Source organism: Eschrichtius robustus, chromosome 6 (assembly GCF_028021215.1).
Source record: "Eschrichtius robustus isolate mEscRob2 chromosome 6, mEscRob2.pri, whole genome shotgun sequence".
NCBI lineage: Eukaryota > Metazoa > Chordata > Mammalia > Artiodactyla > Eschrichtiidae > Eschrichtius > Eschrichtius robustus.
The window spans coordinates 69521748-69643643 of NC_090829.1; the positions used below are offsets into that span (position 1 = coordinate 69521748).

At 35.5% G+C, this 121896-nt stretch overlaps 2 protein-coding genes across 2 annotated transcripts; one reads left to right on the forward strand and one right to left on the reverse strand.

Annotated features, from left to right (window-relative positions):
• The first annotated feature begins 69132 nt into the window (after positions 1–69132).
• OSTN (osteocrin) lies at positions 69133–106127 on the forward strand. Its single transcript, XM_068545467.1, has 5 exons — positions 69133–69191; positions 80156–80254; positions 82666–82880; positions 102054–102150; positions 105891–106127. Exons 2-4 carry the CDS (start codon positions 80156–80158, stop codon positions 102136–102138), a joined length of 399 nt encoding a protein of 132 aa, XP_068401568.1. The 5' UTR covers positions 69133–69191; the 3' UTR covers positions 102139–102150; positions 105891–106127.
• Positions 106128–109905: 3778 nt separating this feature from the next.
• Positions 109906–121415, reverse strand: UTS2B (urotensin 2B). Its single transcript, XM_068545468.1, has 5 exons — positions 121316–121415; positions 117126–117224; positions 115898–115935; positions 114544–114637; positions 109906–109931 (listed from the first exon to the last, which is right to left on the reverse strand). The coding sequence occupies exons 1-5, from the start codon at positions 121413–121415 to the stop codon at positions 109906–109908; spliced, it is 357 nt and encodes a 118-aa protein (XP_068401569.1).
• Positions 121416–121896: the final 481 nt, after the last annotated feature.

Here is a 121896-nt window from a genome sequence, read left to right on the forward strand (position 1 = left end):
AGGGAGACACAAGAGGGAGGAGATATAGAGGTATATGTATACATATAGCTGATTCACTTTGTTGGACAGTAGAAACTAACACAACATTGTAAAGCATTTATACTCCAATAAAGATGTGAAGAAAAAAAAAAAAAAACTTACCATAAACTCCTTGATAAGCAGCAAAACTCCTTGGCAGAAATATATTTTACTAGGTCTCGATTGCCCATTAGAATTCAATAAATTCCACTTTCTTTGGCATTAATTCCACTTCTGATTTCCACAAGTTATACAATATCAGTATCTACCAAACAAAGCATGACATTTTAAGTCTATGCAACACTCAGAACACATAACCTTTTCAGAGTTTCCTTTTCCCTTAGACAAGATTATCTCCTCCCATTAATTAGAAGCTGTTACTTGGATTAAAACAAACAAAAAGTGCATCTTCTTTACTTAAGAATCACGTATATATACCATAATATAATATTTTGCTTTTCTCTAGGGCTGACATTTTAAGAACTTACCCAGAACCAACTTATCGTTGTCATTTTAAAATCAATTTAATAATGTTGAAAACTCACAAATGGTCATAATAAATAGAGCATTAGAAATGAAGTGTATCTCAACAGAAAATGCTCCTCTCCTCAATAAGCAAGTTAGTACTTTTTTCAACCAAGAAAAAACAGTAATGATAACAATCATATTTTATTTTGAGTTAAAAATGTATCATCTAGGGTGGAGAGAAGATGGCGGAAGAGTAAGACACGGAGATCACCTTCCTTCCCACACATACAGTAGAAATACATCTACACGTGGAACTGCTCCTAAAGAACACCCACTGAACGCTGGCAGAAAACGTCAGACCTCCCAAAAGGCAAGAAACTCCCCCCGTACTTGGGTAGGGCAAAAGAAAAAAGAAATAACAGAGACAAAAGAATAGGGACGGGACCTGCACCAGTGGGAGGGAGCCGTGAAGGAGGAAAGGTTTCCACGCACTAGGAAGCCCCTTCGCGGGCGGAGACTGCGGGTGGCAGAGGGGGGAAGCTTCGGAGCCACGGAGGAGAGCGCAGCCACAGGGGTGCGGAGGGCAAAGCGGAGAGATTCCCGCATGGAGGCTCGGTGCCGAGCAGCACTCACCAGCCCGAGAGGCTTGTCTGCTCACCCACCGGGGTGGGCGGGGCTGGAAGCTGAGGCTCGGGCTTCGGTCGGATCGCAGGGAGAGGACTGGGGTTGGTGGCGTGAACACAGCCTGAAGGGGTTAGCACACCACAGCTAGCCGGGAGGGAGTCCAGGAAAAAGTCTGGAGCTGCCGAAGAGGCAAGAGACTTTTTCTTCCCTCTTTGTTTCCTGGTGCGCGAGGAGAGGGGATTCAGAACGCCGCCTAAACGAACTCCAGAGACAGGCACGAGCCGCGGCGATCAGCATGGACCCCAGAGGCAGGCATGAGATGCTAAGGCTGCTGCTGCCGCCACCAAGAAGCCTGTGTGCGAGAACAGGTCACTCTCCACACCGCCCCTCCCGGGAGCCGGTGCAGCCCGCCACTGCCAGGGTCCCGTGATCCGGGGACAACTTCCCCGGGAGAACGCACAGCGCGCCGCAGGCTGGTGCAACGTCACGACGCCTCTGCCGCCGCAGGCTCGCCCCGCCTCCTCTGTACCCCTCCCTCCCCCCACCTGAGTGAGCCAGAGCCCCCAAGCAGCTGCTCCTTTAACCCCGTCCTGTCTGGGCGGGGAACGGACGCCCTCAGGTGACCTACAGGCAGAGGCGGGTCCAAATCCAAAGCTGAACCCCAGGAGCTGTTCGAACAGAGAAGAGAAGGGGAAATCTCTCCCAGCAGCCTCAGAAGGAGCGGATTAAAACTCCACAAACAACTTGATGTGCCTGCATCTGTTGAATACCTGAATAGACAACGAATCATCCCAAATTCAGGAGGTGGACTTTGGGAGCAGGATATATTAATTTTTCCCCTTTTCCTTTTTTTGTGAGTGTATATGTATATGCTTCTGGGTGAGATTTTGTCTGTATAGCTTTGCTTTATAATAGCTTTATTTTACTTCACTATATTATAGCCTCTTTCTTTCTTTCTTTCTTTCTATTTTTTCTCCCTTTTACTCTGAGCGGTGTGGACGAAAGGCTCTTGGTGCTCCAGCCAGGCTTCAGGGCCGTGCCTCTGAGGTGGGAGAGCCAACTTCAGGACACTGGTCCACAAGAGACCTCCCAGCTCCACGTAATACCAAACGGCGAAAATCTCTCAGAGATCTCCATCTCAACATCAATACCCAGCTCCACTCAATGACCAGCAAGCTACAGTGCAGGACACCCTATGCCAAACAACTAGCAAGAGAGGAACACAGCCCTATCCATTAGCAGAGAGGCTGCCTAAAATCATAATAAGGCCACAGACACCCCAAAATACACCACCAGACGTGGACGTGCCCACCAGAAAGACAAGATCCAGCCTCATCCACCAGAACTCAGGCACTAGTTCCCTCCACCAGGAAGCCTACACAACCCACTGAACCAACCTTAGCCACTGGGGACAGATAACAAAAACAACGGGAACTACGAACCTGCAGCCTGTGAAAAGGAGACCCCAAACACAGTAAGATAAGCAAAATGAGACGACATAAAAACACACAGCAGATGAAGGAGCAGGGTCAAAACACACCAGACTTAACAAATGAAGAGGAAATAGGTAGTCTACCTGAAAAAGAATTCAGAATAATGAGAGTAAGGATGATCCAAAATCTTGGAAATAGAATAGACAAAATGCAAGAAACATTTAACAAGGACGTAGAAGAACTAAAGAGGAACCAAGCAATGATGAAAAACACAATAAATGAAATTAAAAATACTCTAGATGGGATCAATAGCAGAATAACTGAGGCAGAAGAAAGGATAAGTGACCTGGAAGATAAAACGGTGGAAATAACTACTGCAGAGCAGGATAAAGAAAAAAGAATGAAAAGAACTGAGGACAGTCTCAGAGACCTCTGGGACAACATTAAACACACCAACATTCGAATTCTAGGGGTCCCAGAAGAAGAAGAGAAAAAGAAAGGGACTGAGAAAATATTTGAAGAGATTATAGTTGAAAACTTCCCTAATATGGGAAAGGTAATAGTTAATCAAGTCCTGGAAGCACAGAGAGTCCCATACAGGATAAACCCAAGGAGAAACACGCCAAGACACATATTAATCAAACTGTCAAAAATTAAATATAAGGAAAACATATTAAAAGCAGCAAGGGAAAAACAACAAATAACACACAAGGGAATCCCCATAAGGTTAACAGCTGACCTTTCAGCAGAAACTCTGCAAGCCAGAAGGGAGTGGCAGGATATACTTAAACTGATGAAGGAGAAAAACCTACAACCAAGGTTACTCTACCCAGCAAGGATCTCATTCAGATTCGATGGAGAAATTAAAACCCTTACAGACAAGCAAAAGCTGAGAGAGTTCAGCACCACCAAACCAGCTTTACAACAAATGCTAAAGGAACTTCTCTAGGCAAGAAACACAAGAGGAGGAAAACACCTACGATAACAAACCCAAAACATTTAAGAAAATGGGCATAGGAACATACATATCGATAATTACCTTGAATGTAAATGGATTAAATGCTCCCACCAAAAGACACAGGCTGGCTGAATGGATACAAAAACAAGACCCTTATATATGCTGTCTACAAGAGACCCACTTTAGACCTAGGGACACATACAGACTGAAAGTGAGGGGATGGAAAAAGATATTCCATGCAAATGGAAATCAAAAGAAAGCTGGAGTAGCAATTCTCATATCAGACAAAATAGACTTTAAAATAAAGACTATTACAAGAGACAAAGAAGGACACTATATAATGATCAAGGGATCGATCCAAGAGGAAGCTATAACAATTGTAAATATTTATGCACCCAACATAGGAGCACCTCAATACATAAGGCAAATACTAACAGCCATAAAAGGGGAAATTGACAGCAACACAATCATAGTAGGGGACTTTAACACCCCACTTTCACCAATGGACAGATCATCCACAATGAAAATAAATAAGGAAACACAAGCTTTAAATGATACATTAAACAAGGTGGACTTAATTGATATTTATAGGACATTCCACCCAAAAACAACAGAATACACATTTTTCTCAAGTGCTCATGGAACATTCTCCAGGATAGATCATATCTTGCGTCACAAATCAAGCCTTGGTAAATTTAAGAAAATTGAAATCGTATCAAGTATCTTTTCCGACCACAACGCTATGAGACTAGATATCAATTACAGGAAAAGATCTGTAAAAAATACAAACACATGGAGGCTACACAATACACTACTTAATAACGAAGTGATCACTGAAGAAATCAAAGTGGAAATCAAAAAATACCTAGAAACAAATGACAATGGAGATACGACGACCCAAAACCTATGGGACGCAGCAAAAGCAGTGCTAAGAGGGAAGTTTATAGCAATACAAGCCTCAAGAAACAGGAAACATCTCGAATAAACAACCTAACCTTGCACCTAAAGCAATTAGAGAAAGAACAAAAAAACCCCAAAGCCAGCAGAAGGAAAGAAATTATAAAGATCAGGTCAGAAATAAATGAAAAAAAAAATGAAGGAAACAATAGCAAAAATCAATGAAACTAAAAGCTGGTTCTTTGAGAAGACAAACAAAATTGATAAACCATTAGCCAGACTCATCAAGAGAAAAAGGGAGAAGACTCAAATCCATAGAATTAGAAATGAAAAAGGAGAAGTAACCACTGACACTGCAGAAATACAAACGATCATGAGAGATTACTACAAGCAACTCTATGCCAATAAAATGGACAACCTGGAAGAAATGGACAGATTCTTAGAAATGCACAAACTGCTGAGACTGAACCAGGAAGAAATAGAAAATATGAACAGACCAATCACAAGCACTGAAATTGAAACTGTGATTAAAAACCTTCCAACAAACAAAAGCCCAGGACCAGATGGCTTCACAGGTGAATTCTATCAAACATTTAGAGAAGAGCTAACACCTATCCTTCTCAAACTCTTCCAAAATATTGCAGAGGGAGGAACACTCCCCAACTCATTCTACGAGGCCACCATCACCCTGATACCAAAACCAGACAAAGATGTCACAAAGAAAGAAAGCTACAGGCCAATATCACTGATGAACATAGATGCAAAAATCCTCAACAAAATACTAGCAAACAGAATCCAACAGCACATTAAAAGGATCATACACCATGATCAAGTGGGGTTTATCCCAGGAATGCAAGGATTCTTCAATATACGCAAATCAATCAATGTGATACACCATATTAACAAATTGAAGGAGAAAAACCATATGATCATCTCAATAGATGCAGAGAAAGCTTTCAACAAAATTCAACACCCATTTATGATAAAAGCCCTGCAGAAAGTAGGCATAGAGGGAACTTTCCTCAACAAAATAAAGGCCATATATGACAAACCCACAGCCAACATTGTCCTCAATGGTGAAAAACTGAAACCATTTCCACTAAGATCATGAACAAGACAAAGTTGCCCACTCTCACTACTATTATTCAACATAGTTTTGGAAGTGTTAGCCACAGCAGAGAAGACAAAGAAATAAAAGGAATCCAAATCGGAAAAGAAGAAGTAAAGCTGTCACTATTTGCAGATGACATGATACTATACATAGAGAATCCTAAAGATGCTGCCAGAAAACTCCTAGAGCTAATCAATGAATTTGGTAAAGTAGCAGGATACAAAATTAATGCACAGAAATCTCTTGCATTCCTATACACTAATGACGAAAAATCTGAAAGTGAAATTAAGAAAACACTCCCATTTACCATTGCAACAAAAAGAATAAAATATCTAGGAATAAACCTACCTAAGGAGACAAAAGACCTGTATGCAGAAAATTATAAGACACTGATGAAAGAAATTAAAGATAATACAAATAGATGGAGAGATATACCATGTTCCTGGATTGGAAGAATCAACACTGTGAAAATGAGTATACTACACAAAGCAATCTACAGATTCAATGCAATCCCTATCAAACTACCACTGGCATTTTTCACAGAACTAGAACAAAAAATTTCACAATTTGTATGGAAACACAAAAGACCTCGAATAGCAAAAGCAATCTTGAGAACGAAAAATGGAGCTGGGGGAATCAGACTCCCTGACTTCAGACTATATTACAAAGCTACAGTAATCAAGAGAGTTTGGTACTGGTACAAAAACAGAAATATAGATCAATGGAACAGGATAGAAAGCCCGGAGATAAACCCACACACATATGGTCACCTTATCTTTGATAAAGGAGGCAAGCATATACAGTGGAGAAAAGACAGCCTCTTCAATAAGTGGTGCTGTGAAAATTGGACAGATACATGTAAAAGTATGAAATTAGAACACTCCCTGACACCATGCACAAAAATAAACTCAAAATGGATTAAAGACCTAAGTGTAAGGGCAGACACTATCAAACTCTTAGAGGAAAACATAGGCAGAACACTCTATGACATACATCACAGCAAGGTTCTTTTTGACCCAGCTCCCAGAGAAATGGAAATAAGAACACAAATAAACAAATGGGACCTAATGAAACTTAAAAGCTTTTGCACAGCAAAGGAAACCATAAACAAGACCAAAAGACAACCATCAGAATGGGAGAAAATATTTGCAAATGAAGCAACTGACAAAGGATTAATCTCCAAGATTTACAAGCAGCTCAGGCAGCTCAATAACAAAAAAATGAACAACCCAATCCTAAAATGGGCAGAAGACCTAAATAGACATTTCTCCAAAGAAGATATACAGATTGCCAACAGACACATGAAAGAATGCTCATCATCATTAATCATTAGAGAAATGCAAATCAAAACTACAATGAGATATCATCTCACACCAGTCAGAATGGCCATCATCAAAAAATCTAGAAACAATAAATGCTGGAGAGGGTGTGGAGGAAAGGGAACACTCTTGCACTGTTGGTGGGAATGTAAATTGATACAGCCACTATGGAGAACAGTATGGAGGTTCCTTAAAAAACTACAAATAGAACTACCATACGACCCAGCAATCCCACTACTGGGCATATACCCTGAGAAAACCATAGTTCAAAAAGAGTCATGTACCAAAATGTTCATTGCAGCTCTATTTACAACAGCCAGGACATGGAAGCAACCTAAATGTCCATTGACAGATGAATGGATAAAGAAGATGTGGCACATATATACAATGGAATATTACTCAGCCATAAAAAGAAATGAAATGGAGGTATTTGTAATGAGGTGGATGGAGTTAGAGTCTGTCATACAGAGTGAAGTAAGTCAGAAAGAGAAAAACAAATACGGTATGCTAACACATATATATGGAATCTAAGGAAAAAAAAAAAAAAAAAGGCCATGAAGAACCTAGTGGCAAGACGGGAATAAAGACACAGACCTACTAGAGAATGGACTTGAGGATATGGGGAGGGGGTGGGGTGAGATGTGACAGGGTAAGAGAGTGTCATGGACATATATACACTACCAAATGTAAAATAGATAGCTAGTGGGAAGCAGCCGCATAGCACAGGAAGATCAGCTCGGTGCTTTGTGACCACCTAGAGGGGTGGGATGGGGAGGGTGGGAGGGAGGGAGATGCAAGAGGGAAGAGATATGGGAACATATGTATATGTATAACTGATTCACTTTGTTATAAAGCAGAAGCTAACACACCATTGTAAGGCAATTATACTTCAATAAAGATGTTTAAAAAAAATGTATCATCTAGAAAACACTTACATTTGCCTTGTTTAATATGTTTAGTAAATTAGGTGTGGTAAGTATTATTACTCTCATTTTAGCAAAAAAGAAACACCTGCTGAAAGAGTAAGTGCCCAATGTCACACAAAGAATAAGAGATACTGAGTGAGGACCTGAATGAACATCTGACACCTAGTCTTGTTTTCTTTCCACTATCCCATAAAGGTTCCAAAAAACTGAAAATGAGAGCAGCAAGCCTTTAGGATCGTTTTGCCTGTCCCCTAGCAATCTGGTGAGGAGCCAAACCTTAAATCCACCCTTGCTGTATTTACCATTTTGCGCAAATGATTTGTGGCAGGAACGCTAAACAAGTGTTCTGTGTAAATAACTAATCAATAAAGCACTATGAATAATAAGCAAGAGACCTGGCAGTTTGTCACAAGTGCTATTGCAGTGAGTGGAAGATTGGAACAAACACACAAACACACTCCCTGAGCCCAGTAATGTAGATGAAGTCCTGTGATAGCAAACTGTAATGTAAGCTTTCTGAGAATCATGGTATGCCCGGTAGCTTCCCATTAGAAGCCTATTGAAAGCACGCCCTGGGATATGAATGAAGGAATGTCTTTGTTAACTATGTAAATCTGATCTTATGTCTGCAACCATTGTCACCACTGACACAAAAGATTCTTCCATGCCCTACAAAGTCTCTAAAAATCATGAGAAATCTATTGTAACTGGCTTTAACAATGCCCATATTATTCAGCTGTCACAGAGGAGTATATGTGATTTGTACTAGAAAACCACATTTTTCATTTCTAAATTTAGGGAGCATGAGAAAAACTAGAGGGAGTAGTATGGGCCTGATTATGTTGGTTTTTGAAATTCATATTGTTTATTAAAATAAGTAAACAGATCAAATTTCACATTTCAGTTTTAAGTAAAATCTAGTCCATAGAAATAAGTATTCAGAGACAGGTAGCTCGGAAATGAAGCTACCACTTCATTTCTATAAAAACCGTAGGTTCATGACCATGAATTCCCTTATTTTTTTTTATTGAAGTATTGTTGATTTACAATGCTGTGTTAGTTTCAGGTGTACAGCAAAGTGAATCAGTTATATATATATACGTATACATGTATATATATTCTTTTTCAGATTCTTTTCCCTAATAGGTTATTAAAAAATATTGAGTATAGTTCCCTGTACTATACAGTAGGTCCTTGTCATTTATTTTCTATATAGTAGTGTGTATCTGTTAATCTCATACTCGTAATTTATCCTTCCTCCCCTTTCCCCTTTGGTAACCATAAGTTTGTGTTCTATGTCTGTGAGTCTATTCTTGTTTTGTAAATAATTTCATTTGTATCATCTTTTTTGATTCCACATATAAGCAATATCATATGGTATTTGTCTTTCTCTGTCTGACTTACCTCACTTAGTATGATAATCTCTAGGTTCACCTGTGTTGCTGCAAATGGCATTATTTCATTCTTTTTTATGGATGAGTAACATTCCACTGTGTATATGTACCACATCTTCTTCATCCATTCCTCTGTTGATGGACATTTAGGTTGCTTCCATGTCTTGCCTACTGTAAATAGTGCTGCAGTTTCTAGGAATTCTAGATGAACACAAGACTCAAGAGGTTAATATTAAAATGACCATGCAATTATACTCTTAGATCCAGTAGATATTTGTGCTCACAAAATTCACTGGCTTCAAAATGACCTTATATAAAGTTGATTTTGTTGCATAATAATCCTGTGATGCAGAATTAATTGGCTTAATTAACTATATAGAGAAACAATGGTCTGTGACTTACCTAAAATTTGTGAAACCAAGAAGTGACAGAGACAGAATATGAACCAGCTCTCCCAAACCCAGGTCCAGTGGTTTATGTGATATAAAGAAGAAAAAAAATTGCAAAAATTCAATTATTAGCTACATGACCTTAAGAAAGTCACTGAATAATCTAGACTTGTGTCCTCAGAAAGAAAATGATACATTGGAAAAGATGCATCCTAAATTCTCTGTAGCAACTTGAAAGGTATTGTGACAAAGCTATATGTGAATGTGTTCTTTAGAGCACAACTCGCTAGAATTCACACATCAAATAGCACAAATTTGGGCAATTCATTTCATCTCCCTGTGCATCAATTTTATACATGAAAAAGGAGATAATAATAGTACTTACCTCATAGAGTTGTATGAAGGTTAAATGAGCTTGTTACACAAAACAAATAGAAGAGGACCTGGCATGTAGCAAGTACTCTACACATATTAGTCATGGTAATTATTAAACTGGTAATTTTATAAAATAAAAATACATAAAAATAATGTCATTTACTTTATTTACTTATTTATGTGTACAGTAGAAATAATAGCCTACAAAAACATGATATTGAACTTCCTTCAGATTAGAGCATAGCTTATAAAATGTACCACAAGTGGTACATAAGCAATATTCTCATTTGAAAGAATGATCTGAGTGAGAACAAGCCAAGCTATTTGTCAAATGTCTATCATAGGATAAGGGTAATTCATCAAGTTTCTCCATAGTCTAAGTGAAATAGCCTATGAGCATGTGTAGTTCTCTGTGGTCTGATTTTGTGCTCACAAAGCAAAATTCTGGTTATTGATTCTATTCCACATGTTCACTGGAACTTAGAAGATCACTTCTTGAGCAATAGATGAACGTGTTTCCAGGCACTGGACTAGTTTTCTCCTCATCGTTCAAATAACTTGGCATCTAGTTTATCAGCCATTCTTCTGGAAGTCGGTTCAGTCTGATTCAGTCTTCCAGATTCTGGTTCTTTGTGTGTGAATTTTGGAACAGCAGAGCAGAAGACCACATCTGGACTTTGGTCACCTCATTAAATGCCCTCATTCTGTCTTGCCCATTCTGCAGGACCCTGTCACTTAAAAGCCCAGGCCCACCCTAACATCCTTTAGATAAAATGCCATAGTTCATTTATAGTAACCACTCTCCATTTACATTATCTAACAGTTTACACGCTTGTCATCATATTACTTGATTAAAACATTTATGAAGAAATGTCAAAAAAAAGGAAGAAAAAAAGCCAGGATCACATAAGCAGCAAAGGAAAAATAGATATATTCAGGTGCATCAAAATAAAAACCTTTAGTGTATCAAAGGACACTAACAACAGAGTGAAAATGCAACCCAAGAAATGGGAGAAAATATTTACAAATCATATATCTGATAAGGGTCCAATACCCAGAATATATTTTTTAAAACTCCTACAACTTAACAACAACAACAAAAATAAAGCATCTAGTTTTTAAAAATGAGCAAAGAACTTGAAGAGACATTTTTCCAAAGAAGATTACAAATGGCTGACAAGCACATTAAAAAATGGTCAACATCATTAATCATTAGGGAAATATGAACCAAAACTACAGCGAAACACCACTTCACAGCCAATAAACAAGCAAAAACAGAAAATAAAAACTGTTGACCAAGATGTGGAGAAATTGGAATCCTCATACATTGCTGATGAGAATGTAAATATATACAACTACTGTGGAAAATGGTATGACAGTTTCTCAAAAAATTAAACATTGAATTCCTACATCATCCAGAAAGTCTACTTCTGTGTATACACTGCAAAGAATTGAAAACAAGGATTCCACAGATATTTGTGCACTCATTCATAGTAGCATTATTCATGATAGCTAAAACATGGAAGCAACACAATGGATAAACAAAATGTAGTATATACATACAAAGGAATATTATTCTGCCTTAAAAAGGAGGGAAATTCTGACACATGCTATAACATAGATAAACCTTGAAGACATTATGCTAAGCAAAATAACCAGTCACAAAAAAGACAAATACTATATGATTACACTTATATGAGGTACCTAGAATAGTCAACTTCCTAAAAACAGCGTAGAATGGTGGTTGTCAAGGGCTGGGGGAGGAGGGACTAGGGAGTTAGCATTTAATGGATATGGAGTTTCAGTTGGGGAAGATGACAAAGTTCTGGAGATGAATGGTAGTGATGGTTGCATAACAATGTGAATATATTTAATGCCACAGAACTGTACACTTAAAATGGTTAATTTCATATTACATCTATTATACCACAATTAAAAATATTTTTAAGATTTTAAAAGTCAAGATCAGAGAACTAAGGACAACTTACATGGCATACCCCACCCCCGACTAAAAATAAATAAATAAAAAGCAAAGAGATAAGCTAATAATGGTTGATGCATGCATTGATGAGGCAATAAATAAATAAATGAATAAGCTACTAACCCTAACTGGAAACCTATGACTTCTCCTCCAGTCTCTAACGTATTTCTCTTGGCAATAGTTCTATTGCACTTTATATTCAACAAGGGATCAGAATGTACTAGTGATTCAACAAGAATTTAATAAGAAAGACTTTTCCATGTACCTGGGTCTGAGTTCTGAGCTGTAAAATCACTAAAATCAACTGTCTTAACATGTTCATCCTTCCAGAAAATATCTAGATATTATTATCCTGTATACGGTAGAGTTAACTTGAATTGTTAATTAAATCTTCTTGCCTGCTGCCTGTTTTCTTTTGATAGTAGGTTCTCCAAAAAGTATGTGAAAATCCTTTATTCTGAGGGTGGACACCACATCTGACATAGTCACAGAATGCTAAGTTAAGAGTTATTCTAGATCAATTTCCATTAGCACCTTTATAATGAAAGTTCCTAAAACAAAATCAGATGAAATTTAAAATTCATTTTGTGACCAGGGCTCTGAGTCATGGTATCTAATAAAACAAAAACATTCTGATATTTATACCTGAGATCTAAATCTTACACTCTGTCAAATGCTTTAGTCTATAAATCTAAGCAGTCAGCAATATTTCTAACAAAAAATAAATATATATATGCATGAATACACAGAAAGAAAAATTACACGTATATGATTCATTCATTTCTGTTCCTTTTCCCTTTAGGTTGCTTCAAGAAGCAACAAAATTTCAGTTTATATACTTTTCCATAGGAAAAAAAATTACCTAGAATATCGCAAAAAGCTTATGAAAAGGTTTTCCCTCAGTTGTCTCTAGCTGACTTATCAAGCATATACTTCCTGATTATTTTCCTAAAGCGCATCTTTGGTCATGTCACTGCCCCACCCAAAAACCGTCAAGAGTTCTTCACTGCTTGCCAAGTGAAGCCCAAAACCTCACTCAAACAGTCCGTGCCTGTAGCAGTCTGCAACTTCCTTCTCTAAGTGCCCTGCACTATTTTTCTTTATACGTCCTCCTCTCTAAATAAAACATGCAACCTGCCATTCCTGAACAAACTTAAAATTTCCAATCTCTAGACCTTTTCATTCTGCCTGATTGCAATGCAATTCTATGTATCTAAATTCCACTCTTCCAAATCTAAATGTGTAAAGTAATGTTCTCTTTTTAGTTTTTAAGAACTACAGTTTCTTTTTACTCTTCAAGGGTCAAAATTTCCAGAGGAACAAATTGAAAATGATTACATTTTTTTTCATTAAACTTACTTCCAGAAAGAGAAACTTACATAGAATCATGTAGAACTTAGATTTCCAGCTTCCTAATTACCATAAGACCCAGCAATCCCACTACTGGGCATATACCCTGAGAAAACCATAATTCAAAAAGAGTCATGCACCACAATGTTCATTACAGCTCTATTTACAACAACCAGGATATGGAAGCAACCTAAGTGTCCATTGACAGATGAATGGATAAAGATGTGGCACATATATACAGTGAAATATTACTCAGCCACAAAGAGAAACGAAATTGAGTTATTTGTAGTGAGGTGGATGGACCTAGAGTCTGTCATACAGAGTGAAGTAAGTCAGAAAGAAAATAACAAATACTGTATGCTAACACATATATATGGAATCTAAAAAAAAAAAAAAAAATGGTTCTGAAGAACCTAGGGGCAGGACAGGAATAAAGACACAGACGTAGAGAATGGACTTGAGGACACGGCGAGGGGGAAGGGTAAGCTGGGGCGAAGTGAGAGAGTAGCACTGACATATATACACTACCAAATATAAAATAGATAGCTAGAGGGAAGCAGCTGCATGGCACAGGGAGATGAGCTTGGTGCTTTGCGACTACATAGAGAGGTGGGATAAGGAGGGTGGGAGGGAGATGAAAGAGGGAGGGAATATGGGGATATACGTATGCATATAGCTGATTCACTTTGTTATACAGCAGAAACTAACACAACACTGTAAAGCAATTATACTCCAATAAAGATGTTTAAAAAAACTGTATACAAAATATTGTTATTTGTATATTCCACAAACATTTATTCAATACCTTCTGTGTACTTCAAATTATAGAATGCAATGCCAAATGTTGGGAAAAATACATTCTTTGGAGTAATGAGACATAATTAGAATACAAGGTGAAAGAAACACATTGTAAAATGAGAGAGAAAGAAAAAGAAGAGAGATTGTGCGTGCTTGGGAGGATCCCAGAAAGCGTCACGTTAAAACAAGATGTTTCCATTTGTCTTCAGCAGATGTCAACCACAACGGAAAAACATTAAGACAGCTAAGTATAAAATCCTTCATCATGAATCTGTTTCCATGGTGTCAATTCTATATGTTTATATAGACTATTTTCTTGGTCTCATGAAAAAGATTTTAATAAATCTATAAACACAAAAGCATTGAAAGCCATATTTGCCACAAGATACCAAAGTTCTTAAATATTAGTGATTTGGAATATTACTCTGTATATTCCCATCCTGGATTAGTTCTCTTTTTGAGATTTGGGGAATTATTTTCAGACTATCTGTCTTCAGAAACTATTGATGCTTTATGACTTCAGCAGCACAAATTAGGTCCATGAGTAGGAAGGTAAGTGCTTACTTCAGGAGCTATGTTTTGACTTTCACAAATGGGAAGGCCTAGAGGTGACTTTGTGGGCCAATTACAGTTCATTTCAGGACTCCTCTTGCCTTTAGTGTATCTCTGAAGAGATATACTCCAGAAGATGTGCTTTCCTTCTTTAAACAAGTATATGCATTCTTGTGATGAAGGGAGAAGCAACCAAGAAATCCTGCTCAATTAATACATGCTGGAACATTGCCATTAATGAAGGATAAATAAACCTCTATAGTCGTTCATTTGAAACGTCAAGAAAAGCAATGGATTCCTTAAAAATAACAAACATTTATTTAGTTCCTATAAGGTGTCACAGTTTTAGGCATGGGGGACCTTGCAGTGAAAAAGGCAAATGGTCCATGCTCTCCATGCAAGACATTTTGCAGGTGTATGAGATATGGGTTATGGGGAGAAGGGAGGCAAGAGATTGGAGAGGAGAGGAGGTAAAATACATGCAATTAACAAGTAAGCAAATTTCAAAATGTAATTTCAAATAGTGGCAAGTGCTATGAAGACAATAACTTAGGGAGATCTGATAAATAGGGAGTTGGCAGAGACCTTAGGTTAGGTGGGCAAGGAAGGGAGCCATATATAAGAAGGTGATATTGGAACTGATACCTGAGTTATCAATTTACAAAACAACAAGCCAGGTAACAATCCAAGCACAAAAGCAGTAAGGGCAAAGGTCCTATGGTGGAACACAGCTTGGAAGATTCCAGAAAAAAAAAAAAAAAAAAAAAAACTAGTATAACAGAAGCACGGTGACTGAGGTGTAGGATGCTCCAAAGTGAAATTGTAGGGTTTGGCAAGATCATGTAAGATGATGTAAGCATATAGAAGCAGTTTGGATTTTATTTTCTTAAAGCTCTGATTTGAAGCCATGGTAAGGATTTCTGTATACTTTTGCATACACTAGTGAAAGGAAATTTTGATGTTTATATTTATTCAAAAAGCAATTATTGAGGAGCTCCTATGTGCTAGAGTGTGGAATTGGAGTAGAAATTAGACAGGAGGATAGACAGTACTTACTCTCTAAGAATTTATAGAGTGATAGAAGAAAAAGTGCTATAAGTCCCAAGTATATTATATTACATTTATAAAGTATTTTGGATAGTCTAAAAAATGATATAACTTCCAGTTGGTAAGATCTTTTCATATAATATGGCATATATATTGAGCCTTGAAATATAGGTATGAATTGAGTGTGTGGAAATGGGGGCATGGGTAGGTTCTGGAAAATGGATTAAGACAGAAGGAAAAATACGAGACCTTTTATGGAATGCAGGGCACAGCGTTTAACCAAGTGTTGCTGATACTGGCCATATATGTGAGGCAATGAAGGGAAATTAATTAATTCTCTCATTTATGCAGTAAATATTTATTGAGCAAGTACGATGTACGAGGTGTCATACTAGTTGCTAGAGAACAGTAGTGAATGAGATAAAGTCCTTGTTCTTATGGAGCACTCCAGTAGGGGGAGACAGACAATAAACAAATAAGTTAATATAGAGTACAAGAAGATAGTAAATGCTATGGAGGAAAATAAAGCAGAGAGTAAGGGAGCGCAGTTTGTAGGTACTTAAGCTTTTACAAAATTGATCGAGAAAGGCTTCTCTAATAAGTGACATTATAGTAGAGACCCGAAGGACATGGGAGAGTGACTCATACAAACATCTGGGGAAGAGTGTCAAAGCAGAAGAAGCAATAGGTGGAAATGCCCTGAAGTGGGAACATGCTTGGAATGGTCAAGAAAAAGTATAGAGACAGACGTAACTGCAATATTGGGGATGAGTTGGAAAGTGATAGGAAATGAGTTTGCAGAAGTGCTTTGGGAACAAGGGGATTTAGACATGAAGCACCTAGGTGATAGCAAGTTGGGAAGCCATTGGAGCGCAGTGAACAAAATGGTGGAATGTTCTGACTTTCGTTGTCAAGAGATGCTATGACTAGTGTGGTGAGAAGACCCAAAGAGGATAGAACAGAAGCAGAAGGCTATGCACATTATCCAGGTGACAGGTGTTTGTGACACAGATCTGGATTTCTATGGAAGAAGTGATGAGAATGGTCAAATCCTGGAAATACTTTGAACTGATAAAATTTGACAATGGGTCAAATATTGATAAAACAGGAGTCAGACTGACACCAAGTTTTTTAGCCCAAGTGACTGGAAGAATAGAGTTGACACTCACTCAGATGAGAAAAACCCCAGAAGAACAGGGATTTGTTAGGCAATCTACATGTTAGTTGTAGACATAGTTTGAGATGCCTATTTGTAACTAAGCAGAGATTTTGATAGGCAGTTGAATGTATGGGTCTAGAGTTCAGGGCAAAAGACTGGGCTAGAAATAAAAATTTGGGAGTCATCAGGAGATACATGGTCTTTAACACCTTGTGACTGGATTATATAAACAATGGAATAAATCTAACTGAGAAAAGAAGAAGGCTTGGCATTGAGTCCTGAGGTACTACAGATTTAGAGGCCAGGGAGAGGAGGAAGAATCAGCAAGGAAAGGAGTGCTAATGAAGAAAGAGGTAATAGGGGAGTCAAAAGGAATTAGTGCCCCAATAACTTAATGAAGCAAAAAGAGAGTAATCAACAGTGACAAATATGTTTAAGTAATTTGAGAACTGAAAAGTGACCACTGGATTTGGTATTGGGGAAGTAATTAGTGACCTTGACAAGAGCTGTTAGAGTAGACTGGTAATAATTAAAACCTCACCAAAGTAGGATTAAGAGAGAAAAGATAAAGAAGAAATAGTGAAAGTTAACTCCTCTGAGAAGTTTTGTTGTAAAATGTGTCAAAGAAATTGAACAGTAGCTAGAGGAAGAGATACAGTCAAGAAAAGTTTTGCCTCCTGCACTGTTGGTGGGAATGTAAACTGATACAGCCACTATGGAGAACAGTATGGAGGTTCCTTAAAAAACTAAAAATAGAACTACCATACGACCCAGCAATCCCACTACTGGGCATATACCCTGAGAAAACCATAATTCAAAAAGAGTCATGTACCACAATGTTCATTGCAGCACTATTTACAATAGCCAGGACATGGAAGCAACCTAAATGTCCATCGACAGATGAATGGATGAAGAAGATGTGGCACATATATACAATGGAATATTACTCAGCTGTAAAAAGAAACGAAATTGAGTTATTTGTAGTGAGATGGATGGACCTAGAGTCTGTCATACAGAGTGAAGTAAGTCAGAAAGAGAAAAACAAATACCATATGCTAACACATATATATGGAATCTAAAAAAAAAAAAAATAGTTCTGAAGAACCTAGGGGCAGGATGGGAATAAAGATGCAGACGTAGAGAATGGACTTGAGGACACGGGGTGGAAGGGGAAAGCTGCGGCAAAGTGAGAGTAGCATCGACTATGTACACTACCAAACGTAAAATAGTTGGCTGGTGAGAAGCAGCAGCATGGCACCAGGAGATCAGCTCGGTGCTTTGCTATGACCTAGAGGGGTGGGATAGGGAGGATAAGAGGGAGGCTCAAGAGGGAGGGGATATGGGGACATGTGTATGCTGACATGGCTGATTTGCCTTATTGTGCAACAGAAACAAAGTATTGTGAAGCAATTATACTCCAATAAAGATCTATTAAAAAAAAAAAAAAAAGTTTGCCTGAGATGAGACATAGTTTAGTCTAAATTGAATGCTGCTGGAATGGTCCAGTTGAGAGAGAGAGAAAAAATAATGAGAGAAAACAGAAAAGTAGAACTACATAAGTAACGTATTTGAGTGGTCAAGGAAGTTGCTTTCTAGCGCACTAATGGTTTATCCATACTAATAGGAGGGAAAGCAGAGTATATTGGTACTAATATTTACAGGTGAGTAGATGGGGTAGCAGAAGTTTGTAGAAATTATTTTTTATAGTTGCTTTCTTCTGCTCGGTGAAATAGAAGGCAATTTTATGAGCTGAGAGTAAGGCCAGGAAGGAGGTGGTTAGAGAAGAGTGGTTAGAGAAGAGAGAAGATTTAGAGGAGTCCTCTAAAGAAGTAGGAAGAAAAAAAGTACATTCCCCTAAATGGACTATAGGTCAGGATAAAGTGTCTGTTTGAGATTAGTAGGCATGCATTTAAAAGTGATATAATTAAGCAGAGCATGTAGGTTTTACTCATTACGATTGCAGGGTCAGTGATGATTTTGATCAACTTTAATTTTGTAAAATTAGTATGCTGTGAGGGGCAGTATGATGCATGGATGGATTCTAAGCTATATGAAGACCTAAGGGGTATAAGTACAGTGAAAATGTGGTAAGATCTAAAAAGCATAGTCCCTGGAGTATTGGAGTTTAGATAAAAGGGAGACTGATTTAGAGCTGGTGGGTTTGAAGATGTTACAGTTACTCGCATTTGATAAAGTCTAGTTGTTTTCATTAAAGTGAATAGTCAAAGACGGACAAAAAATAGATTATTTACAAAGCGGTAAAGAAATCAGGATAAAATGATTAATTACCAGTATAAGGAATAAGGACCACAGACTTAGAGTATGTAAGATGCTCTGAAATTCTTTTTTTTTTTTTTTAACATCTTTATTGGAGTATAATTGCTTTACAATGGTGTGTTAGTTTCTGCTTTATAACAAAGTGAATCAGTTATACATATACATATGTTCCCATATCTCTTCCCTCTTGCATCTCCCTCCCTCCCACCCTCCCTATCCCACCCCTCTAGGTGTCACAAAGCACCGGATGCTCTGAAATTCTTAAGAAAAAAGTGACATGATCATTACTTTGAAACAGGTAATCAGAAGGGAGCATGGAAGGGGAATATATGTAGGCAAAGACTGAAAGCAAGAGAAAAAATTAGCAGTCTGATGGCACCATAAAGAGCAAAAAGACGAAGGAAAAAACTGAGGAGAAGTCGGGTTGTGTTCTGCTCTTAGTGTAAAGAAACATATGGACTGGATGCATTGTCTCAAGAATTTGGCATTCAAACCAGGTAGATAGGCATGTAAATCAATAATTTTGACCAGATGTGATAAATGCTATGCCACGGGTATGCACAAAATGTTATGTAGATGCCAAAAAAAATTGAACAATTCTGATGATTCTGCTATGAGCAAAATTGAGGGATAAAGGAAAAACTTAACTGAAGACATAAATTGTTAGCTGGAAGCTGGGTGGTAATTTTCCAGGTAGGGTAGGTAGAACTGGGTGTGCCAAGTAGAGAGAAGAGGAAGCTTAATATCTAAGGAGTGTAAAGAATACGACATGTCAAGTATATAGTGCTGTTTTGGATTAGTTTGAGCGTGGATGCTAGAGGAGACATCATGGGAAATAAGGCTAGACTTAGAAGTTGAAGCCAGTTGTGAGTGACTTTGGATTTGGTCTTTTTTCCTGCAGGTAATGAGGATTCACTAAACGTTTTAATTGTGTACTTTCAGAGGTTGTGTGTGTGTGTGTGTGTGTGTGTGCAGTGAACATGTGCACGTGTCTGTTTAAGACAATGCATGACGTTCCTTTTTTTGCATAATTCTGAACTTATTTGGTCACACTTTGATCTCCCATGAAATGAGCAACAACCTAAACTTGGATTGTGGTTACAATTAAAGAGTGTAAAATTAGCCTTCCTTTCTAGTAATCCAATTGGAAACATTTGCCTCATCACTATTATACTTTAACAAATGAAACTGATAAACAGTTATGTGATAGGAGCAAAACCAGAGCCTGGCCAATATCATCTGGGGTTTAGATTCTCTTTGAATCCAGTTCCACATCTGTTAAGTGGCAGATGGGAGATGGACATATTTGATAATTCTAAGGTTTGTTCCACATCTAGAAGTGTGATTACTCCATGCTAAGAAGAAAAAAGGCAAACTATACCTAAAATTTCACTATGAATATCCACATATCAAAGAAAAAAAAATGAAAGTAGCCATCCTCTTTTTCCAAATCAGGAATAAAATGTAAAATACAGTTGTCCAAAATAGAAGTTGGTTAATATACTATTAGGCCAACATTGAATAAGTACACAATTATATTGAATGCTAGTACATCTATATTGATTTTCAAGGATAGTGTGGAACGTTGCAGTCTAGTCTGGTTAGCATAATTTTGTTGATGTTCAGTTCTTACTGAATTTATTTCATTTGAATTCAGAGGAATAAACCAAAACTTTAAAACAAAGCCAGCAATTTTTTTCCTGTGTTTATATGTTTATGTAAATTTTGTGACAAAATTTTGTGACAAAACCACAGCTTTCAGTGGGTGCATGAGGTTTAAGTGGTTTCATCTCAAACTGCAACCAGATGTGAGGACTGGTGAAGTGACCAAATGTCATATTGCAAAACCAAAACAAAACCACCGTTCACTGTCTTCATCTCTGCTAAGCACCAAAATGATGTGTTTCAAGGACCAGCAAAGGTCTGAATGAAATTTACCTTCATTGGGAATTAGGATTTAATCCAAAACGAGCAAAGAATAAAATCATCAAGGGATTTGGGTGAAATATTTGCACCATTGATTTCAGAGGAAACTGCTAATTGTTGACCAAACCCATGGAGCTTGATAATTAATCATATGGAGGTATTTTCTCTGTTCTATTGTACAAACACCATATTCATATCCATTTTAATATTCTGCTTCTTTTATATCCCCAAGTGAGACTACTTTCCTCTTTTTTTTCCTCTTCAGTCTCATTGCTCATCACTAATGGTCCAGCTCAAATTCATTTATGAAATAACACTTACCGTGAAGACTCCCTTCTTTCACTAGAAATCGTTGAATCCCCTTACTTTATAAATGGGAATCTATGTCTCAGAGATATTTATTACATTATTATATATAAATATTTGATTATATAAAGATATATTACATATATGAAGGTTTGGTAGTCATACTGTTTATTGGAGGTTTATAATTCCTCTAAATTTCTACAGCTTTAATTATCTATAACACAAAATATATTTACCATAATTAGAGAAGGGTACCTCCCAGTTTATGAACATTCAATTTGTGAACAATATAGTCCCACGTTGAACATTGGGGGAGTACCAATTAAAAATTCTAAGATGTGAGAAATATCCCCTGAATGCTACAATCTGTTGTCTACACTGATGCTTTCTTCATAGTTCCAGAAATATGGGAGGGAGCAGCACTCTTTTTAATGTCTTTAAGGGGTTTCAAAGTCTGAAACTAGCACTTTAGTTTTACAGGTCCTCTACTACTGCACCATAAGGTATTTTTATTCCTGTAGTATTCAAACGCCCTGAGTTTTCTAATTCCTTCTCATCAATTATTCAACTAGAGAAGAGTAGCAAGATAAACTTTACTGTTCACTTGACATGAGCAAAGTTTTCAAAATAGGTAATGCCAAGTTACTTGGAATCAAGTAGTGACCTAGGAGAGAAAATAACACAGTAGCCTAAAATTTTCATATATATATATATATATATATATATATATATATATATATATATATATATATATATAATATAAGTTATATATATATATGTATGTAACCTCACGTATCATATAAACTAAAACTCAGAAAAGTAAATAAAAAAAAAAAAAGAAAAAAAAATGGTATAAGATCACCCAGCACATAGCTAAAGTTGGAAACACAGGTGTTCCAGTTCTAAAACCAATGTTGTCCCCTTTCCAGCTACAAGAATTAGTAGCTCTGCCACTGTTGCAGTTTCCTAGGCCAAGATTCTCCCACTATCTCATAAAGCTCCTCTCTACAGTTGTGATAAATTCCTTTTAAGGTTGTAATTGGTAATCTTCTGAAAAGAGAGACAAAATGTTTGTTTCCTCCTCTGAAAAATGTAAAGGGCTTACAGCACACGGCATGAAATGAGGACACCTAAACAGCACCCAAATATCTATAGATAAGTAAGCCTTTTTACATCCTGGAAACTACGGTGTGATATATTCAGGATGTTGTTGAGGCCTCAAACACTCTCTAACCCAAACTTATAAAGAGCTCCCAAGTGAGTGTTTGATTTCCTGACTAAGGGTAATTGCCTCCAATACATAATCCTTCAATAAACTGGCTAATTTAAGTAAACACCAAAGTTGGCAATGGTCAAGGATATAGGGGTTTAAGGTAATAATAGTACCGGCATATGAGGCCTTAAGGAGCAGGGATTAATATTCCGGTAAATTGGCTTCTCATCTTTTCTGCAATTCCATTCTCTGAAGTTATAATTTTAGTAGATACCATTATCATCACTTATATTGACTATTATTCAAAAAACATGGAATGAGACCTGCATTCTATACTTTTGTCAGTTTATAGTTCAAATAGTAAACATATATTGATCACCTAATATATGTCAGGTACCATGCTAGGCTCTGAGAATATAAAAGTGAAAAGAGTGATTTTCTTTGAGGGGTTTGCATGACAGCAATTCCAGAAAACAGAGAAGACACAAGCAGCGAATTACAACGTGCATTTATTAACGTATAAGAGAAGCAGCAAAAAAAAAAAAAAATAGTAACACCTTACTTCTACAAGGCAAACATTTGGTTGCAGAGATCAAATGCCTCCTGAATAAAGACTTTATTAGTTTATTTATATAAAATTGTTATATAAATATGAATATATAAAATATATTCATAAATTAGTTTATTTATATAAAATTCCAAATCCCAAGTCTAGTAGGTGAAAACACAAATGAAAATACGTAAATTTTCATCCTTTCATATCTCCAAAGAGGGGTACAATTTGTTCTTTACAATATTGATTCTTTATGAAATTACAAATGGGCAAATGAGGCACTGCTCCTTTAAACTTTATTATAATATATTTAAAAATCTAGCAAAATAGATGCTTAAAATATATAAACTTTGCTCATTTATAACTATGTATGTATATATACTTAAATATCTAACATATACTTAAACATACAAATATAAATGAGTAATGTTTATAGCAAAAGAAAAGCTGTAAAACTGAAAATCCAATACTAGAGCTGGAACAAGAAAGTATATTTAAAGATATATTCTGACCCAGAGGAACTAATATGTCCTATGTTATGTAAACTCTTCTAAAGTATTCATTGTAGATAGAAAACTGCTCAATCATTATAAGATACTAGATACCAAAACCACCAACATGCGCATGCACGCACACACACACAAACACTCTAAACAAAGTCCCATTTTTATACTTACATTCAAAATCTCCTAAATAATGTATTTCTAAAAATCTGGCAAGCAGTGAACTAAATGTGTAATATATTTTGTAAAAATAAAAAATTTCCCAAGAGTAAAACTTCTTCCCCTCATTTGATGTTTCTGTATTTTGTTAGAATTTGTTAAATATAGATTAGAATTTGCCTGACATATGTTATATTTCAACTTCATTTTCAACTTTTTTAAAAGTTATAAGTGTCTCTTCAGAATAGTGTTTAATTGATTATTTTTGTTAGTTTTTTATTAACTCGTTAGCTTGACTTTACCCAATTCAAAAGTGTCTATCTTTGGAAGGGGATAATTAATCCTTTTATATTTATTGTAATCCTTATCTGTTGATCCTATTTCTCCCATCTGTTTTTTCTGTAAGTATATGGAAATTTGGAAAAGGGATTGTGTTTTTTTGTTTCTTCCTTTCATATATTTTGTTGAAATTTATAGAATTTGTTCTTCAACATGTGTACCTCTGGTGATATATTTACATCATTGTGATATATTTATATATCTAGCCTGGGGCCTCCTTATTTTAGTGTGAAAGCAAATAGTTTTTATGAGGTGTTAAGTGCTGAGCCCCTCCCTGATGGCAGAAAATAAGCTGAAAGATCTCTTTTGTCTGTAAGGACTTAAATGAGAGCGTGAACCTGCAGGAGTTTGGGGAAAGAACATGGATAAATAGTACCAGATCCCAAATTTGGATATCTGAGTCCCATCCAAAGAGCAACTCAGAGATTAGCCAGTGCCATGCAAGCCCCAGGACCAGGGGCTGAAGGAAATAACAGGACAGCATACAATTGCTCAGGTCCATGCAGCTATTGGGCAATAACTCCAGCCCAAGAATGTCTCATCAAATGCAAGATAAAATTATAGTTACAACTCTGATTATTCAACTTAGTGTTTGACCTTGGATACATCCCTTTATCCTTTAAACATCATAAATTAAAGTGATAATGATTTTATAATTAACTAGAACCTCTTCAAAACTCAAATTCTTGACAAAACTTCTTTTCTCAGACTATGCTGCTTTTGTTTATCACTTAGGACAACATGAATTGGAAATTCCGTTAGAAAAGAGGCCAGTTTTAGGCTATTCTAGGTTTGTTTCACCTGGTTGTCATTTTATCCCATATTTGAGAAGCCAGAAAAGTACCTGGTACAGTATTCACTCTTTCCTGTTCCCCTCAGGTGACTTTGAAATGATTGCACCAGACACAAATTACGGGTCCTCCATAAACTTTCAAACAATAAAGCTGTAATTTTAGAAATAGCAGAGAAGTTACCCTATTCTTGTTCTTCAGTTAGCTAGAATGTTTGGGGCTGGAAATCTTTTTGGAACAATCCCTCACGCCTAGTTAGTCTTACTTGTCAGTTTATATGATAGGTCTCTGGGTGCCAGAAGACCATGTCAACCTTGGAATGTGATTTTATGAGGAAGCCCACTTAACTGACAGTGAAAAACAGGGGTTAATAACAATCATGTGCATGCAATTGTCCACTGAGCTGACTGACTTGCGAGCATGGCATACTTTTGAATGTCAACTCAACTTGTAAAAAAACTTGTACTCAAACACTTAGGTCTGTATAATAATTTATAGATACAGGTTAGAATCCCATGGAGTGCTTTGGAAATTTATTTAGGTAGACTTTATTCCAGGAAAATCTCATTATGTAAGTTTGATAGCTAAAACAGTGTGCTAAATGTTCCAGGCAATTGCCTGTTAACTTGAAATCTTGTACACTCAATATAAAAACTATGGCCACTGAATTTTCAAGAAAAAAAAAATGAAAAAGTTTTTAAAATTTTTCTTCTTGTAATTCCACAGTATATTTATACTCTAAACTCATGGAATTAATAAGAAGAATGGACTCAGATACCATCTGACCCACTCTCTTTTTCTTATATTAGAAAACGGAGGCTTAGAGGGGAGAAGTGGCTAATTTGGTTATACAGACATTTACTGCAGATCTACGAATAGAACACAGTTTTCCTACACCCAGTGTTCTTTCAAGGCACTCCAGATCATACTAAGCTAATTGTACATAAATGTGGCTGTGTCCAAGAATGCAAAGTTTCTACCTCTAGTTCTGATATATTAACTACTAAAATGAGACAAATTCTTTTTTGATTCAAATAGGGTAAATTATATAAATAAAGTTTTGAAAGAAAACAACAATTTCCAACATATATAATCATTAATAGTCTCACTGATTAAGAAAAAAACAACCAATTTATCTTTGAATTCTAATAAAATTCAGATTTTTAAAATAATGAATTTTAAGTATGAAAGGAAAATAACCAAAAAAAAAAGAGGAAACAGGTAGCCTTCTAGGGATATTTATTCAAATGTAAACAAGCACCCTTTTAACATGCCATATCTATGGAGCTGGAACTAGAAATGATAGAGAAAAAAACTTGGAAGAAAATGGTTTCCTCACTGTGTCTTCCAGTTTACTGGATTATACTCTGTTGCATTATGGTTTAAAATGCCATGCTGAGAAATGTATAGGGCCAATAATTTTTTTGACATTTTATAGTTAAATAAATTTTAGGTTTATTCAATCATTCAATAATAAATCATCCAGCTTGATTTGGATTCAAACTTATTCAAAGTCAAATCACTTCCTTCTATAGCAAGGGCTTGCGGTGGGGAGGAAGCAACAGTGATAAATACCACAGAGGATGTTATTTTATACGAATTAGAGTATAAACCTATATTTTATTTGCTCTTATTCAATGAAATGAAAAAATTGCCAACGTGAAATGGTAAATACTTATAAATTTAATATTTTTTCTACTCTTTTTTCTTTGGACTTTTGTTTTTAAAGATAATGAGACTGAAAAAGTTGTTTTTAACCTAAAGCACAAAGTTTTATGGAAATATTCAGAGGAAATTGTGACTGTTTAAGAAAATGTTGCTTCAGGGTAGTGACACCACAGGGAAGGGGTTCCTTAAAATAATCCCTTGAAGATGGTTGACGTTTCTGACCCTTGGCTCTGTGGACTTAGATTGAGGTGTAAATTTTTTTTTTTTTTAAATTGAAGTATAATTGCTTTACAATGGTGTGTTAGTTTTTGCTTCATAACAAAGTGAATCAGCCATACATACACATACGTTCCCATATCTCTTCCCTCCTGCATCTCCCTCCCTCCCACCCTCCCTATCCCACCCCTCTAGGTGGTCACAAAGCACCGAGCTGATTTCCCTGTGCTAAGCGGCTGCTTCCCACTAGCTATCTATTTTACATTTGGTAGTGTATATATGCCCATGACACTCTCTCACCCTGTCACATCTCACCCCTCCCCCTCCCCATATCCTCAAGTCCATTCTCTAGTAGGTCTGTATCTTTATTCCCGTCTTGCCACTAGGTTCTTCATGAATTTTTTTTTTTCCTAAGATTCCATATATATGTGTTAGCATACTGTATTTGTTTTTCTCTTTCTGACTTACTTCACTCTGTGTGACAGACTCTAACTCCATCCACCTCATTACAAATACCTCCATTTCATTTCTTTTTATGGCTGAGTAATATTCCATTGTATATATGTGCCACATCTTCTTTATCCATTCATCCGATGATGGACACTTAGGTTGCTTCCATGTCCTGGCTATTGTAAATAGAGCTGCAATGAACATTTTGGTACATGACTCTTTTTGAATTATGGTTTTCTCAGGGTATATGCCCAGTAGTGGGATTGCTGGGTCGTATGGTAATTCTATTTGTAGTTTTTTAAGGAACCTCCAAACTGTTCTCCATAGTGGCTGTATCAATTTACATTCCCACCAACAGTGCAAGAGGGTTCCCTTTTCTCCACACCCTCTCCAGCATTTATTGTTTCTAGAGTTTTTGATGATGGCCATTCTGACTGGTGTGAGATGATACCTCATTGTAGTTTTGATTTGCATTTCTCTCATGATTAAGGATGTTGAGCATTCTTTCATGTGTCTGTTGGCCATCTGTATATCTTCTTTGGAGAAATGTCTATTTAGGTCTTCTGCTCATTTTTGGATTGGGTTGTTCGTTTTTTTGTTATTGAGCTGCATGAGCTGCTTGTAAATCTTGGAGATTAATCCTTCGTCAGTTGCTTCATTTGCAAATATTTTCTCCCATTCTGAGGGTTGTCTTTTGGTCTTGTTTATGGTTTCCTTTGCTGTGCAAAAGCTTTTAAGTTTCATTAGGTCCCATTTGTTTATTTGTGTTTTTATTTCCATTTCTCTAGGGGCTGGGTCAAAAAGGATCTTGCTGTGATTTATGTCATAGAGTGTTCTGCCTATGTTTTCCTCTAAGAGTTTGATAGTGTCTGGCCTTACACTTAGGTCTTTAATCCATTTTGACTTTATTTTTGTGTATGGTGTTAGGGAGTGTTCTAATTTCATACTTTTACAGGTACCTGTCCAATTTTCCCAGCACCACTTATTGAAGAGGCTGTCTTTTCTCCACTGTGCATGCTTGCCTCCTTTATCGAAGATAAGGTGACCATATGTGTGTGGGTTTATCTCTGGGCTTTCTATCCTGTTCCATTGACCTATATTTCTGTTTTTGTGCCAGTACCAAACTGTCTTGATTACTGTAGCTTTGTAATATAGTCTTAAGTCAGGGAGCCTGATTCCTCCAGCTCCATTTTTCGTTCTCAAGATTGCTTTGGCTATTCTGGGTCTTTTGTGTCTCCATACAAATTGTGAAATTTTTTGTTCTAGTTCTGTGAAAAATGCCAGTGGTAGTTTGATAAGGATTGCATTGGATCTGTAGATTGCTTTGGGTAGTAGAGTCATTTTCACAATGTTGATTCTTCCAATCCAAGAACATGGTATATCTCTCCATCTATTTGTATCATCTTTAATTTCTTTTATCAGTGTCCTGTAATTTTCTGCATACAGGTCTTTTGTCTCCTTAGGTAGGTTTATTCCTAGATATTTTATTCTTTTTGTTGCAATGGTAAATGGGAGTGTTTTCTTAATTTCACTTTCAGATTTTTCATCATTAGTATATAGGAATGCAACAGATTTCTGTGCATTAATTTTGTATCCTGCTACTTTACCAAATTCATTGATTAGCTCTAGTTGTTTTCTGGTAGCATCTTTAGGATTCTCTATGTATAGTATCATGTCATCTGCAAACAGTGACAGCTTTACTTCTTCTTTTCCAATTTGGATTCCTTTTATGTATTTTTCTTCTCTGATTGCTGTGGCTAAAACTTCCAAAACTATGTTGAATAATAGTGGTGAGAGTGGGCAACCTTGTCTTGTTCCTGATCTTAGTGGAAATGGTTCCAGTTTTTCACCATTGAGGACAATGTTGGCTGTGGGTTTGTCATATATGGCCTTTATTATGTTGAGGAAAGTTCCCTCTATGCCTACTTTCTGCAGGGCTTTTATCATAAATGGGTGTTGAATTTTGTCGAAAGCTTTCTCTGCATCTATTGAGATGATCATATGGTTTTTCTCCTTCAATTTGTTAATATGGTGTATCACATTGATTGATTTGCGTATGTTGAAGAATCCTTGCATTCCTGGGATAAACCCAACTTGATCATGGTGTATGATCCTTTTAATGTGCTGTTGGATTCTGTTTGCAGGTATTTTGTTGAGGATTTTTGCATCTATGTTCATCAGTGATATTGGCCTGTAGTTTTCTTTCTTTGTGACATCTTTGTCTGGTTTTGGTATCAGCGTGATGGTGGCCTCGTAGAATGAGTTGGGGAGTGTTCCTCCCTCTGCAATATTTTGGAAGAGTTTGAGAAGGATAGGTGTTAGCTCTTCTCTAAATGTTTGATGGAATTCGCCTGTGAAGCCATCTGGTCCTGGGCTTTTGTTTGTTGGAAGATTTTTAATCACAGTTTCAATTTCAGTGCTTGTGATTGGTCTGTTCATATTTTCTATTTCTTCCTGGTTCAGTCTCGGCAGGTTGTGCCTTTCTAAGAATCTGTCCATTTCTTCCAGGTTGTCCATTTTATTGGCATAGAGTTGCTTGTAGTAATCTCTCATGATCGTTTGTATTTCTGCAGTGTCACTGGTTACTTCTCCTTTTTCATTTCTAATTCTACTGATTTGAGTCTTCTCCCTTTTTCTCTTGATGAGTCTGGCTAATGGTTGATCAATTTTGTTTATCTTCTCAAAGAACCAGCTTTTAGTTTCATTGATTTTTGCTATTGTTTCCTTCATTTCTTTTTCATTTATTTCTGATCTGATCTTTATAATTTCTTTCCTTCTGCTGGCTTTGGGGTTTTTTTGCTCTTCTTTCTCTAATTGCTTTAGGTGCAAGGTTAGGTTGTTTATTCGAGATGTTTCCTGTTTCTTGATGTAGGCTTGTATTGCTATAAACTTCCCTCTTAGAACTGCTTTTGCTGCGTCCCATAGGTTTTGGGTCGTCGTGTCTCCACTGTCATTTGTTTCTAGGTATTTTTTGATTCCCCCTTTGATTTCTTCAGTGATCACTTCATTATTAAGTAGTGTATTGTGTAGCCTCCTTGTGTTTGTATTTTTTACAGATCTTTTCCTGTAATTGATATCTAGTCTCATAGCGTTGTGGTCGGAAAAGATACTTGATACGATTTCAATTTTCTTAAATTTACCAAGGCTTGATTTGTGACCCAAGACATGATCTATCCTGGAGAATGTTCCATGAGCACTTGAGAAAAATGTGTATTCTGTTGTTTTTGGGTGGAATGTCCTATAAATATCAATTAAGTCCACCTTGTTTAATGTATCATTTAAAGCTTGTGTTTCCTTATTTATTTTCATTTTGTATGATCTGTCCATTGGTGAAAGTGGGGTGTTAAAGTCCCCTACTATGATTGTGTTGCTGTCGATTTCCCCTTTTATGGCTGTTAGTATTTGCCTTATGTATTGAGGTGCTCCTATGTTGGGTGCATAAATATTTACAATTGTTATAGCTTCCTCTTGGATCGATCCCTTGATCATTATATAGTGTCCTTCTTTGTCTCTTGTAATATTGTTTATTTTAAAGTCTATTTTGTCTGATATGAGAATTGCTACTCCAGCTTTCTTTTGATTTCCGTTTGCATGGAATATCTTTTTCCATCCCCTCACTTTCAGTCTGTATGTGTCCCTAGGTCTGAAGTGGGTCTCTTGTAGACAGCATATATAAGGGTCTTGTTTTTGTATCCATTCAGCCAGCCTGTGTCTTTTGGTGGGAGCATTTAATCCATTTACATTCAAGGTAATTATCGATATGTATGTTCCTATGCCCATTTTCTTAAATGTTTTGGGTTTGTTATCGTAGGTGTTTTCCTCCTCTTGTGTTTCTTGCCTAGAGAAGTTCCTTTAGCATTTGTTGTAAAGCTGGTTTGGTGGTGCTGAACTCTCTCAGCTTTTGCTTGTCTGTAAAGGTTTTAATTTCTCCATCGAATCTGAATGAGATCCTTGCTGGGTAGAGTAACCTTGGTTGTAGGTTTTTCTCCTTCATCACTTTAAGTATATCCTGCCACTCCCTTCTGGCTTGCAGAGTTTCTGCTGAAAGGTCAGCTGTTAACCTTATGGGGATTCCCTTGTGTGTTATTTGTTGTTTTTCCCTTGCTGCTTTTAATATGTTTTCCTTATATTTAATTTTTGACAGTTTGATTAATATGTGTCTTGGCATGTTTCTCCTTGGGTTTATCCTGTATGGGACTCTCTGTGCTTCCAGGACTTGATTAACTATTTCCTTTCCCATATTAGGGAAGTTTACAACTATAATCTCTTCAAATATTTTCTCAGTCCCTTTCTTTTTCTCTTCTTCTTCTGGGACCCCTATAATTCGAATGTTGGTGTGTTTAATGTTGTCCCAGAGGTCTCTGAGACTGTCCTCAGTTCTTTTCATTCTTTTTTCTTTCTTCTGCTCTGCAGTAGTTATTTCCACTATTTTATCTTCCAGGTCACTTTTCCGTTCTTCTGCCTCAGTTATTCTGCTATTGATCCCGTCTAGAGTATTTTTAATTTCATTTATTGTGTTTTTCATCGTTGCATGGTTCCTCTTTAGTTCTTCTACGTCCTTGTTAAACGTTTCTTGCATTTTGTCTATTCTATTTCCAAGATTTTGGATCATCTTTACTATCATTTTCTGAATTATTTTTCAGGTAGACTGCCTATTTCCTCTTCATTTGTTAGGTCTGGTGTGTTTTGACCCTGCTCCTTCACCTGCTGTGTGTTTTTTTGTCTTCTCATTTTGCTTATCTTACTGTGTTTGGGGTCTACTTTTCACAGGCTGCATGTTCGTAGTTCCCGTTGTTTTTGGTATCTGTCCCCAGTGGCAGAGGTTCGTTCAGTGGGTTGTGTAGGCTTCCTGTTGGAGGGGACTAGTGCCTGTGTTCTGGTGAATGAGGTTGGATCTTGTCTTTCTGGTGGGCGCATCCACGTCTGGTGGTGTGTTTTGGGGTGTCTCTGGCCTTATTATGATTTTAGGCAGCCTCTCTGCTAATGGATGGGGCTGTGTTCCTGTCTTGCTAGTTGTTTGGCATACGGTGTCCAGCACTGTAGCTTGCTGGTCGTTGAATGAAGCTGGGTCTTGATGTTGAGATGGAGATCTCTGAGAGATTTTCGCCGTTTGGTATTACGTGGAGCTGGGAGGTCTCTTGTGGACCAGTGTTCTGAATTTGGCTCTCCCACCTCAGAGTCACAGCTCTGATGCCTGGCTGGAGCACCAAGAGCCACACAGCTCCACACGGCTCAGAATAAAAGGGAGAAAAAAATAGAAAGAAAGAAAGAAAGAGGATAAAATAAAATAAAATAAAACTATTATTATAAAAAATAAGATGGGGAGGGTGGGTGGGAGGGAGATGCAAGAGGGAAGAGAAATGGGAACATATTGTATATGTATAACTGATTCACTTTGTTATAAAGCAGAAGCTAACACACCATTGTAAGGCAATTATACTTCAATAAAGATGTTTAAAAAGATAAAAAATAAATAAAAAAATAAATTCTTAAAAAAAAAATAAGAAAAAAATGAAGAATAAATTTATTAAGAAAAAATTTTTTTAATTTTTAAAACTAGATTTATTAATTTTTTATAATAAAAAATAAGAAAAAAATTTAAAAATTTATTAAGAAAAAAATTTTTTAATTTTTAAAAATAAAAAATATGAAAAAACTTATTAAAAATTTTTATTTCTAAAAATAGAAAATAAGGAAAAAACTATTAAGAAAACATTTAATAGGAAAAAAAAATTTTAAGTAAAAAAAGAGAAAAAATAAAAAAACAAAAAAACCCAAAAAAAAACGGACGGACCTAACCCTAGGACTAATGGTGAAAGCAAAACTATACAGACAAAATCTCCCCCAGAAGCTTACACATATACACTCACAAAAAAAGGAAAAGGGGAAAAATTAATATATACTGCTCCCAAAGTCCACCTCCTAAATTTGGGATGATTCGTTGTCTATTCAGGTATTCAACAGATGCAGGCACATCAAGTTGTTTGTGGAGCTTTAATCCGCTGCTTCTGAGACTGCTGGGAGAGATTTCCCTTTCTCTTCTTTGTTCATACAGCTCCCTGGGTTCAGCTTTGTATTTGGACCCGCCTCTGCATGTAGGTCTCCTGAGGGCGTCCGTTCCCCGCCCAGACAGAACGGGGTTAAAGGAGCAGCTGCTTCGGGGGCTCTGGCTCACTCAGGACGGTGGGAGGGAGGAGTACGGAGGGGGGGCGAGCCTGCGGCTGCAGAGGCCGGCGTGACATCGCAGCAGCCTGAGGCAGGCCGTGTGTTCTCCCGGGTAAGTTGTCCCCGGATCACGGGAGCCTGGAGGTGGCGGGCTGCACCGGCTCCTGGGAGGGGCGGTGTGGAGAGTGACCTGTGCTCGCACACAGGCTTCTTGGTGGCGGCAGCAGCAGCCTTAGCGTCTCCTGCCCGTCTCTGGGGTCCGCGCTGATAGCTGTGGCTCGCGCCCGTCTCTGGAGCTCGTTTAGGTGGCGGTCTGTATCCCCTCTCCTTGCGCGCCGCGAAACAAAGAGGCAAGAAAAAGTCTCTTGCCTCTTCGGCAGCTGCAGACTTTTTCCCGGACTCCCTTCCAGCTAGCACCGAAGCCCGAGCCTCAGCGCCCAGCCCCCTCCCGCCCTGGCGGCTGAGCAGACAAGCCTCTCGGGCTGGTGAGTGCTGCTCGGCACCGATCCTCTGTGTGGGAATCTCTCTGCTTTGCCCTCCGCACCCCTGTGGCTGCGCTCTCCTCCGTGGCTCCGAAGCTCCCCCCTCTGCCACCCGCAGTCTCCGCCCGCGAAGGGGCTTCCTAGTGTGTGGAAACCTTTCCTCCTTCACGGCTCCCTCTCACTGGCGCAGGTCCCATCCCTATTCTTTTGTCTCTGTTATTTCTTTTTTCTTTTGCCCTACCCAAGTACGTGGGGAGTTTCTTGCCTTTTGGGAGGTCTGACGTCTTCTGCCAGTGTTCAGTGGGTGTTCTGTAGGAGCAATTCCACGTGGAGATGTATTTCTACTGTATCTGTGGGAAGGAAGGTGATCTCCACGTCTTACTCTTCCGCCATCTTGCCGATTCTCCCGAGGTGTAAATTTTGTAGACCAAATTTTTTGCAATAGATAATATTAAAGGGAAAAATAAAAAAAGAAAATATATCCAAAGTGTTTCAAATTCCTTTATTTTCATTCATTTTGAACTTTTCTACTAACTGAAGGTCATTCATACTCAGAATTATATAGCTTCATCTGATTTATCAAAATTTCTCTTTTATAGAGGGAACTATATCTAAATGTTAAGATATTTGTATATTATTTGCGTATTAATTTATGGAGGTCAGAAAACAATTTTAAGGTAATACTGCTTTTTCCTTTGCTCTCTGAATCTTTCCTCCAGCCTGTGGAACTCACGTAAAACCTGAAACATTACTGTTGCTGAAATAAGTGTTTTGGGGTTTCTTTTGAATGAATGAATGAATGAACTCATATACATTCAAGTTTAATCTTGGAGAAAATGTTTGATGAAAGTATCACTAATAGTATTTCTATTATTATCGCCTCTAAGTAACATGTAAAAAATCTTTACCAGGGTCAGAGTGGGTAACAACACACCAACCAGTGTTCATTGCAAATTTATTCTGCATCAAATTCTTTGTTAAAATCCTTTCAAAGATTATTTTATTTAATCATCAAAACGACCTTAATAAGTGAGTACTATTAAATATATCCATAATGAAACTGAGAGAGCTTAAGTAACTTGACAAATATTACAGAGTTGTCAAGGAGCATAGCTAGTTAGCAGCAAATATGGAATTTAAACTTAAATAGTACAATTCCAGTGCCCTAGGCTAGACATTACCAGACTATTTTTTAGGAATGGTGAAGACGGACATGGCAGCCCGAAGTAAATGCCCTTTATGCAAAATTTTGAGTTCTCTTACATGGGTTTAAAAGGTATACAAAGCATATACCAAGCTGTATTTCAATGATGATTTAAAGAGAATTACAAAGCAATAAGCAATGTCTAGTTAAAATAATTATTTTGTTCGGCTTGACTATCAATTTATAATTTGTGAACTGACGATCCACAGTGTTCTGTCTGACATTTTGCTTTCCTTTCTTGCCCTTGTAGTCTCTTCTCCAAACATCAACAGAATGATCTTTTTAAAACATAAATCAAATCATCCTGTTTCCAGATTTAAATCCTCTAGTGGCTTCGGTCACGTTTAGAATAAATCCCACTCCTTACTAGTCTCTGCAAGGCCCTATACGAGCTAGCCCTTGCCTATCTGTAATAATCTCCATCCGTTTCCTCCTTAGTCACCTTACCTTCCAAACACTAGAATCATTGCTCTTCCTAAAATAGGCCCAGCTCTTGCTCTCCATGAAAAGCTCTTCGACCTCAGATTATTAAATGGTTCAATTCATCATTTCATTCAGATCTTCACATATGATATCTCCTTAGAGAGATCTTCCCTTGGGAATTTTTAAAAAACCACCCCCAACCTCATCACTCAATTCCCTTCATGGTTTTCACTACCTGCTTATACGACATGATAGTTTACTTTTTTATCTATAACTTCCATGGGGGCAGAGACTTAAGAGCAGCAACTGTTCACTGCTGTGTGTTCATTGATCTGACAATGCCTGACAGTAAGCATTCGTTAGCTGTATGTTAGAAAATAAATTTTATAATCTTGAATTATTACAAAATCATTTTTTAGGTCTAGTCAGGCACACTTGTTCATTTTATATATTTCCTTTTTTTTTTTAATTATTTATTTATTTATGGCTGTGTTGGGTCTTCGTTTCTGTGTGAGGGCTTTCTCTAGTTGTGGCAAGCGGGGGCCACTCTTCATCGCGGTGTGCGGGCCTCTCACTATCGCGGCCTCTCTTGTTGCGGAGCACAGGCTCCAGACGCGCAGGCTCAGTAATTGTGGCTCACGGGCCTAGCTGCTCTGCGGCATGTGGGATCTTCCCAGACCACGGCTCGAACCCGTGTCTCCTGTATTAGCAGGCAGATTCTCAACCACTGCGCCACCAGGGAGGTCTCACACTTGTTCATTTTAAATCAGATTGAATAAAGCGTTGGAGTATAAAGATGTTTAGGAGACAGCAAATAATTTTATGAAAGCACATTTTAGTTTACTCATTAGGTCAAAATCATCTTCTAATTTTTATATATTCTAGCCTATATTTTTGCTTTTGCTAGTGTTTAAAGGAGGAGAAATGATAGATAGATTCTATTTCTCAATACTTACATATTTCAAAGTGAATCATAAAATAGCTGAACCTCTTTGATTATTTCAAATAGTTACAAATGGAATAATAAGGGTAGATGACTCAGCAATGAAGACAGTGCTCTCTGGCCTGTTTCCCTCATTTGCAAAATCGAGGAACTGGACCTAATGGTCTCTAAGACCCATTTGGTTTATTGTCCTACAAATTGAATATTGTAATTTGAAAAAATAAATCCTCATCTCTAACTCTAAAATATAAAAAATAATAATATAATTTTACAAATTTAATTTTCATAAATTATAACTATAAATGGCAATAAATTGCAAAAATCCTTTTTGATTAGTAAATACTGCCACCCAAATCCTCCATTTAACTAATTGTGTGACATTAAGGGAGTAGCTTCACCTTTCTATGACTCTATTTCATCAATTGCAAAATGGAATTAATTATACTATACACCTTATAAGGTAGTTATTAAAATGAAATGGGCCAATGTGTGATACAACATTAATGTAATATGTAGCATATTATAAGTGCTAAATAACATAAACATAATTAATTAACTTAAGGGTTTAAGCATAAGTTAAAGTGAAACATTCTACCTAATCTTAAGAATACTGGTCAACCTCTACACTCCTTTTTTGAATAGGAGTGGAGATGTGGGAGATATTTCAAAAAATAAACTTATACATAGAACTGATTTAATTAACACAAATTCTGAATCCTTTCAGTTCAGACAAATGCAATAAAGCAAGTAAACAACATGAAGTAAAGAACACTCGTGGAATATGAAATGTTCTAAAGTCAATTTCTTAATTATTATAATAAAAGAGAATGTGAGTTATTTGCTAAGAAACTTCAAAGAATAAGTACAAGAAATAGAAAAAAATGATAAGACCACAGAATATAAAAGGTAAACTAGAAGAAATCAGGAAGAATATTGAAAATAACAATGAAAAATACTAAAATTTGAAAATACACTCAGATTTTCAAGGCATGGAATAGATACCATTAGAACAGTAGCAATGAGGTAGAAGACAGATGAGTGAACATGCAAAACCAAATGGAAGAAAATAGTGACAAAAATGCTGAAAGACAACAGCTATAGAAAGCAAATAAAATAGACCCAATCTAGACATAAATGGTATTTCTGAAGAAGAGAAAAATACATAAATGGAATGGAAAATACATATGTTAAGAGAGATGCTACTCAAGTGAAGGATAATATGGCAAAATAACAAGAAACCTTGACTCCATCTACCATGCTAAAGCTTAGATACCAGAGAAGGGGGTAAGAAAATTTATAAATCCCAAATGATAAAATAAAACAGAGCATTATAAAAAGATAATAAATGCAATATAATAGAACAAAGATTTCTAAATTTAAAAAATTTTTATCAATTAATAAATATAATACATCTAAATCTAATAATATAAATGTAAACTTATAAATAATTTGATAATTAATAATGAAAACATAAAAGTAAAACATTCCTTATAATTTTATTATTTTATACAAATGGTAAAGGAATATCATCAAGAACATGATAAATAGATTTCAATGGAAACTTGCAAAATTTGAAAACCTACATGGACAATATAGAAAGCTATAAAAAAATTGGACACACAAAAATATGAAAGTTGACATATCAAATAATCATTTTGAAAAACCGAAATGGCAATCAGAGAACGACTCCTCCACATTCTGAAAAAAATCCCCCAATTAAAATAGCAGTATGATCAATTCTCACAAACTTGCTTTAACCACATTGTTATTAAAGAAAAAAGGGGGAAGTGGGAGGAGCTGAGTGATTTATCTTGTAAGGCCATATGAACCTAAGCCCAAAAGTGGAATAAGAATAGCACAAAAATCATAGGTCTAGTTCACCTATGAAAATAGTTGCAAAAATCCTAAATAAAATGTCTGATAATCAGACACAAAATGCTTTAAAATAATATATTTAGTTCAGTAGATTTACCTTTGAAATTCAGATTATCACATTAGTGAAGAAAAGGAGAAAATCAAAGAATTGTTCAACAGATACAGAAAAAGCATTTGATAAGTATTAACAAATATTTATGTTTAGAAAAAGAACTTAAAGCTAGGAAGAGTCCAAAACTTTCTTAATTTGATCAAAAAATCAGGAAATCTCATGATTCTGGAAAATCTTTAGTTGGCCATATATCTTTAAGATCAGAAATAGGATGAAAAGGCCTGGTAGCTCAGGCCTATGATTAGGGGGAAAAAAAAAAAATCAATAGGTGACAGAATGATTAAGAAGGGAAGAGACAAAACTGTCATTATCTACAGGTGATGAAATTAAATACATTGAAAACTCAACAGAATGAAAAATATTTTAGAATTAGAGAGTTCCGTTGGGCTTCTAAATAAAAAATGAACTTAAAAAGTGTAAGAGCACTTTTTAAATTAAAAACATTACTTTATATTGTTAACATCCAACTGGAGTATATATTAGATACCATTCATAATAGGAAAAAAATAGGAATTAACCTAACAAAGAATTTACCTTGCATAGCAATTTATGGAGAAAAATATTTAATTATATTAAAGGCCATAAAGGGCATAAACACAGGCTAAACATTAATTTCATGTTTATGGATGGAATTTTTAACACTATAAAGATATCAATGCTCCAGATTAACCTATAAATTCAACACAAATTTGAATCAAAATCCAACAGGGCTTTTTTGAGGAACTCAGAAAAATTATTCAAAAATTTACCTTGAAGAATAAAGGTCCACAGAGGGTTATTTCAATTTGGAAAGAGAAGAACGAAAATTTATCCTAGCAGATATTAAGATATATTACAAAACACAGTAATAAAGTACATTGCGCAACTAGTTCAGGAACAAATAACCAGACCAAAAAAACAAAACAACAGTGAACTTAGAAAAATATCCACGCACACATGGAATGAAGGTGAGTAGAATGTAGAGGTTAAAAGTATGAATACTGGAGCCCCACTGCTTGCATCCAAAACATGGTTCTGGAACTTAATAGTTCTGTGACCTTAACCTAACTATTCACCACTCTGTGCCTCCGTTTCCTCTTCTGTAAAATAGGAAGTAAAAATAGTGTCTTCTTTATTATTTTATTATTATTATTACTATTATTATTATTATTTTGGTGAGAACATTTAAGTTCTACTCTCAGCAAATTTCAATTATACAATACAGTGTTATCAACTACAGTTACCATATTTTACACTAGATCCTCTGACCTTATTCCTCTTATACCTGAAAGTTTGTGACCTTTTACCAACATGTCCCTATTTCTCCCACCTCTGCCTCAGTCCCCAGCAATCACTTTTCCACTCTCTGTTTCTCTGAATTTAACTTTTTAAAAATTGTAGGTTCCACATAAAAGTGATACCATGCAGTGTTTGTCTTTCTGTGTCTGGCTTATTTCACTTGGCATAATTTCCTCAAGGTAAATATGTAAAGTGATGGATATGATTAAATAACTAGATGAGAGGAATCCTTTCACGATGTGTATATATTGAAATCACCACGATGTATCTTTTAAATATTTTATAAATTTTTATGTCAATTATACCTCAATAAAGCTGAAATTTTAAAATATATATATAATATAAACAAAAAATAATGTCATCTTTATAGGGTTTTTATAAGGATTAGTTGAGTAATGCACTTAGAACACTAATGGGCATAAGGTGAGTGCTCAGTAAAGATTAGTTATTATTAATACATATCAGAAAGGAAAATGAGCACCCGTTTAGCAGATGGTGTTGTGGATACTGGCTCGATATCTGGTAAAAAAGACACTAAGAACTCCAGGTGAATTTTTAAAATTAAATATGAAAGATAAAATTATAAAGTTAATGAAGAGAATTTCTTTTTTAATTTTAAAAATATAAATTATAAGATATGCACTTGATAAACTTGACTACCTTAAATTTCAGAATTTGTGTTCATGACTGATGCCATAGACAGAGTTAATAGAAGGGGAAAAGACCAGGAGGAGATATTTGCAGCATTTAATTCTAACAACTATCTCTAGACTATAAAAAGAACACATAAAATTTATTAATATCAAAATCCACCAAAATAAACGATGACCCAAAATAACTCTAAATGGAAGAAGTTATACTACAAAAGAAAACTCTGTAAGCACTGAATTCTTTTAAATATAAATAATATTAAACAGCTTTGAAAATTATGGCTATTGAAGAGGATGTAAAGTTGTAAATCTTTACCCTGTAAAAATATCACTCACTAAAAATTTAGATGCTGGAAGTAAACAGAGGAGGAAGAAAGACATATGTACACAAATTTCTCATCCTTTTAAAGCAGGGAACCAATAGACAATGTTCAAAGTTAATAAACTAGGGAAGAGTTTTAAGAAACAATTATACTCAGAATATAGCTGCCCAAATTACCAGAAAAATATGAAAACAAAAGCACATAAAACAAAGCTAACATAGACTAAAAGTAAATGAGATCAAAAGAAACACTGAAAACAAAATCAAATATAACATTAGAAATCAGAAATATGGAACATGTGCTCAATTTCCAAAGCCTATCATCTACAATATTTAATATGCTCCATGTTTGCTACCTTACTGCCAGCATCTTGAGAGCTGGTTTAATGATTGATTCATCTTCTTGCCCAGTTCCATGCACACTAGTAGGCACTAAAAAATAAATTCTTGATTTATAATGAATGTATATACAGTTCACCCTTGAACAATGCTGGGATTAGAGGTGCCCTACCTCCCCGCACAGTCAAAAATCCACATATAATTTATAGCGGAAGGAACCTTCCTTAGCGGTTCTTTCTTATCCACGGTTTCACATCTGCAATTCAACCAACCACAGATGCACATGAATGATGTAGTCCTGTAGCAGTTACCCCGGGAAAAAAATCCATGTGAAAGTGGACCCAAACAGTTAAACCCTTGTTGTTGAAGGGTCAACTGTATTTAGAAGGCTAGTTAAAGGGCTGCAAAATACTTTAAACATAGTATTCAAGGTTGATTAAATCCTACTTCTGATGACAATATTTTAAGGAGGTTTGAAGAACAATTAAGAATAACGTATTAACCCTTGTCTGAGGGGTTCAGTCTACTGTCTTAGCAGGAAAAAAAAAAATGGCACACTTAAATTGAGTAATGGAGGAGGGTTTCAAAATGTATTCTTGGAAAAGCTATGGGTCTGATGTAGGGAAGCAATAAGAAATGTCACAGAGACTTCCTTGGTGGCAGAGTGGTTAAGAATCTGCCTGCCAATGCAGGGGACACGGGTTCCAGCCCTGGTCTGGGAAGATCCCACATGCCACGGAGCAACTAAGCCCGTGCGCCACAACTACTGAGCCTGTGCTATGGAGTAGTGAGCCACAACTACTGAGCCCACGTGCCACAGCTACTGAAGCCCACACGCCTAGAGCCCGCGCACTGCAACGAAGAGTAGCCCCCGCTCACTATAATGAAAGAAAAACCCATGCACAGCAATGAAGACCCAATGCAGCCAAAAAATAAAATAAATAAATTTATTAAAAAAAAAAAAAAAGAAATATTGCAGTATCCTAGGACTAATAACAGTGGAGTTCTGACACCATCCTGAGTCCTGGGGGAAAGTGAGTTTTGAGAGCAGGAAAACTACCTTTCTGGAGCTGTGACCCGCCGTATAGGGAGCCGGCCCATTACAACCCCTGAAGAAGACTGACCAGGGCAATAAAACACCGAATATACTTCTTTCCCACTCACCGAATCTCCTAGAGTGCCTCCTACCCCTCAAAATCAACTGAACGCTAGAGAACAAGGAGCCAGCTGATACAGCTTAGCGTTCAGCCTCCCTGAGCAAAGTGCAAATAGAGAAAGGTGAGTAGAAGTTCTGGAGGGGCAAACGGAAGCTATCCGGCACAGACTCTACTTCCCAAAACTGTAAGAAAAAGGTCTATGTCAACTGTTTTCCATGGTAGGCAGATAAATATTTTTTTAATAAATACCATGCATTGGATTTGAGCTTCTATTTGACCCATAATTACAATCTTTATCTTCTGTGTATCTAATATATTCTCAAATAAAATGGGAAAACTGCATTCTATTCACTCAGAGAGAGTTCTCAGCCACAGGTCTTATTTTGTTTTCCCTGGGTTAGAAAATTGGGTCTATGATCTAGTTTCTGGTCAATAAAAAATAAGTCATGAGTGACTGAGATAGTTCTGTATTCAGCAAAAATTTTCTGACTGTGCAATTCTCAGTGCAGCAAAGATATATTTATTTCTCTGCAAAGCAGATCCAAAGAAGCACCTAAAGACTATCTTCTCTGTCGGTTATAAGGGTAACCAATATTTTGGTGCCAAATCTTACATGACCCTTTTTACCACATTATTAATAAGGACAGATGTTTTGAATTGAGAATCACACAAAAGCCAAAATATGCTCCTGACCTTAAAAGACAGGATCAAACTTCCACTGTACTGTAATGTTTTTTTTCATCCAGAGACATTTATTTTAGGATGCATTCTTTTTGTTAGAAGATTTCTGTCAAATGAATTGAAATACTTTCTTGGTCCCTCTTAGCTGGTTAAATCTGAGCACTGCAGAAACATTTCAACTGGGCTCAAGACAGGCAGAGAGTATAAGGTAGAAGATATTCTTACCAAAGAATTGAACTTTAGGTCTCATGTTAAAAAGAGGTAGCCGGCCATGATATCTTTTCTTAACTCCTCTCATTTTTATAAGAATTCACATAAAACAGGTGCCAAATTGTAGTTCTTCACGGTGACATTTAGAGCTTATGCTGTGTTTTCATATTCTAGTCAATTTATTTTCCCATCTACCCAATCATGATTTCAAACATTCTAATTAATTCTCTAATTCCCTTACCTACCTCCTTTACTCTCAACTTCCATGGCTTACCTCCTGGAATGCAGATCTGAAGAGTTAAGAGATGCCTGAATAGCTCCACTTAGATGTCACATGGGCACCTAAAACTTCTTACTTCTTAAAATACGCCTTTTTTTCTGGGATTCCCTATTGCATTAAATAACCTATCTATTACCCAGTTTTCAAGAGAGAAATCTAGGAGTCTATTAAATTATTACTCTTCATTACACACCTCAGACTCATAACCAGTTGCCATAGATTGGGTTCCCTGGGAAGTGGACTCTGAGGCAGAAATTAGCGTTCAGATGTTTACTAGGAAGTGCTCTTGGGATCAACAGCTATGGAAGGGAAAAGAAGGAAACAGGATTATGTAGAGGGAAAAGTTGGGTCGAGATGCAATCTCCGTGCCAATCCCATGGTTATTCTTGAATGAATATTTATATCCTCACACTGATTATTCATTGGATGTGGCCACCCTAGAAAGGGGTGCAACCTTGGGCAGGGGAGATCTTCCCAGCTGAAACTGGGGCTATTTAGCAACAGCACGCTCTAAAAAGTGGATTTGAATGGCACAGTATTCACCTTACCAATAAGCCCCCTCATTATACCATTTTGTTTCTTAAATAGCTCTCAAGTCGTTCCAGTTCTTCAGGTCCCCACTTCCACTATTCTAGTTTGCTACTAACATTTCTCCCTTATATACCAGCTTTATAAAGGGTTTTACTATGTCTAGTATATTTCTCTTCTACTTTATTCCCCACCCAGCTGTGCAATCTTTGTAAATCACTTATCGGACCACATTTCTCCTATGCTTAAAAACTTTCAGTAGTCTCCTATTGCCTTTATGATAAAACATCAGTTTCTTACTAAGACCAGTAAGGCTGTAATGATCTACATGTCTCTTCTTTAACATCCTGAAGCCACTTATCCCCCCCTTACACTATCCCCTGCCAATGCCTGACTATACTAAACCTTTCAAATGAACCACGTGCTCACGTCTCAGATTTTCTATACATTGCTCTGCGCCTGGGAATACACATCACCCATGTCTGTCCTTATGACTAATTAGCTTACTCTTCCTTAGAGAAGTGTTTCTTGAATCCTTAGAATAGGTTATATCCTTCTGCTTCTGTTCCCTTAGCACCTTTTATTTCTCCTATCATAACACATCCCTATCATAACAATGGTTTACAATTTTCTATCATTATTATCTTAATTTGTACCAATTGCCTGCCAATAGTCTCATGAACACAGAGCTGGTGTTTGCCGTAATAAGCAACATGGCCCAAGATGGAGCCTTTATCTACAGTCTTACTCTTATATAGCCCTGACTCCTATACATATTTCAACAAATAAGTAAAAAAGAAAAAATTAAAACTAAACACACCTAAAACAAAACATAGCTAAAAATATTTTGAAATAAGTAGGTCTTTGTCATAGATTTTTTGGGGGAAACAAAAAGAATGAAATTGCATGTAACTCAACAAACCTTTCCTGAGAGATTCCTCTCCCTGTGGCACAGCCGCTGTTAAATTATCTTTCAACTCCACCCACCCCCCTCCCCCCATCACGTCCCTCCACATAGTTTGATTCCTTTCTTATGTAACAGAATTTAGCCCCATTCATTACCTTCCTTAAGCAAGAAAGTATATCTGCCTTCCAATCCACCCACCTTAAATAGAGACAGGAGAGATTCTAAATCCTGTAGATAAATTTGCAGTTTTTTAATAATAATTCACAACTATTCATTAACATTAGTGCAGATGAAAACGTCTGTGGGTTTGTGTAGTTCCCAGAGCACCACCTTTCTCTCAACTACTGTAGAAAATATATTGAAATGCTTATGAGTGTTCACGAGATCACTCGTTTATTTAAAAAAAAAATGTAAGTGCCCTCTGTGTGCCAGGCACTATTCTAGTTTGATGGAATACAGAAGCAAGCAAGAGATACATGATCTCAGGTTTTGTGGAGATTTCTTTCCAGTGAGGGGACAGGAAATACATCAACTGAAAAATAAAGTAAAAAGGCAATGTTAATATAGAAAAATTGCAAGGAAATAAAAATGGGTAGTAAGAAGTATGGCCAAGTGACTATTAGATTGATTGGCCATGGGAGGCCTCCTTGAGGATGATCTATTTGAGCCAGAAAGCTAAATGACTAGAAGGATTCAGTTTGCAAAAATCTGAAGAAAAAGCATTCCAGGAATCTGGAATAGCGACTGCAAAAGCCCAAAGGTGGGGTATAGTTAGATTAGGCTATTGTGTTGAAACACAGGTATCAAGGCGAGAAAATGATACAGGCAGATATCAGATAAAGTACCCACGGTCAGGAGTCCAAATTCTATTCTATGCCTTTGTAATGTAGCTAAATGATTTTGATCAAGGAATTAAAATGAAGGAAGGCAGCATGGGTTAATTACTAAGAACACAGCTTTTGGGAGCCAGACTGTATGATTTTGAATCTCAGCACTGAAAATTGCTAGCTGTATCTTAGACAATTCACTTAACTTTTCCAGCCTCGGTTTCCCATAAAATTGCAATAAATATAAAAGTATCCATTATACTTTATATGACTGCAGAATATTAATAGCTATCTAATTTCTATTTTAAAAGATCACACTGCGGTAGCATGAAGAAATAATTACATGAAGAAAGTAGAAATCGTGAACTCATTTAGAGGCGGTATTAGTTTTTATGGCTGGCATAACAAATTACCACAGACTTAGTGACTTAAAACAACACAAATTTATCATCTTTCACTACTGTGGGTCAGAAGTCAGACATAGGTCACGCTGGGCTAAAATCAAGGTGTTTGGCAGGGGTGCATTCCTTTCTAGAGGGTCTAGGGGAAAATCCATTTCCTTGCCTTTTCCAGTCTCTAGAGGCCACCTGCATTCCTTGGCTCATGGCCTCCTTCAAAGACAACAATAGCAAGTTGATACATCTAACATTACATCTCTCTTACTAACTACAGCTGGGAAAAACTCTTCACTTTTAAGAACTCATATAATTAATGTACACCCTTTCAGATAATCCAGATTAATTTCTTCTCTAGATTTGTACACTTAATTATAGTTTCAATTCCCTTTTGTCATGTAAGCTAACATATTTACAGGTTTTCAGCATCTTTAAGATTAGAAAATGGGCGTCTTTGAGTGGTCATTATTCTGCCTAACATTGCTTAACACTGGTGGTTTTTAGGAAAACATCTTAGTAATATTTAATTTAGTAATATTTTAGTAATTTTGTAATATGTAGTAATTTAGTAACTTTAAATTTAAACAGATATTTAAAGTAATATTTAAACAAGTCTTTTGCAAATTTTATGTCTAAAAAGATACTGTGGGCTTCAAATTGTAGAAAGTCCTCATTATCCAAAGACACTTAAAATAAATCTTCTTAAAAGGTGAAACATATCCTAATAAATAAAAATAAATCAATTTTAACTAAAATTAATTTGAATTTATTTCATTTCAAACTTAACAATTTAAGCTATAATACATGGTAATTCTTAGAATAAAACACTGAAACAAGAATGAGTCTTTTTAAAAGTAACTTTTCAGCAAAACAGTATGATAACACAGAACACTATTTATATTGATCATTTAAAGCAAAACAATAAATAAAGGCCTTTTGGCAATTAGGAGCCCATTTTTGATTAAGGAAACTTAGTTAATTTAGACCAACCCTTCTACTAAGGATAACTAAAGAAACTGGGATAGATGATAGATAAACAGAGACAGATAGATAAATGGATAGAAAAAAAGACAGACAGACAGATGATATATAAAGAGACAGATAGATAGATGAATAATCCATTAGAGTGTCCTTGCAGAGCTACTAAGACAGTGAAGAATTGCCTATTCAGTGTAACTATGTAACTAGAAGGAAGGAAATGAGGCTCTGGAAAAATGAGTCTAGCATTTTAGACACTTTGCCCCTGGAAATATCTATTGATTCTTTTAAAGACTACTAAGAAGAAAACAATCTGAGTCACATTTTGACAACCTTACAGGGCTGGGTGGATAAAAATTGGAGTTGAGGACCTGCTAAGGTGGCAGGTCTCTGTTAAACTTCTGCATATTTTTGGTTGAAATTTGAAAGAACTATATCCTGGAAGAGAATGTGCACTCAACATAAACTGGCACTTTCAGAGACTATAGTCCAACTTCAAATCAACTAAAAAATTTTCAAATATACATGGTCAAAAATAATCAGGAACACATGGCCACAGAATGCATGAATTGCATCCAGCATAAACAAAATGTAATAGAAGCCTATTCAATGGAGCTCCAGATATTGGAGTTGCTAGACCATTTTAAAGTAATTATTCTTAATATATTCAAATAAATAAAAGACGAAAATCTATAGAGTAGAAATTCTGCAATTAAAAGATTTTAAAACAAAATTAATAATTTAACAATAGAACTTAATAATTTAGACACAGTTAATAATAGAATTTAATAATTTAGACATAGCAGCAGCCATATGTGAAGAGATAATAGGTGAGAATTATCTGGTGATAAAATTTAAGAAGGTATGTATGATCCAAGCAATTCTGACCTAACTATATTTTACTGATATTCCTGAAAACTGGAAACAATAACAGTGTGTAAAAGAAGCTAAAAGCACAAACACAAAAATTTTCAAAGAAGCAACAATTGGACTGAGCTGAATCCTCAACAAAAGTAATAAAATAAAATAAAATGAAATAAAAAACAGTGAAGTATACTTTTACAGTACTAAAATAAATAAAAATCTAGATTGCTATACCCAGAAAAACAAAATAAAACAAACATTTTCAAAAATTAATGTGAAGTAAAATTACCTTCATATAAATAAAAATTATGAGAATTTTTCTCAACAGACAAAATGAATTACAAGGAGTATTTTTCAAGCAGAAGGAAAATAATTTCAGATGGAAGATCAGAGATACAGGAAGGAATGAAGAGCAATAAAAGTGGTCAATATCAGGCTGAATCTAAATAAACATTGACTATATCAAATAATAATAATGTCTTAGGATACATAGAGAGAGAGAGAGAATTAAAATATGTAACAATTGCACTGAGATGAAATGTAGTGGTAAAAGGCATTAAAGTGTTTTAAGTCCCTTGGATTTTTTTTTAAGGTAAAAGTGACAATTAATTTAGACTAAGTCAAGGACATTGTATTCCTAAAGTAGTCACAAAAAGAATAACAACAAATAATTTTCACCTAACAGAGAAAAAAAATAGAACCAGATAAATATGTAATCTACCCAAAAGAAGTAGAAGGTGAAAACAGGAAAAGAGAGAGGAGAAATAAATAGAAAGCAAATAGGAAGCTGACAGATTTTAATACAACTATATCAATAGTTATATTACTTATAAGTGGATAAGTGCTCTAATTAAAGGAAAGATATAAAAATCAAAAAATAATAATATACTAACTACAAAAAACATTTCTAAAATATGACTACTGCAAGGTTGAAGTTAAAAATTTGGAAAAATATATAGAATACAAACACTAACCAAAAGAAATCTTCTAAGTTCTATCCGTATCAAAGTAGACTTTAGTACAAAAAAGGAAATTTTAGAAATAAAGCCAGACACATCAAATGGTAAAAGGTTACCCACTAGGATCATAGAGAATAAAGACATAAAATATACATTTTACACAGTGTCATTGTCTCAAAATGTGTGAGAAAAAAATAACAAATGTATAAAAAGAAACAGACAAATAAGTGACAGGAGATATTTTAATGCAGCTTATTCACTAGCTGATAGAACAAACAGGAAAAAGAAAATCAGTAAATATAGAGAAAATTTGAACAATGTCATTAGCAAACTTGACTCAATTGAAATATATGGAACACTGCACCCAACACCTGCAGAATACACCTTCTTTCAAAAACACTTGGAATATCCACAGAAAATGACTAAACAAAATAATTTGAGAACACACTATTGGCATTTTCTACTAAAGTTGAAATAATATACCCTACCTTATGACAGAGGAATTCCACTAGTATATTTTTTAAAAAATCATACATAGAGGCATCAAAAGACACATACAAAATTATTCATAGCAGCAGTATTCATAATGGTCAAGAACTGGGAAATACCCAATAGCAGAAGAATGGCTATTTAACTGAGAGCACATTTATGCACTGTAATAGTATATGGTAATGAAAATAAACAAACTACAGCCAAAGGCAACAACGTATTCGAATATCACTAACTTAATATTTATCAAAAGAATTCAGTCAAGGATAATATATACTGCATGTTTCCACTGGTACGAAACTCAAAAACTAAAGGGTAGTAAAAGCTAAACTAAAGGTAATATTAGAAATCAGTATTATCATTATGTTTATTCAGAGGGAAGAAATAGTGAATGAAGGGAAAGTGGGTGCTGGCAATATTCCATTTCTTGAACTGGGTGATGATTACACAGATGTTCTCTTTGTCATAGTTAATTGAACTCTGCAAATATGTTGTCTCTGCGTTTTTTTCATATATGTGTTATACATTACAATTATGTATGGGAATGTATAACTATATATGTAAATATAAAGAAAAAATATATGCATATATGTATATACATATAATGGAGTAAGAGATGACATTACTTTCTCTAATTAAAGTCAACATACTATCAAGCCTCTATGACAACTGATAATGGACAGCACTTGACCTTGACAAATAAAGGTGTCTCAGTCTCTTCTTTTTAAAAATAGTCTATTGTGGGTAGTTAGACTAGATATAGCACCAGCTGTCCTCTCTTCTTTGGCCCAGATCCCTCCCCTCACACTGTAGTCAACATCTCCTCTAAATTAATATTGAACACATATTTAAAGGCTATAATATTTAGCCAGTGCTAAAATAGTAGGCTTCATAATACACCTACATGACTTGGTTGAGGCTATATATAAACTATCCGCATGTACCTATTCTAGTCCCAAAACCAATATTATTTCCTTTAAGTGCAGGTTTCATATCTAACGTTCCTTTTATTTTTGATTCTCTTGCCTAAAATAATTTACCCTACAGACTAGGCATTCATCAAATTTTTGTATTAACCATTGTCATATGATTTTTAAGGTAAAGTATTAATATGTACATGTTGAATAAGAGGAAAATAAAATTTCAAGAGATAAACTACCCATGAGCACACAGGTAGAAAATGGCAGAGTTCATATTCAAAGTCTGACTCCACAGCTTAAGTTCTGTCTTCCAAGTTCTGTACCCTCCCTAAACAGAAAGTTAGACTCAGATCTTTTTTTTTTCTTAGTCCTGTCATTAAGACTCAAGAACATGTTCACAAGAGAAAGGACAAGAAAAATTTCCTCCTCCAAAGAGATTTGAACTAATTTTTTTACACATCTCAACCCACTCTGCTACTCAGAGTTCTTTACTATAAAACTCTTTGGTTTGTCATGCAAAGAAATTCCAGATGAGTCCCTACCATTGATCCTCCAGACGTCCCAAACATATCTAAATCCTCTAGTGACAGTTTATGCTAAAATATAAACTGAGTCCCTAATACATAAAAATGAAGTTTGTTTTTCTACCCCCAAAATAGAAATTTAACTTTGTATCATGTGAATTATTCTAGTATTCTTATTAAAAACTCATCTTTTTATCTGTGTCTCTTCTCCCTGTAGCTGGTGAATTTCTCAAGAGAAGAATGTTTGTTCTGATTTTTCTAATCATTTTCAAAGCACTTAACACAGTGCCTAGTACAAATAAACATTCAGTTAATGTTTTTTGCTCAAGTTTTCATAGAAATGAAGAGAATTAAGTCAAGTCAAAAGAGCAACAGGAAAATCCACTGTTGTGTCTTTATTATTAAGGTTAATTTTTTTGGCTTAGTTTATGCTAAACAATCATGATCATTTTCTTTCATTCTCACCTGCTTTTCACGTGTCAACATATTACCAAAGGATGCTAAAAATCACCCCTAGTAATACGTGTAGAAATATTTCCTTAAGCAATTATATTTGCAAGGTTTTTCCACTTTTACCCTAAGAATTGGTAGTTGATGGAACAAGGATGGCCAGTAATAACAGTTGCTAATGGTAACATATCCTGAGGACAAACAGGAGGGAGATCCTGGGAAGTAGCTTGGAGAAAACCATAGCGTTAAGGGAGGATATCAAAGTAAAAATAGAATACGTTAGAAATCACCATCTTTCGTTGAATGGATATCCTGGCAGTCAAAGTCCATAAACAGAAGCAACTTGAGCCAAGACTTCCTTTGAAACCACTTCTATTTCATGGAAACTAATTTTTAACATGCTCAGTGGTTTAGGAACATGAAGAGTCAGTTTACAAATCATTATGCACTTCATGAAAAGAAAAAGAAATTGTCAGGAACCCAGATTTTAAAACCATATAATGGAGTTAAACATTAAGTCATGTGACAAATTAGAGGGACACCAGAGTAATTTCAACACAGTCAAATCATCAGCCTTCAGTCTTCATAGTGATTATGCTCTCAGCTTACATATATCTCTGCATTACTGTGGCGTCTTAATAACATCTGTTAAAAATCCTGACATGTTGGTAATGTGAGGAGAGAACATCCTTCAGTGTACCTATGCCAATAAGCAAAGGTCTCTTCTAGTTACTGAGGTTTTTAGTCTTTCTGACTATATATAGCTCATACTTCTCTGATCTCCTTACCTCAGAATAGAGTGTATTGAATAGCTCAATGAAAATCAGCAAGTTGTGATTATTAACTAGTTCATATGTTGGTTTGAAAACCCAGGTCTATGATAAAATGCTCTAATAATAGGAGTGAGGCAAGTGTGCAATAAATCTGGACTTGGTAGGAGAATTGCATTAAATTTATCTTAAATATAAGGCAACCATCTTGTTATTTGTTAAGATATTTTTAAATTTTCCATTTCTGATACTAAGAAATTATACAATTATTGTATATTCTGGACCAAATATAATATCCTCTTCTTCTAGAACGTGCACTTTAATCCACAAACACCTCTGTAAGTGTTTCTCATCACTGAGTACTTGTACACATCCTTCAAATCTTAACTCATGTATCTCCTACTTTATGAAACCGTCCTCCACTCCCCCAGGGAGAGGCAGTTAGGCTACTTCCTTTACGTTACCACTGAATTTACAGCAGCCATAGCACTTGTTATAATAGCGTGCTTATTTTTCTCTTCTTTCGGAATGAGTTTCTCAAGTGTAGATGTGACTTGTTTAGCCTAGCTCTGGAACACAGTTGAGAAAAATAATAATTTGTTAAATGAGCCAATCTGCCTTCTGGATCTTATCTCCCATAATACCTCACACCAATACCATGTATGCATTTCATTATGCTCCAGACACAGAGGAATATTTACCATTTTAAAACCTTTCACACTTTTTGTTATAATAGTTCGGTTCAAAGAGTTGTTTCAGTCTGCATGGCCCATCTCTTGACTGAGACAGAAGACATTCGTTGATAGTACGGGACACCTGTTCTCTGTCGTCTTTAAGGAACTCTAGAGAACTGCCTCGGTTGCCAGAGCTTCTTCCAGCAAGTGTCTTCATTTCCATCACTGCCCAGTCCTACGGTAACTTGCAATTACTTCTGAGAAAGACCAACCATTCACTTCCCTGCGTGTTAGCGTGCTGATACTTTCCAATGTGCACATTACCTGAGAGTGAGACCACAATTTGCTCAAAGTTCAAGACAATCTCTACACTTTATTGGGTATGTGATTTGGAGCCAGCAACTTAACTTCACTTTGTCTCAAGTCATCAGCTGAAAAATTACGATACTGACAGTAACCACCTTAAAATGCTACCTATTTTATAAAATTCGATTGAATGTGAAACCGCGATGATAGTCACCATTTATTGAATACATATTAAGCATTTACATTTGCTTTACATACATTATTAAATTTAATCATCCCTACAGCATTACAGAATAAGTATTGGTATCCACTTTCTACAGAAATGTGTGTGTGTGTGTGTGTGTGTGTGTGTGTAGGAAACTATATCTAGTATAGTAATCTGGTCACAGTTAATTGAAATATGACAGGTTGGAGTAGGGAGATAAGACCCCTCAACTAATATGGATTTTTATCAAGTGTAATAATAAGGTTGTTAAGACAATAAACCAGCAATCAGCTTTCAATTGGGAGCTGGTTTTTTTTAACAAAGTAATGTAAAATCTAAGAATATGTTAGCGAATAATCTGGTTTTTCATGCCAGTTCTTTGGATACTTTTCTTTCCAAGCACCATCCCCCTACTTTCTTCACATATCTTACTCCACCTGGTAAAGGAAAACAATAATTTCTATCCCCTTGTCAGGTAGAGTATGAGTGAAAGGTGATTCCAGGTAGGACATGTTCCCTATGACTGAAATAGAGCTCAGAATGGGAAACTTTTACCTTGATAACTTGAAAATAGGGGAAAGATTCCAGAAGTCATGCACCAAAGATTAAAATACAACAGCAATTAAAAAATCAAATAGTCAATCCAAGTAGTAAGGTAACCAGTGGGAGTCAGTAACAAAACCAACTTGTGATTTGAGAAACCAGAAAAACTAAGGATAGAAAGTTGTGGAGTAGACAAAACGGAAGTGATCTGGAAATGTTCCTGAAATGGAGCAAGCATGGCTCCAGTAGCCAAATCCAAGGCAGGTAAGGGTTTTGTAGGTCAGGAGTGTCATTGAGCCTGAGAAGAACAGAAAGCATACTAATCCTTCATATCAAGAGATATGAACAGTGTATGCCAAAAATAAAGCCACCTTTCCAATTTCAGTTTCCATGTATTAGCTTGTGTACTTGGTCTGTCTACAGGCTCCTTAGAAGCAAATCTCTTCTTGAAGCAGATGCAAGCCTGTCTTTTAAAAGAAACATCTGGAGAACCAAAGTTTCTTCTCTGCCCCAATAAGGGTGGTAGAGAAAACAGGGCTTCTGAGAAAGTAAAAGCTAATTTTTTAAGATGGTCTAAATAAGATGAAGTAATAATAAAAGAATTATACTGATTATCATGTTTATACTCACTTTTAATGCTTTTGAATTTAAGCATAAAATCCTATATTTTGAACCTAGAATCAGTATTTTTAAATCAACTAAGAACATACTAAATTAAATAAATCAATTTTTGCTTACTGAGTTAATTCAATCAATCAATAAAGCTTTCATTGTAAGACATTAAATGTAGAAAAACATTTCCAATAGACACTTATTTCAGAGTAGTTCGATATACTAATAGCCCTTGCATTCCAAATCTCCAATTCTATAGAGAGCTTCCTACCTGAGATCTTGGATTCTTTGGACCAAGGTAAACAGATACTGGGCCAGATTCTATATCCCTATGTCTAATTTTTCCTTCCTTAATCTAGCCAGCCCTGTTTCTAAAAAGAGACTTTTATACATATATGTGATCAGTATATCCTCTTCCATACACTTTCTCCTAATTTTCCTAGCAGAAGGTTTCTGGAAAAAAAGAAAAAAAGAATGAAAAGATACATGTGTAATTCTAGGTAACTTGCTCTAGTTTAAAGGGTGAGTAGAAATTATTTACATTTAGGAGGTTTATGATATGTAGTTAGAATATGCGCTGTGAACACATCAGGTTTGAATCTCAGCCCCTACCACTAACTAGCTGGTGACGTCTACTAAGGCATTTAAGCATTCCATGCTAAAGTTACTTCTTTTCAAACGTATGGCTAATAGTAATACCCGCCTCTTAAATCTACTTTGAAGATTAAACCTGATACGGAATGTAACACTATTAGCAGAGTACTGGCTCTGAGGAAGAACTGAATAGATGTTAATTGTTATTCCTATTATTACCAGATGTCATATTTTGGTAATATGGAAATGAGCTATTCTTTGTTTCAATTTCTTTTGCCTTAGTCTAAATATCACCCTTCTGTACACAGGAACAAGGGGGTCATGAAGCTGTTTAGATTAGTTAATCATAACCAAATAGATAATTAAATACATAGATAATTTTTCCTCAATAAGACCAGGTTCAATAAATCATGATTATTTAATAGTGTTATGCTCAAAGACCCACGAATAAAATAATTAAGGGAAATATGTTATTGGGAGTTTCATTGCTTAGTGAACTCAGAATCTTTGAAAACCTCAATGTTTATCATCTTGACTGATTTTTACTTCCTTCTGTTTGTTTTGTGTAAATAATGAAATTAATTTTCTTCCAATAATTCAACCTATTTTTGTTGTTATTTCATGCTAGACTTTAAGTATGAGTAAAAAACAAAGATGAGATGATAGTTGCCCAGTTCTGCTCAGAGAGGACTGGACAAAACTGGGAAGTATTATGGGACAGACTGGGAAGAGGATGGTTTTTCTCCCAGATTTGACTTTCATTGTCAACTCTCTGCCCAGTTAAACTCCAACTTTACATTCAGCTTCACTACCATGTCCACATTTATAATTAGATTTAAGGCTAAAGCCTACATTTTAATGAAATGTAGATAGTTCTGCTTCACTTTGGCAGGTCAGTGAATTCTAATACCTTGGCAGGCAAGTGAGTGAGAGTTTATTTCAGATAATGAGCAATGTTCACAAATGCTGAAACAAAAGTTCAATGTGAAGAGTAAGAAACAGCATTTTTTTTTAATATTCTAAGAAATATAAAGGAACAAGGCTAAGCACATGTGATTTCTATTCAAGTAAATAGTTCGTGGTGATAATTGTAGGTAAGATAATTTTAAGGCTGGACTTTAAATTATAGCTTCATTTTTTTTACATCCATGGAAGCTGAAAGATGATGTGAATCTTGAATATTAAAAAAAAAGTTACTTTTGTTCATTTATGATTGTAATAGTGTGGACCTTAAAGGCTTCTTCTAGTCTTGGCCTGTGGATGGTAAGATACATCCTTATTCAAAAAACATGTGTGCACATACTTAATGTTAGGGTGAGATCTGTCAGCCACTCTTCAGGCACCCTGGCAACTAAAATAATATGACAGAAGGTAAATCTCTCAAATCGTGTTTAAAATATGCTTCTATAAAACTTTTGTTATACCATTTGTATAGCACCAATCACATTGAAATGTCATTATTTTTCAAATTAACCCTCTCCTCGGCAAGACCTTAAATTACTTGAGGATGCGGGCTATCCTATACAAACTCTTTACACTATACCTTGACTTTCTCAGGACCTGGTACACAAAAGACTCTAAGGAGTGTTCCTTTGTGGAAATGAACACTCAATAATGTAGTCAATGTAGGCATATTTGCAAATAAGCAGTTACCTGACTTGGTAAGTCAAGGACATTTGACAATTGGAAAATTCCTTAGAGATCACTTGAATAAGCTCCTGATTTCACAGCTGAGGAGCTGGAAGCCCAGAAAATGTAAGACTTGTCCAGGACCTGCACAGGACAGGGAAGAGCCAGTCTCACTCCCCAGTCCCAATTACATCAGTCCGTGGAGGACCAAATGGAGGCAGGGGGGTCATTGTTCCAGTAAGTATCTTACTTCTAATCTGCAAAGGGAAAACCTGTGGGATACTCCTAAATTAAATCATGTTGGCAGCCAAAAGTCCAGTTTTGCAGAAGACCATGGGATATGAAGATTCTGCATGAAGAAAAAGGTAACTTGCTTGCCTCTGCTAAATATCTACTCACTTCCAGTGCATAAAGTCATAAAAACATTAAAATTGCTAGTGTGTGTGTTTGTGTGTTTGAGAGAGAGAAAGAAAATGAATGAAAGAGAATAAGATTTGGATAAGAAAATATTTCCCCCAAATAGTAATTAACTATATGAAAATAAATTAATAGCATTTAGATTAGACATAAACTTTAACTTTAAAAAAATGAAAATATTACCTTTACTAATTCCTGACTATTTTTTATGACTAAAACCTATTGCTATTCCAGCTAAAATTGACAGATGTCACTTTCTTGGCACTATGCACTTTCTGTATCAATAAAAAGTAATGGCTAGGAATCTGGCCTCTGAACCATACTGAACCTGTTGACTAACCTCAGTATACCTCAGTTTCCTTATATTCAAAATGAATATGATAAAAGAATTAACCTCATAGGATTATTGTGATGATTTTAAATAAACTGGTACATGTAAAACACCTTAGAGCAATATATGGTTCGTGGTGAGTGTTCAGTAAATGTTAAATATGTATTTAACATGTATTTAAATAAATAAATAAAATATGTATCTTAAAATGTATTTCCAGCTCCTAAACATTGAGTTATAAACCCTTCCATATACCTCCTAACTTGAAACTTGAAAGGAAAGGAAATTCAGAGTTTAGAGAACTTCCAAATCATTTGTACGTCATTCCTTCCTTTTTCCTCAGTTTGAGTTCATTATTAAAAAGACAGAGAGAACTACCATGAAACATTTGTTTTAGCTTGAGAAAACAATGAAATCAAACGCAAAAAATTATTACTGTAGAGCCATTTGCTTGTGGTTTGAATAAATCACTGTTATTTAATATATGGAGGTAGTCATCAGAGAGATGAGTGAAATCTGACAAAAAATATTCTTGCCTAGGGCTTACATTCATACCTACACCTGTCTACCCCCATTTGGAATGAAAATATAAGTTTGTGAGCAAATATAGTTTAATAAGAGAACTAATTCTGAAGCAAAAGAGATGAACGATTGTATCACATATTACATGTATGTTTTATTCGACCAGTGTATTTGCTTAGGTAACAAGATGTAAATTGATTATAGGGCAAAGATGAGCATTATCAAATGAAAATTTAGTTTGACTTGCCCAATATGTCTGTCAACCTCACTAGGGTATGTGTTTTATATTTTAAAACTTTCACATGGTAATAACTTTGATCAATATATGACAGGTTATATAAGCAAGCCACCTCTTTATCTATTTGAAAGTAAGTCTGTATATACTTTTCAATTTTTTGTTAATAGAATCAAAAGGCTTAAAAGAACATAACTAGTTCTCTAATCTGAGATTAGAAGTGATAATCATTTCTGCAACACCTGTAATAGATCCATTTTTTCTTAAGTACCCTTTGATGTGGAGGATATTCTTTGAGGGAAATAATTCTATCATCAAAACATCTAAATAAAGTGTTATTGACAGTCTTTTCACTCCTATTGAATTCAAATCTCTCTTCCTATACTTTATGACCCAAGATAAGTATGAGGACTCTGTATAATTTTTTTTGTCCTTCAAATTAAACATATCCATTCTTCTAAATGGTTTTTAGAGTAACTGTTTTCCAGATGCCACCCTGACCTGGGTCCCCATTTTGGGACACTCTAGTTTACCTGTATCTCTCTCAAAGTATGATACAATCTGACAAGCATAGAGTAGAGTAGGATGATTACCTTCATCCTTTGCATATCATCATGTTGATGTCAAAAGTTTGTAGGCATCCATATTATAGTTAATTTGCACTGGGTGTTTTACTTAGAGTAAAGCTTTGCTTTATTAGATGCCTAAGAGAATTTAATAATCCTGTTAGTGGCTGTATGGTCAGGCCACCCAAGATGGCTCTTCTCTTGCTTTCTGTACATCCCCTGCTCAGCCAGTCAGTGCCTGCTTCACCTACACCCTACTTACATGACTGGCCATCCTACATACTTGCCCGAGGCCCCGGCTACTGACTGTTCTTATCAAAGGAGAGGTGAGGGGCATACCCTTCTGCTAGTTTCCCGGTAACCAATGAGCCCACCTGACATCAATTCCCCCATAGCTGGTAACATCTCCCTGCGCCCGGAGCAAAGCTTGCCGCCATGTCCTGACCTGCTTCCGCAGCACCGGTGGGGTGTTGCTCCAGGACCTTGCTTCAGACATGTAAGCTCCCACATCCATTAAACCATTGATATCTCTGTCTCTGACACCAGGCTCTTACTTCTGTCTTGAAGCTGGGCAAGCACAGGGACTGTAGGCCTGCAGGGTGCAGCTCAACAGTGGCATATCCTACTTACTTAAGAGGTTCCAGCTTACTTATCTTAGTTACCACAGTATATTGAACAAAATGTATTTATGTTGTGATGCCTGAGGCTTCTTCCCAGTGTGAACTCATAGAAATGAATTTAAGGGATGTATAATTCAGAGACATGACTTCTCCACAATGATGGAAGTTGATGGCCTAAATAGATGCATTCTAGGAATGTCAGGGATACCCAGGACTGTCACACTGACTTCTCAACATCATTGGTGTAACACAGTGGAAAACAGTGTTGAGGAAGGTTTAAAGAAGAGGTTTTGGAGGAGTCACTCATGAACACAAATCCCAGCTCTCACATTTATACCTGCATGACTTTGAACATATTCCAAACCTCGTTTCCCCATGATTTAATTTTGGATAATTCCTACCTTGTAAGATGTGTCTAGAATTAGATGGAGAGACAATGTAGTGTAGTTGTTAAAAACATAAGCTTTAAGGTCAGAAAAATTTGATTTAAATCTTGGCTTTACCACTAACTAGTTTATTCACTTTAGCTACGTTTTGGTTTCTTTGGTAAAAAGAGGATAACAGTAATTTCTCCTTCACTGTGTAGAAGTGAAAATTTAACAATAACACTATCACATGGTAAGTTCTCAATGAGTTATGCTGATTATTACAATGACTGTTTAAAAAACTGTAATACAGTACCTGTCTCATAGAAGATCATCAAAAATGGTTATTCTTATTATACAGTGTCCACCCCTGTAATTTCCTATAACTTTAACTTAAAATAATAGTCCCTGACTCAACATGAGAGACAAACACACTTGATATGATAATTGGTGAAAAACTTTCTAGAATATCAGGTGATCCATTAGGAAAAGAAGCCCTAAAAACAAAGATGCAAACAAGAGCTAATCAAGGGTTGAATTCCTCACAGGATAGTATGGAGTCCATCCTGGAGTTATTTGCATTTCAACTTTGCCTTTCCTATTAGAATATATGTTCCTAGAGAACAGAGTCACAACGTCACAGACACAGCAGAATTCCTTGCACATCCAATGGGACAGGTAAATACAATTCTTTAATATTCAGAGTTTTCACCCTAATAGTTGCCCTATTATCTAAGAGTATTGTATCACCAAGAAAACAATTACTATAGCAGTAATATAACTTATAAACAGATTTGCAAATTTTGATGTGCTATTTGTTGATAGGTTATTATCATTATATTAGTACCTCATTGTACTAATATAATAATAATCAAGTGATTGTCTCCTGGAGTGTGTGTGTGTGTGATAAAATGACAGTTTGGTCTTCTAGTGTAGCTTCTGGTGTTCCCTACATTTCCATGTCCTTAAACTGATCAAGTCAGTGATTTGAACTGTTACAATTTAGCAGATAGAATCCTGTAGTTAATGTAACCAGTAGGGGTGATCTTAATAAAGGAAGGGTGTAAAGGGTGGAGGTATCAAATGGCAAGGGCATTCCATCAGGGTCAGCCAATGTTGTGCGGTAAAAACAGTTCTTGAAATAAGGCCAACGACTCTAGTCGAGGCTCTAGCTCCATAAAATAAAGGTGAAAGCCAATGCACTTTGGCTCAAAGGTGATCTGTAAACCTCCAGTTTGTTTTAAAATCTCCCACAACTGCAACTACATAAATACAGTGTGCCCTAGACATGGGATACATCCAAAATCAATGCAGGGACTTCCCTGGTGGTCCAGTGGTTAAGACTCTTCACTCCCAATGCAGGGGACCCAGGTTCGATCCCTGGTCAGGGAACTAGATCCTGCATGCCACAACTAAAGATCTCTCATGCCGCAGCTAAAGATCCCTCACACCACAATGAAGATCCCACATGCCGCAACTAAGACCCAGTGCAGCCAGATAAATAAATAAATATTTTTTTTAAAAAAATCAATGCAAACCAGAGTAACATGAGGAGTTCTATAGAGTCTAGAGGTAGAAATCAGTCTTCTGACCTGGGAGATTAGAATATGGAAATGTAGCCTTTTGGAGTTCACTTCAGGATAAATACAAGGGAAATATGAGGAGGCTTGTGAATGCAGTTCTTACACCTCTGAATTTCATCATTAAAGGGATGATTTATACAGATGAAAAATGCAGTGGAAAAGGTAGGACATAGCTAAGAGACAGGCTTTGCAAATTATTTCTATATATGAGTGCTTTAAAAGCTGTTTTCATGTCTAAAAAATTGGGATGATAATAAATAGAATATTGTCCAAAAATATATAAAGGAATTATTGAAATATTGTTATACAGCAAAACAAGCATAACACTATAAGGAAGAAGACTTGTGTTTCCTTTTAGTATATAGGAAGCCACAAGACAACGTCACTTTCACAAAATCATGCAAAACTTTTAGCTTTTTTTGAGACCATCAGGGATTTGAGGCCAATAGATAACAAGGGTTAATAAATTTTAAATACTTGCAGTTCCTCTGAGGGGAGAGAGGGCATACAAATAGTTTCACCCTTGGTAGAACATTTGAAGTAAAGGAAGCCAACATAAAAGTGGTGAAGAACAAAAGAATCATTGAAATTTTAACAAATTTTTAAAGTAAATGTGTCACTGGCATGAGAGTTTAGAGTTCCCAGAGGCCCAAGATGTAAGTGAAATCCTCATTCATTTGCTAGGCCTATAATATACTAAAATTAAACACACACACACACACACACACACACACACACACACACACATACACTACCAGAGATTAGAATAAGAATAGGAAACAGTAAATGAATTTAAAGCTAGGTCAATAGAAACTATTTCAACTGAATTATAGGGAGAAAAGATATAAAAAAATCAGACCTTCCAAGAGGTGTAGGACAATATCAAATGATCTAACATACATGTAATTAGAATAACAGAAGAAAAAATAAAGAATGAAACAAAAAATATCTGAAGAGATAATGGCCATTTTTTTTCCAAAATTAATGAAAGAAAACAACCAAGAAACTCAGCAACCCTCAGGATAAATAAAAAGAAAAATACAACTAAGCACATCATAAAGCACATCACAGGTGAAGAGGCTTCCAATCAGACTACACAATACTAAAGAAGAAAAGCCATCACCTCAGAATTCTACCATGAGCTATGACAAAATTTTAAAATGAAGATAAGTTAAACACTCTCTTGGACAAAAATACTATGAGAAATGTTAAGGAAAGTTCTTCAAGCAAAAGGAAAGTAGTACTACTTGGAAATGTGAATCTAAACACACACACATACACACACACAAACACACAAAAAGAAGCATCAGCAATGGTAAATATAAGTTTAAAAATTTTTTTTAAATCACTAAAAATTATTAACTGTGTAAAACAAATATAGAAAAAAGAATTGGGTTTAGAAAACGGAAAATTAAAATGTGTACGATAATACCATAAAGGATGAGAGGGATAACATGGAAGTATACTATTGAAAGATTGTTACACAATATGTGAAGTGGAAAAATATGATTTGAAGGAAGGCGGTGGCAATATAAGGATGCGTACTATAAATCTATAGCAACAACTTAAAAATAAAACACAAGTATAAACTATAATCCAAAATAAAGTAGAATGAGAGGAAATAGATGAGACAAAAAATCCCAGTTTTTAAGATGGTAGTTTTAAAAATAAGTATATCAATAATTGCAGTAAATGCAAATGATCAAAACACACCAATTGCAATTTAGAGATTGTCAGACTGGGAAAAAAATAGCAGAAACCAATTCTGTTCCATCTATAGGAACACATTTTAAATGTAACAGTATAGATTGACTGAAAGGAAAACGATGTGGGGAAAGATATACCATGCCAAAAATAATCAAAAGAAAGCTATATAAACATATTAATATCAGACAAGGTAAACTTCAAAACAAAGAATTTTATTAGAGTTAAAAAGATAAATTACGTAATGATAAAGAGATATGCACCTAATAAAGAGCTTAAGCATTCATAAAGCAAAAGCTGATAGAACGGAAAACAGAAATAGAGAAATTTCTCAATGTACTTGAAGACGTCAGCAAGTCTTCCTCAGTAATTGAAAGAACAAGTAGACAAAAATCATTAAAAATATAGATTTAAACATTATCAGCCAACTTACCTGAGATTTATAGAACACTCCATTCAATAATAATAGAACGCACGTTCTTTTCAAGCTCACATGAAACGTCACCAAAGTAAACAGCTATATTGTCAGCCGTAAAATAAATCTTGACAAATTTAAAAGAATTGAAATAATACAAAGTGTGTTCCCTGAGTACAAAACAATTAAACTAGAAATCAATAACAGAAAAATATATGGAAATCACCAAATGTTTGGAAATTAAATGACAAATATCTAAATAACCAATAGTCACAATTTTAAAGAAAATTAGAAAAAATTCCAGATCAAATAAAACCTGAAAACAGAGCATATCAAAATGTATAAAATTTAGCTAGAGCAGTGCTTAGAGGACAATTCATAGCACTAAATGCCTATATTAGAAGAAAATAAATATCTATAATCAATAATCTAAGCATCCATGTTAAGAAAATTGAAAAAGATGAGCAAAGTAAACCCCCATCAGAAAAAAAGGAAGGAAACAAAACATAGCCAAAATTAGTGAAATAAAAGGATGAAAATCAAGAAGATCAATGAAAACAAATGCTGATTCTTTAAAAAGACAAATAAAATTGATAAAATTCTAGAATGACTGAGCAAGAAAAAAAGACTGAAGAAAAAGAATACCAGAATTAAGAATAAAATAGAGGATATCACCACAGATTGTACAAATAACAAAAGCAAAAAATAGAATAATATAAATCATTTTAATTTAATAATTTAATGAAATGGACATATGATTTGAATAATGCAAACTATAAGAGTACACTCAGGAGGAAAAGATAAAATGATTAGACCTACACCTATTAAAGAATTTGAAATTTTAGTTAAAAACCTTCCCACAAAGACAACTAATATCACAGATGACTTCATTGGCAAATTCTACCAAACATTTCAGGAGAAAATAACACAAATTCCATACAAACTGCTCCAGGAAATAGATGAAGGTTGTTATGGACTGAATATTAGTTCCCCCCCCCCCCACCAAATTTATATGTTGATATCCTAACCCCCAATGGAATAGTATTAGGAGGTGGGGGTATTTGAGAGGTGATTATATGTCATGATAGTGGAACCCTCATGAATGGAATTAGTGCTTTTATAAAAGACACCCCAGAGACCTCTCTCATACTTTCTGTCATGTGAGGACACATTGAGAAGTTCATCATCTATGAACCAAGAAGTAGGCCCCCAGTAGACTCCAAATGGTCAGACACCTTATTCTTGGACTTCCCAGCTTCCAGAACATGAGAAATAGATGCTTGTTGTTTAAGCCTTCCAGTCTATGGTATTTTTGTTAAAACAACATGAAGGGACTAAGACAAGGGTATAATTCTTCCCAATCATTTTATGAGACCACCATAACTTTCATACCAACACCTAAAAAAATATATTTTAAGGAAGTGAAAAGCCTATATCTCCCTCATGAATAAACATCCTTAAAAAGTTTTAGCACTCCAAATCCAGCAATGTAGAAAAAGGATAATACTTTGTGATCAAATGGAGTTTATCTCAGAAAAGCAAGGTTACAATTCACTTTCAGAAAACTAATAACAGAAGGGAACTTCTGCAGCCTGATAAAGGGCAGCTATAAAAACCCTACATTATCATATTCAATGGTGAAAAATGAATGCCTTCTTCACCCCAGATCAGGAACAAGGCGGGGATGTTCGCCCTCCACTTCTATTCAATATTGCACTGGCAGAGCTGGCTGAGGCAATAAAAAATTACAAAGATATAAGAGACATACAGGTTGAAACAGAAGATACAAAACAGGTTTTCTTCCCAAACAAGAGAATTTTATATACATAGAAAATCCTGTTGAATCTATAAAAACCTACTAGAACTGATAAATAAGTTTACCAAGATCACAGAATAAAAGATCAATATACAATAATCAGTTGTATTTTTGTAAACTAGGAATGTCCACTTGGAAATTGAAATTTTAGAAACTACATTTATAATAGTATCGAAAAACATCAAATAATTAGTGATACATTTAACAAAATACATACAAGATTTGTACAGTTTTGAAATTTAAAAACATTGTAAAGAGAAATCAAAGATCTAAATGAAAGAGAAACATACTATGTTCACACATCAGAATACTTTTAAGATGTCGTTTTTCCTCCAATTGATCTATAGATTCAATGAAATCCCAATAAAATCCCAGCTAGTTCTTTTGTGTACATTGATAAGCTGATCTTAAAATCTATACGGAAATGTAAAGGACCTAGAATAGCCAAAAGAATTTTGAAAACTTCTAGAAGGAAACACACACAAAAAATCACTACAAACCTGAGTGAGGGAATGATTTCTTAGGGTACATAAAGCATGCTCCATTTTTAAAAGATGGCTAATTGTACTTCATCAAAATTATAAATGCCTGCTCTGTGAAATGAAACTGCTATGAGAATGAAATGACAAGCTACAGAATGGGGAAAAAATTACAAAACACAAATCATAAAAATTCTTGTATCTAGAATATATAGCGGACTCTCACAACTGAATATTAAGCAAAAGTTTTAAACAGACGCTACACCAAAGAAGATATACAAAGGGGAAGTAAGTACGTGAAAAGATTCTCAACATCATTAGTTTTTATGCAAATACAAATTAAACACAATAAGATACCAGTATACATTTATTAGACTGGCTAAAGTTTTGAAAATGGCAATGACTGTCCAATGCTAGCAAGGATGCTGAGTGATTGGAACTCTCATACGTTTCTGGTGGAAATGCAAAACGGTAGAGCCACTTTGGAAATCAGTTTGGCTATACCCTATCAAGTTAAATATACACTTGCCACGTGATCTAGGAATCCCATTTCTATGTATTTGCCCAGGTGAATTGAAAACATATATCCACTCAAAGACTGCTATATTAATGTTTATGGCAGCTTTATTCATAATCACCAAAAGCTGGAAGCAACTCAAATTTTCACCAACTGGTAAATGAATAAGCAAATTGTGGCACATCCATCCAATAGAACACTCTCATTATTAAAAAGAAACCAAGTGCTGATACATTTAACAATATGGATAAATCTCAGTCAGAAGCATTACTCTAAGTGGAAGAAGCGAGACACCAAAGACTATATACTGTATAATTTCCCACAGCCTTCTGGAAAAGGCAAAATTATAAGGACAAAAATCAGATTGGTGGTTATCAGGACCTGGGGGTGGGGTAGAAGATTGACCGTAAAGGGCAGGAGGGAAATGTGGGAGGGAGGGGGGGTTATAGACATGGTCTTTATCTTGATTGTAGTAGAGGCTACATACTGTCTACATTTGTCAAAACTCATCAGACTGTGCACTTTAAAAGGGTGAATTTTGTGTATGTAAATTATCCCTCAATAAACCTGACTTGAAAAAAAGCATTAGGAAGTATGGCATAATAGTGTGGGTAATAGTGGCATTTGCAGTCATGTTGATCTTTACAAAGGAACCCATTTGTATGTCTCAGCGCAATTTTGAGGTTAAACAATGTGCTGGGTCCTTTATCTCTCAGGGTTTGACCAGAGGTAAACACAACAGGAGATTGTATCCAGGAAGCAAAGTGAAATCTCAGTGTTTGTTTCCTAGGTTCCCTCCCCTGTAGATCACTCTTGACTACCTGTGTCCCTTGATGAAATGTTACACTACTGCCAGGCAACTTTCTCCACTAAGATCCCTCTGTTCTGGGTCCCTGTAATCTCACTTTTAATCCTTCAGGCTTAGGAGTACCTGGCTATTAATGGGGGTTCAGTATACTGCATGATACTTTCTGGTTCCTCCACACCTGCCCACATTAAATTCTTCTCAAATTTCTCAATTTGAACATGCCACCTCTTTCTTGCCAGAATCCTGACTGATAAAGAAAACGAGATTCAGCTCCTGTTCTCATCATCACTTTTAAGCTGTGAGCACTTGGGCTATCTCTTTCACATATTTGAGCTTTAGTTTTCTCATCTGTTATATATGAATAATAATACCTCATTAGCAAGGTTATTATGAGAATTAAATAATGATATAAGTTTTCAGTAATTTTTTTCTCTTTTTCATCTTAATCTCTTCATCTATTACTGGGTGTTTATTCTCTTTCTATTTCTTCATGTGCTTCTATTTTAGTCTCTATTTTAAGTAACAGAATTTCTTTATCATGTATAAATGCATAAGTCATTTACATAGGGCTTTATAATGTGCAGAAGCCCGTATAAATGGTTTAAATGCACCATGGTTATGTTCCTGGAATAAACTGTTGCTACAGAACAGTTAAGTCAAACTTTTGAATTAGGTCAACAAAATCCACAAATAGGGTGGAATCTTTGGACTGTCTAAGCAGGGACAGATCTGGAATAAATCAGCCGCAGATATCACTTGTCAGCATGCTAAGGGAGGCGTTTCAAATAAGGGTAGAAGGTACGTCAAGAGTATTGGCTTCTAGTAGCATTATGATGAATCTGTTAAATCTATATTGAGAGTTTTCCAGCATGTGGATTCAAGTTAACATAATTGTTTTATGGCAGTAATGTCTAAACAAGGACACGATTAGGCTGTATTTTTATCTTGACTTGTGAACTATCACTGCCAACTACTCAAATTTCAAGCTTGTTGAGACATATGTTATCCCTGGAAGCCCTTCACAAAAATGAAGCATTTTACTGTCCCACCAATTCAGTGTGCTCTGGTCAGTTCTCCAGCTAGATCTAAATTAACCATGTACTAGTTCCTACACAAGCAAGTAGTATTTTAAATGCCTTTTAAAGCAAAACCAAAAAGAACAAATCTATTTCTATTTGTGCAAAAACATAATCTGATTTGGATTCTCTTTTCCAGCTTTTTAAATAGTGAGACAGAATGAAGTCGTGGGAAGAAAACTGGATATGCAATTACGATCTGTGTTAGAAATCTGGCTCTGCTGCTACTTGCTAGCTGTGTGATCTCATTAACTCACTAGACTCAATCTCTTTATCTGTCAAATGGGGATCTACTGGTGAATTAAACGAGCTAACAATCATCTGACAACATATTACCTTTAGGACTTAATAACTTATAATAACTTATTTTTTACAATTTGTGTATGTAAAGTTACAAATGTGATTAGTAGGAAATGGGGATGAAGGAAAATTTCAGACACAAGCAGGAATGTTTTGCTTAAAAGGAAATTAAAATACTGGAGAACAAGAGCAAGATAAAAATGATTACAACGACTGCATTTATAGCCCACATGTCTCAGTTCAGTATTTATAGGTTTGTTAGTGACAGCCTTCCCAGTATAGCAATGTTAATTACAAAGTAACTGTCAGTTTCACTGACAGGGCTGCCGCACCTGACTGAGGCTGAAACTACTCAGCATTTCCATACATGATCATTTAATTTAAGGGTCCAAAATATACATCAATAATCAGTTTGCATTTGTGATTTTGTTTCCCTAAATCTTACTTTGAAATATCCTAGTGACTTTCTTTTTAATAAATCTTAGTGCATTTTATTTCCCAAATGTGATTTGTAATTATCAGAGCTGGACTAAAGCCTCAGGAAGAAATGATGGGTCTAAGGCTGAACACAATACTAAACGGATACTTAAATTTTCCGGAGCCCATGCTCCTGTTGCTGCTTAAATTCCATGGTCAAAGCAGTAGATAGAATAAATATGGAGAGGAAGAACAGGAGAGGGAAACAGAGAAAGAGAGATAGAGACTGGGAAAGACAGAGAAAAAAGGATGAGAGAGAGAGAGAGAGATTGAGGAGAAGCTTGGGAAAATGTTCAGTGGAAAATCTGTAGAAATGATGTAAGAGAAAGCAAAGGCAGGGATTGGAGTAAGGGGTGTATAACTGAGACTATAAAAACTCAGAGTGAAAACTCACCATCAGAGCTGAGTTTGGGAGAAACTGCACAGACAGGACTCTAAAGTGAGAATCTCCTGATTTTTCACAAGGTAAGTTAAATATAAAAGCTGATAGAGAGTTAGGCTTTTTCCTTTTAACTTTTTAAAAAATTTTCACATACTTTTTAAATGTTTTGATTATATCTTGATTTAGCTAAAGTCAGAAATGTTTTTGGAAATATTTTCCTCTCTAAAAGTGAGTAAAAAATCTAAGATATTTTTGTAATGCAAACTTAGGGTGGAGATAATTGTTTGCTCAGGCATTTTATATTTATTACATTATTTTTGCTTTTATATTCCATTTTAAAACAAAGAGAAAGGGAATTCAAGATAATAATCCTATAAGTGTGTCAGATGTATTAATTTTGCTTTCATCAAATATATCCAGTGTTAGGAAATTTTTAAATGTACAAAGTGGCCTAATTTTAAAAACCTAACTAGAAAAGAAAGTTTTTCTCTTACCTGTATTTCTATTACAATTGGAACTTAGGAAACATCCCTAAACTAATAAAATTCTGTATTCTATATTCTTCAAACCCATATTATTGTCTGATTTTATTCTTACAAAACTCAAATAGGCAAGTATAATATGAATAACATAGCTTAGAGTAGACTTAGATCAATGTCTAATCTTCAGTATTTGAAGTGCTCTTGCTATTAAGTTATTGAATTAAGAGTTAATCTGAAACATACATTTGAGTTCTGTTTAAGAAGAAATTTAAAATTTTGTTTCAGGTTTTGATCTGTGGAAATAGTGTACACTCAATAAATTCAGTTCTAGCAAAACAAAATATAGCCCCTTTGAATTACAATTATAGACATTATAGGTTTAGGAATGAGATTATTATTTATTTCTGAGTTATCTTTCTAGAAATTAGATCATTTAAACAATGATTTATGATGATTTTAGTGCTCATGTAAGCTATAGAATTGATAGCACTATATTTAATGGTCTCCTACAAACATCAGCACGTTTTGTGTCTTCTCTTTACTTTGGTACTACTCTTCATCACTCTTAATAGAACTTTTCTAAGAAGAGCTTCCTGCAGATACGCATTCGTCTCCTCTTTATAAGTGAATTGTACTGTGGCTTCATTCAATAAGTTATTTAAGGTAGTTAAGGTTATTTGCTTTCGCCCTGTATTTCTCAGGATTTTAAACTGATTCTGATACAATGAATCATGGGTAGTAAAGAAGCAGTTATGTTTAGTAGACTAGGTATGGGGACCTCAGGGCTATAATTTTAACTTCTTATTCAAATACTTTCAATGATTTGAACATTAATTAATAAAATTAGATTGGTTGAGCTTGTCTCAAATGAACAGAACTCAAAGTAAGCAGTCTCAAAATATTACCCCAAATGTGTCACTATGTAGTTGTGCAACTTCATGCAAGCTTAAGCACAGAGTAGGGTTCGACAACATTTTGTTATTATTGAAAGAGATGAAATAACTAAAAGTGCCAGTGATACTGAATGTGAGAATGACCTGGGGAAGCTCCCATATCAGTCACTTTTCCCTATATTAGACAATGAGGACTCAGTATCACAGAATCTTGGGGCTAATCCTTAGACATCATCTAACTTAACCTCCTTGCCAATATTTCATCCACTGTGATCTCTACACACCAGACAATGTTTGCTTAGGTTCAATGGTGTTATCAGAGGAACACAAGATTTGGAGTCAGGAAACCAGCTTTCTAATCCCAGTCCTGTCTTCAACAGCTTTTACTCAGCTTCCTAGGGGCATTTTTCTCTCCTCAGTAAAACTAGAGTCTGTGTGAGTAGAAATGATGAGTCACAAGTTCCCTCGTAGCCCTAGGCACCTCTCTACACAGGCCAACTCCCATGTGCCTAAAGATCTCTCTGACTAGAGATATTTTTAGCTGAGTCCTCCTCCTTTCTGCAAATAATTTTCAGGGTACCTCTCTGGAGCAGCGGTTAGCATCACCAGCCAGTAACTGCTGGTGCCTTGGCTGGCTTGAACTGGCTGTTGCTCAGCCTTGCCTCTTCTCCCTTACCAATGCCTCATCAGCTCTGGTCTCAGAACAGAGCACCCGCTCCCTCCAGAAACAACTCCTCTGCCATGCCTCCTCCTGCCCCCTCTTCCTCTTAATCCATTTTACATCTCCCCTTCATTTCCTCTCCCTAGGACAAGTTAATTACCTCTGAGTCTGGCTCTCTCCATCTATTGAGGATGGTAAATTCCACAGTTTCTAATGAGAGCCTCCTTCCTTTCTAAAACCCTATGTTCCTATGACACATAAGACTCTAAACATGTGAAAAATGCACCTTTAAAATATCACCTGGGCCACCACTGAGAACTTGGCTGCTGACCCACTAAGTAGTAGCTGTGGCTTTCCATGGACCTTTTCATGGACCTCTCCGTGGCTTCCCTGTGGTCCCACTTTGGTGGTTGCATTTCCTTGCAAACTCTGACTTGTCCATCCATGCTGGGGCACTAAGAGGTTTAGAAAGTGACAATTAAAATTTATTTTGTTAATATAATTAGAGTTTGAAGAATAATTATGTTTTAAGTATAACAGATTTCTTCCCTTTGTTTTCTTCTCATTATAATATTCTTTATAGTTGTATGCTAATATTTTCATAGAAATATTGTGGCTGAAATTAATGATAATGCATAATATACTGTAACATTAAATGTTAAGAGTGATTGCCATTTATAACTCTCTTTAGTAAAATTTCCTTCCCCCAATCAATATTACTTTCTTTATTATATTTTATTTTCTATCACCCTGCTATAATTCTATTTTATTAAATAGTATATATAAATACAAAGTGGGGTAAAGGGTGAAGGAGGTGGTAGTATTCCACATTACCCTGATGCTAATATATGCCATGTTTAACTGCAGTTATCCAACTTTACCCTTTGAAAGCCTTTTTATACCACATAAAAATGACCTACGTATCAAATGGCTAAACAGAATGTTTATGTGCAACTCTATCAGCTTTTCCCTATCTCTAGTTTTGAAGATTCTTGTTTTTCCCATTATTCATTATTCGAATTAAAGAACAAATTCCCTTACCAGAATTGTACACAATCATACACGAAGTTCTCTTGTCTTTCTAGATAACATAGTTTTATATGAAGAAACTTATAATAATTCAGGGGTCTGAGCACAAATTAGTGTTTGATAAGGAGAAATCTTAAACTTTACTGGTATAATGATTAGGGAATAATGATGCATGTCTCTTTCATTAGAATGAGAATCTGTGATGTGAAACATTAATGGACATACCGGGATTTTGGCATGAACTTCATCATAGATTACTGTAGGTGTAAAACTTAGGCAAATCTCTTCCCATCTCTAAGCCTTAGTTTCCATATCAATAAAACTGGGAAGTTAGTATCTGTCCCGCATTTCTGTTTACCTACCACATAGGGCTGCTTCATTCATTCATTCATTCAACACATAATGTTGACTCTCTGCCAGGCATTATGTTGGGTGCTGAGATACAATAGTGAACATGTCATAGTTCCTACCCTCAAGGAGTTTACAGTAACATTTAAATAGTTTGTTAAACATACATACCTGGGCTTTTTAATAGTGGGATCTTACTAGAGTTATTGTAGGTTTCTGCCTTCTTTGTGCAAGAAAGATACTAGTAGTATGATTGAAAATTCCAAATAGAAAAAAAAATTGAGATATTTAACAACAAAATTTTATGATTTTGGAAGGCAGTAGTGTCTGAAAAAGAACAGAAATGGTGCCAGAGAGAATAAAATCAGTTAACACATGTATACCAGTAAATAATTTTTAGCATTCAGGGAAATTCATTTCAAAGAATTTTTTTTTTTTTTTTGGCTGTGTTGGGTCTTCGTTGCTGCACGCAGTCTTTCTCTAGTTGCAGAAAGCGGGGGCTACTCTTTGTTGCGGTGCGCGGGCTTCTCATCGTGGTGGCTTCTCTCATTTGGAGCATGGGCTCTAGGTGCACGGGCTTCAGTAGTTGTGGCACTTGGGCTCAGCAGTCGTGGCTCACAGGCTTAGTTGCTCCGCGGCATGTGGGATCTTCCCGGACCAGGGCTCGAACCCGTGTCCCCTGCATTGGCAGGCGGATTTTTAACCACTGCACCACCAGGGAAGCCCCCCAGGGAAAGTCTTTTTAAAATGCAGTGGTCTGCCACATTAAGAACACCTCATCCATAAACATTTGACTTTATAAGCAATTTGTTTTGGAGATGGGAAAATGTTTATACTTCTACAAATAAGTTATACTTGAAGGAGCATGAAACTGAGAGTCTGAAAGCATTACATTGTTGTTCTGGCTCTTCTTCTAACTGGCTATGTGGCTTCGGAAAATTGACTACTGCCAATGGAAGGGCAATGAGAAATGAGAAAGAATACATTCCTGACATTTTCATTTCTTAAAAAAAAAGGAAATGTTAAATTTCTCAGTCTCAATTTGCACCTTCCTTTCAAAATCATACTCAAAATATAAAGCAAATACCCATCACACAATCTACTGAAAATACCAAATTTCATAAAGAGAATTTTAAACAAACAGCTAATCACCATGAGTATTTCTCAGATGTATTTCTGTGAGGATGATATAGATGATATGTATGCTAGTGACAGAAACTACCAGTTGTAATTCAGTTGCTCTTGGGTGAAAATCCTCAATGATTTTAAATCTAGTATCTGAGTTTATGAGGATCCAAAACTAATCCCCACTTCTGAAGTTCTAAGTGCCAAAGCCACACTTAGTTCTCTTGTTTGTGGAGCCGATTGCACCACAGGCAGTGGAATTGCAGCACCAATAAAGAAGAGACTCCAGCGTCCAAGTCTCTGCTTTCTAGCAGGAAAGTGTCTCAAGCATCTGGTTGCTTCTCTCATCAATGAAAACTAGACACAAACTTAACACCCTGTTCAAATGTCACTCATTGAAATATCAAGGTTATCTGTATCATGTCAAACTGTTATGTATCCTCTTGATTGTTTAACATAAGCTTTGCTGATTGTCTCTATGAATGGCCCCAGATTCCCTAGGTGGTTGTTGAGTATAAGCTTTACTTTCCTTGGAAGGACTTGTCGTCAAACACTTGCCTTCAGCTCAGAAATAATCATTTTTATACCATGCAGTTAATCTTTCCATATTATCTTATAGTTTTCAAAATGTTTTCATGCAAAATTTAGCGTCTCCATTGAAAAGTTCACCTGTGATAAAATAAGAGTAAAAATGATGCAGTGTTTTTTCACAGATAAATGTATATCTTTATATGTTTTAGTAAATAATATTAAATATGAAAGTAAATGTTTTTATTGCTCTTATTTGGCAAACAAGGCAAATCCGTAATGATTTGTGCTATTTGTAAATTAATTAATTTGAAATTAAACAAAATTAATTAATTAAAATGTGAGTTCATAAAATGAGTTTTATTAGACAATTTTGACCGTTTAAGCATCTTGCTCCAGGTTACCAAGCACAGCAAGGACACTTATCCCTATCCTTCAAGTCTAATTCTGAGTTTTCCTCACCATCATAGAAATATTTTTCTGATGATGAATGTCTATTTATTGACTGAAATTTTTTATTTCTAAAATACTCATTGGTTTACCTAAAGATTTTTAGAAAAACATTATGTGAAAGATATATGTACATATGTGAAAAAATATGTGTATATGTGAAACTGGTGGTGTTTCAGATATCTGAAAATTTCTATTTTCAAAAATTCCTATTTTGTAACCAAAATAGGAACTTTTGATAATAGTGATTTTGTATCCACTAAGACTTGTGAGTACTCTGAAAATATTCAAATGTTTATTTTCCTTTGATAGACTGTTAACTACAAATGCAGAGGAATAAGGAATCAATCAAATCTTTAAATTTTTTAACATTATGTGATTTTTAAAATTTATAACTGATAATGTGTTAAATATTGTACAATGCTTTCTTTCTCTGACCCCAAAAGAGCAGATATAACTGCTGCATGCTAGGGAATCTGGATCCTCCCTCAGCTCTAACAATGTTTGTTTTGAAAGTATGGGGGAATTGAGTATACTGTCTTAAGCATGATGAAAAAAAATCCAAGTAAACATTTGAAAGTAAATAGATATAGCATATTTCATCCATTCTGTGCACATTTAACATCTCTGAAATTGGAATGTCTTACACTTGCTAGCATGTCATAATTTAAATGGTAGCATTTTTTCTTTCTTAAAATACATTTATAAAATGGGATTGCTTACCATAAATGAAATCTTAAAATCAAAGATTTGAAGGCCCTCTCTTTTCAGCTAGAAATACTTAAAATTCAAGAGGAGCATATTTATGTGAAAACCTAGATGCAAAATCTTATGCATAGACTCAGCTGATTTGAGGGACAGCAGAAAGGTTTTCCCAGCCAAACCTACACCAACTATTATCATTACCTACAGAGTCTGTGCTTCCACCAGAAAAGAGCCAGATTCAGAAACAGACTTTACAAAAGCTAGAAGCAACTTTAGAGGTCAGGGAGACTAACCTCAGTTTACTCAGCCTAGAGAGGAAGGGTTTGCCCAAAAGCACACAGTGAAATAGCAGCCGAGCCAAGGCAGGGCCTGAGTCTCAGAACCCCTAGATCAGGTCTCTTTCTATCACAGAGAGCCACACAGACTTTGTGTTAACCACTGTCCCTTTTAGGCCCGTCTTTAAAATAAAAAAAATGATAGTTATTCTGCTGTCTACTATCCTGGAAGCTTTCCTCTATTATCAAAAAGACCTGGGTGACCACGACTTTATGGGGCAGGGTAAAGGGTACATTGAAGAAGAACTTACTCCGTTTTACAGATTTACTGCGGGACCAAGCTGATCCACCACTTGCCTAGAAGGCCACCCCCCTTTCCAGAGAGAGAAGATTTGGGGAGTGTTGTGTGCAGGTACACACGGTCATTTCCCAATGTCAGAACTAGAGACCCTTCATAACATGTGCTGTTAAATCTCACTTAAGTGTCTGCAATGCCAAAGTAGAAGAAGAGGATTAAAAATAATAATAATAATTACTTTTTAAGTCCTTTATCGTTTTTGTTTTTTAAATTTATTTATTTATTTTTGGCTGTGTTGGGTCTTCGTTTCTGTGCGAGGGCTTTCTCTAGTTGTGGCGAGCGGGGGCCACTCTCCATCGCGGTGCGCGGGCCTCTCACTATCGCGGCCCCTCCCGTCGCGGGGCACAGGCTCCAGACGCGCAGGCTCAGTGGTTGTGGCTCACGGGCCCAGTTGCTCCGCGGCATGTGGGATCCTCCCAGACCAGGGCTCAAACCCGTGTGCCCTGCATTAGCAGGCAGATTCTCAACCACTGCGCCACCAGGGAAGCCCAAGTCCTCTATCTTTACTTAAGGCTTTATTTTTAATTTCTGTTGAAAATAGCGTGGATAGAGTCTATTTGGAATATTTCTAATCAAGAAATTGTCCCAGAAGTTATCAAAAAGCACCCCCAAAACTCAGTCCTTTTGTAAGTTTCTAATGGTTAGATCTACTCTCCCTAAGTCAGACGTTGTTGAAGAGAAATTTCCTTCGTCACCTGAGTGATTTGTTTTTCTTCAACACCAGCCCTCAAAGGCAGATAGTTTGGATCAGTGGCAACCAATCTTTTCTTTTTCCCACCGAGCCCACTTGAGAGATCATTTTTCACAGTAACAATGACTCATTGCAGCACTGATTCTCAACAACGCAAACATCTTTCTTCATTTTAACAGACTTCTCATTTAATCCTAGTTTAAATATAATTAAACCAGTTACTTTACTGCTGGGCTTTCAGAGCCTAATCTTCTTATAAAGGCAGATCCCATGCCCACTGTCTCTTCTGAAGCTCCTCACATTAGAGGAATGGTATTCAAAAATTACTCAATGAAAAGTATAGCTGTACTAAAAAAAATTGCAAACACCTCCACTATCATGTATTCACGCAGTGAACATCCTTTGAGTGTCCTTTCTGTGATCTGGAGTGTACATGGGGCTGAGTAGATTTTTAGTCGTGGCCTATATTTATCCACTATCAACCAAATAGGAAAACGGAGCTGAACCTGGTCTTTTCCTTCCCTCCCCGTAATTTCCTCTGTTTCTAATTTTGTAGCAATCAAGTTTCAACTAGTTAATCAAATGTCTTTTGTGTGGCAGGTGCCAGGGTGTTTGTTTTCATTAGTGTACCAAATGCCATATTTAGGAACTTGGCCTTTTGGTTAACTGGCTGCAAGCATGGCTTTAAACCATTAAATGTGTGTATTTAAACTCAGCATTTATTTTTATATCTCCCTATCCGAATAATCAGGATGTGGTTATCTGTAAGATGATACATTATGACTTTTTTCCTATATACACCCAAGCGCAAAAATATATGCCTCAGACATAATCATCAGTATTACAAACACTCATCATCCTGTGCCTTTTATAAGATTGCAGAGATGAAGAGAAACCTGGTTAGTAAAATGTGCATAAAAATAGTTGAAGGAAATCCACATGGGAAAGCTCATAAAATTGAGCAATTTCACACTTTGTAACCTTTTTTAGCATGATAAAAAAAAGTGGAAGAAAAACATCACAACTGTAGTTTATCTTTGATTGAATGAAAGAGCTATTTTAAAAAAAGATATGCCAGAAATATGAGCTCATTGTAAAAATACACTTACGTTTTTGATATATCTTCCCTTTTGCTGAGGAAAGTCAGAGACAGCAGCAAAATCAGAAGGAAGAATGATTCAATGGCTGATTTCCTAAAGAAATAAGTAAGGCAGTTTTTGGTTGCTATTTTTACCAGATAACTTTTACATTCATGTTTGTTATTTTTCTCCTGTCTCAATTTAGAGAAATAATCATGATTAGCTGTTTTTAGATACTTATCAAAAAACTCAAATATTAAATGTAAGTTTGTCAGAAAGAGGACACAGAATTTACTGCTCCCTTCCAGAAATTGTGGAATACAGAGAAGCAGCTAGTGACCAACACTGTATGACTAGATTGCAAAGTAGAGTAATTGATGACATGATGAACTAGTTTAGACTGCATTACATGAAAATTAAGATCATATTTGATAAATGTTATAGACAATGCTAAAATATTTTATCTCCATTTTAAGTATTAATACACATTTAATACAGATGCTACTCTGTCTAGGTCTTATTTGTCTGTATTCTAGCCGATACATTTATTACTAAAATCCACACTGAGGTTTCACAGTAACAATATTTTAAGGAAGTGTCATAAAGGAAATCTTGGATCACACCAAAGAGAATGTAGTTATTAAAGAAATATTTAGTAATATCTCATAAATGTTCTTTCACTTACAAATTATAAATACTATATGGGATAAAGAGGTTATACATGAATTAATCTAATCCTCTCAAAAAGTTCTTCTGAGGTCAGAATTACTCCTCATGTCACAAATATGGAAAATAAAGCTCAAGTATGTTAAATGACACACACTCAAGGTCACACTATTACTAAAGCAAATATGAGTCAAATCCAGTTCTTCAGATCGATCCTAGGATCCCTTTCTTTTTGCTCCTTGTAGGTTTCCAAGTGATTTTTTTTAAGGAAACAGAAGTTTACTGAAACTTCTCATTCATGAAGGATGGCCTGGGGGACTTCCCAAGGTCATGAGCTAAGTGGCAAAGTCAGGCCCGTTCTGTTGGTAGCTCACAGCCCGTGAGCTTCTCCCAGCAGGGCAAGGCCTTCTGCTTTAACCAGTGGCAAGAGTGGCATCCAGCAGGCCTGATCTCGGTTGTAGATAAGCTTTAATTGGATTTATAGGTTTTTTTTAATGTAAAAATTCAAAAATGACACACCTTTGTGCTTACTACACAGAATTAACAAATGTAATCTTTTAACATGTTTGCTTTACTATGTATATAGAGAGAGATAAAAACTGAGTCCCTTATGTTTTCTCCATAATCTCATATACTCCCCACCCTCCCCAGAAGCAATCATAGTCATGAATCAAGTTCCATTGGTTTATATTTTAATTATATGTATAGATTTCAAAATATATGAAATTGCTTTACGTATTTCCAATTTAGGTAAATGGTAGCATGGCATATGTATTGTTCTAGAACATCTAATCTCCCCTCAAATCTGTTTTTTTAAATCCTTGCATATAATTACACATAACATTCAGGTCATTTGTTTTGAACAGTAGATAACACCTATATTTAATTTATTTGCGTAAAGTCCATAGTATGAATTTACCTCATTTGATCAATCCATTTCCTCTTGAGGAGGGTACTTGAGTTGATTCGTTTTTTTACTACTATATAAAATGAAGCTATGAACTTTCAGATACATGTCTCCTTATAAACTTTGGCCCAGTTTTACTTAATTGTGAGTCTGTTTTTAAAATTTTATTTATCAGAGTTATTTAAATGTTCCAAATGCTAATCTTTCTTTTTTATATCTGTTGAAAATATATTCCGTTTTTAATTTGGTTTTTATTGTAATTTGTTTATTGTATATTTCATGTAGAATTTTTCAATTTTGATATAGTGTAATTCGTTAATTTTTTCCATGAGATCTACCTTTTGAATCTTGCTCAAGAAATCCTTACATATCACAGGCCATAAAGATAGTCTCCTATTGGAACTGTGGTGTTTCTGAAATTTTGGATTGAATTGCTTTTAGACACAGCACATTCTCTCTTGCTCACCACAAATCCCACCAGGCCTTAGTCTCTCATACCTAGTCAATTTAACACATTTTCCCTTAGGTACCTGAGGTTGTAGTCTGTGGATTAGAGAGTCAAAGAATAAAGTTACACAAACTAGATTTTCCAGACTTGGGTTAGAGTTAAATTATGATTACAGCTGTACAACCCCAGTCTAGGTTTCCATGGAAATGAAGCCTTGATACAATTCATTCTGGGAGATTGACAGCTTCTATTAAGTATCATATAAGTTTTGCAGAGGTGTACTCCAACACATAGAAGCTGAATAATTTGGTTTATTACCTGCCTATAACAAACTTTATAGACATTTTTGTTTTCTATCTTGCCAGACTAATCAATGTTAACCCTGATGTGTATGACCCTTAGATGCTGGACTGGAGATTGGCAAGTGCACATTTTATCCTGGCTGCGACGTTGATGGTCTGGAGCTCAGGAAAAGTGCTGTCAGTGGATGTCACAACAGAGGTAATGGAAACTAGCTTAAGGGACCATACTTCTTTTAAGAACATAAGCCAGTTTTATTAATGTCAGAAGCAGGTGTTGCTGATAAGTAGGGAGAAGGTTTGATAACACAAAAATCAAGTAACTAGGCATTTCTCTCTATGCCTTGTCCTCACCGTGGATTCAGAGAAAACCAGCTATCTAAATGTTAAAAAAAAAAAAAAAAAGCTGTAAGTAACAACAAAGATTTGTACTCCATAAACCAAAAACTATAGGAGAAAATTCATTATAATTTCAGCCATATTTATAATTGAATCAATTACATGAAGATGAAGTGCTTTTATGTGAAATTTGAAGTCGTTTACATGTCAAGATTTGAGTAGTTGGGCCAAAATTTTATCACTCTACAGATGTTTTCTTGCTGCCAAGACTAAACTACAAAGGAAAAGAAATGTGAGGACATCGCCACACAGAGAGAAGTTAATTTGGCTCATTTGATCTTAATAGAAACATACATTCTTTGTGCTTCTTAAATAACATAAAGTGAGAATCTGAAATGTGTTTTACTGAAGGACAAGTTTTATACACGTTTTGTGAATTTTTCCTGATGATTAAGAATATCTTTAAAAAGAAACAAAAATCTACATTGTATATATGTCAGTTGGAAGAATGAACACATAGTTTTTGGAAGAAGCTCTGAGAGATAATAAAAGATCTCCTAAATTTTCCCTTTGAAGGTTTGCCTCCTGATCTTAAGAGTTTCTTTCTCATGATTATAACATCCTTCCCCTCTTTAGTTTCTATGCTGCCAAGCTCATGTAGGGAAGTAACAGAAGTTGAGGTTTTTTTTAAAAGTTGTGGACTTTGAACTATGAGTTACAAAGAGCTGTAGAGATTTTTAATGTTTTTATATGATGAAAGTAGTGTTTGGGGATAATTAACTTCACGGCAGTATTCAGGACAGAACAGAAAAAAGAGAGAGAGAGAGGAGATAAATAAATTATACGGTGATTGAGAGTGTGCATTAAGCAGTGAAGAGGACCTGATATAAATCTCTCCTCATGGGAGTCAGAAAGAGCAGGGCAAGAGGGGTTTTCCGGAAAGAACTGACCAGACTTAGAGCAGATTTCAATGGTTTAGGAAAGAAGGAGCTCAATGGATTTAGGTCTCAAGAGCTTTGAGGTAGACTATAAGTATTGCAAAAGAGAATTGTGTGAGTCAATGATGAAAAGGCTTGGAAAGTACTACTGTTTCATTTTATTGGGAAAAAAACGAAGGGAATAGAAAGAGAATAAGAGAAGTAACTCAAAAATAAAGACAGGAAGTGAAGAAAAAGAGTCTTTCCCAGACCAAGAATCTGGCAAGAATGTGACTAAAGGAGGAAAGGGAAGAGATCCCTGTAGTTAACCCTTCTTCCCACAGGGGAATAGTCTCAGACTCTTGGGAAAGAAGTAGCATCCCCTGCACAACAAAATGACTCCAGATTGCTAGCAGGAGAGTTTTCTGAAATGCTGTGATTGCGCCTGAGAAAGGAAGACAGACTTCACAAACTGGAAGCTTATACTTTTATGATTTGGATGACATGCCAAGTGGCAATATGCGTAAATAAACAAATAAACAAGAAATCTGACATGGGACAATAAAGTCCTTGGGATAGGTCTGACTCATCATAGACACTCATTAATATTTGTTAGTAAATCTCATGGGTGGAGATGCTAAGCTCCTTCAAGGCACAGACTGGATTTTACTCATTTTTGTATCTCTTGGGTCTAACGCAGGACCTGCACAGTGGATGTTTAGTGGCTTGAATCAGTAAGGAATGAATGAGTGGTGAAAAGAAAATAACATGAGGTTTAGATTTTTTTCAGAATTCATTCAATAAATATTCAGCAGAAATTTATTGAGTACTAACTATGAGCAAAATACTGGGATAGGCATTGAATAGAGCAGACAAAAGACTAATTAGACATAGTCTTTGCCCTCAAGTTACTCACAATCTAATGGGCAATGCAAATATATTGTAGCTAATCTAATACAAGGGAAAATGTAATAATTGCAGTGATGAAAGAAGTATAGATAAAGTGCTTTTGGAGTAATAAGGAAGGATGCAGTTGTTACCGGGAAAGAATCTGAAAGAATAATCAGTTATACTAAATTTTAGAGGCAGGCCTCCTTTAGAGGAGTTTACCCTTTTTTTTATTCTTTGTGTGTATGTGTATGTGTGTGTGTTTGTGTTTTGTTTCCTTTTCATTTCTTTTGGATAAACCTCATCTCTATGTGTTTTTGTCCCCAAAAGTCTTTCTCTCTGGATCATAACTCATGAGAAATCAAGGTTCATGATAGGCATGTCAGCTAAAAATAGCAAAAGCCAAATGCAGATGATTGAATGTATTTTCTTCTTGTTAATGAATGGAATCACCTTTCCTGCCCTCTAGGCCTTTGATTCTAGAGTCTTAGATGTTCAGTCACCACCCACAGTCAAGGAAGAGAAATCAGCCACTGATCTGGCAGCAAAACTCTTGCTTCTTGATGAACTTGTGTCTCTGGAGAATGATGTGATTGAAACAAAGAAGAAAAGAAGCTTCTCTGGTTTTGGTTCTCCCCTGGACAGACTCTCAGCTGGCTCTGTAGATCATAAAGGTAAACAGAGGTAAGTGAACTCTTAGAGAAGGAACATTTTCATTTTCTAATTCTTGCACTCTGAGTTCAGAAACAGAGAAGTCCACATTAAAAAAATACAATGAAAACCTTGTAGGTAAATAGATTTAAAAGTGTCTTAGCTAATTTCTGAGTTTAATGGCATCATTTTAGAAATAATGTTTAGGGAGCAAAATAACTGCTACAGTATGCACTAATATTTTTGTCAAAATGCTTTCTGAAGAAGATTCTGTTACATGTAAATATAAAGTAGCTCTTATAAGACATAACAGCATTTGGGAAGCAGGGGGGAAACGTGTGTCCTATGAGATAAATGTTCTGGTCAGTTGCATTTTCTATTTAATAAAGGTAACCACAGTACCATTTTATTTTTACCCTTGTTACACAACATTCCAAATGATGTGAGTAAGTCCCCTCTCCTATACCAAGAAAGCAGTGAAGAGCTCTCAGGACCTGGAGTCAGGACACATGTGTTTAAGTCAAATTTCTAAGCATTTCTAGCCATGTGACTTGTATAACAATCTTATTCTCTGTGATCCTCAGCTTATTCATCTGGAAAATGGGGATAATTACTTACCTCTATAAAAATCAAATGAGTACTTTGTAAACTGTTAACTGTTATAACAGAATTAGAGTAATTAAATCTCTCTTTAATCATTGAGTTTCAGTACTTTAAAGCAGTCATTCCAAACTTAATTCATTTTCTACCCCCTCAGTATCTGTTCCTCATGCTGTACATTTCACAGCAGCAGTGACACAAGGATCACCCAATTCCCCAAAGTCTGGAATTTGGGAATTTACTAGGATCCCTTTTGCTCACCAGGATTCCATTTGCTTACTTTAAATATTCCATTATTCACTAAATTCTCTAAATCCTACTTGTTTTATATGTTTAATATCTCCAGAATATCCTTTTACATTAAGGCTTTACTAATTCTGGCCTAAATAATCTTTTTGACATGCTTTCTTTCTCCAGTCTTTCCCCATCTCCACTTCCACCACCATCCTCACCCCTTTACTGGTAAATGCATCCTTTACTCTGCTACCAGGGGGATCATCTAACACAAAAATCTTTTCATGAAAAGTTCCCATTGCTTACAAGATAAAAGCAAACTCCTTTAGGAAATTCTATGAAAATTTTCGTAATCTGGCACCTCTTTTCTTCCTGCACTCATTTGCACATCCTTTAGTCCAGTTTCACTTGGTTGCTTGGAGTTCTAGGACACATCACTTTTGTTCCTGGTCTGTGACTTTGCTTTTGCTCGATGATTCTCATCAATACAAGATGCAATTTGCTAGGCTTCTGAAAGATTCTCAAGGTTACACTAGGAAATAAAATCATCACTTTGGGACTATAATTTATCCAACATGTACTTGAAAAAAATACCACACATGTATTTTGAAATTCAGGTCGTATTCTAATTAAACAAATACAAGTTAGTTCCACTTATGTTCTAGGCACTGTGTTGGGCTACCGTGGAAAAAAGAAGGAAAATATAGTCTTTGTCCCTCAAAGAGATCACATACCAATAAGAAACAGAAATATTTATAACAAATTATAACACAAAGCAAGAAGAGAGGCAATTTTTAAAGAAGGTTATAGAAAGCCAAAGGTTAAGTGGAGAAAATATTGTGCCTTCTAATAAATAGTATTTCTTGGATTCCTGGATCTTGCAATACAGTCTATAAAATAATTTGAAAGTCAACATGTAAACATTTATGTAAATATTTATATATGAATTTATAATAGCATACATAGCATATACACCAAATATTTATTACATAAATCTTATAAATATATATAATCTACATTGAGATTCCATCATAACAATTTCTTTAGGAAGTGTCATAGATACTATATTAGGAGATATAGTCTATCTAACACAGCTTGGCTTGGAAGAAAAGGAAATTGGCAAGCACTTAGTCATTTGAACAGATTTTCACATATAAAGGCTAAAAATAAACTATTATAAGTGTGTAAAAAATTATGGAATATTGTTCTCATGAGTACTTCCTGAGGAAGCTACTGGATGAAATTCTTCAAACAATCAAAATGACTGGAGAAGTAACATCATAAGAATTGGTGTGAACGTAACTTTAGAATTAAAGTGTGATGATGGTTCCAAAAAAAAAAAGAGTGCCATGTGTTATAGTTATGCAGTCTGACAATATAGATACAGCAAAGTATCAAGCAATTCAGGGACAATAGAGGGAGCATATGAAATTTAGAATGAGTTTTTGATTGCTTCATGGCTATTAACTGAGAATAAAAGGATATTACAACAAATAGTTGCTTGCAGACATGGAGAAGAAGGGAAAACGTGGAATTTTCTCTTTATAGAATTTGTACAGCTAAAGCAATGAAGAAACAATAGAATTAGTAGATGTAGAAATTCTCCTTTATAGAATTATTCCAGCTAATAAATGAAGAAGGAGTGGTAGTATTAGAATGTCTCTATTTTGCAAACCCTAATGAAATGATGGCTTTCGACAATGATTGTCAGTTTCTGCTAGCATCACAAGAGGAAAAACAGTGAGTCATTATATGCTCCCTGATGGAAGAACTCAACACTACCCATATAACAGAATTGAAAAAAAAAAAATTTCTTGCCTCTACTTCTACCTGCCAATTTCCAGGAAATATAGAAGACAAAGAAATGACTTCAGAAACATTATAGGGAAGCAAACAGCAATTCAGACTGTAGAAAGCAGCAGAATAAATAACCTAGTTTCTTCAATAAATAATTTACAAAGATTTGAAGAAAAACAAGAGATGGAGGAGGGAAGGGATCCAAAAGATCAAAGTAGATTTAAGGGACGTATTAACTAGTCACAATTTTGGGGGGTTGTAATTCAAGCAATGGTCTGTTTAAAAATTAACATGTGTAAGAGACAATTGTGAATGTGCACTGCGGCTACTTAATGATTTTAAGTAATTATTGTCTCTTTTAAATATGAAAATGGTACTGTGGTTACATTAAAAATTAGATTTATTGTTATTTAAATATTTAGTTGTAAGTATTTGTCTGGGATTTGCTTCAAAATAATACAGGAGTGGGAATGGAATAAATGAAACAAGACCTACCATAATCAGTAATTGTTGACTTAGAATGATGCATACATGGGAGTCTATTATACTCTTCTATTTTCGCCTGTGTTTGAAATGTTTCATCACAAATTAAAGAAATGAAATTAAACAATAAGGTAAACAAGAGATGAGACCTGGCAGAAGAGTAAATACATTCACCATATGATAACGCTAAGAAAATGACTCAGAATATATCACAAAGGTATGGAGAACAGAATGAGAAATTATAACATACAATTTAATCTAATTAGAGTTTAATGGTGATAAGTAGAAGAGAATCACTATTTAAAGAAATTATGGGTATTTTTTCAATAATTTTCCAAAAATGGTGAAAAAAGATGATTTGCCGAATTCCGTAATAACAGCAAATTTTGACCCAAATAACTAGTACTATTTTTGAAAGGTTAATTGGGTTAAGAAAAATTATTCTGTTAAAAGGAAGTCAGGTAAGAGATGGCTTAAAGGCCTGAACATTCAGGGCATGTTCTTGGGATGACTAAATAGCATGATGTAGGTTCAGCAGCAATCATTCATATTGTTGCCCTCTGGACTGTGCAGTACAAAACCTATATAATCTTAGTAAGTGTCTCTGGAACCAGATTGTGATGGTCCCATTGAGTGTTGTATAAAGAAAGGATATTAGTAATTAATGATCTTCAGAGGTCAAAACTGGTCAATTTTCTTTTTCCTTTTTCTCTACCTTTCCCTTCACCTCCAACTACTTCCAGAAGGTTGGAAGTGTTAAGGACAGCTAATGCATTTGCACAGAAGTTTACCCATGAGCTTGAAAAATTGAGGACTTCCCCTAATCAAGACTCTATATTTTGTTTCATGACTACAGTTAGAATACAGAGACTCTGCTCCTTTGTACTCTATGGCTTAACAACAAAGGTGACCTCCTATATCAGGACTGTTTTATTTAGCATTTATTTAGAATGGCATATACAAATTAATAGTTTTCTTTTTTACATATAATTTATTTATGTCTTTTATACTTTTATTTTTGATAGTGGATGTTTTACCCCCTTTTTTTTTTTTCCGTAGCCTTTTTTTTTTTAATTAATTAATTTATTTATTTATTTTTGGCTGTGTTGGGTCTTCGTTTCTGTGCGAGGGCTTTCTCCCGTTGTGGAGCGTGGGGGCCACTCTTCATCGCGGTGCGCGGGCCTCTCACTGTCGTGGCCTCTCCTGTTGCGGAGCACAAGCTCCAGACGCGCAGGCTCAGTAGTTGTGGCTCACGGGCTTAGTTGCTCCGCGGCATGTGGGATCTTCCCAGACCGGAGCTCGAACCCGTGTCCCCTGCATTAGGCAGGCAGATTCTTAACCACTGTGCCACCAGGGAAGCCCCCCCTTTTTTTTTAAAGAAAGGGCAGTGTTTATAAATTTATTTATTTATTTATTTTGACTGTGTTGGGTCTTCGTTTCCGTGCGAGGGCTTTCTCCAGTTGCGGCGAGCGGGGGCCACTCTTCATCACGGTGCGCGGGCCTCTCACTGTCGCGGCACAGGCTCCAGATGCGCAGGCTCAGTGGTTGTGGCTCACGGGCCTAGCTGCTCCGCGGCATGTGGGATCTTCCCGGACCGGGGCACGAACCCGTGTGCCCTTCATTGGCAGGCGGATTCTTAACCACTGCGCCACCAGGGAAGCCCTATTTTACCCCCGTTTGAATTAGATTCCATGAACACTTCCTGTGAGATTTTCCTTCAGGATTCATTTTTTATTCAGGAATTCCTGTTCTTGGTCTTAAAGCAAACATTAAATCTGTCTATTAGAGATTTGGAAAACAATGGGAGATAAGTAATAGATATTGCATAATATATTTCTATACACATTCTTGAGTTTTAATTGAAAAATAATTTTAGATTTCTTTCGAAGTATAATGCTAACTCAAACAACATTAAATGTTAAATTTTTCTATCATCTGTTGCAAAGATATTTGAGAATCATTTAAATGTATATGATAAAGTCACAGGACTAAAATGTGTGTTTTCCTACATTTACTAGCAAGAATATACAGGTTAGAGTTTTGCAACTATTTTATTAAAAGATTTCTAAAAATTATCGTAATTTTGCTTGGGAGAGCTGTACATAATGTTATTTGCTGTTCTTTGATTACATTATATGAGATAAGACCTTTGGTCCTTTAGTCCAGATAGCTTTACTACTTCTTTACTTGCTTTTGAATTATTCACAAGGCCAGGATTATCTTGTTACCTTACTATGCATGAACGTATACAGAACACTTTCTTTGTTGCTTACAAACACTTGTGATGTTCATGTATATGCCATCAATTTTTCTCCTTCTCGGGGCATGCATTTTCTATTTTCTCATACTCACTGAGAGAAGGTTATAGGTCTGAGATCCATTTTCCATACTGTAGCCCAAAGATTTCACCCATCACTAAATCTAGGAATTCATAAGCTCTTTCTGTGTCGTGGGCCACTGTGGACCCCTTCTCAGAATATTGTTTTTAAATGGATAAACGTCATGAGTTCATAGGTTACTAATATATAGAAACAGAATTATCATAATACTTAAAATGAATTTGTAATATGGCAACATATATGCTTCTTTATTAATGCATAAAATAAGATCTAAAAGACATGTCTAAATAACAATAAATTCAAGTAGTGCTGAACATAAAAACAATTTCAAAGTATCTGTAATGATAAAAACGTGATCTGAATGTATCTGTGATTTCTACTGTGACAAGGGTTTACTTACTACTAACACAATTGTGATTTGTTCTCTACATTCATAACTGAAACAAATGCTATATTTCGATTAGAGGATAATGAGACTAAAGGTGTAACATTTCCCATCCATGTTTATGGATCCTTGAATTACATGACCACAGATTTTAAAACTCTGTCTCACGCATATGAAATGCATTATTTTATTTTCAATTACTATATTCAGAAAAGAAAAATTTTAAACTCTGCTTTTGAAAATGTGAAGAATGAATGAACAGCTAGGGAAAAAGAAAAAAGAAAACAAACAAATATTAAAAATACCAGGGCAAAGTCCATGTCAGATCATCATAAAATGAAGCAAAGAACCATCTGTTGTTTCCTATTTTATATCATATTTAACATTTTTTTCACCTGAATATGACACTAGCTTCATTTTCAATTGGATGTGCAAGTTACTTTAATTCTCAGGGCAGGGTTATCTCAACTATGCTTTGAAGTTCAAAATATTTCTTCATTCAGTTCACTTGTTTAAAGCCTGAAGTTAATGGTCATTCAGCTTATGAAAAATAAAAGGAAGCAGCTATGACCATATCCCTAGCAAAATCGTATCTACTATTTGAATGACACTTTAATATTAGAAGGTATTGGAATTTTTCTAAAGGGTGGTTTCTCTCACTTCTTCACACAACACTGAAAATGCCTTGTAAAATATTAACAAAAATAATAATACTTTATATCTGAATTTAATTAGGGTAATCATTTTCACAACTGTTATTGTTTTAATTCTCCCATTAATATTTTGAGGTCAGCAAAGCAAGTAATATCATTGTGTCACTCGGGGTTCCTGCAGGAAACAGGCAGGAAACAGGAAACATTTGAAATAGGAAAATTTGAGAAGGATTTAGACACAGGAAGACTATTTACAAAAGGCTGGGTAGAAACAAATCATAATGGATGGCACAACAGCCCAGGACCCTGGTCTGAAGAGTCAGATGCCTTGGGAGAAGCCGTGACCTTCAGTTAGGAGGAAGTGATCTTGCAAGGAGGCAGCGAGGGGAAAATTATTCTGACTTCACTTCCTCTCTCCTTCCAGTCTCTCCTGCCAAGGCTGCCCATTAGGCCTGTCCCAAACCAAAGCCAGGGAGCACAGGCACTTTTCTGGGATCCAGAGAGGTTAGTTTCCTTGACTGAAAGTAGGGTGAGAAAAGTCAGAGAGTGTATCTGGAGAACAGATGGAAGACACCCAGTACAGTTATATACATTCTATAGATTCAGGTCAATAAACACTTTGCTCTCTAACATTGTTATTATAACCACTTAATTGAAAGAGAAGACTCCATAGAACATAATTAGAAAAGCAACTTTATCCCTCACCCACATGCATTCAAACCCATTCAGTAGGAGTTGTTTCCTATCTCTTGGGTAAAAACACAGGCAGGTACTATGACCCTACAGGTCACACTGAAATAATAAAAATTCGTCTCATCACTTTTACTAGAAAAACAATCATATTTCAGTAATTAAAATAATAAAAATAATATGTTTTAGCCCAAACTATGAATACTATTAAAGTTTCTCCTTTTCAAGCTGGAAAGCTGCACTGGGAAGAGGTTTGTGGTCAGTTTGTCCTCACCCCTTCCCCTACCACACTGGGCTGCCTTATGTTTCCTCCAGTATTGGGGATGTGGGTGCAGAGAAGTAAAGAAAAGTCTTACTTGACTGATGCTATCATGACTTGACTTTTGTGCTCTCTGGCCTCAGTAAATGCTCAAAGATGACTCCTCACCATGGGCCATTTTGTGGGGTCACTGCATAAACCCCATAGGGAACATTGACATAAATACCTTGCCTCCAGCAATGCTTCTCTTTCAGCAGGTCAGTTTTGCTCTTCACCTTCATCCTACCCGCTCAGTTTCTTCATTTGACACCACCAGCAGCATCCTGCTGAGGCCGCCTCACCCATAACCCCTGGCCAAAAGCCCTTCAGGGAAGTTTCCTTTTATAATTAACCTAGGCCAACTCTACCCACATGCTCGCTCTACATCTGTTCCACAGAAAACCCACATCCTTGACTCTGGTCACTGAAAGTAAAGCTGTTGCTTATATAACCACTTCTTCACTCTGGCATCGAGCCAATTCTTACAGCATCCTGCCCTTTAGATTTCATAGTCTGTTCTGTGAGGTCTACCCTGCTTCAATGGGTATATGCAAACTTTTCTTGAAGCCCTTTCTCTATATGAAAGAAGAGGGAAATGTCACCATTCTCCAGAAACTTGCTCCAGAGAAATTCTCCTTCTTTACCTATTCAATATCAATCTTTTTATTGGATTAAGGTTGAGGAAATTAGTTTGTAACAACCTCCTTTACAAATAGTGCATAACTTTAGCACCTTACTTTGGAATGCAAGAGAAAGTACCACAGTTTTTTTTTTTTTTTCCCCCTTCAACTTTTCTAGGCCACAGCCAAAACTGAGATAGAAAGAATCCAATTATAACATTCTGATACACTGGGGTTTTTTTTATTCCTAACACCCTAAGAAGATATTAGCCCCATTTTATTAGTATATTTTCACAGATATAAAATGATTTCCTTGGCATAATGTAGCTACAACATCAAGTTGTTGAACTCCAAGTCCAATGACTTTCCACTGAAATAAGCTGCTTATGATAAAGAAATTAAAGTTATATGTGAATAAGGCACTTGTCCAAGGCCAGGAAAAGTGAGATTCACTTAGAATGCATGCATTAAATAAATCATTTTGAAAAACTGTACCAACGGTATATGTGTTTCTATCCAAAGCCAGACATAAGGTTCAGACTAAAGTTGAGAATAGCAATTCCAACTTCAATTTGTCAGATATGATTGCGCTTCTTGATGACCATGCCAAAGATTAAAGGTGAAAATCCTAACATTTCACCTTTCTACTTCATTGTGAAGCAATGTCGCAGGCTGAGACCAACCTAGGTATCTCATGATTTTTGCTACTTTTTTCCAGCACGTAATTGTTAATACCCAAAGGAGGTACTTCAAAATGGGCTCCATTTCATAGTGAAGAACACAGAGAAAGGATTCAGAATGTGGTGCCCTATTTCCATGTTTTCTTCCTCATATTTAAAAGCCTGTCTGTACTATAGGAAATGAACTTGAGCATTGATCTTGGGTCATTTTTCCCAATAATTGTTCTTTACTGCTTGCCTCTTACACCCCAGCTCAACTCCATGGAAAGAGAGAGTTCCTTTACCTTTTCTCTCTACCCTTCATATATGAAGGTTTTAAACTTTCTCCTAAAAGGGATAATACTTGATTCCATATATGGGCTTTGAAATGTACATTACCTACTCCCCCAAAAAGAAAATTCTAGAAGACATTTTTGTGTAAATTCATTTGCTGGATAGAAGTTTTGAGTGTCATCAGACCCTCAAAGAGGCTTATGAGCCAAGCAAATGAAAATCCTTTCTGCCTAATCCTACAGCTCTACAGTAGTTTCCAAATCAAGCATGCCTGGGTTACTTTACAGTGAACCCTTTAAATCTCATTTTTTCATTCCAGTGCTCCTGGTTTGTTTCTGAATGCTTGTTCGTATGGCCCTTTCCTTGGGATAATACTTCAGAAGCTGACATTATGCCTAGTCAGCACCATCATCATACGTTTAATAGAATCTATTTAACATTGAATTACCACTTTTGAGACAGAACTCCAAAAGTCATAAGTCAACTGTGTGCTAATGAAGTAGCAGTTTCTTTCATCATTCTAAACATATCCCATTTATTTAGTCATATTTCTCAGCCTTGTGTTTCCACGTAGAGAAACTCCAGTTAAGGAAAGACTGGCCCCACGCCCCACCACTTAATTCACTCCTTCTCAAAGGAGAAGTAATCACGTACTTCATAGGTCAGTTTGCGAGGAGTAGTTGAGCATGTTTAGCTCATCCCTTTTCTTTCTGTTTTTATTTGATAATTATGACTAATTGTGTAAATCCATCTAATCCTCAAAGGAGATGTAAGAAAGTCATTTAAATGCAAATTAAAGTCTTATTCTACATTCAGCTTGATCAAAATGACATTTTGATTTCTCCACATTGATCATTCATATCTTATTTCTGTATTGCTTCTGAAGGTGGACTCAGGAAAAAAAGGCATTATGTATTGGCCCTTAAAAACTACATCATCACTCAGACTTAATGTGGTCCTTCATCAGAACATTCTGGAATTTGAATTTGAAGGCCTAATTGTCTCTTTTAAATTTAAACATGACTGTGGACTTTAATGATTTCTCTTTTCATTCTTTACAGGGACTTGCTGAGTCTCCTTCATTTTACTCTGTCTCATACATCAGTTTTTCCAAGCTCATAAATTTATATCTAACTTCCTATAGTCTTTTATTAATTCTGTAATTTTAAATTGTGGTAACCAATATTGCAGGACTTAGGGGTCAACGTTTGTTTTATTGTTTTCATATGCCCCATAAGCTCTTCCTGGAACCCCCAGACTTGGCTGTGATCTCTTCTCTTGTGAAATCCCAAAGCACTTTGAATCTTACCATATTAGATCTCTATTGTTATGCAAACAAGTTACCCAAAATGTAGCCGCTTAAGACAATAGTAAACATTTATGTTCTCACTCAGTTTCTGTGCATAAAAAATCTAGGAAAAGTTTGCATGGATGATTCTGGCTCAGGGTCTCTCCCAAGGTTACAGTGAAGAAGCTGGCCAGGGCTGCAGTCATCTGAAGGCTACATGGGGCCTGGGGATATCCATTTCCAAAACGGCCCACTCGTAATGCTGATGACAGGAAGTCTCAGTCCCTCACTAGCTGTTGCCAGAAGGCCTTAGTTCATTGCCATGTAAACCTCTCTATAGGGCTGTGCGATGAACTTAGGAAATGGCAATTGACTTCCCCTAGAATGGGTGATCCAACAAAGCAAGGCAGAAGCTGCAATATTTTTCATTACTTAGCTTTAGAAGTCATTTCCACAATATGCTATTGGTTACAGAGGTCAGCCCTGTTCAGTGTGGAAGGAGACTGCATTACAGTAGAATTATTGGGGTTTATCTTGGAGCCTGGCTACTATACTCACCTAAGCTTTAAAGTATACTTATTTAATTCTGTGTTTTACTCATCTAAATTACTGAACTATTTAAATGAACATTCTCTGTTAGCCATTACTATACTTTCCCTTTTTGCTGTTACTCAATGTTGGTAGAGCTGCATGCCCTTCTTGAAAGGGGCCAAGCATTTTATTGTCCCTTTAAGATGTAACAGCAAATCAGACTATTGTTTTTAGGGAACACCCTCCACACTCTGATTCCTAAGTTTCTTTCCTTGGAACTCAAAACAGTAAGCAGGATCAATAAAAATTGTTGTGTATCCTACAACTGGGGGAAAAAATGTTTAAGTTCACATGAAACAACTACTAAAATTAACAAAGTATCTGTTCACAAAATAAGCCTTAAAATTTTTAAAGGCTTGGTTATCATACAGAACATATTCTCAGACCATGACATAGTTAAGTAAGTAACAAAAGGATACCTAAAAAAGAAGGTACAGTTCTCAACTCATTTCATGAGAATAGCATTATCTGGACACCAAAACCATGTGTGGAGAGAACAAGAAAAGAAAATTACAGGACAACTTCATTAATAATTATAGATATGAATTCCTACCAAAAAAATCAACAAAACAATTCCAAAAATATATCAAAAAGATAATACACCAATATCATGTTGGGTTTATCACAAAAATACAGTACAGTGTTGATTTGCTTTAGAAAGTCAAATAATAGAACTAATAAATTGAAGAAATAAAGCCATATCATCTCAAAAGATGCAGAAATAGCATTCAATAAAATTAAACATCTATTCATGATCTAAATCACCAGTGGACTAGTAACAGAAGGGGCCTTTTTTAACCAAATAAGGGACTCCTATTAAAAAATCCTGCAACATATATTCTTAAATGATAAGCAACAACAAATCCAATAAATTATTGAAGGTCTTTATGGAGAAAATTATAAAAATATATGAAAAGGCATTAAAGATAAACTAAATAACTGATCTTGGATAGTAAGATTTAATATTATAAAGATTTCAGTTTTCTCCAACTGATTTATACCTTAGATTCAATATAATTCCAGGTAAAACTGCAAAAGGATTTCCCATGAAACTTGACAAGGTGAATCTAAAATTTATGAATAATTAGGTGTGAATATAGAAAAAAAAAGGAGAAATATGACCCTTATGTCACTCCATAAATAACAAATAATTTTAAAAGGTTTAAAAATATAAATGTGAAAGGCAAAACTGCAAGAGGTTTTAGGGCAACATAGGATAATATTTTTGTAACATTAGAGGTGATTTAATGAACAAAATGTAAAAATATTGATAAATTTCAAAACAAAATTAAAGATTTTCATAAAAGACACAATAAAGAAGATTAACCACAAATGGGAAAGGATATTTGCTCATAATTGACAAGGTCTAATATTCAGAGTATAAGAAATTCTCCTACAAATCAATATTTAAAAGAAAAACAAACCAATAGCAAAACAGGCAGCAGACTTAAGTACTTCCAAAAGAAGAAATCCAAGTGGCCAATAAGCAAAGGGAAAGGTGAGCAACTTCATTAGTATTCACGGAAAGCAAACTAAGAACACAATGAGATACAACAACAAATGCACTAGATTGACAAAATTAAAAGTCCACAATGGGAAGGTTGACATAGATTTGAAACAATAGGAACTGTCATACACTGCTCTTGGGTGTGTAAATTGGTACAACAACTTTGGAAAACAGTCTGGAACTATGTAATAAAATTAAGTATAGGCATAACTAGCAATTCTACTTCTAAAAGTATACTGTAGAGAAATCCTTAAATGTGCATTACAAACGTGTAAGAAAATTTCTAGCTGAACAGTACATAACAATAATGATAAAAAAAGAAAAAGAAATACCTCAAATTCCCATCCATGGTAAAATGTATTAATAAGCTGTTGTATATTCATTATTCATAAAATGAAATACCATATGACACTGAACATAAAAGAACTACATCTACCCATGACAACATGGACAAATCTCAAAACACAATATTTGCTGAAAGAAGTCAAGAAGTATTCACACATTTCTTTCAAATAAAATTCTAGAGCCATCTAAACTAACCAAGAGACTTTTGAACAAAACATATAGATTATAAAGAAAATAAAGAGAGATATTAGATCAAAATTCGTCCTACAGATTACCTCTGGGACGAAGTCATGGGAGGGATTCAACTTGGGAGGAAGAAGTACTGGTAATACTAAAGTACTGGTAATATTTTATTTCTTAACTTTGTGCTACCAATAGGGATGTTTATTTTATTTTTTTAAACTCAACATAGGTGAATTTATAGACTCTTTGGTATGTATGAAGTGATTCTAAATAAAAAGTGTAAATATAAGTTTTCTAACAGTTGTTTTAGAATGGTGAACATCTTTAGAAATTGAATTATCAAAGAATATAAATTTTAAAGAAAATCCTATTTGGCTCAGGAAGTCTGTATTTTAGTCTGAAGTTTAAAATTATATTTAAAATAATCCATCCTCCTTATATTACTTTAATAGATATTCTGTACCCTTAAACTACTTTCAGAATATTTTAGAATGGAAAAGGTGGATTGTTTTAAATGGATATATAATATAAGCCATGTCATACTGTTATTTTGTCACAAGAGGGACTAGATACTCAGAAAGTACGGTTTTCCCTTTTGGTCTTAAAAATGTTTTTCTATGTTAACATTTATGTTTTATACACTGTGCATTACTGTCAGTGAATGTGTTGTAGATTGTAGTATGGTTATATATTTCATATCAGCAAAAATGTTAAGAGAAATACTAGTTTACCATTTTACTTCTGAATAGATAGAAACTGTGTAGAAATTATTTAACTTATTAAGGTATTGTTGTTTTTGGGTAAGTAGAAGAAATAAATAGAATCCAAGTCAACATCCCCTGGTTACTAATACTTTTTGGATCAAATCTGGGGGAAAGAAGGGAAGGAAAGAGTAGGGAAGAAGGAAGGAGAAAAAGAGTTTATTTGTGCTTTTTACCATACCACAACTCCCTCTAGTTTACTTGAGCAGGAAAAGTATATTAACCATAGTAAAGAAAGAAAAAAATGTTATTTTCATTTATTTTACCTTGACTTTTGAAAATATACATTGGTAGTATGGACCAATAAATGTTCTGTTCTAATTTATAATGATGCATGAAACCATCATACTTCTCTTTAAAAAAGTAAGAGGATTATTTTTTGTGACACTATCCATTCTGCAGATGCTTTGGGAGGTCAGTTCACATGTGAGGCACTACTCTTTTCCCAGGTGCCATTTCCTTCCTCTTCTCATCGGTCCTTTGAACACCTGGAAGGGGCTGGTTTCTCACTTCTTCTTCTGTTTGTCTGGGACTTTCCCTGAGCATTTTCCTCCATCCCGGGATGGCTTCTACCTTACCCCTTCCCTGGAGTTATAACGGGGAGTTGTCCATGAAGGAATTTAAGGGCTCAAGGAATAAAAATCACATCAGTTTAATGTTTTTATGTATTAACCATTTATACTCAGACATCAGCCCTAAATCATACAGACAAATGTATTCAGTTTTTTTTTTATTTCTATGGCAATAAATTACCACAAACTTCTGGACTTAAGCCAACACAAATTATATTATCTTACAATTGTGTAGGTCAGAAGTCCAGGATATCCTCACCAAATACCATTCTAGACCAGCGGTCCCCAACATTTTTGGCACCAGGGACCAGTTTCATGGAAGACAATTTTCCCACAGTGGAGACGGTTCAGGCAGTAATGCGAGCGATGGGGAGCGATGGGGAGCGATGGGGAACAGCAGGCGAAGCTTCACTAGCTGGCCCGCCCCTCACCTCCTGCCGTGCGGCCCAGTTCCTAGCAGGTCCCGGACCGGACGGATACCGGTCCACGGCCTGGGGGTTGGGGACCCCTGTTCTCGACAACTTTGATATGATTGATGGATAGCTAGTGGGTGGCCCCTAAAATTCCTTCTGTATGCTGCTATGGGCTTTCTCTTTCACCTAGTCTACCAGCAGGATACAGAGGCAGTCAAGAGATTAGCAGGCTGTGCTCCTTCTTGGAGGCTCTAGGGGAGAATTCATTTCCTGCTCATTTTAAGATTTGGCAGAATTCGGTTCCTTTTGGTTGTAGGATGTAGGTCCTCGTTTTCTTTTAAGGATGTCTAGAGGCCACAGCGTTGCTTGATTTGTGACTTTCTCCTCCATCTTCCAGACTAGCAATGGTGGGTTAGGTCCTTCTCCGATTGCAGCTCCCTGACCCACTTTTCTTCATGCATCATCCACTTTTAAGGACTCCTCTGACTACACTGAGCCCACCCAGATAATCTAGGATAATCTTCTCATCTCAAGGTTTTTATTAATCCCATCTGCAAAGTCCCTTTTGCTATGTAAGGTAAATGATTTACAGATTCTATGGATTATGACACGGACATCCTTTATTGTGGCAGAGGAGGAGTGACCATTATTTTGACCACGAGGAAAATAACTGCTTAAGTGAGGAGTCTGTAAATCTACTTATGTGAATAAAAATTATTTTAAAATATCATGAAGACATTTTTCTTTTTATTCCAGCAGTCATTATTTATAATTACATCAGAAGACCTAAAGCACAACTGATATGCAAAGTTTCCTATGACTCTTGACCATTCACTCTATGCTAATTTTATAGCCCAATATGTTTCCCAATTGAATGTCAAGTTGAAAAATATGTAGTCAATTTATTATCATGAAATCCAGAAGTGCAAACAATAGGCACCACTTAGGAGGGTGTGATTTTCAGAAACTTGAAGAATGGAGGCAGAGGTATGGATAGGTGAAGGATAAGCACTAAGTATTTTTTTTTCCCAGATTTTCCCGTATTGGTCATACTGTTGTCTAAGAGACAGTCCTATAAGATCATATATACAATGCTATCTACATTGACTAGCAAAACGAAGGGCCAACCCAAGAAGGAAGATAGATGTGAATCAGCAGAAAAGAAGGCTGAATTAGATTAAAAAGAAAAAAGAATAATAATAACATGTGTCTATTCCTACCAATATCATTTGAGGGTAAGCTCCCCATCAGGGTCACTTCCTATTTTTATCATCCTTGTATACACAGCACTAAGCACAGTACCTGGCATATTGAACGCATTAAATAAATATTAATTATCTTCAAATTAATTGTTTTAATTAGAATTAAACAATATTTATAAAATTTTCTATGTGCAAGATACAGTAATAAAAGTCCCTCATGTTTCCATTGTTCTCTATACTTTTCAGAGCTTTTTAAATGAATTATTTACCTAATAATGATATGAGGAACATTGATAAGACCTGGTAGTTAAGGCAAAAACTTGGCATCAAGAAAAATGAGAGAACTTTGTCCTCTACTATTCGTATAATATTAAATCCTTGTCATGTAACTGGCTCGTTTGTGGGTTTGAAAAGTTGCTAGACGTTTGCAGATGCCTGCTCTCTTGGTTTGGGTAAAAACTCAGGGCTTGTGGACAGTAAAAATATTTTTAGAAAAAAGTTACCTAGATAAATAGGCATCACACCCATCTGCTGTAGCCCGTGTGACACTATTTAAGCAGGCAGTGACATGCTGAAGAGCAGGAAATAGGTTTTAACCTGGAGGTCCCGGTGCTTAGCGCAGCTTCTCAGATAAAATACTAAGTGAATATAGGAGAAAATAAGAAACCTGCAGCGTTATGGTAGCAGAGGCATTTGAGCGCCTACTGTGACCCAGGCCCTGAGCCACACTCTAGAAGTTTTCATTTAATCCTCACCCAGCATTAGAGGTTGTGGGATCTTAGTTCCCGGACCAGGGATCGAACCCAGGCCCTCGGCAGTGAGAGCACAGAGTCCTAACCATGGACTGCCAGGGCATTCCTTCAAACGACAGTACAGTCTTAAGCAAAGGTAATGCCGTTTCTCCAGTGCTTCAATCAGCCTGGGAGGCGTCTGCTCATCACTGATATCCAAAATTTCACAGGATGGCAAAGGTGGAAAACTCTGCAAAACCACTTCTGAAACCAGCGGTTCTGTACTGAGTTATTAAAAATAATAAAAAGTTACACAGGAGAGAAAGAGTTATTCAAACAAGTTTAACACTGTGATAAGAGCCCCAGTCCAGTTAACATTGTACCTTGTTGGGCTGTCATAATACTTCCTTAAAAACGTGTTATAAAGAAGGAAAAATGAAAAAAAGTTATAGTATATAATAAATGTCACTTACAAAAAAAAATCCTTGTCAATCTGACAGTACTTAATTATAGGTTTTTGAAAACAAAGACTATTTCTGACTTATTGATCCCAAGACAGACACAAAAGGAATCATACATAGTAGGTACATAGTAAATGATAATACGAAAAAAAACATAGATTTTTTTTTGTAGTTTTTTTTCATTTTTAGTGTTTAAATTATGTAGTATAATACTGACAATATAATGCAAGTAATTAGAAAGAACAAAAGAAGCTATTGGAAATGCTCTGAAACAAACCTTTTTTAACTCTTTAAGCTATTGAATATTGACGAAGTTGTCTTGTGAGGTAATTAGTTTATCACTGAGATTTTCAAGTGATGAGCTCTATCATTGCTGGTCAAAAATTGAAGCAGAAATTCTTACATTTGGTGCGAGAATTAACTTTAAGACTCTTCCCTATTCCAAAACTATTTGACTGCTGGTAATGTTCTATTTCTTGATCTGGGTAGTTATTGTGCTTATGATCTGTATATGCCTCATGTTGTTCACTTAGAAAATACTTATCCTCTTTTCTGTGTGTATATTATGTCAATAAAAAGCCTAACAAATCTGTAAGTCAACTCCCTTCAGCTGTGAGATAAGTCACTTATTTACATAGCCTTCTTAGCTTCTCCAGCTAGCAGGGCTGTCACCATGCTCAGGGGCTGCCATTTAAACTCTTTTTTAATTGACTCTGAACTAATCAGCAACTTAATTTGATCCATAAAGATCATGATGCAGTTTTAAGATCTCAGGACTCCTTTGATGGGACTCTGGCCCGCCCCACTGAGATGGCACCTGATGACCTTTCATGAAAGGAATATGGATTTTGCCATGCTCTCAGAGGAGCTAGCAGTTATTTTTCTGTTGCCACCAAAAAGAAAAAAAAAAGAACAAACACCCAAAACTAACGGAACAAAAACCCCCAAACCTCTGTGGCTCGGGGTAAGTGCTCGGGGTAGATTTCTATCTTCATTAGGAAGACTGAAAATGTCTTTTAATTCCAAGGCCAGTGTATATTATGCATTCACAGCTCTGGGACCTCTTCTGTTAGGATTTTGACTTGATAGCACTAAGTGATGGCAATAACAAATCAAATTAAAATGTTTCTTTTTTTTTTAATTACTTAATTTATTTATTTATTTTTGGCTGTGTTGGGTCTTCGCTTCTGTGCGAGGGCTTTCTCTAGTTGTGGCAAGCGGGGGCCACTCTTCATCGCGGTGCGCGGGCCTCTCACTATCGCGGCCTCTCTTGTTGCGGAGCACAGGCTCCAGACGCGCAGGCTCAGTAGTTGTGGCTCACCGGCCCAGTTGCTCCGCGGCATGTGGGATCCTCCCAGACCAGGGCTCGAACCCGTGTCCCCTGCATTGGCAGGCGGATTCTCAACTGCACTGCGCCACCAGGGAAGCTCCCAAAATGTTTCTTTTTAAAGAGATAATTTATAGAACATACAAACTGTAAGGCCTCCTGTAGGATTTTTTTAAATTTATTTTAATAATGAAGTATTTTTTTCCCAAACAATATTTGAGTACATATAACAAACATAGACCATCACATACAAAGCTTCTCTAGGTAAAATCTGAGTGAAGACCTGAGAGGCACACTTACCCCACATCCAGTCTTGGCATCAGCATCCTTTCCTCCCCCTCCTTTCCCAGGAGAACCATTCTAAGGGAGAGGTTGGGGAAAACCGCTGACCTAGTGCAATCTTCCTCAATTAACAGAGGAATACACTCAAATCTGAAGAGGGGAAAGGGACTTACCCAAACTAAACACTCAGCAGATTGTTATGTTGATAAGACCTGGCTTTTCATCTGGGCTATTTGATTTTGGATAAGTTATTTAATTTCTCTAAGCCTCAGTATCCTCTGATGTAAAATGGAGGTAGTCAAACCTACTTCAACAGATGTTGAATAGATAAGAGATAGTGTCTGATGCATAGTGGGTGCTGATGAATGAGAACTATCACAGTTATTCCAACTCCAGAAGAAAGTCCCCAGATCTGCATGAAATAAAAGAGCAAAACTAATGATTGATAACTTGGACTTTAGCTTAAAAATGTTCTTTTTCGCTTGTTTCAGGAAAGTAGTAAATCATCCAAAAAGGCGATTTGGTATCCCCATGGATCGGATCGGTAGAAACCGGCTTTCAAATTCCAGAGGCTAATTGATTCCAATCGTGAGTACAATTTGAAGAAATATAATACCTGCAGGCTTTGATTAACATTTCACAATGGGCTAACTGATCCATCTTGGTTTGTAAATCCCCCTTTTGATTCCTTAGCTTATAAATTCGCTTTTTCAAACATTTCTGTACTTGATTATTATATAGGTGCTAAATAATTTAAATGACATTAAAAATAACCATTCCTAGACCTGCTTCACCCTAAAATAAAAGATTTAGTTATTCTCACAGACTTCTATGTAATTATTGAATATTAATATGCAAAGATTAAAATTCTAATAAACAATAAATCACTTTCATAAATATAGATAAATGTGTAGCAATCCCTCTACTATGAAGAAGCCACATTCTAGTGACACACACAATTTTGTTGCTAATAACTACATTACCAGAATTATCATCATGAACACAGGAGAGAGAATGGTGTCGCAGAAAGGGTATTAGCCAAGGAATCAGGACATATAATCCAAATCCTGGTTCTGTCATTCATTATCTCATTTCCATCAAGATACCTTATTTCTCTACAGCTTGTACATTTAGATAGTAACATAAGGGTATTGTAGAGATTAAATTAGATTCTTGTACTAGTCCCAGAATGTATCGGACACACAATACGTGCAAGTGATAACAGCTTATATTACAGTTCTGAAAATTAACTCTGTGCTGAGTCCTATACTAGTGCTATACATGCATTGTTTAATTTACTCATCAGGTTCCATAAAGTAAGTACTGTTACTATCCCAACATCTTGAGAAACAGTACAGTGTAAGGGGTAAAAGTGCCAGGTAGAGAGCTCAGGATTTTTGGGTCAAATCCCAGGTCATCTATCTGTTAGCTGTGGCAACTTGCTTAAAGTCTAAAAACCTCTTTCATAAAATGAGGATAATAATAATTTCTACCACATTGCATTGTCCTGAGGATAAATGAACTGATATACATTAAGCACTTAGAATTGTGCCTGACATGTGTTAAGCACTCAATAATAATTATTATTATACAAATAAGTGGAAAGCTTAGATATATTAATTAACCCACAATGCCACATAGCTAGTAATTGATACAAGTATAATTCAATTCCAGAAAGTTTAAATTGTTAGCTTATACTTTAAACAATATATTTAATCACACATATTATATGTTTTAAACACTGAATATTTGTTGCATATAAAATCTAGGCAATGTATTTTCTCCCAATAGGGCTTACAGAGGGTGCATTCTTCCTCGCAAATAGATAAGACAACCCAGAACTGCTTTGACAATTTCAGGCTACAGAGAGAAAACTCTGCTTTCTGCTTTTCTCAAGATAATCCTCAGACCAATGATGCCCCAAAAGAATCACATTAGCCTTGATCCTCTTTTAATTTGTCATGTCATTTTTTTCTCCTCATCAAATACTCTCAACCACAATGAAAAGTCAATATTTTACCTGGACTTTCTCATTCTCAGAATGACTTATTTAAAATAAATATTCTTCTCTGTGGAGTCGTTGATCAATGAAGTTAAGAAGTTACTGAATGTCCATAAATAACGGGAGGACTTACTGAATACAGCCAATATCACTGCCTTTTGAGCAGCACCATCTTCAAAACTCAGACTGGACTGTCTTTATATCTAGAGATATACCAAGTATGGTCACTCTTGGGGCTGTTAACAATCACCACATTATATCTGAGTAGTAACTAACTGCTATCAAAAATCAAGTAACTCCTTGAAATTAGGGCCACAATCCTGTAGTTTCTTGAAGTATTGAGAACGTTATGACACTGAGGTTAAAATAATTAAGTTCAGTTGGTTTCCACATGTATCACCTTTGCAACCCTTGATTATCACCCATTTTAGTATTTCTGAATTCATCCAAAACAGGTTATGATAAAAATAATCATACAAGAAACTCATTTTTCCTATAAATTTTTATATGAAGTTGTAGACCATAAAAACTCCAGAGAGCTGCTAAACTACGAAAAGGCCGTTGAATTAACATAATGTCTTCTGAATCACTGTTGAGTGAAATCCAAATTAGTATATTATGTCCTTCACTTAACAGACTTTACAGAGTATCATGACAATCACTGTCATTATTATAACCTCAAGAGAGTAATATCACAAAAAAAAATGTTTAGAAAAGAACTTAACATCACATATTTTCTCTTCCTTTTTTCAATCATTGTGTGTTCACCTGCTCAACCATCGTTTCTATTCCTTACTTCCTGCTACTATCACCAAGATTTCTCAGACATTTTTTGACTTCCTCATGTGAAGTTTCATGTTTTATATTTATGAATAGTAAAAGCCATCAAAATATATTTCTGATTTCCATTCAACTTTTCAAAATTACTTTTGCTATGTTATTTCTTATTGTCACAATATTCCCTTGAATTAAACAGGAGATGTAATATGTGAATCATTTAATAGATAACTTGAGTCATTAAATAGTGTTCACATAATCACGCAGCTAAATCTTTTGAGATTCAAGAACATAAAGTCTCATTTAACCTAAATCTTTTTTTTTTTTTTTTTAACGAATGAGAACACGGGCTTTGAGAGGAAATTGATTTGCCCAAAATTTTACAGACTTTTGGACAAAGCAAGGTACAGGACCCAGTCTCTGGACTTCTAAGCCAACATTCTCTTCATAACCCATAAGACCTGTGTGCTAAATTGTTACTGTTAACTTCACTGATTAACCGTTTCTTAAGGAAACAGAAACAGTATCTCAGACTTTATGAAAATCTTTGTTTCACTTCTGTGGGAGTCGACGTACACTCATTTGGAGCAATTTTATTTGTGGGTTTTCACCTTCTGGATTTCAATATAAGTCTTCACACTAAAAATGAAACTGGTAGTAATCATGGAAGTTTTTCTTGGTTTGAAATCAAGTCTAGATACAGCTGCCGTGTGTTACTTAGTTTCAAGAACAAATGCTAATCTCTTCCCTGATAGGCATTTTGGAAAGGAAGATAATCTGATTTTTACCCAGTGTCATCCTCAGATCATTAATGTATTGGACCCAAGTTTTGAGTTTTTAATAGGCTTCAGTTCTAAGCAACTTGAATTAAGAGTGGTAAAGTTTCATAACTTCTCTAGATGCAATTAGCAAGTTCTAGGTCTCTGCCGTTGAAATCAGGATGCCCACTTGATGAAATGTGATAGAAATATGACCATTAATTGTGCTACCCTGGCTGCCAAATGCCTTAAGACTTTTAATAATGTGAGGCAAGTGTTGCTGTATTATACTGACAATTTTTTATTTTAGAACAATATTGACACACTATCATTCAGATAAATTAACGTAACTCTCAAATAACAGAAATATTGTGTTTAAATACCAGTATATGGTTGGACCCTTTAAAAAGAGCAAAATGTACAATAATTATCACATGTTAATATAACAATAGAAGTAGTAATCAGATTTTCTTTATCTTTCACTTGTCATGGCAACATCCTTTGAACCAAGACTGAAAACTCAAAATAAATAGAGGCACCGGAAGAATGGAAGTGTGGTTTCAGCATAAGCGCCTAGCTGTTACATTAAAAATATCCTTTTTTAATAAATTTTGATCTGAAATTATCATTTTGCATTATTGTCTCTGCAATAAAAATATGGTGCATAAGTAAAAGCTATAATGAAACCTCATGTAATTAGAGTTTTAGCTCTTCTCCACTGAAGTTGATGAACTTCCCCTTATCTACAGAGTTCACATTAGCTTTAACATTTTCAACTTTCATTTTTGCAGACACAACTTCCTTGGGTGAAATGTCACAGAAATATGGAAGATGCTTCGGTGAAGTTCTTCACACTCCTTAATGATTAAACTTCTAAGGAACCTTCTATAATCCTTTCCAGAGCTTTAACTTCAGTTCATCCCATCACAGTATTGTTGTAACTTCAATTAAATTGTGCAGATAATTTCAATGTATGGATATATTTTAAATATATATTTTAGCTATTCATGAACGGTTAGTTGGCCCCAAACCTTACTTTTCTAAGAAACACAATACAGTGAAACGCTTTCTATGTGCATTTACCATTTACATATATTATTGAAGAATAATAACTGAAGACTGATTTCTTTCAGTAAAATTTAGGTACAGTCCATTTGTTCATCATTGGGGAACAAGGAAAGACAATGCTGTATAGTTTCTCTTGAAGTTTTACTTCTCTCGTATCCTTTGTCTGTGAGGCTCTTGAGTAATGATTATGAAACTAGGCTTCTCTTATATTCAAATGTCAATCCAGTTCAACCAAATAAAACACAGTCCCAGTTCCAGAAACAAGAGAAAAATGTCTCTGAGCAGAAAAAAACAGCAGTAATTAAGCCCATAAACTTTATTCTCTCAATGAACTGAGAAACACTGCAGGTCAGAGCACATTGACTTAGAACTAGGAAATGAAGGATATTACTCATTTGCCAAGTTTGGCTATCTCATGTCCCCTAACAACTTTCCATTTCTCTAAATTACAACTTATAGTTAATTAAGAGTAGCGGTGGCTGATTATGAGAACAACTACACACAGAAGTAACAGATGAAAGTATGGGGAAGTCAAAGAATCACCAAGTAGGAAACCACCAAAGCACTTGGGGCCAGTTAAGTTCACCTAATTTTAGCACAGTATATTTTAGCACATTACAATAAACAGTCTTTTTGTTGTTGATCACTCATCTAAGAATCCATTTAATTTGTTTCATACACTGTGTTTAATAAAGCATTGAAGAATATATGAGAATGATTTCTTTAACAAGATTCAAATTATTTTTAATTGGCCTATGAAAGCATAAGTTTTGGTATTCTGGAAAGCTCAGCTCTCAGCAAAACTGTGTTGTTCTTGTAATTTAGACGCATAAGCCCATTGTGCATTGGATATGCTTTCAAAACATAAATATAACTTATTCCTTGGACCAGAGATTTAGCATAAGTCAGCAGAAATTTAAAAACCCTCTGAAAACACTTCTTTAAACCCTAGTAATCACTGTCAAACAGACCTGATATGTGGGAAGAAAAAAGTTCGGTCAGCAGAGCAAAGGTTTATTTTAGCCTAAAAAGGAAGACTGTGGTGAGAAGGTATAGTCATATCAGAAGAAGAGGAGAGAAATGGGTTGTTGTTGATTTTAACTAAAAATGAATTAACGTACGATCCAAATAACAAAATAAACTCAGACATAGAGATGAACATATGCACTTAGAATACAAAGTGGTATTTTGTATATAACTTCTCCTTGAGGGGGGAAATTTTCTAACTGCTGAAAAACTTTAAGTTTAGGGAAAAACTGAAAACGAATGATTCTTTTAATTGTAATAGAGGAGCCTTAGCAAAGAGAACTGAATTTTGAGAAATCTCACCGATTCTTCAATTTCTGTTCATAAACTTACATCAGAAAGTTAGTGGTACATGGACAGATATCCTGCAGGACTCACTATTTGAAAGAATTATTTAAGTTATAATTGCTCTTGCCCACCTTTCCCAACTTTCTGATGAATTATAGAAATATGTCTAATTCCTTAGAAGCTCTTTCTTTCCTTTTTCTCCCCTTTGGGTATTTGTCAGCTGCTAATCCAACTGGGTGCTGTTGCTTCACGCTTTGACAAAAGGTATTAAAACCTACTTTAACCTAAAAATTTCTCATGATGAAGATTTAAAGTTGGATTAAACAAATTGATTTCCTATCTTCTTTAATTTTTAAATTCAAAATTATGCTTATGACCTCCATTTTAACTAAAGTAAGAAGTCACAGTGTATCGGTTTATACTCTATTCTAATGCGTAATGCATTTGTCTCATAGTATATACACGACTTACATGAAGAAAAAAAGAAAAGTGTTTTCTCCACTTATAACTATTTTATTTCATATTTTAATTTTTACCACTACTTTATACAGAGTAGAAAATAAGTCAGCGGTATTCTAGTTTAAAATAAGGCATCCTTGTAACATAGCAGGAAATTTAAGACACAATTTCTGTTAAGAACATGACGAGTCATCTCATCTATTTGTATAACGCATTGTATATTACTAAATCCAGCTATATTTCATTGAAAGTCACTAGCTTAAAGGGACTTTTCATTTAGTTTCAAAGAAATAGATTACTTTTTATTTCTCTTTGTTCCTGTAAAAAGCTTCATAGAGCAAACTGTGAATATGGGTTTCTGAGTTCTGGCATTAATTATATAACCAGTTTTTCATGGGGGATATTAATTCCTGGCTACACACACACACAAAAATATCTAGTAAATTCTACCTTTAATCTACCTTTAATTTTTTTTTTAATCTATCTTTAGGGAATTAAACTTCTTAAAGCAAACTATAAAAAGAAACAAATTATAAAAAGATGACTTTCTCTAAAAGGAAGAAGTATCAAAACCTTTTTTGAATGACATTACCCCTAAAGTTTACAAATGCGTAAATATCGTTCAACTGCTCCAAAGTTAATAAACGTGAGATGATGAAAACAGGAGTTTTGTTTTTCTTTATGATAATATCATGTTTGTGTTCACAGCAGGTGTAAATACGTGGGAATATTCAGGCATTACTGAGCAACTAATATTTATGTACATTTAAGAGGCTCCTAACAAGTGTATTTAAAGCACTGCAGGCATGTTACTCAACTTGGTCAGTTTCATGTATTTTTAAAATTTTTTTTAGTTTAAGCAATATTGTTCATTCTAGCTCATGAGATAGTCTTATCTTTAAGCACCACACAATTAACATCATGTAGATAAGCTGCATTTCCCCTGTTCTGTGACGTAAGGGAATGCCGGTAGGCTCATCTGGCCAACTAGTCATTGACATTCTTTAATTATAAAGTTACTTCGACTATGTTTCTGTGCCACAACAGGTGGCAAACAAAAATGAAATTGGATTCCCAGCCTTGAATTGATTAAATAAGTTTGCTCAGACGAGATGTAAGCGAGAGCAGTTTGATGTGAAGACGTGGGGGAAAAAAATGAAGGACAATCCAATGAGTTTTTGTTTTGTTTTACCTGACAATTTTTGTACACTGAGTCTAGTCTCTCACAGACGTGCTGAGAGCCTCAAATAATTTCTGATATTGTGGAGGGGGCAGAGATGAGAATTAAGGGACCCAAAAGCAAATTGTTCTGTGTGAAAATTTTCTTATTATCTGTCTCTGAAACATCTAATACTTCTTTCTCCTAGAGTTCGATAAACAATAGATTTCTGCTTCCTAGTAATGTATTCATTTGGTTGTAGTAGTCCCGGTGACAATTGTCCTAATGAACAGAAAAGAGATAGTAGCCAGCATAATCACAAAAAAAGAGAGAGGGCAATGATGCACATTTTCCATAAATTGAGACAATATAATATAATTTTCCAGGACATTTTCTAAAATATTTTAAATAAATTTAATAAAATATAATTTCCCATATAAACTGAGACCATATAATTTACTTTAATTTTCCAAGACACTGTCTAAAATATTTTAATTGATAGCTCAACAGCCTAGTCATCTCTGGACAAAACTATATTTAGACAACGAATTTATGAAAAGCATACAATAGATACAGCACTCCCAACTTCAGGTCTACAAAGCCATTCTGATAGTCCCATGCCATTCAAAAGTGCAACTGATTTGTCATCATTATTCACAACATAAGTTTTAAGCATGTAATATGCTGGATAAATTCTGCCACTGTTTCTTTATGCTTGAAATAGCTACAATCTTTAAGCAGTAAAGTGTGTAGATATATAACTTTGTCTAATGTTCTTATCTTTTTTGGCATCCAGAGGAAAAACTTTAGACACAGTATTTCCAAAAGCAGGCTAAAAAAGAAACAAAACAAAGTCTTTATTAGGAAGATTTTTGATTAAATGGTACATACATTTGAGTAAAATAGTTTATGTATGCCTGAGTATGAGAGAAAGTTTTCTAAAACGAATGTTCAAATGGTAGTTATTAGCCTCATGTGGATCTTTAAATTAATTAAAATTAAATAAAATGTGAAAATTCAGCTTCTCTATCACACTAGCCAACTTTCAAGTGCTCAGTAATGCCTAGTGGCCTGTAACTACCATAATGGTCAGTGCAAGTTAGAGAATGGTCACATCATCAAAAAAAGTTCTATTGGACAGCACTGTTCTACATTATAATGCATATAATGCAGTTCAGAGAATAGAGTAAGATGCACCCTTCTATTTAAGAGTTGGGGTAAGTTAAGTCCCAAAGAGGAAGTCACATAAGTAAAATCAGTGATAAATATGCTTCTATTTACTGGAGAAAAAAGAAGGAAGAAAATTTAAAGTTTACTTTGCAGACCACCAAATGATATCTAAATAATTTGATCATCGCATTGAGTCTTCACATTCTGATCATAAAGTGATGTTTCAGAAAAATCAAACCAATTTGAACAGCATTTTAATCTTCAAATGAATGAATGAGTCATTTTAAATCTTCTGTGGGTTGTTCCCAATCAATTGTCCAACTTACGTTAGCTTCATCTAATTAATTACAAATTTCTCTAATTTCCTTCAATCTAAATGGTTTATAAAATGAAGACCTTGGGGGGCTTCCCTGGTGGCGCAGTGGTTGAGAATCTGCCTGCTAATGCAGGGGACACGGGTTCAAGCCCTGGTCTGGGAGGATCCCACATGCCCTGGAGCAACTGGGCCCGTGAACCACAACTGCTGAGCCTGCGCGTCTGGAGCCTGTGCTCCGCAACGAGAGAGGCCGCGATAGTGAGTGAGAGGCCTGCGCACCGCGATGAAGAGTGGCCCCCACTTGCCGCAGCTAGAGAAAGCCCTAGCACAGAAACGAAGACCCAACATAGCAATCAATCAATCAATCAATCAATCAATAAATCTTTAAAAAAAAAAAAAAATGAAGACCTTGGGGAGATGGGTCTTCAATTCACTATTGATTAATAGGATGCACAATAAAAATGAGTTGAAAAACTCAGTAAAGTTAAGACACTCTTTGCCATAAATGATAAAAGTCTATCTTCCTGCCTAGGTTTCTCTCCCTACCTCCACTCATTCTGTAAACTGTGACCCTAGAGCTCATCAGCACAAACACATAGCGTGTTATGATAACACTCAGAGTCTACTTTTCATTCCTAAAAGAGCCAGCGTTTTCTTTAAACAAAACCACATTCAAATCCTATGCAAGCAGAAGTTTATTTTCAGAAAGTAAACTAAAGAACTTGGCCCTCTAATCCAATCTTCTTTTTATAGTATTTTGGAAAGTCCCTTTCTGTCCCTTTGGATATCTTTGAATATCTCAGTCTGGAAGGAAAAATAAATCTACACATATCCCAGATTTATACCACAAGAGCAGCTCAATTAAGTATGCGCTGGAACATAGTTTGGAAATTTTCTGGACCAGTTGAAGGGAATTTTCATGAATGGTATCCCCAGTAGAGCCAACTCCTCAATGTTTATTTATCATTTATCATTTATGTGAAGGAAAACCCTGGCCAGCATTTGGGTGTCTCTTGATGTCTATCTGGTTCACTCTTGTAATCCCCATTTTTAGCATGATGCTAGGTGTTGGACAGTATATTTTTAATGAATGGAAGAATTTAGCAGCTGTCGGTCAACTATATATTAAATAATTAAACAAATTACAATAATTCACAGTAAGTGTAAGATACTCTTGCTTTAAACTGAATCTCTGAGTGCATTTTACCATCATACATTGCTATTTATGGTGGACTATTTCTAGTTATGCCAATAAACACCACACTTCAGATATGATGTGGGTTGTTTTTGTCACCTAACCTGGGCATCTAATTCATATGTTTATCACCACAAATATTTACTTTGTTCCTACTACATACACATATGTTTTACTATCTCCTTGCTTAAAAACAAACACAAAGCTTCCTTGACCCCCTCAAGCTACTCTAATATCCCAATTTTTACTACCCTTTAGACAAAGTTCCTCAAAAGAGTTGTCTGTTGTTAGTCATTCCTGTTGTTTTGTCATATTCTCTTTAACCATAAGTCCACCAGATAATTCTTGTCAAAACCATTAAAACCCTTCCCATTGCTGTTCAGATGGAAAATCTCAGTTCTCATTTTACTGGACCTATCATAGCTTTAGAACGGCTGAACTATGTCTTCCTGGAAACAGTTTTTTTATCTGACTTCCGAGGCATTCTTTTCTTTGTCGCCTTTTTCCTCGGTAGCTGTTCCTCCTCAGCCTCCTTTGCTAATTCTCTCTCATCTGCCCAGTCTGTAACCTTGGTGTGGCCTGGGACTTGGCCTTGGATATCTTCTGTTTTATATCTGTCTAGAGTGATTCCCTAGACAGTCTCATCACAATACCCAGCAATACTGATATGCAGATAACCGTCAAATTTAGATCTCCAATCTGGGCTACTTCCCTAAACTCAAATTTATATACTCAGTGGTTTACTTAAATCATTACTGGGAAGATTTTGTTATACACGTCATAACAAGCTCAAAATATCTATGGTAGAGGTAGGATTCTCCAACTGTTCCTTGCATTTCTCGACATTCCCCAGGGGCTTCCCCAACCCCGCTAAGTTAGCTTGAGATCATGTGACTAATTTTGGCAGGTAAGGGTGCATTTACCTCCATGTTTTTCCTATCCTGCTACAAGGACACACGGTGCAGGGACAAAGTGAAGGAAAATAACCAAGGTACCTAAGGCTTCATGTAAACACAAAATAAATCTTAAACCAAGTTACACCACTGAGATTGTAAGGTTATTTTGTTGATGTGCTTTGCCTAATTTATCCCAAAATACACTTTGAAAACTTGAAGGAAGGTGGTACTCTAAGAAGAACTGAAGTTATGGCACAGTCTCAGCAGTTGATTAATGGCAGACAAGGAAATTGATATCATAGGCTGGAAACAGGAAGAGCCATTTTACAAAGTAACATAGTATGTGGTAAAACTGACATCTGCAACAGTTCAGGTTCAGATTGTGTTCCTCTTGAATTTCTAGAAGAAAAACTAGGAAAACAGAATATTGGCAGTATTTTTAGGTTGCTGTTGGATACACTTAGTCAGGTATTGCAAGAAATAGTGAGCTTAAGAAGAAAATGGTGTCTTTGCAAATAAATAAAAAGAAATAGAGATCGTTCAGAAATACAAGATCTTGAAATATTGCAAGAGCTGTTTCTGGATCCCAAAACTATAAAATGGGATTTAAAGTGACTCTAAGTGAGTGATGCCAGGTAAATATCAATTGGAATAAGGAGCTCAGGGCACAAATCAGATTATATGTATAGCCTTCAAAGTATGTTCCAGATGTCTTCAAGGCAACTCAGTTGCGGATGAGAATGCAAAAGAGTTAAAATTGTTTAAAAAAGATTGTGTGTAGCAAACAGCTGAGAAGCTTTCTAAATTGTTACAAGAACACCATTGGCAAGGAAACCATAAACCCTAGAATAAAAATAGTCTTTGACACTTTAAGACCAAATAAACCTTGGGCCTCCAACTTTGTGAGAGTAGGAGGAGACCTGAGAAAACTTTGCAATCCTCAAGAAGGGAATATTCCCCCAAGAAGCCCATATGATGTGTCCAGGGATGAAAATGAAAAAGCCAAAAAAGCAAAAACCTCAGAAAGGGTGAAGCCAGGGGAAATAACACAGTGGACAAAGCACTCCACCTACACACTAGCAGGTCCTAATCATGAACCATTCTCCATCTCCAGGGTAAGAAACTTTTATAATATTTGCCCAGTGGGATTTCAGAATTGCTGGAGGCCAGCATTCTTGATGTTGTGTGTCTCTTGTTCTTTTCCTTTGTGAATAAGATTATTGATTGTGATTATCCAGTCCCTGTTCCTCTGCCAATTATTGAATTTTGTCCTTTTAGCTGATAGGTCTGTGAATGAAGAGGAGCCACATTGAATTTGACAAAGATTAGTATCTCCTGGAGGGCTTATTCTTTGTTCTGGGTGCAGCAGTGAAAGGAGTTTGGAGTTGTCTCTAATGGGAGACGGTTGAGTATAGCCTATGTGGTTAAGAAAAGATCAAAGGATTGACTGTGGTTGAGGCAGTACTCCCCAAGTACTATACGTGCTTTCTAACATTTATTAGCCTGTCTTGCCAATATTCTGGTGGCAGCCCAAGTGATTAATTCTAGGCAATGGACTTCAGTAGAAGTGATGCATGTCACCAAACTGAGTTCTGAACTGAGGCAGTTGAGAGCTGGGATGCATCCTCTATCCTTTCCTGTGTCTTGGTAATCTTGGAGGTAGTCAAGCTACAGCAATAATCTAGATGATATAGCCACAAAATAGAAGAGGGTTGTACTATGTGCATTGAACTTTATGATTGGATTTTATTATATTAGGTCTCTGAGATTTAGATGATAATTGGTAACACATCACAGCCTAGGCTATACTGACTATGGAAAGGTCCAGCAAATCTCTATTTCAACTCTTTTCTACCACCAAACTTACCTCGCTTATTAGGATGGGAAGAAGATAGACCACTTATAGCATAAGACATCTCAGCATCCTTTGCCTCCATGAGCTGCCCTTTCAGTTTTTCCAGCTGTTAAAAATCAAATATGAAAAGTATTAATCTTTAATAACAGCAATTTTGTTTTCTATTGAAGAAGAAGAAAGATAGACAAAGAAAAGGAGAAGGAAAGATGGAAGAAAGGGAGGAGGAAAAAGGAACATAAAAGGAAATAAAAGTAATAAATGAAAATAAACAAAAAGAATTAAATAGAAAAATAAAAGGAAACTTGCATTTAGAAACTGGCTGGGAAAGGTCCATGACTTAACAGGTGATCAGGAACAAACAGGTTTACGGTGAAGGAAGTCAAGTCTGAGTGTTCATTAATGGGGAGCCTGTAAACACATCCCGTGCAGCTGGTCTTGATATTAAGTCACCTATAATGACCAGTCCTTTTCAAGGAGTTCCAAAGAGTTATGTGAATATTTGGATTTCCTGAAATATTTGTCCCTTCTAGCAGTAAGTGAGAAGTATTTTGAGGCCCTAGGGTTTCCACCCAGAGTGTAAGCCATGTTAATTTTTTGCAAGCTCACTGATTGCCTAAACCCTAAAGACCTAACTCTATCAAAATAGAAGTCAGTCTGAGCTACTGCATGCGTCCGTGTCCTAGATACTAAGAATTGATGGGGCATAATTCTTTCTCACAAACAGCCATACAGTTTGTATAATAGTGGATTTGCATGCAGTTGTGTTTGAGAGAGCTAAGAAATCATCTAATCCAATGATTTTCCAATTTTCTTCATAGCAAGGAGTCAGGGGATAAGGTTGCTAAGGGGCTTTCTGTACCGAGGCCAAATGCAGGTCAAGAAAGCAGCACTTCGGGCCCCTCCCTCGCCAAACTAGCTGTTTCAAACAGAGAAGCTCCACTTTTATATATTTCATTTACTGAGACCACATACAATTTTGTTTGGAAAAAAAATTTTCCACTTTAAAAAATAATAATAACTTTTGAAAACCACCAATCTAGTTATAGCCTCCTATTTTACAGATGAGGAGATTTAGGTCCAGAGAATTTTAATTCTTCCATGGTTTCATAGGTAATTGGAGAGCTGGGTCTAGAATCCAGATTTCTAGACATTTTATCCCATGATCACCTCAGTTATGGCTTTGTTCTGTTTTCTTTATTTTTTAGTAGAATTTGATTATTTTTTCCTAGCGAATTACTTCACTCTTCCTCTAGCAGGAATAAAGGTTTTATAATAGAGTATTAATAATTTTAACAACTATTATGTCAAAAGAAAGTGTCTTTTGGTTATTATTAAAATTGAAATTTTAAGTACTTCACATTCTCACCTGGTTAAGTTCTTCCAATTTGTTAGCCAGCTCTATATCTGCAAGACACATTTATCATATGAAAAATATACATTGCAAGTAATATTTAATTCATTTCAGGTCATACATTCAAGGAAGACAAAGGTCTTTTTTGTATGATTTGAGATCACCTACCTGTCCCTAATATAAAGGCCCAAGCATTTTTTCAATGCCTGTAATATTGAAATATAATCAGTAATGTAATGAGCAAATACCTAATTTCTATCAATAAGCACAGAGTTTTTTAAAATAAACCATAGTTCTAACAAGGACTATTATTTAGAAATAAGCTATTTTACTGACATGGGGAAATTCTCATGAAATGATATTAAGTAAAAAAAGCAGGACACAAATCTTATCTATATAATTCAATCAAGAAGGAAATTTCCAGAAATGTTAATATCAACTCCCTCTGGGCTTTACAATTTGAGTATAGCTTTTTTTTTTTATAATTGTGTTCATTTTCTTCAATGAAAATATCTTATTAATTTTAAAATCCTGTATCTTTAAAGTATTTATTAAGGTATTGTTTTAACTGGTACACTGTCCCATGAATAGACAATTTTTTTTATAAGAACAGATGTTTTCTGAGAGGGTACCACATTATCATATTGCCACACTGTCTCTCAGGTTAGACTTGCTAAGTTTCTGACAGTATTTGTCATTTCTTGGAGACCAGTCTGATGCAAAATTGTAAATCAGATTCTCCTGTTCTTCAAAGAAAAAAAACTCTCAGTTGGTATAGCCTAAATTTCCCAATGGTTTCTACTCCAACCATTTCCCAAATTGAAAGAATTTGATTGCAAAAAAAGTGCTAACTTAACTGCCACAAAACCACAGTTAACTTGTGAAATTTCTAGTGGAAACCTGTTTTGAAACATTTAGTGATACTCTTGAAGCATTTAGTAAAAAATAATATTAACCGTACCAGTGCGAGTTGCTTAGGTGAGAGGAAAATACGACTAAAGATAACTATTGAGTAACTAGATAGTTACTGATCTCATTAGGACTCTCAAACTGAACAAAATAAGATTTTAATATTTTTTAATAACACCATTGCTTTTAGCGTGAATACGAAATAAGAAAGACATTTAAGCCTTCAATGCAGCATTAAAATTAGTAATTATTATTTTATTTAATATAAATTAACATGTAGAAAGAACAGGTCAGAAGATGGAATAAATAAAGTTTGACTTTATTCTTAACTCACCAATGTTGGAAGGTCTTTGGAAATCAAAATTTTTATTCAGTAGAGCCAGCAATAGTTCTTCACGATCTGTATCTTCTTTATCTGGAAACAATTCATTTCCTGTAATAATTACCTCAATGTAGTGAAACCTCCATTTTCAATCTGTGTCACTGAACATGTTTCTGATTAAATAGGTTTTACAGGTAACTATAATCACTATCAATCACTATATGCACTATCAATGTGTATACTCACCAATAAAATGTGTATAGAGAGAGATGTGTAATCCAAAAAGATGGGCTGTTTTAAAAATCGTTGAATGTATGTGAACACTCAAAGAGAGATTGTGAGAGAGAGAAGGAGGCAGAGATAGAGAATGTACCTGGAAGGTTACAGACTAAATTTTACCTGTAATTATTTCTTGGTTAGTAGAATTGCAGGTAAATTTTGCTTTCTGTTTTTTCATCTGCGTTTTTTAAAAATTTTCTACTATTGTGTTTAACATAAGAAATATGAATTAAAAGTTGTTTTTAAAAGAAAAAATAACATTTGATTTTGAGATTTTATTTGATACACATTAAAATATGAGCCTTTTTGTGTTCTGGGAGTTGCCTTTGAATCATCCAAGGCAACCCTGTGGAGGAGGTAAGACAGTGCCTACTTCTTCCATATTGATATCTTTCCATCTTTGTCCATTTACCTCCCAGCCTACTCATTGCTCAGATGCCCAGCTATCTCAGCACTCTAAAAACAGAAAAATCACCCAAATTTTCATAAATACTTTAATTCTGGAGTAGAAGTCAGGACAATAGACTTTATTCAAGCTATAAAAAATGAAGAGTCAACAAGATTTTAATGCAAACAAAATAATAATTAGTGTGTTATAAACAAAATGAACTTCTGGTGAGGTGGCCTAAAAAATCAAACCTTTATGATACAATTTCTATAGGATCATTCTTCCCTCTACCTCCTCATAATAACAGATACTGTGTGGACAAAAGGTAGATTAGTGAGTTTAAAATTTAGGAGTGGGAATATTGTGGTTTCAGTTAGAGAAATGGCTCATAATTTAGCTAGATTCTTCCTTTAAATTGTTTCTCTTTCCCTGTGTCTACAAAATGTCAATTAATGAACTCAAGAAACTAAGTGGCTAATTAAAGGAATGAAAGCTTTTCTGAGAAAGAAAATAAATGACTTGGGGTAGGTGGCAGCACCAAAATTTTCTACATTGACCAAAAACACTTATTGTTGCTCAATTTCCTCAATTTCAAAGTTCCTCAATTTCCATTACTTCACAGACATAGAAATTATTTGTGAAATTCTGGGGTTTTTTTTTTTTTCTTTGAGTAGTTAAAATAATAGACTATCAATGGAATTTTTGCTTAACATCAATTAAACAAGGACCCTCAGAGATAATTTAGTTTAAGAGAAATACATGACTATGCAATAGTGTAGTAATTTTTTACTATAGCTGTTCATTAAAATGTTAAATTACAACCTTTAAAATGCTTTAATTGAAAAAAATAAGGATCATTGTGTAGCCAGGTGATAATGATTATTTGTTTCAGAAAGAGAACTGTGATAAAAGAAACAGATTCATTGCCTTCAATTTAGGGAATTTATAAGACTAGGAGAAAGGTAACGTAGGAGGAAAGTGACGATCTGAAGCTTTTGTTTGCTTAATTTACAGCCCACTTCTCTGCATATTTAAGTGGAACAATTTAAAAATAGACAATTAATATATTTACCATTCTTTACCAGTTTGGTTTCTAGTAATTACACCTGCATGACTGTCCTCAAAAATTCTTGTCACTAACTTTTAAGAAAACCACCTTTTGTAAGAATCTCTGAGGAAAAAGTTTTTTCAAGAAATTAAAAATTTTTTATTTCTAAAGTTAAGTAAGATATTGCCTAAGAAAAATAGCAAATAAGTCTTATTTCTTGCTTTTATTTTTAGTATTAAAACATATACAGCTTTAAAAGAAAAAAAATGCATGTACTTTTCATCTTTCTTTGAACTAAAAGTTAGTATTGATAAAGGCGATGTTTGAACAAAAAAATACCCAAGTGCAGATACCACTTTAGCACAAATGATGGCAAAGTTACTCAGACATGAGAGAGTGATTACTTTTGCAAATACACAGGAAAAAACTGATTGATTACTACTTGAGATACTGAAGCTTAAAAGACTTAGTTGTCTCCTTGCTTGTCATTTGAATGTGAAGATTTTTAAGGGATATAGACAAGAAACTTTACCAGAAAGAAACCTGGAAACCCCTCAAATGATAATATACTAAAAAAATTAAATTGACATAGCCTTTCTGGTCACGATATTCACTCCTCCACCTTTTGTGGTAGGCAGTTTGCCCAGTTTCAGGCTTATCCACTGAGGCAGGCTTTCGTATGGCCCCAAGCAAATGAAAGCTGGCAGATTGTGCCATTGGTCTTGCATGGCGTCTAACACAGAGAGAAAGGTGGCGACCCCTTGGTGTTCTGTCAGCAGACAAATGCTTATTTGAAAACAATGTGTTAAAAGACTAAAGTAAGTCAAACATTTAGTTGCTTTGAAAAATGTGTACATGGAGAGAAGCTCACTCTAATCATCGACAGTTTAGATTAGAAAATAATCTTCCCAATAACTAATCTTCTCCATTTATATATAATGAAACTGAGATCAAAGGGAGTCCCAGAAAGAAACCTTTCCTGTATGTTGCCAATGAAATATACGTATGAATATGTGCTATTCTGGGATCAGAGTTGTTATCTAATTATAACCTAGCAAAATGTTTGAGTTGGATTTTTCTGTATTTCATATACACATGATATCAGAAGTTACAGTTACCACTAACATCCTAATTTTGCAAAGTCCTTTATGAATGGCGAGATGTTTCCCTCCTCACACATATACACTGTGTTAAGAACACTGAAAATCCCACTATTTCACAGGAAAAACAATGAAGTCCTACCAAGTACCATGATTTTGACTGGCCAAAGACAAAATGTGAGTGCCATGGATAAAATCCAGAATCTTTCATTCCCAGGCTTGTATTTAGGTCTCAGGCCTGTATTTGTTTTTCAAAGGGAAAAATCTCTATAAATAAATAACAAGGGTTTCTGCAATTTTATTTCCACTGTCAAAAGAACTACTCTAATTTTCATTGACTTTTAAAACCACATTTGAGGCAAAATGGTCTAGTAAAGTTGAATTAGATCTGAAAGGGGAAACTTAATCCCTTTTCTCAACCCAGTGTCGTGTAAACAAAATTTATTACATTCTGTCTTGGTTCCCCCAAGTAAGACAAAAGTAAAAGGCTATCTCCCTCTTCCTGACAAGGAGATCAGTTAGATGATAGATCACCTCAGAGTTTCAAACTGGAAGAGATATTAAAGAGGGATATTTTTAAGTTACTACTTTTAAAATGTAAAGAAATATATAAAAGTTTCAATGAGGTTAAGTTGTTTGCCTAATAAATAAGCATTTAATCTACCTCCACTGATTCCCAGATTAAAAGCTATTTCCACTACAGAACGCACTGAAAATTTTAAAGAAAGATCAAGTTACCATATTACAAGAGCAGAAACTTATTTTCTCTAACTTTATCATGGCATATGTTTGTAGACTTCATAAATTAAATTATTTCATTAAACATAAGTACCCTAAGTACGTTAGAAATCTGATAAATACAGTCAATGCGTAATGTGGCTGTTACCATCGTCCTCCTGAAAGTACTATGTAAATTTCCCCATGCATTACTCTCCCCAAATCTCTTCACACACAAGTTTCTATCTTGATGTGTTCTACTAGGAACCACTCTCCTTTCATAAGTAACTTATTAATAATCTCATTGGATGAAAATCTCATTTTTCTTTCCTCAAGATGTATTTTTGAAACATGCATAGCACTGTATCACTATTTACACATTCCCATGTTTGGTCATGGAATAGAAATAAGAAAGAGATGCTCCTGGATTAGAAAAAAAAGAATGTAGCTGAAATTAATTTAGTACAGTGTCAGTTGAAATTAATTTACTTGAGAAGAACAGCAGATTACATGTAATTTAAAAGAGCAACTACTGAAGGGCTGTTTGATGATTAAATCATACTGATGTTTAAAACATTATTGCCATAGTGGTAGAAAAATCAAAGCAATGCAAACAGGAAGATAAGGATTATTTACCCACCTGTAGGATTTTAGATTCGTATGTACATACCTTGGATAAAATATGGCAGCCCATGCACCGATTCTAAAAAGATCATTACAGATAGAGTTAGGAGTCCAAAACAAAGAGTGGTTGAGAGGATCTTATTCATGTTAAAAATCTTCTGTGCTAGCAGAAAAACTGACTATCCAGGTCAAGACGAATATTTCAATGGCTCTGGAATGCTGCAGAGATCACGTTTAAAAGGTGGCAAATGTGCTTCAACTACAAATGCTCTGGACAAAGAGAAAAAAACCTTATAAAATGTGATGCACCCTGTCAACATGATTCACTTACTTGGAGAAGTGACAGGTTTGCTACTCAGTCAATGACAAGAAGAACCCAATCAATATATCTCATACTTGCCCATTTCACTAAAAGCATGCATTCCTATGCATGCACACGCACTCAAACACATGCACAGCATAAAGCAAAGTCTGGGACTAGAGACCTGTGGGTTAGCTTTACATAAAAATGAAATGGGAACAATGCCCTTCATTTGGGTAATTTAGAGCCAGATGTGGTCTTCCAGATGGTAATGTTATTTGCAAGCACCACTTCATTTTTAACCAACCAAATAGATTTGAGCTGGG

Bases quoted from the DNA above. Each gene is read 5' to 3' on its own strand.
- OSTN (XM_068545467.1), top strand. From the start codon at position 80,156: ATGCTGGACTGGAGATTGGCAAGTGCACATTTTATCCTGGCTGCGACG. The intron at 80,255-82,665 runs GTAATGGAAACT...CCTGCCCTCTAG, and splicing joins CAGTGGATGTCACAACAGAG to GCCTTTGATTCTAGAGTCTT. The intron at 82,881-102,053 runs GTAAGTGAACTC...CGCTTGTTTCAG, and splicing joins GATCATAAAGGTAAACAGAG to GAAAGTAGTAAATCATCCAA.
- UTS2B (XM_068545468.1), bottom strand. From the start codon at position 121,415: ATGAATAAGATCCTCTCAACCACTCTTTGTTTTGGACTCCTAACTCTA. The intron at 115,936-117,125 runs GTGAGTTAAGAA...TGTGTCTTGCAG, and splicing joins CCAAAGACCTTCCAACATTG to ATATAGAGCTGGCTAACAAA. The intron at 109,932-114,543 runs GTAAGTTTGGTG...TTTCTTTTTTAG, and splicing joins TTCCCATCCTAATAAGCGAG to CCTGCTTTTGGAAATACTGT.